The sequence below is a fragment of the Equus przewalskii genome, chromosome 17, assembly GCF_037783145.1.
Source record: "Equus przewalskii isolate Varuska chromosome 17, EquPr2, whole genome shotgun sequence".
Taxonomy (NCBI): Eukaryota; Metazoa; Chordata; class Mammalia; order Perissodactyla; family Equidae; genus Equus; species Equus przewalskii.
Window position 1 is genome coordinate 49,703,163 of NC_091847.1, and position 122,431 is coordinate 49,825,593.

Consider the following 122,431-nt stretch of genomic DNA (forward strand, 5'->3'; position numbering starts at 1 on the left):
CTCAAGGCCTGTCTTCCTCAGCAAAAAGAGGGGGATTGGCAGCAGATGTTAGCTCAGGGCTAATCTTCCTCAAAAAAAAAAAAACTTATCCATTAAAAACCATGGAACTTAATAAAAGGTAGTTGTGCAGAGATTCAATATTTGTACATATAAGAGTGGCTTTTCCCCTTCATTTTGTTATAACAAACCTTCACTAGATACTTTTGGTAATTTATTCAGTGGCCTGAATGCAGGAGCCAGAGCTAAACTGTTCTCTACTTTTGAGTATTACACCAACAAAAACTTGTGTACAAAAGTTATAGAGGTAGGTGAATTATTTCTCAAGTTATACAAAGATGAAATGTAATGTTTTTTCATCAGAGAGAAATAACCATCACGGATTCAAATACGCACTGGGCCAGGCACTTTACCTAAATGATCTTTAATCCTTACAGCTACCCTGGAAGTAGGCACTTTTATTCATATACATAATATTATAGTAGAAGTAATAACAATAGCTAGGACTTATTGATCAATCATCATGTGCCAGGCTCTGCGTCAGGGGCTTATTTTCTCTCATTTCATGTTTTAAGCCAGGGGCAAGTAGTGTATATTATCTCCACTACTTGAAGACCTTGAGGCCCAAGGTGGAAGCCAGATCTAACCACTCCTCCATGCGGAGAAATATTTTTATTCTCCAACATCATTAAATCATTTTTGCCCTGTCTTTTAGGAACAAAAAATAAATATTGAAAACACTGCATTCTACAAATGGTCTTGATCTTATTTGGGGCGGGTAGAGGCGTTAGGAGAGGAAGCTCATTCAGTTAGAGTTGAGGTGTTCTTACTTTCCTTGGAGTAGGACCATAGGAATAGCCAGTCAGACATTACCCATTTATCAGTACTAAGCAAATTCATAAAAACGAACGTTTTCAAAGGTATTAGTCAAGAAATATAATGAATTTCCCTTTGCCTTGTTTAAACGAAAAGTCTTCATCATATCTAAGGGTGTTCCCATAATAGAGGAGGTAGCCGTTTGCTGTGTCCTTATCAAATTAGGGTGTATTTGTCAATGACTTCATTGAGTTCTTCAAAAAACTTCCATTCCGGCTTTTTTCCTCTTACCTCTTTCCTACCATCCAGGGTTCCAAGGAGATTTAGAGTGAATGTGGACAGATGATTAAGAGAAGTTAAAAATAACGATCTCTGTATACTCTTGGTTCCTGAAATGGTCCACCTGGTTCTATTTTTATAATAACAATAATTTAAAAATTGCTATTTATTAAGTATCTTCTACATGTCAGAGCTTTATACATTTTATATCATTTGAAGCTCACAACCATCTATCAAGGTACCTATTCCCAGAAGGCACCTAACCCCAGAGATTAAATACCGATTATACCTCACATCACGTGGCAACTTACTGAAATTCGAATCCAGATATGATTTCAACTAACGGGCTTCCTTCAAAACACGATGCCTAGCAACAAATCAATCCTAGTGATTTCCCTACATCCAAAGTGGAGAAAAACCACCAATTCCTTCCTAGACGCCAAGCTTGAGGAACAATTAGAATTTTCTAATAGAAACGCTCCCCCACCCCCTTCTGTGACCAAAGCAGTTATTTAAGCAGTAAAAGCTCCCATTGGCCAATGTCAATTTCATTCGGTACTTGGCCCCCGCTGGTGGGAGAGAAGAATCCCTGGTTCTAACCACTCCAACCTGGTTTCTGGGGAAACCGGCGTCCAGCCACCCCCCAGGAAAACCATAATCTTTTGGGGGCGACCTCAGGTTGGGCGACCAAGTCCTGCAGGGGACACTTGTTCATCCACTTCTAGGGACAACCCTCTTTCCCAATTCAAGACTTCTCCTTTTACTCTACAAGCTTAAACATTAACCAGGCCCCTCATTTTCCCTCTGCCCGCTAAGAACAGGATCAGGTATGGACAACCAAATCCCAAGACCCCTCCCTTCTGCCGTCCTCAAAGTAACCAGTACGCGTGCGCAAGTGAGTGCGAGGGTGTGTGGACCCAATTCGCGGCGCGGAGGGATCCCCAGAACCGCGGGGCTGGCCCGGTCCCCGGCGTCTCGCCCCGCCCCTTCCGTGACTCCCCGAGTTTGCTCGGCCTCCGTCCCGCCCCCGCCCTGCCCCTCAGTCCTGTCTCAGGCTCGTCCCGCCCCGCCCCCTCAGCCCCATCCCGTGCTCGTCCCGCCCCCTCGGCTCCGCCTCTCGGGCCCGCCCCGGGCTGCCCCCGTCCCGCCCCCGCCGTCTGGCGCCCTCCGCTGCTCCCAGGGCGCGGCCCGCCCCCTCCTTGCCGCTCCGCTCGTCCCGGAGCTCGCCCCGCCCTCGCCCGCGCCCCCGCCCCCGCCCCCTCCCTTCCGCCGCTCCCCTCGACTGTTCCCGGGGATCCAGCCGCGCTTGGTCTCGTCTCCATGGCGACGCGGCGGCTCCGGCTCCTTGCTCCGAACCCCGCGCAAGCTGCCAGCAGAGCTGGCTTGGGGTGTCTGCCCTTTCGATGGCCGGCGTGAGAGGACCACAAGCGGGTAAGAGGCGTGCGGGTCGCCCTCTCCCCCATCCCCGTGTGCAGCCCGACCCAGCCCTCTCGTTGGATCCCCCTAGGCCCGGCGCCTGAACCCGCGAACTTCTCTGCCCCCTCCAGGTTCGGGCTCTGCGGCCCCCCGGCTGCCGAGGCGGCGCGCGAGAAGGTAGGATCCGCGAGGCTGGACGTGCGCCTCGCACTGGGCTTCCTCCTCTGGCTGTAGTCGGGCACTGAGGAAGGGGTGTATCTCTACGTGGGTGCGAGTGATAACCGGGTAGTTCTGACAGGCGCGTCCACACCACCGTTCTCTGCCTGCGGATTCGCACGCCCCCTCCCCAGCCAAAAAACCAACCCAATGAAAATAGACACGTTCCATCTCAGAGTTTCTGACTGCCTCCCTCGGTCCTCGCCCCCACCCCCCCCCCCTTTTCTTAAAACTTCCTTTTCCCTTACTTTTTTTTTTTTTTTTACTTTTACGTTTCTTTGGAAACAGCTTAATGGCTAATAGAAGCGAGCACTCACTGGCTGTAGTTCAGACATCACTCGCTAGACATAACTTGCTCGGCCATAAAAAATTTTGGTGGAATTTGGGCAAATTATTTCACCTCCCTCGCCTTGTTTGCATCTTCTGTAAAATGAGGGGCTTGGACAACGGATCTCTTCTAAGGTCCAGTCTTCAGCCTTCCATGAGATGACGAGATTGACTTGAGGTTTCCAAAACCAAGATATTGCGGTCTTTTGACTACTCCACACTGCGCCCCAGTAGCATTTAAACTAATACGTCATTATTATAAATGTATCGTTTGCCTTCCCTGACGACATGGGTGAGTTAGATATATCCGTTGTTACCCCAAAAGACCCCTGGAAGTTGCTTTTTAAAAATAAATCTGAAAAAGAAAAATGTCTTTTGTTTCATTGGGCTAAAAACCAAATGCAAGGATCCCCAAATCCATCTTGTTAAATTTTTTGGTTTTTTTGCTAATTGAAGTTGTTTTGTTTTTTTAATCTCAGGAAAATGGCGGCACTGCTCTTAAGAGTTTACCACAGTTGAATTTCAATTCCACTGCACCACTTCAGAACGCCGGTTTCCTACCCCCATCGTTTGAGCTAAATCTACAGTCTTTTCACCCCCTTCTTTGCCCCAGGCAGTCTCAATTGTGCACTTAAAACTGGCTTCCTTAGTCAGAGTTCACCTTCACACCATCCTTGCTAGGCTGTAGTTAGTAATAACAATAGTAATAGGAGGAGGAGGAATTGTAATTATAATTGTAATAGGAGATGGGTGCTACTATTATTTATTATTAGCTATCTTTATTAACCCTCACAATAACTCCATGAGGTGGGTAGTATTTTTATCCTCATTTTACCGTTGATGAAAGCGAATCATGGAAGGGTTAAGGAGTTACTTAAGGTCACACAGTTTGCTGGGATTTGAACATAGGCATTCTGACTCCAGAGTCTGGGCTCCTAGCGCTATGTTATGCTGTAAAGGAAATACATAAAATTTATAGGTAGTCATTTTTAAATATAAATGTAAGTGATAGATGATCATTGAAACCATTTTTATACACATTTGAGGCTATGCAGTGAAATATTGCCCCCGCATCCTATTATGTTTCCCCACTAAGCTCCTTTAGGATGGAGGGTGGTGCTTCGTCAGCGCTCTCTCCCCACCACAGTTGCAGGGCCTGAGCATGTAGCTGTCTGTTTATTTATTCATTCCTTGCCTATTAGAACACAGGGTGGCTTATAGAAACAAGTAGTACAAAAGCAGAAAACAATTGCACAAGTGGGATGAAGAAAAAAATATGTCTTCCAGTATTACAAGAGAAACCAAAAAGGAGAATTTTGTGAAATCTGAATTTAAATGTTGGTAACTCATTTTATAAAAGGTTTTTTTGAAGCCTATAGAAGCCAAATAAAACCTATTTGGCCCTATTGGCTGCTGGTTAGTGAACACTTAGCTAAAGGAGTGGAGATATGAGATGTTTTATGTTCTTTTTTTGGTACTAAGTCTTTATAATCTGGTGTGCATATCTCAAATTGAACTAATAACATTTCAAGTGCTCAATAGCCACCTGTGGCTGGTGCCTACCATATTGGACAGTGAAGCTCTAGTTTAATACATTCTTTTCCTTTGCTTTCTTGTTTCTTTCCTTCCCATTCCATTCATTCAACAAATATTTATGCACTAGGCACTAGAGATATTTTTTAGGGTGGCATGAGTTTGTCTATTCTTTGTAGCCCAACTAGCTGAACTAATTGGGCCATTAACTTAGATGGCTATTGAGAAAGTCAGTTTTTCCTTAAAGCCTAGAACTATATCACATAAAACTCAAGAATTACTGGGAGCCATGTTTTGCACCATGTGTAGAAAATCTGTCTTCAGTGAGAGAGAAGAGTGAGGCCCACATGCAGAAGCAGCTGAGATGAACAAGGGACGGGGTACCCCACGCACCTCCTTGAACACAGCTGTATCCTCTGTGTCCTGACTTCCACACAGCTTGGGTTTTCAACTCTTGGATGCTGTGAGCCAACACTTCTCTTTTTTTGCCTAAGCTAACTTGAGCGTTGTTTCTGCAACCGAGAGTCCAGACTAATATAGCTAAGAAGCCAAGAACCAAGCCCTTTCTTTTAGAAATGAGCCTGTGATGACCTCCACCCTGATGTGCCCTGACTCCCAAAGTACATTTTAATTTACATAAGAATATTTTCAAACTTATATAATCACATAATTATGCCTTTACAAATCATTTTCTTGTGCACATTTTATATACTTATTTAGCCAGATACATTCATCTTCTGATTAATACTACCCATCTTTCTATGTAAGTCTTTCAGTATTTTTTTCTTAATAAAAATAAATCTATATCTGCGTTTCCCCTACTCTTTCTAGGAATCATCCCTTCTAATTATGTGGGCCTTTCTTTTTAATTATAAGAGCATTCTAAGGCAATTAAGTTACTTTATATAATTCCACTGGTTTTATTCATTCAATCAATATCTGAGTACCTTTAAAGTGGTGGGAGACCCACACTCATGAGTAAGAACTGCTCTCCAGAAACTTCTGCTTTCCAAAAACTTTCTATGCTGGTGGTATAGTCATTCCGCCACTCTAGTTGTCTGTCTACATATTACTTATGTGTATTTCGTTGACTGATCTTTTTTTCTTCCATCTGCTTCTTAAATGTTGGTGTTTCCCAGGATTCTATCCTTGGCCTTGTCTTATTCTGCATGGGCCATACCATCCATTCCCACTTTTTCATAGCTGTCTCATATATCTTTTCTCTTGAGTTCTAACTCTGTTTTCAATAGAATAGAATAACACTTGATTTCACATGACCTACAGGCATCTCTAGCTCAGAATTTCCAAAAACAAACTCATCATCCCTCACTATGTGCTCTTCCCCTTGTATCCTCATCCTAGTCATCCAAGCTAGAACCATCAAATTCTTTTCTTTTTCACTTGTGTGTCCAGTGACTCTCAGTTTCACCTCTCTTTTTGTTCCAAGTGTACCTTCCTGGCTTTGTACATCATCAGTTTTCCACTGGACTAGGGTTTAGCAAACTTTTTTCTGTAGAAGTCCAGATAATAAGTATTGTAGACTTTATAGGCCATATGGTCTTTGTCGAAACTATTCAACTCTGTCATTGTAGCTTGAAAGCTACCATTGCCAACATACGAACAAATGAGCATGTCTTTGTTCCAATAAAATTTCATTTAGAAAAGTAGGCAGCAAGTCATATTTGGCCCATAGGTTGGAGTTTGCTAACCCCTGCTCTGGACTATTTCAGTAGCCTCTTAACTGGTCTCCCCACCTCCCATTCTCTCTCAGGTTTACCCTCCACAGAATTTCTTTTCTAAGATAGAGCTGATTATATATGGTTGTTCTTCAAAGTCTTTGGTTTTCTATCCATTGCCCACTGGTTAGAGCCCCAAATTCTTAGCATACAGCAATTAATTACTTTTAAAATTTGCTCCCACATACATATCAGACTCATCTATTGCCGTTCTCAGACACACCACTAGAATACTCTTCCCCTTCTATTTGACTGACTGCTTGGCTAAATAATGCCACCTTCATTGTGAGCCTGACTCAGTCTTGCTTCCTATAGCAGGTATAATTAATCACGTCTCACTGTGCTCCCATGGGCTATGTTAATTCTAGTATTGTAGCTCTTGTTACATGTTATCAGATGTGTTAGCTTCTTTTGGTTTCAAGGCATAGGAGCCTATTAGTCAAGTTCTCCTTTGGTTTCAAATGACAAAAACAACTCCAGCTTCTTTTGGCAAAAAGAAAAATTGGCCCAGGGAAAGGCAGAGGTTGAACAGGAAACAGGGACTCATATCATCAGGGGTATGTCTGTGTCTGTCTGTCTGTCTCTCTCCCTCTCCTCCCCTGCCCCCTTCCAGCCTCACCACTCCCTCATCTCTTCATCTCTCATCCCTAATTCTTTTGTGTATTCTACTTCGTTCTCAGGCCACTTTTTTCCTGAAGGCTAAAACCATGGCTGCTGGGAGCTTTACACTCATATTCTCCTACCTTTGTGACAATTCCACTTGGAAAAGTCTCAGAGAAAGGTTGTGATGAGCTTAGCTTGGATCATTGGCTCAGCCTTTGGTCCAGTCACTGTGTTATCTTATGAATTACTATAATTGGTCTGTCTTAGGACAGTGCTACTCTTGTGTTCAGGTGGGCTGGATCTCTTGTCTACATAAGGAGGAAGACAGACAACACCTTATTCTAAGAACACTTGTAGAAATTATAATACCTGGGGGAATATAGCAAACCCAGAGAATAGGCCTCAGAATGGGATTTTGGAACTGGAAGGTTATTCAGGGACAGCTCCATTCGCTGGACTCGCTCTTCCTCTGTCTTTTCAATTTTGCCTTCACTGCCTACTGACTCTTGGGTATCTCCAGTTCATGAACTCAAAGGAAGGGATTCGATTGATCCTGTTTGGGCAGTATGGAAAATTACATTGGAGCCCCTTAGAGGGAAGCATTTAATACAGTACTTTGAAGCTTAGTCTGTCCCATATATATAGGGAGTTAGTACTTGTTTCCCCTATAAAATTCTGAGCTTCTCTTGTATCCCCAGAGCTTATTACAGACATATCAATATATAGTAGGTGCTTATCACATGTTTGTTTTAAGTAGACATTGAATATTACATGAAAGTTAGAAACTGTTGTAACTGTGTTGTTCCCATTACCATTGGAACTGTTGAAAGACATTAGGAGAGTCTGCTCACGTTCCAAAAGCCAGGGGGTACACTTGGTGGAGATGTGCAGGGGTGATTAAATGAATGTTGTGGTGATAATGTTAACCATAATCAATGGTAATAAATATACAAGGTGTGCGCCTGTATACCGTTCTTTTGGACACCATGACCCCAATTTGAACAGGTGCCACTGGGTGGAGAAGAGAATTGAAGTAGCACAAGGCCACCATACTGCTCTCATGCCTGTAAGAGATGGATAAATGTAGAGATACAAATCGTTTTGCAAATTTTAAATTGTATTTGTTTATTTTTAAATAGTAATATATTTATATTGTTCAAAGTTCAAGAGGTGTAAATGGACAGAAAGTTAAAAACTCCCTCCCACCCTAGTTCTGCAGCCATTCCTTCTTCCCCAGAGTCAACCAATATTAGCAGTTTCTTTTCTGAAAGCACTTCCTTTCAGAGATAATTTTTGCACATTGATAGTTATTTGAAAAATATATATTACCTATACAATGTACCTCATTCTTCCCAGCTTATTGGGCACTGCTTTAACTTTACCTGTGTTCTGTTACTCTGCTTTTTCCCTGGAGTCAGTGATCTTTCTAAGCAAGTATCATTACTTTGGGGCTTATGTGATTTTTTAATTAATTAATTAATTAAAAGTCTTCAGAGCTAGTCTGCTTGTCTCAGTCACAGTAAAGCCTCCTTTTTGTTTCCCTAAGCAATCTTAATCAGCCCCATAGGACATCTTCCCAATTTTTCCTTTAGAGAAAACATCAAGTTGTTCCTACAGTGTCCCACCTATATGCCAGGTGCTGTGCTAAACACGTTACTGAGATCATCCTTTATGATGATCCAGTGAAGTTGGTACCATTGTGATCCTTATTTTACAGATGGAGGAACTGAGGCCTAAAGAAGTTAGGTAGCTTGGCCAAGCTCACATGGGAAGTAGCAGAACTGGGATGTGAATCCAGTCTCTTTCACTCAAGAGCCCCTCCGACTCTTGAGTATTACTCTGTACTGCCCCACGGAGTTCAGTTTTGTGAAAGAAGATTAAATAGACACTTCTAGGTAATAATAAAGCCAATCCTAGAAGAGCCTGAGTTCCATCAAGGACTAGGATCTGCCCACCCTAGGTTTTCCTTTAACCAAGTGAAAATGAGAGAATTATATGCATTGATGTTTCATCCAGATAATGGGTGAAATGTAGCAATCCGTAAAGATCCTAGAGCTAGAAAGGAGAGGAGAGCTCTAAATATACAGGGGATGTCTACCCAGACATGTGGATACCCACAGGATTGTGGAAATTTGTGGAGTGAAAGCAGCTCCTAGGAGAGGTCATCTTAGATTTCTTTCAGGCCTTATTTGGTTCATTATTGCACTGGTTGAGCTTCTGAGCGCTACAGCCCTAGAGAATTAGGAGTAAAAAATCTTTCGTTTCTCCTAGAGTTTGGTCTTCTACAACTGTTTTTCCCAAAAAGATGCCTTGCTTTTCTGATGGACTTTAGCTTTCTGTGAACTGCTCAGAGGGATAATCAGATTAATAACATATATAATGTCTGGTTTGGTCAGGGTTCCCCAGAAAGAAAGCCTGAGGCAAAAGTTTGTATGCTGCTGCTTTATTTGGGAGTGCAAATCAGTGTGAGGGAGACAGATTGAAAAAGAGAAAAATTGAACACAAAATAATGAAGCTTCCCTTTTATTGTCCACAGTTTTGGCCTTGAATTTTGTATTCCAGAAATTCCTAGGTATGTATGACTGCTACTAGTTTTAAAAGTCTGGCTTGGGATGTGGGGACAAGTGTTGGGGGAGGAGAGGGCAAATGAATTGTTACTTATGAAAAACGTACGTGTAGCCTCTCTCATAAAAAAAACCTTGAGTTGATTTTTCCCTTTATAATGAGAATGATATTTATCGAAAACTATAAAGGGCCAACTTATAGGAGAATCAGTCTATATAGAGTGACTTAAGAAAGGTAAACATTCACAGAGAAAACATTATAATCTGTAAGTGTTAATAAACACAGAAAAAAGTGTTAATAAGAAACTTATAAGGTAAGAATTATATTTTAAAAGATATTTTTGGATAAAATCAAATGTTAATTTCTAAATGTATTTATTGAAATAATATTTTATTAAAAATACTATATCTTGAAATATGGAAAAATTTCTTGTTCTGGCTTATATGCACTCTATAAAGGTATTTTTCATAACACGGATGAACTGGAATGTGGCAGATAGTTTGGTTTGCATATCGTCTTGTTAAAGCAGGGAAGAAAGATGGTACTGTAGACATGAGCCGAGCTGAATCTGTGATTTCTCGGGTCAGCTCGGCGGGAAAGGGGAGTCCTTAACCTGCTGTCGATTGTATCTGCATCTACGTGTGGAGTCCAGGTTATGTGCAACCAAAAAGATAACAGAATTAGAGGCTTATTTAAGACACCACTTTCTAACATGCAGCATTATTCCTATAGCTCTTTTTACATGAACTCCGGGATGAAGTGCAGAGAAAGGGAAGAGTTAATTTCTCTAGACTCTTTTTTAACCCAATTTCATAATCCAGAAGAATGAGGTTTTTCAGTTAGGATGGAAATAATGCTACTAAATGCAAAAACAAAATACTTCCACAATACCCTACAGACAGACTGAGTTCTGCATTCTGTTTTATTTATGTTCTAAATGTATACAAATGTTTAAAGACATGAAGTAAATATGTTGGTTTTTTGCAGGAATTATCTAGAGAAGACAGATGCTATAAAGGTAAGACTACCTAAACTATTTTTAAAAATGTTTTAGTTCTATTTTATCATCAATTTATATAGTTTTTGAATAATTGGCTTTAGTATAAAATTACCTTTTAGCCTAGATAATAGAAATGTTTATATAAAGGCTATAAATTATTTCAAATACCTCAAACTAAAATAATGATAATGCTAGTTTTTATTTCTGCTTCTATTTTAGGCACCAAAATATAGACAGAATGGCAGGTTGCTTGTGTTGGATCCAAAGGGTAAATGATTTATTACTTAAAAAGAATATGTTTGACTGCCATTTTGTCCTAAGTATTAGGAAGATAGTCTACTGGAATGGTTGAATGTGGTCAAAAGACTTAGCAATTAAATCCTTTATTATATTGTCTGTCATTCAAAAAGTGCCTAAATATTTGCCAATCAAGAATTTCTATTAGGAACATCACTACTGATAAAATACTGAGGTTTTTTTTTCTTCTCTTTCAGAAAAAGTGATGATTGAACCAAGTGAAACAATGTCAAAGTATGATGTCTCTGGTTGCACGGCTGATCTATCACATGGCTTTTAAGCAATTAGAACTAGATAATGCTATCATTTGTCACCCAATTAATTTTGAAAGGCCAGAAATGCATGGATTAGCACTTTAGCTTTTGCTTCAGTCAAAGCAATTGTTCCTAGATAAAAGGACATTTAAATTGAAAAATGAATTTTGATAAAAATGTAGAGGTATAGATAATATTCCCTTCTACTTTTTAAATGCTTAACCACTTAGTCTATATTTTACTTAGATAATTTTCATTGCTCATTTCTTTTTCCCTTTGATACTTGCTCATTTCTTTCAGAATATCTCTTTAATGAATATATACTTTAAAATTAAACAGATTCTTTATTTACTGTGAGATGAATTGTTCATAAATACGGAAAATAATCACCCAACTAGTTGAAGAGATTGGTGTTAAAAAGAATCAGTCCAGTTTCAATTTAGTAGCTAAACCTTAAGTACTCGCTTTGTTCAAGGGATTGATTCTGATAATTCATCAAAGCCCTTCCTGTTATGATCATCTCCTGCCCCCTGAAAAAAATAGTCTATTGTTTCCATTATTCTGTAATGAAAAATTATGCTTTGAAGTTGATCATAAAACACATGCATAGAGATCAATTGTTGACAGATTGGTGGGCACCATTCTAGTGGGATTCTATTCACATTGATGTTGTTTTGGTTTATTCTGAATATTATTGGCTGGGAAAAATTCCAACTTATATAACATATTTTCATTTTCCTACTATCAAAGCTAAAAATTAAAATTAGAATCCACCTTGTAAATTATATGTTAAATACATATTTTATATTAAAGAAAAAGTAATGTATACCAGATCAATGACAGAGAATCTATGTTTATTTCAGATTAAATGTTATAGAAATCAGAAAAAATAAATATCCTGTTGAATTTGTTAATCTATATGTAAATATATATATCCTATTACATGGTTGAAAACATATTTAAATAAAAAGGTCTAAGAAAATTTTGGTAGTCTTTGAGGGAAATATGATATAACTTTCAGTAATAATAAGGGAAGTTAATAGGCCATTAATGAAGATAATTACTATTGTGTCTATGAGTCCCACTGTTCATAGACTGTGGTAACAGTGTTGAAACTGGAGCAAGGGGTAATCTACATCCTGGGGTAGTTAAATCCAGGGGTGAATCAAAGGCAGCCTAGGCAAAAATAGAAAAGCAAAGTGATCACGTGTTCTCTTGATCTCATTAATAATTGTTTCTGCTTACGACACTGCTTTTTGCAAGGGCTAAATGATCATGTTCCCTTCGATTCACTTGCAGAGAAGAGTTTGAGTTGGTGGTGGTTTGGAATAGGAGAGAAGGAGGAATGACTAGGGTAGCCAGTAAGCTTCACGGGTGAGTGGCTTTGTCACCCCAGGTACCTTACCCAGAGTTGGAGGTAAACAGGGCCAGTCTTGGAAAAAAATGATCAAGTAAGAAAACAGAAAATCCTGGGGGCCCTTTGCTTGTGGAGCAGTGTAACTGACCTGCACAGTTGATAAATTTTGCCATTGTAGCTTCCATTCTAATCTCCACCCTCCTACTGGCTCCATAGTCTGACTGGCAAGTGGAATTTGCCAAAAGGTCCTATCCAAGTTGGGTTAGGGAAAACTAGAGGTTTTCTTTCTGCACCAGTTCTCTGCTTTAATCTTTCAATTGATTCTTCTTTCTAGGCAGAGACTCAAGTGTGTGGACTTTATAAACCAAGAGTTTCAAACTTCTGTGCACACAAAGCCCGCGTGTATCATTTCCTTTTTTCCCCGTGGATCCATGTGTGAAAGATTTTGTCTACCCAGCAAATTGCACTTAATTAACTATTTTCAGCAGTAAAAGTAAAATATATCTTTAATGCTGGGCAAAGTTTTTTAGGTATTGGACTTTGGATCTGTTGGTTTTTTGGTCAAGCTTTCGAGCATCCTTAAAGATGTGAGGGGGAAATGGCTGAAGCACATCCGCAGCACGGTTGAAAAAATTTTATCTATAGCTTATTTCATAATCATATGTATTATCGTTTCTAAAATAACAGGTTATTTTTTATTTCCGTTTTCCTGCTTTAAGTAAATGCCTCTTTGAACGCAGACCAAGATTAGCAAGCAAACTTTATGCCTCACCAGCACAAGTCTCTCTGAATGTAGCTAAGACATTCTCAGAAAAGTAAGTTTTAATTAATTTTGTTTTTAGGCCCATGTTTGGCAAATATAAATCATTTTAAAACAAAGTTTAAAATATAAACTTCCTGAAAAAATTATTAATTCCAATACAAATTTGGGGACATTTCATAAATACGCCTAATGTTCTTAACATACTGAGGAACAACCCTAACACCTAGGTTATCTATCCCCTAGCATAAGTATGTTCCCGTGGGATATCTAACTGGACTAACCCTCTAACCTTAGGAAATAGTAAATTAAATACCTTCCATTTACAAAGGATATTACATAAAGTAAAAATTTGAATTCTTTCCTCAATTGTAACTTGAGGAAGTGATAGTTACAATTTAAATTGTATTTAAATTAAAGAAAACAGATCTTTTTTGCGTATACTAGTTATCTGTTTTTCTTAAATGGTTAGAGGCGTTATTACCATAAATAACATTACTTTTTCAAATGAGAGGCAATAGATTGTAATTGAAGAGGAGGTTGGACTTTGGGCCTTTGATTCTTTGAAAGTGTGGATGAGAACGACTACAGAGAGTGAGCAGAAGAGGAATTCATATTTTCCTATTAAAATGATGTTCAGTTCTCATACTTATTTTATGGCATGTTCACTGCTTCCAAATAGTAATATCCCATTTATCTTCAGGCTGTTGAGTATGTGGCTTCCTGTGTGTTGTGTCATTAGGATTTTTAAAGGTATTTCCAATTATTCAAATACCCAGAATTATACTAGATAAATTCCCCTCCTTAGACATATAGCTTAGTGAATATATGGGGACTATGTTTCATAGATTCTGAAGCACACATATTTTCTTCATATTTTAACATCTCTTACAATTGATGGCATCTCACACTTTAACTTGGCAGTGCTTTTTCTTTCTTAAATCGTGCTATGTCTTATAGTAAGTAGATGATATCTTAGATTCAACAAAATGCTGTAATTCGTGGGGGGAAAAAAGACAGTAAAGCCCTTTTGTCTAGATTAGATATTAGAGCATATAATTTCTAATAATCACTTGTGGTGACCTTTGGCATAACAGGAATCTCACCATGCTAGAAATTGAATATTTAAGTGACTTCTCAACTTTTCATATGTAGAGTTTCTTCGTGGATGCTTTATTTCACAATTAGAAAATCGAGGAGGGCAGAGGCAGAACAAATGTAAATTATCTTTGCTGTGCATTTTTCATTACCAGAGAGGGATTTTGCTTAGCAGCATATACTGGGGAAGTGAAGATTCCATTCTTAGTATTAAGAATACTAATACTTAGTATTAAGTATTAGTATTAAGACTAGTATTAAGTCTTAGTGTTAAGACTGTGACATGTTGTTCAGCCTATTCGCTAAATCACAGTCCAAGACCACTAACTTAACTAATGTTCTGGATTCACATTTCAGTGGGGAAAAAAGAGATCCACCATAACTTCGGGGGGGAAAATAATAGTTTATATCTTTCCATGAAAACTAGAAGTTGAATTTTTTAAACTTGGTAAAGGAGACATATTAAAAGAATCTTAAGACCATGAAAAACAGACTTGGGGTTACTTTTCTACCAGCGTGTGTGCCTGTCTTTGTAAACAGAGTGCACCATGCAAGAATCCTGTCTCAATGCCTTATTTATTAACATGCAGTTTCACGCTTAAAGGCTAAAAGAGAAAATTAAGCTGTTTCTATTTCAGCTACTTAAAGAAAAAGCACGCTTTTTGTATTATGACCAAGGGTTAATGTCAGTGTTGGACTCTCTCCATAAGTGTAGCATTTAGCAATGGTTAGAATTGATTTACAAACTTAAAGAAAAAAACCCTCAAAGCTAGTATTCCTTAAATAGTTTTATTCCTTCTATCACAATGATGTGCCAAGGACATTCATGTAACTGATGCCTACGTGTTCTGTGTTAAAGAACTCTGAAAAGGTTGTTAGAATCATTACACAACAATAAATGCCAAATAGAAATAGAATTTTCATCAGTAAAATTTTTTTTTTTTTTTTTGAGGAAGATTAGCCCTGAGCTAACATCTGCCAACCCTCCTCTTTTTTCTGAGGAAGACTGGCCCTGAGCTAACATCCGTGCCCATTTCCTCTACTTTATATGTGGGACATCTACCACAGCATGGCGTGCCAAGCGGTGCCATGTCCGCACCTGGGATCCAAACCGGCAAACCCCTGGGCCGCTGAAGCAGAACGTGTGCCCTTAACTGCTGCACCACCGGGCCGGCCCCAGTAAAAATTATTTTTAATGCTTTTCCACAAAGAAGATACTGCTGTTTAGCTATTTAGTTTATTGTTGGTATATTGTGTATCTATATTAAATGTGTGTGTGTAAATCCATATAAAGCCTTAAACAGAATTGTGACCTAAGGAAGTATGTTTTCATTTTCTACTTCAATGTTTAGGAAGGAAGTCTCTTCAAAAAATATTGAAAATAAAGTCTCTTTAAAGAATACTGAAAATAGAGTATCTTCAAAGAGTATTGAGAATAAAGACATAGAAACAAATCTACAGTCTAAGCTATGGTCATCTTCCTTCTTAAAAGAAAGCAAAGGTAATAATATTTGTTTTGAGTAACTGTAGCTTCTAATCTAGCCTTCCTTATCCATGACTCTGGGATATTGACAACTCTGTAGGTCTGGGGTGGGTCATGGGAACCAGTAATTTTTCAAATTCATGTACTGGATAATTCTGATATGCAGTCAGGCAAGGAATTCATGGGTATACATTACATAAAATGATAATGATAGAGTATTAAATTTTAGAGTGAATTAAAATACCTATGAAAGCATTAACAAGTTCCATTCATTCAACAATGGTTTATTGAATGCCAGGCACTGGCTTAGAAGCTGTGGATACAACACTTGGCAAATAGGCAAGATCCTTGCCCTTATGAAGTTCACATTCTAGTGGGAGATAGCCAGCTGTTAAAAATAATGAAAAAAAAAACACAAATAAGACAATGACAGGTTGTTTTGGGTGCTATGAAGTAAATAAATGGCACCTGGAAGAAGACCACCTTAGATCTCGGGATCAGGAAACCTCTCTCATGATGCTCAGTAAGTGTTTGTGGATTGACATGAGACCATTCCTGTGACATCACATAAAGTCCCTAATTCCCTATTGTGACCTTCCCTGATGACATCAGTGTGATAAGTCAGTGAACAGGCGGTGCATACTGGAAGATCAGGCTGGTTGTGAGCCGATGGAGACTGTAAATGAAACAGAAGCAGGTAGATGGCCTGAATAGCCCCGCCATCCTCTTGGAAGGACTTGGTATCCTTTTCAGGGTAGCACTTTTTGTTTAGAGTCAGGAGTTTGCTTTAAAGTCAGGAGTTTTACCAATTTTTCCTTTTTTGTGGCCTGTGTTTTCTTAACATTGTCTCCTCTTGAGTATTGGATTTCCTCACTTTCTTCTTTCTAACACAAGTGTTTCTGTTATTTAGAGTAGCTCATGGCCGCACTCCCATCAAAGAAAGCATCTCACAAGACTTCCCAGACACTCAAAATCTTACAAGAAAGGGGTGGTGTGGCACAAGTTCAGTTTGAAACTGTGGAAGACGTCTGTAGGGCCAAAGGAGCTGCTCAGCTCACACAGTAGTGTTTCCCAAAGAGATAATTTTAGGAAACAAATAGTACTGTTTTTAAAAAAATTATTTTAATAGTAGTATATTTTAATGTGTGTTAGAAAAAAATAATATAAGACATAGTTAAGAATATGGACTCAGGAGACAAACTGACTCCCAGATTTACCACTTAATTAGTAGTGTGAAGTTGGGCAGGTTATTTAATCTCTCGGTCCCTCAGTTTCGACTATGAATGGGATAAAAATAGTACACACCTCATTGGGATGTTGAGAGAATTAAGTGAGTTAACATATGTAGTGTTCAGAAGAGTAATGGCATATAATGTTAGTTATGATTATTATGTTACTTTTATTACTATATCCATCGGTTTCGTAGATGATAATATTTATGATCTGACAATTTATAAGTAGGTTCAAAGAAAACTATTAATAGTGTAGATGATACTCATATATGGCAAAATAGGTGAAGGTAGAATAGGAATTACTGAAGTTTGGAAAGTGTCCCAATAGACTGTGCCGTGGAGATTTTACCTAAGTATTTCTCTGTCCCCTCCTCTCCATTCCTGTTTTACCAGTGCCCTATCATTCATCATATCTCTCACTTGGACTTTTTAAAGAGACCTCTAACCTCTCTCCTTGCTCTTTTTTTTTTTTAGTCTCCATTCAAATACACTTTCCACCCTGCTATCCAAGTGTTCCTTCAGAAATGCAGAATTGATCATACTTATTTCCCTCCTTAAAATCTTTCGTTAGTAGTCCCTTCTTTCTTAGGATTAAGTCCTAACTCCAAGGCTGCTGGCCAGCAAGACCCTCCATTATCCCGCTAGTCCCTGCCTGCCCCTCCAGCCGCGTCTGTCACCATTTCAGCCTCAACCTTTGCCCTTAAGCAGCATCAAAGTGCTTGTAGCTCCACACACATTCTTATTTCTGCATTGGCTCATGCTGTCCCCTCCCCTTGGAAAAACTGATCCACTCAGATTGGCAATTCCTGAACGCCCTCCAGACCAAGTTGGGGCCCTCCTCTGTGCTCCCATTTACCTTGTACTCATCTTTATCACTGTACTTTCATACTGTTTTATCATTATCCCTTATGTTTCTGACTCCCCATTGGAGTGTGAGCGAGCACCCTGAGGTCAAGGACTGTTCATGTTTGTGTTCCTGGGTCTCAGCATAGTGCTGCGCACTGAACGAGTAGTTAGTAATGCTTATTTTTTATTTTTCAGTCATCTGTGTTTAGTCGTAGGTACTGTGGCTTGACATTAAGAAGAATCGTTAAGAATGTTATGTAACCTCTGGTCATTGATAGAATACTTCACATGTGTCTCTTCCTAAATCTGTGTCTGTGTGTGTTGAGAGAGAGAGAACTTTATTCTCAGATATCCAAGGATTGACACGATCTGCCTAAGACAACTTATTTGCTTCTCAGCCTCTGCAGTCTTACTTTTCCTCTCCAAGCTCTTTATTTAGTATTTACCTTCTCATTAGAACAATTGAGGAAATATATTTCTGGAGATAGAATAGCATTAATTTCTTTTTTCTTGAAATTATTATATTCTACAAACAAAACTTTTTTCCGTTTATTAAAATTTCATGCACTAAACAATTAACACTGACATCAGCTCAATATTAATTGGTTTGGGCTTTTTCATCTTTCACTTGGCAGTTTTATTACCTTTTTTGGAAATGGAAATTGGGTTAAATTTATTGCAGTGCTGTTTAGTCATGAAAAAAAAATAAACTCCAGAACAGGAAGCCATGTAGTAAACATGTACACTTACTACATTATAATTTAGGAATAACCATTTTAAATATTTGAATTTTTCAATATTTATTGATTAAATTATGTATATTCTGTTTTAGGTGGGGTTGGCAAAGATGCAGTCATTGCAGAGCAGGAGAAAATTAGTGAATATTGCCTTCAAGATATTGATGATAAGTTGTCCGAATCAACAGATGATGATGGTGAAGATGATACCAATGATGAAGATAATGACGAAGACAGTACCTCTAATAAGGATACTCATGCCCCATTAGAGTTAATGGCAGAAGTAAGTTTTACTTGGATAATTTAAGAAACTTAAAAATACTAAAATAACTAAATAGTGTATAGCCTTGAAGATTTAAAAAATCTGGTAAACAAATGGAGAAGGCATTCCTGGCATAGGAAATAGCAGTGCAAAGGCGTTGAAGCCTGAAATGTCACATGCAAAAATTGCACATAAACATTTACTGATAATTCTATGAATAACAAGGCAATTTTACCTCACTTGTATTGGTATCACAGTCTACCTTTAATTAATATTGCACAACTTTTTGTCTTCATGTATATTGTAAGAACTTCATAACAGTACATTTTCATTTCTCCCTTCTCTTCCTTTGTATTATTGTTGTCATACATTTACTTCTGCATATAAGCCCCAGGATACATTATTATTTTTGTTTTAAATGGCCAATTTTCTTTTAAAGAGATTTTTTTAAAATTGGAAAGTATCTTTTTTGGTACACGTTTCTTCTGTTCTTCAGAGCTTCATGTAGATCCAAATTTCTACCTGATAGTATTTCCTTTTACCTGAAAAACTTCCTCTAGTATTTCTTGTAATGCAGTTCTGCTGGCATTGAATTCTCTCAGCTTTTTTCTGTCTGAAAAAGTGTTAATTTCACCTTCAGTTTTAAAGGGTACGTTACCTGAAGAATTCTAGGTTACCAGGTTTTTTCTGTGCTTTGAAAGATTGCTCCATTGTCTAATAGTTTGCTTAGTTTTAGACAAAACGTCTGCTGTTATTCTTATCTTTATTCATCATCTTATATTTATTCATCATCTTATCTTTATTCGTCTTATCTTTAGACGTCATTTATATGTCTTTTTGTCTGTCTTTTAAACATTTTTCATCTGTATTACTATTTTTGGCAATTTGGTTATGATGTGCCACGATGTGGTTTTCTTCATATTTCTTCTGTTCATTGAGATTCTTGGATCTATGAGTTTATAGTTTGCACTAGGTTTGGAAAAATGTTCAATTTTTAAGTCTTCAAATATTTTTTTCTGATCTCTGCCCTCTCTCTCTTCATCTAGGCTACAATTAACATGTATGTTAGATCACCCAATATTGTCCCAAAGATCACTGATGTTCTTTTTTTTTTATTTTCTCTATATATTTCACTTTAGAAATTTCTGTTGCTGTGTCATCAAGTTCATGGTCTTTTCTTTGCTGTTACAATCTGCTGTTAATCCCATCTTCCCTCCCTCTCTTTTTCTCTCTCTCTCTCTGTGTAGACTCATTTGCAATATTCTATTTATCATCTCTAGAAGTTTTACTTAAATATTTTTATATCTATCATTTCTCTCCACATCGTGTTCATATTTTTCTCTACTTTTGAGAATATGGCATGTGTTTATAATAGCTTGTCTGCTATGCTATCATCTTTGTCAATTCTAGGTCAGTTTTTATTGATTAAGTTGTTTTCCTGCTTATGGGTCATATTTTCCTGCATCTTTGCATGCTTGGTAATTTTTTACTGAATCCTAGACATTGTAAATTTTATGTTCTTGGGTGCAAACTTTTGTTTTTTTAAAAAAAAATGTTTTGGGACTTTGATCTGGGACACAGTTGAGTAACTTGGAAGCAATTTTCTCTTTTTGAGTCTTGCTTTTAGGCTTTGTTGGGAGAGTCCAGGGCAACCTTTATAGAATAGAGACACTGCTAAGGCAATACCTTGTGAGGACTCTTCCCAATGCTCCACGTATTAGCAGGATCAGGATCTTCCACTCTGGCTGGAGAGAATGTGAGCTCATCTCAGCCCTGTGTGAGGTCCAGTGATTGTTCCACCTGCTCATTCCAGTGATTCATTCTCTATCCTCAGATAGTTTCTTCGTTCTATATATGCAGATAAGTACCAGCCAAAGACTCAAGGAGACAGCTCTGCAGATTGCAGGAGCTCTCTTTGTGAAGCTCACTCCTCTTTTGAAAATTATAGCCCCATTGGCCTCTCTGAACACCAAACTGTGTTATTTCAACTCAGAGAGATCACTCATCTCGCTTGGATTCTCCCTACCCATGGTAGCACCTGGAAACAGCCTAAAATCAGTAAACTGAGACAATTATAGGACCCATCTTGGTTCCCTTTTCTCAGAGATCACTGTCCTGTAATGTCTGTTGTCCAGTGTCTGAAAACTGTTGTTTCACTTATTTTGTCTGTTTGTTATTTGTGTTTTCTGTTTTTTTAAGGAGAGCAGAGTAAATTTGATCTCTGTTAACTCCATCATAGGTAGAAGCCTCAATTCAAATTTTAGCACAAGGAAAATGCTAACGTGCTTGCCTCCTTAGATAATTTAACCCATATGCCAGCCATGGAATCATATAAGGAAATCAGACATATTTATTAGGTTTTCCTCCTATAATAAAACATATTTAGGAAAATTTGAAACTTCCTTAATATTATAAGGTGCTTTTAATAAGGGGGAAAAATTGATGTGAAGTGTTGGAAAGATTTCACTTGACAAACGTCCTTTTGACTGGACATCTAAATCGTTCATGAATTGTGGAGCCTTCGGAGACCCTGTTTGCCATAACCAAACTGTCTGGAGTTGCTCATTTTATTTCTTCTCTCTTTGTTTTTGACATTTAATTATAAAGGTAATCCATTAATTCCTTTTCATATAAGTATTCAGACAGTGTGAGATTGCTTATTTTCCTATCTTGTACTGTGCCTATGCATAAGATCTTTTGTTTTCAGAATGCGTCCCTTTTTAATTTTCCCAACTTTTTATTTTGAACATTTCAAACCTATAAAAAAGTTGAAAGAGTATAACAATGAACACATGTATATACTTTACCTAGATTCACCACTTTTTAACATTGTATTACATTTGCTTTCTCTCTCTCTTTTGATAGATAAGCTATAGATAAAACCTAGATATATATTTTTGGCAGAAACATTTGAAAGTAAGTTGCAGACGTCATAAAACTTCACCCCTAAATACTCGAGCATGGGTCTCCTGAGAATAAGTTCATTCTTCAATGTAACATCATATCCTTGTCACATCTAAGAAAATTAATAATTTTGTAATAAAATACATTATATTCAAATTGAGATTTCCAAATCTGTCTTTAAAATGGCTTTTATAACTGTATTTTTTTCTGGTCAGGATTCCATCTAAATTCATGTTTTGAGTTTAGTTGTTAAGCATTTCTCTTTTTGAATGTCACAAATAATTTAATATAGGATCTTTTTTTAAACCTGTCTTCAGCTTAATTTGGCGGTCTTAAGTAATTCTCACAAAAGAGAAATGTTCATTGCGTGAATTTCTTAATTTCACTGCTTTTTGAACTGTTAAAGGAAAATATATTTTACATTAAAACAACAACAAAATAGGTCAATGCAAAGGAGCCTTTGAAATTGATTCCATGCTCCTTTTCATTTTCTGAGGCTAGTATTAATATAATGCTTTATTAAATAGACTAGATATTAGTTGACAGTAAGAAATTCTTGTTAATTTTGTTAGATGTGATAGCAATACTGTGATTGGGTTTTTAAAGTGAACTGAGATGATATCTATAAACTGCTTTAAAATAATCTAGGCAGAGGGAGGAAAAGAGTGTGTGGTGATATTGATAAAACCAGATTGGCACAGTGTTAATTTTTGAAGGTGAGAATTGGGGACGTGTTATTTCTTTTACTATTTTCTCTAATTCTGTGTATATTTAAATTTTCCATGAAGATTTTTAAAATATAGACTATAACTGCGTATTATACTGGCCACATTCTCTGACTGTGATCAATTAAACTAGGCATTGATAACAAAAATAACTATAATAACAAATTTAAAATACTTAAAACTGAAAGATATTCTTCTAAATGACATCTGAATTAAAAATAAAAATCCTGGGGCCAGCCCAGTGGCGTAGTGGTTAAGTTCATGCACTCTGCTTCAGCGGCCTTGGGTTTGCCAGTTCGGATCCCAGGCATGGACCTACACACCACTTGTCAAACCGTGCTGTGGTGGCATCCCACATACAAAATAGAGGACGATTGGCACAGGTGTTAGCTCAGAACCAATCTTCCTCACCAAAAAAGAAAAACTCATAACTAAACTTACAAACTATTTAGAAAACAAGGATAGCCACAACCGTAAATACTAAAACTTTTGAAAAGATCATAAAGTTTCAAATGCTTTGATGATGATGATGATGATGATGATGATGATGATGATTCCAGGAAGAATGACAATAAATGAACTACATATTAATACAAGAAGGTAGAAAAAGAACAAAATAAACATAAGGAAAATAAGAAAAAGAAAGAAACTAATAATTCAAACTAAAAACCAAATTAATATATCAATTCAAGTGCTGGATATTTGGAGAATGACATAGATAAACCACTACATATCAAAATTAAAATGGAAGAAAAACCCAAAAAGGGATGAAAATGAACGTGTCTTAACCTTAAACAAGAAGAGATTTTTAAAATATAAGAGAATTCTATTTCATGAGTCAACAAGCATTTTAATATGTGAATAAATGAGAATTGTGATGAATTAATGGCTTATAGAAAAATCTCCAGAAGAGTTCTATTTATATTAGAAAAATATATGTAATCCCAGTGCTCATGGGAGAAACAGAGAAAACTGGTAGAGAATTGCTTCTTAAAATGGCACCTGAGTATTTATGAAAGATCTGGAAACGTGTGAGAAGTGTCTTTTATATATCACTCAATGCCCCATCTCTTGCAGAGTAAACCTGGTCTACCTGCATATGGCTCAGAATATGTCACACACAAGCAAAAACAATCATCCAAGTGTAGGGTTATTTTAGTGGAAACAGTCTAAATTTAATAATAGAAGGTTAGTTATTAAATTATAGCCCAAGTAAAAAATATATAAGAATGTTTAACTCCATGGGGAGAAAATCATCATGATGTGTGGTTTATTTTCTAAAAGTTACTGAATAATCCTAGTTTTGGTAAATGTGTTCATTTATGGGGAAAAAAACACTAAACATACTTGAAGATGTTAAAAATAAACATCTCTGGATAGTAGAAATATAGATGGTTTTTAATTAGGGACAGAATGGGTTTATTGAGCTTTTAAATTTCCTACATACAAAAATGTGTATTACTTTGTAACAAGAAAAATTTAATAAAAATAGTAAAGGCAAGACTGGCTGGCATAAGAACAATACTGGAAAATATTGAATACACATAATTGTAAGTCTACATTTTCCTGCTAAGTATTGTCATGTACTTATGGCCTAAGGTCACAAATAAAAGGTGTATCTGAACCAAAGGGGCATTAAGGTGATTAGTGTCTTCACTATCTCTACCAGTTGAACCAAGCTATGTATTCTCAAATTGTTCAGTACTACATATATAGTGTGGCTGCAGCAAAGCAGACGTATCATACTTATTCTGTGTTGCCTTGCCATGAGAAATCCTTAAATATTCTTAATTAATTGATTGATTACACACTCACTCCTGGAAAAACATGTAAATGTTAAAAGCAAAATAGTTGATCATGAACGAAATATTTTCTAGGGAGTTTATAATTGACATTTAAATTCCCTCTGAAACTACTTATCTGAAGAATTTCTTAATGTTTTCCAGTTCCTGAGAGCAGAAATGAGCCAAGACTACCATTTGGCAAAAAAATTATGTCAGATGAGTAAGTACAAACTACTTTTCCGTTTTCCAATCTTCTCTTTAATTCTACATACATTCCATAATATGTAAGATGGTTTGATTATCGCAAGTCTAGTGAATGCTCTGATAGTATCTCAATGATTCCTTGATAGTAAATCAGGTTGATTGGTATAAGGACTAATTTAGACTTCTGGAATGACTTTGAGTGGGATAAACTAACAGAGACTAATCACCACCACTGGAAAATAAGTCAAAATCCTTACCTTCATAATAATGGATTAGTAACTTTATGCCTTTACTTCCAAAGAAGTGTCAGGTAGCGCAGCAAGCCTTACTTGATATGCAGTTATTCCCCAAATAGCTAAGTGCCTACATGTGCCAGGCACTGTTCTAGGCATTGGAAATACAGCAGTCAACAAGACAGATAACAACTCCATATTTGTATCTAGTGTTCAGACAGATGATAAACTCATATGTAACTATGGTGTCATAAATAAGTGCTGTGGCGAAGAATAAAGTAGGGAGGAAGGACTAGAAAGTCCTGGGAGGAGGCAGAGTAGGTTTCGATAGGATGGTGCAGGAAGGCTTCACTGACAGACTTGAGCAGAGACTTGAAGGAGTTGAGGAAATCAGTCATGTGGATATCTGAAGAAGTGTGTTCCAGGCAGGACTAACAGCAAATGTGCTGAGACGCGAGTGCGCCTGACGAGGAACAGCAAGGAGGACAGTGTAACTGGAGCAGAAGGAGCAAGGGGAAGTGTGTAGATGAGATCAGAGAGGTTACGGGCTGGGGCTTGTGCAGGTGGCAGGGCACCTTTTCACAATTTAAGGCCCTTGGCTTTTTCTCTGAGTGAGGTGGGAAGCCACTGGACACTTTTGAGCAGAGGAATAATATGATCTGCTTTGATTTTCTTCTTATCTTTGGTTATTAGTGGTTTGACTTGATGTTCAAACTAGTTGTGATTTTCTTTGTATTTATACAAAGGGAGGTTTGGCAGGTTTGCTGAGTTTCTTAAATCTGTGAGTTGATGTTTTCATCAACTTTGAAAACTTCTTAACCATTTCCTTTCAAATATCACTTCTGCCCTATTCTCTCTTCTCTTCCTGGGTCTCCAATTAGACATAAATTAGACTTATTTTCATGGTGTCCCACATGTATCTTATACTCATCTCTGTTTTTTCCATTTCTTTTTATTTCTCTCCTGTTTGGATATTTTCTATCAACCTGTTTTTGAGTTAACTTATCTTCTGTTGTGTACAATTTGTAGATAAAACTACCCAGTGAGTTCTTAATTTCAAAGATTGTATTTTCCAATTTCAGAAAGTCCATTTAATGATTTTGAAAGATTCCAGCTCTCTGTTGAAATCCGCAGTCTTTTCAACTGTTTTGCCTGTGTTTTTCTCTAATACGTTACTCATAGTTATTTTAAAAGAGAAAATGGCAACTTTACAATGAAACTTTATTGATAATAGGACTCAAAATACTAACTAGTGTTAGACTTCAGTTAGCAGTCCTTGGCGTAAATGCTGTAGGGACTGTGGGGGTCTGCCCCTTGCCGCGTACAGGGTCTCCACCGTGGATACAGTAGTTCTCGAATCATTGGCTGGGTTTTAAAATGGGTTCCTTGAATGCTTTAAAACTACCTATTTTATATCCAAGGTAAATACTTTGCCTTGTTTAATCCTTTCAAGCACTTTTGACCTTTAAAGCCATCAAATAAAATATTTTGATCGAAATTATTTTTGGTGGCACACAAACATAGAATTTCCAATCAGAAGAAATCCTTAGAGAGAACCATGTCCAATTCTCTATTTTTGTAAATAATGAAACTGAAGCCGAGAGGTTAAGCAGCTTGCTCAGCCCCACCCAGGGAGATAGTGACACAACCAGAGCTGGAACCCAAGCCTCCTTCTCCCACTCCACCTTTCTCTCTGTGGGGCCAGGGTGGAAGTGATTCTGTAGCTCTGGCTCCCTATTCTCTGAGTTTCTTGTGGAGCCTAATTGTGGGAAAACTTATATATAAATTCCCCATTCATCAATCATTTTGGAAAGCCTCTGGCTGAAGCTTACGCAGTATATGTACTGATATCACCACATCTCTTAGTCACTTTTGGCTGTTAGCCGTGCAGTATACTTATTGACCTAACTCAAACCAGTAAACATACATTGAGTGCCAGGTCAAGGGGGATGAAAAAGTTCAAACTGGTCTATCTTAATGTGGTTATATCTGTCTGAAAACTCAGTCCCTTCCTTCCTTCCAACAAATTCATACTGAGCACCAGCTATGTACCAGATGTTATGCTGGGGCTCCAGCTCTGTGCCAGGCGCTCTCCTAGAGGTGCAACAGTGCACAAGACCAGTGTTGTGTCTACCCTAGAACAGCCCCCAGTCTGAGAGACTTAGAGCCCCGCCAGCAGCAGAACCCCTCTGTTCCCCACCTCAGCCCTTCAGCCAGAAGAGAGCAACCACTGAATGCTTAGGAAGGAAGAAGCCTGTCTCTAGGCCCAGAACTATTCCAGGAAAACAGATATTAATGAACATTTATTCAGCACTCACCGTGCACCGAGAACTAGACTAACTACTTTACTTACATTATCTCATTGATTCATCAGAACACCCTGATGTGGTCAATAGTGTTATTACAGTTAAGGGAACTGAGGTGCAGAGACAGTAAATACTTTCCCCAGATGACCCAGCTAGACAGTGGCAGAACCAGGATTTACATCTGACCAGCTTTTCTCGGGCCACACTGGGCCCTGCGTATGGGCCCAGGTTGGGAAACAACCCCGAGGATACCAACTGCATGTGCTAAAAGCTTCTCTTACCTTTTTGAAAACCCTACTAGCCTGTCAAAGAGTAAGAATTTTTGATTTATCACCTAGAATGGATATTGCTGGGCTAAGTCTCAAAACAGATACCGTACCCCGACTCTGAAAATTGACAATTGCCAGCAGTTTTTGTTAAACCGTGAGAGTAGCTGTTCCCATACTCCAATCTCATGGGATAATCCTAATTCCAACATGAAATTTTCTAAACTGTGTTCCAAGGAGTATTAGTTCAAGATTTCTTAATATGTTTTCCACCAAAAAAGGTTCCATGGAAATAATAAATTGGGAAAACCACATTCTCTTCTCTATAAGATTCATAATAATTGTGAGCATATTAATGGTTCTGTAAAAAGTCCTGCAATTGCTCCTTACTGTAAGCTTTACCTAATTAACTTAATTTAACCTAGTTTCCCAAATATGTATTAACGTCTTAAGAAACTAGTATCTCAAGGAGCAGTTGGAAAAACCCTGCTCTAGAAAGACGCTTAGCCTCAAAGAAAGATTTAGATTGCTAATGATAAGCATATTTTAGTCCAAGTTAAAATGTATAGAAAGTTATTTTTATTAGAAACCTTAAAAGCTGTATAAATACCTATAAGATCCTTGAAAGCAGCTTTTGAGCCAGGTGCAGTCATGCTAACCCAGATTGATGGTAAATTGTTATATTAGTAGATTAGGAAATAAAGACACTGGTTTGGTGTGTCAGGATGAAAGCCATATGGGGTGAGGTCCTGTGAACCAATAGGGCCGAGTTGAACCATCCACAAGTTCTCTCTCTCATGCTTAGCCAGGTGAATAGCACACTTGATGTTTCAGTGCCCCCTAGGGGCCATCAGGATATTGCACAGGCATCACAATCTTAAATGGATGGTGCAGGATTATGAATACTCCTCAAGGCAGGTAGGAAGAAGACAGAGAGAAATCTGTAGAGTGAGATCTGAAAGAATAAATAAAATAGTTTAAAAAACTCTGAAGCAAAAGGTGTAAATCTTTCTGGCCTCTAGGACAATGGTAACATCCCAACAAGCCTAAAAAAAAAAAATCTATTGGTATGGCCCAAAGGAAAGATGACATATTCACATAAAGGGTGAGCAAAAAAGGAATAAATAGTGCTAAAAATAGTGGGTCTGCTGAAGACGGCAGGACACTGTTAAGCAGGTGATGACTGGGATGTGAACTAAGGTAAAAGTTTCCTGATGATGAGAAAGAGGAAACATCAGTTTTCTCTATTTCAAGGATGAGTTTTTAAAAATGACATCTCTACTATAGAAGAGCTTGCATGAAACAAAAACAAAAACAAAACAGCTCCGTTCCTTTGCGTTCGGATGAGGCCTTTAGTAAAAGATGCCACGTAGACATTGGGTGGGTGAGATGAGATGAGGGGTTAGTAGACCTCTAGGCACACAGTCCTCTCATTACTGAAGTCTCTGTATTTTCAAGATTTGTACCTTGTTTGGGGAATAATTATAGTCAAGAAACACTTTGGCTACAGGCCTCTTAAGGCAGCCTCATAGTGATGGAGATTGCATTCTTTGGACAGGAAGTAGAAAATAGAAAGAGGATTATCTCTTTTACAAAGCACCTAAGATAAGTAGAGCCTCTTCTGTATTTACACTTAGATATACCAGTGGTATAATTGTTGGTGTTTATCGCTTTCTGCATTTTCACTTACTCTGATTGACAGTTTCAATCTCATTCTGAAGAGCCTGTTTACTAAAACACTTTGAACATTAATAACACACATCCTGTTGTCCATTTTCAGTTCTAATCTATGAGCCAGAAAATCCTGAGGCCAAGGAGTTTTTCTCACTTATTGAAGAAATGTTGCTGATGGGTAAATCTAAAAATTGAAGTTCCTTCTTTCTCATAGAGCTATGAGCAGTCACTATTTAAAAACTCGTTATCCCAGCAGATTGGTGAAGTACATCCTCCGGAAGTGGTTAAGAAAAGGCATAAACAAACATAGATAAGGATAACAGATTGGTGGCTGCTAGAGGGGACGGGGGGTGCAGGGAGGGCAAAAGGAGTAAATGGGTATATCCGTATAATGACAGATAAAAACTAGACTTATCGATGGTAAATGCGATGCAGTCTATACAGAAGCTGCAATATAGTGTACACCTGAAATTTACACAATGTTGTAAGCCAATGTGACCTCAATAAAATAATTTAAAAAAAAAAGAAAAGAAAAGTCCAAATGGTTGTCTTGGATGGTTTAATAAAACCAGCTTGTCCTCTGGACGGTCCAGATGACTCCCTTTCCTCTGTGGAGTGGAACTGCCCAAGCAGAGCAGGCTCCCTGGGCAGCAGGCAATCAGGCACGGACAGAGTCTTCACAGGGAAGACAATATGCTAATTGCCCCATGTATTAAAGGGATTATCCCACAACTCCAAGGAAAGCCAGTATTCTCTAAATTACCCTAAGTCTTACTCACTCTTATTCTATTTAAGTAAGAATTGTGTTCACAATGGTTATAGACCTATGTGTTAAATTTATTTTAAATCCCCAAACATCTTTCTGCCCGTAAGAATATATTCTTCTTTGTATTACTATTTTGACTCTACTTACAGTTAGCAAAGTTCAGCTCAGTTCTCACGTTCCAAAAATGTCTATTTCTTGGTGGAGGGAGAAACAAGGAGAATTATGATTTTTCAAAGAGAGGAAATATTAAGAAACATTTTAAACAATTCTCTTCCTTTCTGTGGTAGAGAAAACTCAAACTCTTGAGGAAGATGATGAAGATAGTGAAGAAGACAGTAGCGGTGAGAGTGAAGGGGAGAGCAGTGAGGATCTGAGTGAAGAAAGCTCCGACGAGTGTGAAGACGAGTGACGAAAGCGGCCACTGTGGTTTAATCTTCATGTATTTTCATTTCTGTATATGATGGAAACATAAAGAAGGGAGCTGCATTTTAGTCTAATTGTTCTTTATTTGGTACAGAGTTCTTTTAATTTATCTGTATTTGTTTGAGTTCCTTCTTAATATTTAGGTCTTAGTTCAATATGAGTTACTCAGAGAGGAAAATAGTAATTAAAAACACTTACATAGTACTAACTGTGTGGCAGGTACTGTTCTACACACATCAATTTACTTAATCCAACAGACCCATGGGCTAAGTACCAGTAGTATTCCCATTTGACAGATAAGACTGAGGCACAGAGAAGGTGAGTAGTTTGCCCAGCATCATATACCTATTGATTGGTAGAGCCTGGATTTGTTAGTGGATATTATGGCTCCAGAATCCATACTCTTAGACCCTCCCTTGACTACCGCTTCAGGCACTTTAACGTCATCGGTTTTGTGTTCTTTATAGCATGTATCAGTACCTGAAATTCTTATTTATGTGTTCTTTTCATCTTCTCCCTTTCTGTCAGAAAATGTAACCTCCATGAAGCAGGACTTTATCTTTTTTTTGGGGAGGAAGATTAGCCTGAACTAACATCCGCTGCCAATCCTCCTCTTTTTGCTGAGGAAAATTGTCCCTAAGCTAACATCTGCGTCCATCTTCCTCTACCAAGACGCCTCCCACAGCATGGCTTGATAAGCAGTGAGTAGGTCCATGCCTGGGATCTGAACTGGCGAACCCCAGGCTGCTGAAGTGGAGTGCACAAACTTAACCACTACACTACGCGGCTGACCCCAGGACTTTATCTTTTTCACCATTCTGTCCCTAGAAATGGACAAGTGCCTCACAAGTAACAGGATATATATACTAGTGAATGAGTGAATGTAGTGAAAGTTAATGAAAATGTTTATGTTCTTTTTTTGTTTTTGTTTTTGTTTTGAGGAAGATTAGCCCTGAGCTAACTACTGCCAATCCTCCTCTTTTTGCTGAGGAAGACTGGCCCTGAGCCAACATCCATTCCCATCTTCCTCTACTTTATACATGGGACGCCTACCACAGCACGGCTTTTGCCAAGCAGTGCCATGTCTGCACCTGGGATACAAACCGGTGAACCCCGGGCGGTCGAGAAGTGGAACGTGCGAACTTAACTGCTGAGCCACCAGGCCAGCCCCATGTTTTTTAATTTATTTACTTTTGTGTGTGTGTGAGAGGAAGATTGGCCCTGAACTAACATCTGAGCCCATCTTCCTCTTTTTACTTGAGGAAGATTGTCGCTGACCTAACATCTGTGCCAATCTTCCTCTATTTTATGTGGGACACTGCCCCAGCATGGCCCAATGAGTGGCGCCATGTCCGCACCCAGGACCCGAACTGGCAAAACCCTGGACTGCCGAAGGAGAGCGTGCGAACTCAACCATCCAGCCACGGGGCCGGACCCAGGGATAGGGATTTTTAATTTTTATTCTTATATGAGCGCAGTATCATGTCATACCCAAAAATGCTTGCAACATAGTTTGTTCTTTGGGCATTTTGTAGCCTGCTAATGTTCAGAGGAAAAAATTCTGCACCATTTCATAGGAGTGACTGAAATCCTCTAGTTACATAAATAGTCAGATGGCATGGGAGGGCTGGCTGACTCAGACCTCAGGAATGGCTTGTTCTTTTCATTTGAGGGTTTGTTATTCCTCCCCACCACAGGAAAACCACCATGTTTCAATCTGATGACACTTACCTGATTATGGAGCTCCCCTTCCCATAAGAAGTCCATAAAATAACCTAAAACTGATATTGCAGACTAAATAAGTTACACTGGTGAGATTTTTGTTCTCTTTTAAAGGAACAGGAAAGTTCTGAGGACAAAGCTCTCTGAATAAATAGCCATGGTCTCATAGGCTATGTTATACCTAAATCTAAGAATTTGCAGGGTTTGCTCATGCAGGATGATCAGTCCCCTTCTATCTATATTCTTCATACTACTTGCACTCCTTAGTCAATGACACTTAGAGTGTTGGCATAACCTAACATAGGCATGTGTGTCTGTAGTAGTAATAGCTAAGAAATAATCTGCAAAGTATTTTTATATCACTTAACCCACTGGCTTCTCACACTAGTGCCAAGAGCATGCTTATCCCTGTCAGTTACGTGAATGGAATTTGGGATGCTTAGGGATATCCAAGGGTTAAAGTTAACTGGAGTATTAGAATTTAGATGAGGAAATTTAGACTTAGAGATGCTAGGTTATGTCCCAGTATGAGATCTAGTGAATCTTGAACTCAGCATTCCATTGCTTCACACGTAGCTAAACTCTAGAAACCGTGTGATGAATCAGCAAGCAAGTTGTGTCTATGTAAAGTGTTCAGTTCCAGACGTGTGCCATCTTCAAAACTTTATAACACGTTACACTTGTGTGAAAGAACCCAAATATCCAACAACATGGGAATGTGTGAGAATGTTTACTCAATGGATTTAAGATGGGAACGCACTGAAATAGTTTCATTTATTTATTCAATAAATACTGAAATATTTCCTGAAGGCCTCCTAGGTATACTATGGGGAACAAAACCCAGTCCCTATTCTTAAACAGCACTGTTGCAGTTGAAATACAGGCTAATAAACACCACCATTGAGGAAGTCCAGGGTGCTACGGGAGCACACAGCAGGGGCACCTCACCCAGGCCAGGCATCCAGGGAAAGCCTTGAGAGGGAAGGGAAGTCTAAGTTGAGAAGGTAGAACGAATAAGAAATAGCTACAAGAAGAGGATGTGCCGAAGAACGTTCTATCAGTAAATACATTCTAAGTCCAGCAAGTAAGTAGGTAAGGTTGGATTCAAAATGAAAATGAACCAGTTAGAGACGAGATGGATGAAACTACCATGATAAAAGGGCTCGGTAATGGAGGATCTCATAAGCCGCGTTAACGTTAGAACTTGGTCCTTAAAGTAGTGGGAAGCCATTGGAGGATTTTAAGGAAAATAATGATTGTATTTCAGAAAGAGCATTCTAGTAGCCAGGTAGAAAAATGTCTCAAACTACAGGTCATGATCCTTTGGTCAGTTATGAAATCATTGTAGTGAGTCACTAATAGCTGGAGTTTTTTTAAATTAAATACATAGAATAGAAAATAGCAAATTGCAAATGAGTATTGGAATTACGGTTTTGTGAAACTTTTGGTTCAAGAGTGTGTATGTGTCCTAGATCTTGATGTGAAACGTCTTTCTTCCTATGGATCTCAATTTAAAAAATATATATCTGAAAGTGTAGAGGACAGACTAGAGTGGAATACAAAACTCCACTGTTACATAGTTAATTCTAGCAGTTCAGAATTGTAGCCTGAAAAGAGGTAATAGCAGGGAGACGTAATGGAAGGGAGGAGATGAGAGGTAGAAAGAATGGACAGGAATTGGTGATGAGTTAAATGTCGGGGAGAGGTAGAGGTCAAGGATGACTTCCAATTAGATAACTGAGTGTTTGGTGGTGCTCTCCTCCAAAAAAGGAACACAGAAAGAAAAGCGGATTTGCTGGAGAAGATGGCAGTTCACTTATATAAATTGAGCATGGGAAATATTAGTTTTCTATGACTGCTGTTACAAGTTAGAACAAACTTAGTGGCTTAAAACAACACACATTTACTATCTTACAGTTCTGGAGGTCAGACATCCAAAATGAGTCTCACTCGGCCCAAATCAAGGTGTCAGCGAGGCTGCATCCTTTCTGGAGGCTCTAGGAGAGAGTCTGTTTCCTTGCCTTTTCCAGCTTCTAGAGCCTGCCTGCATTCATTGGCTGGTGGCTCCATTCCTCCATCTTAAAAACCAGCAATGTCTGACTGAGACCTCCTCACATTGCCATCGCTCAAGTTCTCTCTCCCCTGTTTGTGATTTTTGTTAAATTAACACTTAAGTGGAACTTTGGATGGTCAGATGGTGAGCCATGGTTCAACAAAGACCACCAAGGAAAGTAAAATGGAGAAGTTTATTACTCACAGGTCCTGGAGGAGGTACAATGCCCGCCTTGGAGGGCCCACATGGGGAGGTCAAGGTGCAGGCAGAGTGTGCGGCAGGACCTGGGATACATGTCTTTGTTCGAGTCCATGAGTGATTGCTTTGGGGTTCCCAGGCTGAGGCCAGATTAGTCAAACCAAAAAGAGCAGAGTTTGGTAAATTCCATGGGGGTCTTATCTCAGGAGCACACAAGGGGAAGGAACTGGGAAGCAAGAGGGACTATTTATCATCAGGGGCATTAGGGAAGTCACATCAGGAACTTACTTGGGACTCTGTGGGCTCTTATCTCTGGTGCGTGGGCTTTTGTCTAGGACATTCACTTGAGGGAGAGGCTAGTGTCAGTTCAAGGCCCCTGTAGGCTGCTTAGCCACACAAAATGGATGCCAAGGCAGCAACATTATGGAATAGTTTAGCTAAACTCTCAACACCCTGCCTCCCTCTTCCACCTTTCAAGGCACTTGTAATTGACTTTGGGCCCATCTGGATAATCCAGTATCATTTTCCCTATCTTAAACTCAGCTGATTAACAACCTTAATTCCGTCTGCAATCTTAATTACCCTTTGCAATGTAACCTAATATATTTATGGGTTCTGGGGATTAAGACATAGACATCTTTGGGAGTAGGGGGACGCATTCTGCCTACCACAGGAAGGATTGGGTAAGTGTTAATGTTTTTGGAACTCATGGTATGGAGCTTCATGGATATGAAGAGACACTTTGGCTGGAAATACATACCTTAATTAGGAGTTATCAGTTTAGACTCAATTAGATAACACATAACAGAGATATCTCTTTGATTAGAGATAATCAAAGATAAGCAGTGGTGGCCCACAGAAAAAGTGTAGTCTGAACAGAAGAGGACTGAACATAGAATTATCTTAAATAATACATTTAAGAACATTTAAGTGGTAGTCCAAGAAAGAAAAAGGCACAAACAAGACTGAGAAGAACAGCCAAGAGGAAAATCAGGAAAGCAAATACAGTGGATACCATTGGTTGCCTACTCAGAGTTTATCCCTCCCTGGTTCTTTGCTAAGAGAGCCCTGATTCTGATCAAATATTCACTCCCCACGCATAGCCATGGGACTCAGGAAAGACACCCACAGCCAATCAGTACATGGCATTTCTCTGGTGATTGTTATTTTTCCAAATGTGGACATGTGACCTACATTGGCCCAATCAGACCAAGGATTTTATTTCATGATTGGGAGGAGAGGTTCCTCCATTCCTCTGGTTAGGAACCAGGAAGCATGCTGCCCTGCTTACTGCTGGCAGCCATTTTATGATCATGAGAGGAACTAATCTTAGGATGAAGCTGATGCTGTGGATGGTAGAGCAAAAAGAGCCTAGGTTCTTGGTGATATTCAGCCATGGAATCAACTGCTCTGGAAGCCAGCCAGCCCTCTGTTTGAGCTTAGTGTTATTGTGAGAGAAACTTTCTTATTGTGCAAACTGGTTTGGATTGAGATTTCTTTTACCTGCTGCCAAAAGTGTCCCGATATTGAATACATTGCAGAAACTCAGAAAACAGTTGGTAGGTAGGTCTGGAAAAATCTGCTTTATCATAAGTTATAGAGAGGACAAGAAGATAAGAACTTAAAAGACTGATTGGATAGCAACAAAGAGGCAGTTGGTGGCATTAGGGAGAGGAGAATCTGTTGAGTTAGTAGGGGAGAGCCATATTCCAGTGAGTTTGAATGCACTGGAGGTAAGGAAAAGGAGAACAAGGAGTTTGAGTATGAAGTAAAGAAAAAAGATGAAGTATTGTTGAAAGACACAAGGCAAAAGGAGTATTATTTTAAAATTTTTTAAGATGAGCATATTTAGTAGGAAGGATGATAATTAGATGTGCTGATAGTGTATTTTGTGTTAGGCACTGCACTAAGCGTTCCATATGTTAATGTTTTTCGTTTTCATAACATAATGGGGTAGACATTATTATCCCTGTTTACAAATGAAGAAACTGAGGCCTAGAGAGATTGAGTAACTTTCTAAAGATCCCATACCTGGGAATTGGCAGATTCAAATCTAGGTCTTTTTTTTTTTTTTTGGTGGTGGTTTTATAACTTTACTTGATAATCTATGGTCAGTTCTCATCCACATTGACTGTAGATTTTTTATGGTGACAGGTACATAAGTAACCAACGCTTGTCTGGTGAGTCTTCATCCTCAGTACGTTTTCTTGATAAGCATATACGGATACTGTATGAGACATTCCTCATTCCTTTGGCCCAGGCAGCTTTGTTGAGCCTGGTGGCAATGCACACATCCAGAGTTCCCATCTCCTTTATAGCAAATTTCTAAATCTCTGTGAGCACCCGAGGGGCACACTTCTTGAAGCCCACTCCATGGATGGCTTGTGAATATTGATGGTGTATTCTGTCGTCACTAGCTCGTTGAAGGCAGAATGGCCCTTCTTCTTGCCACCCCTTGCAACAGCCATTCTACTGGGCCCAGGTTGGAAAGAAAGAGTGTGCGGTATCCCAAATCTAGGTCATTTTATTCTAACGCTCTGCCTTTCACCACGTCCTTTCTCCTCTAAGAGAACAGTAGAGAGAAACAGATTGAAGAAAGGGGGATAATTTGTGAAGTAAAGTCTATCTAATAACCTTACAAAATGTATATAACATAACCTTAGTGTGTGGTAGTTGGTTCCATTTGGACTGCTACCCCAGGAGTCCAAGTATGGAGTCAGTGTTGCCTCTCCTTTGTTCTCCAGTATTAGTCCTTAGAGTATAGTCTTCAGTTATTCCACATTTCCTTATATATTAAACAGTGTGATAACCTGCATTCTCTCTAATTGAGGTGTGTTTTTTCCCTTTAACTTTACCCTGGTTGACATGTAAGATCTATGTAACTTTGTTTTTTGGCTGAAATATTGATGTTGGACAAGGGGAGGCACATGAACAGAACTCATGATGCCAGATGTGAAGGAAAGCCTAGATCTCTTGGAAATGTTTAGCATTTCTGGGCAAGTGTCCTGTATCATGAGGTATTGAGAGTTCACAAGAGGCAGGTAAGATGAGGCCACCAAGGCCAGACTAAGGAGGGCAAAGGTCTGTCTGATTGGCCTTCCTAATAAACTCCCCAGCTGCCATGGGATATGAGTTGTAATGGGGTGAGGGAAGTGTACAGAGCTTGGAGAGGCTTGTGAAGTGACGCACTGGGAGATGAAGTTGGCTTGCATAGCCTTATTCAAAATGTACCTTTGAACCGGGAGACAGCCTATAGCAGACATTGTGATTGATTTTCCTACATCCCATTGTGACCTAGATGATAAGTGTAAGCTAATCTTGGTACTCCCATCCTCCTTGCTAATAGGTGTTTTTTGTTTTTTGGGGTTTTGTTTGGTGAGGAAGATTGGCCTTGAGCTAACATCTCTTGCCAATCTTCCTCTTTTTGCTTGAGGAAGATTGTCGCTGAGCTAACATCTATACCAGTCTTCCTCTATTTTGTCTGTGGGAACGCTACCACAGCATGGCTTGATGAATGGTGTTTAGATCCATGCCCAGGATCTGAATCTGTGAATCCTGGGCTGCCGAAGTGTAGCCCACAAATTTAACCACTACGCCACCCAGCTGGCCTCTAGGTGGTGGTGTTTTTTTTTTTTTTTTAACAGCTCTATTGAGATATCATTGGCATATAAAAATCATATTTTTATATATATTTAAGACATGTAGCTTGATGATTTGATATACATTGTGAAATGGTCACCACAATCAAGTTGATTAACATATCCATCACCTCTACATAGTTACCAGTGTGTGTGTGTGTGTGTGTGTGCATGTGTTGAGACTTAATTTAAGATGTATCCTCTTAACAAATTTCAAGTATATAGTAAGTAGTATTAACTATCACCATGCTGATTTCCAGAACTTATTCACCTTGCATATTTGAAACTTCGTACCCTCTGACCAATATCCCTTTGCTACTAGTTATTACCAGACATAGACAGAATCAGCCAATCTCAGCCAATAAAATATGAGCAGGAGTTAGATGTGGATGAGAAAGTGTGTAGCCCTCATGGCTACTCACAGCCATCTTAGAACCATGAGGAGGCCATATGCTGAAGCCAGTGCTAAAGACAGCAGAGCAGAGAGAAAAATAAGAGTCTGGTCTTTGTTGACGTTTTTTACTGACTCAACCAACTCTGGTTTAGTACCTATCCTATCTCTGAATATCCTATGTAATACAACAAATTTTCTTACTATTTAAGCCTGTTTCAGATTTCCTATTACTTGCAGCTGAGAAAGTCCTACCCAATGTATCTGCCACAGCATAGCAAGCATGATGATACCAATAATGTCCTCTAAGACTATAAGCCATATATACCTCACACTTAATAAAAAGGTTAACCATGGTTGTGTTTGGATGATGAGGTTATTTCATTTTTCTTTATTATAAAGTCATATACTTTCTTTAACAATGATATATTACTTTAAAGGAAAAGTTATGTATTTTTTAAAGAAGCAAACTTTGAGAGTTAAGGTAAAAGTGACCTGAGGTACAGGAAAGTTAACACTTAGAATGGAAGAAACAAAACACAGTATTTGTGGAGTGCCTGTGGTATGTGAGGCATTTTTAGCAGGCCTTAGTTCCCTTTTTGGTGTGCTGGAAGCTTCTAATGAGGATGAATACTAATAAATAAATAGGTCATTATGTTCAGAAAAGAAATGTCATCTGAGACAGAAACTTGCTGATCTTCATGGAAGATTAACCAGTTAGTCCACTCACAAACTTGCCTACCCTTATGCCTAATTGGAAAATTTAAGTAGGGATAATTGCAATCCACCACCAATAACCCCTCAAAAGTCCCTGTTTTCTTAAAATTTATGTAGTTCCTATTGTTGCATAACTGTAAAAATATTTTTTTAATAGTTGATTAACTTTCATGAGCTCTTTTCCCTCTTTTTTAATACTTTAGCTTTCCTCCTCTTCTACTCTGGAACAAGGCTTTTGGTGTTTCATGCCATCAGGTCCCTAAGTACATTCATCTCTAATAAAAATTATTCTAAATGTGTTTTCATAAAAATGATTATTTGAAGGTGAGCATCCTGCAAAGATGGTAAATTTCACAGTTCCCTGTCTACCACCAGACAGTGTATTAGGAGGAAAATCTCCTCCTTATCATAATGGGTACCAAATCCAGCTTCTTCCTGTTGGCATCAGAACTCAAGCAAAGATGGCGCAGAACACTTGAATCAGCAGATAACATCATCATCCTAAAGCTATCTTCTCTTAGTTTGCAATCCACCAATGAAGGAAACCACGAGGAAAAATATTAAAAACCATATGTACTAAATGGAGTTGAAAGAGTCTGAAACTTGTCTCAAACTAAAACTTCCTAAAGTGAGATCTTTTATAACCTATTAGAGCAATGATTTGAATACTAGTGTAACTGGCTACTCCTTCATAGGCTAGTTGAGTTCTCCTCGGTGGCTCTTTTTGGGACTTATTTCTTCTTTATGTTTTCTCAACTCATCTGAATCCAGATGTAGAGAAGAAAGAAACGACTGCCACACTCATTCTGCAGTTGCCAGCTGCCTTCCAGATGACCACCTGAAGATTTTAGGAATACATTGTCTATTCAACTGCACAAAATAAAAACCAGCAAAATATGCATTGAGTGGTTATAGTGTTCTGGGAACCATTCTGTTCTGGGAATATCTTGGTGTTTTTTTGTTTTTTGTTTTTTTTTTTAAAAAGATACCTGCCCTCATGGAGCTTACATTTTAGTGGGAAGAAAAAAGCAATAAATAAGTAAAATATATAGTATGTCAAGTGGTAAAAAGTGTTATAGGAAAAAAAACAGGGAAAGGATGGGGAGTACCATGGCAGGGAGAGAAGTGCAATTTTAAATAGAAGGATAAAGGAAAGTTTCACTGAGAAAATAACATTTGAACATTTGAACAAATGCCAGAACAAGAAGTAACAAATCCTACAGATACCTGGGGGAAGAGCTTTTTAAGCAGAGGAACAGTAATTGCAAAGTCTCTGAGGTGGGAGCAAGCCTAGAATGTTCAAGAAACAGGAGGCGAGTGTCACTGGAGTAAGAACAGAGTAAGAACTTCATCACAAAACAGGCTTCCTTTCACCCTTTTCAAGTAAGTCTAAATATTCCATCAGAAAATTTTCTCTAGGAATCAGAGGAGGGTGGGGTGGGGTGGAGTGGAATGTACAGTCCTGAGCTAGGGAAGAGAAAAGTTTTGCCAGTTCAAGTCTCCCCATGCTCCGAAGCTTGTCCGTACTTGTCCCTGGCTAAGAAGTTGAGACAGTGTGCCTATAGCCCCAGTGAGAAGGTATTATCATTTAATCTGCATATTTAGGGACTGCTTGAGATTTCAGATTGTGCAGATCTAAAGGATTCCTGACTCACCCAAAGGCAAAGAAGACAGGACTCCAGCCTTGCAACTGAAGGTAAGAGAGAAAGAACGGGGTCCAGGTGACTAACTGCTTTGGGAAAAACCACGGCACTGATTTGCAGATGATACAAGTGAGAACCTCAGGTGTGAATGAATTCCATGAGCTCTTACCTGTAATTCTTGACATGAAGAGGACTGAGCTCGAGCAGCAATGATGAATCCCTCCTAAGTTTCCAGTTTTCTCCCCTGAGTAGGATCAGGGAAGGAATCGGATTTGAAATAGACGTTTAAGTTACCAGATTCTCCACAACTAAGAACCTTCTCACAAACAGAAGTCCCAGGCACCTAAGTCTGAAAACAAGGGCTAACTACCTGTTATTTTAAATAGTTCAAGAGCTTTTACGCTGAAAAAATTGGACAAAAATATTACTATACCTAGTCTTCCATTCCATACTCTTTCACTCAAAGCCTCTCATGTAGGAAATCATCTTTCTTTCATCCCACTCTTTTTGGAAAGACTGATTTAGACTTAGTTTTTGTGGAGAGAAGAATTTAAAACAGATACATCTTAAAAACTGTTAGAATTACAATTCAGATCTGTTATTTCCTTGGTCTCCAGTTTTGCGGTGAAACACTGCCTGATATCAAAGAGTTCCCATCCTAAGGCTCCCTTTGAGGAGCAGCTGTGTGGGAAAGAAACGGATACTCCGCATCCTCTTCTCTTTCACCAAAGGGACAGAGACTCTGGGTATTTCAGGCCACTTCTGGCAGCATCTTTCAGCATGAAAAAAAGGCCCCTGCTTTGTGAAATATGGCAGGGTATGAGTGCGAAGGGGCCTCTCCTTTCTTTTCAGAAATTGTAATCTATCGCCATCTGGTGGTCGTCCCTCTGTCACCGTGTTTGGAATAGCAAGAACTGGGCGTCTTAAGATCTGCACAAGACTTGCCCAAATACAAACCACTCTGTCCGCCTTGATTAATTTCTTTAATATTAGAATATTTTCATTTTCTCAATATCAAGGGGAAAGGGACTATTTGACGATTACCTGAGGGACTCGGCTCTCTTTTTTTAAGAAGAAAACGTTGTAATTTCCGGAGTCCTCTCCAGCGTTCTGGCTGGAATTCTGCCTCCCTCGCCACCATTTTAACCCTTTCCTGTCTCCCAGGAGCGAGTGTGGTGTGGTCTGTTGGGGTAGAGATGTCGATCTAGCTATTGTCTTCAAAGAAAGTCCAGAATTATTTGGGGAACTATCTTTAAAGTACGCAAACACACCGAACAGACATTAGCTCCGACTTAAGAAAAGCCGAGCGTAAGGTTAACAACGCTTCCCACAGCCCTCGTCTCTGGAGACAGACGTTTAAACGGTGAGCAGTGCCATTTTTTTCTCTCTCTTTTTTGGTCATAAATTAGATACTTAAAATAGACTTTAAAGAGCCAGCTGAAATGAACCAACACTGTGGCTCTAAATTACTTTTCCTGGAGGCTAAAAATGCTAAATGCGTCAAAACAAAATAGATTGACGTTTCTTATTTACTCACCTTGACTTGGACCATATTTTTACGCATAAAAATCCCAGCAGCCTGTTTGGGTGACCCTTCTGCGCCTTACTCTCCTCCTACCTACTCCCTTTTTTCCTTCGCCGAAAGGCTCGCCTCCAGATCCGGTTGGAATATCTTTAAACCTCCAGGGGAAAGGACGTTGTAGGTGGAGGGTCGTGTTCCCAAGTCCCAGCCATCGTTGACCTAAAGGAAGGTTGTCCTTGGCGGGCAGGATCGAGTAGCCGGGGCTGCAGGCTCGCGAACCCCTGGAAAGAGAGTCCAGAGGGGTCGCGCTCGCCCACTCCTTCTGCCTCTGGGCGTCGTGTTCTCGTCTCTTCAAAGCACTAAACCTTAGATCAAATGCAAACGAAACAGCTGGGCGGATACCACTCCCTTCCGGGCCACCCCTCACCACCGGTTCGAGGCCCCAGGGAGGATATCTTATTTCCACCCCCCGTTATTCAAAGCATCTTCCCCCAAGAGTAATAAAAGATGAAAAGAAGAGTGAAAAACACAAACAAAAATATAGATTCCAAGTGTTCTGAAGAGCCAAAAGACAACCACAACCACTCTCCGAGCAAATTCTTACCGAGGAGAAATGGGGGCGAAATACTCTCAACAAGGGAAAACAAACACAGCCGTTACTACCAGGAGGGAGGCGGGCGGGGGCGACTGGCTAAGGGCTGACGTCTGAAGCCGACCTAAGCGAGGCTCAAGGGACCGAATGGTGGACGCTGTCCTTGGTGCTGAAAGACCTGGGCCCTGCTCCGAACTAGATGTGCCGGAACTGTGTGGGATTCTAGGCCCTCAGCTCCTTATTATCTCCGCTGCGCCCGAGTCTGGATTGGAATGGGAGATAATCTGAAAATAAATCAAAGCCATGAATTCCCCAAGTCTGTAGCTCTCCTCGCTTAACTGGAATGTCAACTCCTTGAGGGCAGGGATAATATAAGTTGCTGGGACGGTTGTAAGAACAGTGCTTGGTACATAGTAGGTGATTCATAAATATTCGTTTAATTAATTACTAATATTTGATTAAACAATTTTAAATTAAAGACGAGCAGGAGCCTTTATTCCTCCCCTTCCCCTCCATAAAGCAGAAAGTGAGGTACGTCCTCACAGCTGGACGGACTTAGCTTTAATTTGCGATGCCTAGTCTTGTAGGAGATTTCTTTTTCCAACGAGATTATTTTCTTGGCTAGAACATTTGGGCTGAGCTTTTTGGACACTAGGGTCACAAGAGGGCGTGGTTGGAAACTTCTCAGTCTGATGCCACAGGTGAAGGTAAAAATCTTCCTTTCCAGAGAATCTCGAATCTTGGGAGAAGGTTGACGAGACAGAGAGCGAGCGGGCGTCTTCCTGGGACAGCTGACCCCGAGGGGCGCCGGGATTTGTTGCCGCCTCTCGCCTGTCATCTTGCCCCGCGCGCGTCCCGAATCCCGTCCCGCGTCCCTGGCACCAGCCTCCCTGATTGGTGCAACCGTCTCTTTCAGGGAAGCTCGAGGAGGGGGCGTGGGTGGAATTCCGAGCCTGACCTCCTAATAAACCGCTCATTTGAAGCATAGCGGAGAAGCTGCGCGGAGCAAGCACGCACACCATGCCCAGCCCGGAGCTCGCGCCCCAGAGTTGTGGTTACTGCACGCTCGCCGTTCAGGATGCCTTTGTGTCCTTAAGAAGGGCCGGAGCTTTTGTTGTAAGGTGGAGAGAGGGCGACAGTATTTTCTTTAGTATCAAGGGCAACGCATTTATTTCAAACGTCATAGCGAGATCCCTCTTACTGATCGGACTGTATCTTCTCAGGGCAGAATCTTCAATCTCCCTTATGAAATTTTCAGTGATTTGTAAGATTTTTGGCATTCCCACTGTGTCATGGTGAAAGGTGATAAGACATTCAGAGAGAAGGGACCGGCCTCGGGTGGACCAGCAAGGCCGCAGACGTGTCCATCAATAACCCACGCCTGCAGCACCACAAGAGGAAAAAAATCACTGTGAAAAGGAGTAAAGGAATCACTGGTTACATGGTGTCACCCAGACACACACAAAGATCAACTTTGTTTTGCTCTAAAGAAGAAGAAACCGAGGTAGAGGAAAGAGGAGAACATAAATGGGCGACGAGAGTGGCTGGCTGGGGTGATGTCTTATAGAGGCAGGAGAGCGACAGAGCCTGGCCGGCCCTTCCAGGTGTGGGCTCGGGCGCGGGAGGAAAGACCCAGCTAGGAGCGGGCTTCTCGGTCTCTGGGCGCCTGGCGCCCTCTGGTGGAAAATTTTTCGGGAACGCCTGTTTATCGTGAGGGGCTTTTCCGAGCGCGGCAATTCATTAAATATGCTTAAATACTGAGAAAGGAGAATCCTTAAAGCATGAAATTGAAGGGGGAGTGAGGGGAGGGGGCCTGGGCAGGGAAGGCCTATCCGTCCCTACCCCCGCCCCGCCCCGAGCCCCTGCCCGGGGCCACCTCTGTGCTCGAGTTCCCTGTGTGTGTGGAGAGGCGCTCGTGCGTGTTATTAACCTTCAGATGTGATCAATCAGGAGGACTTCTTTCCCCACCATCAAGGGGACCAAAGGTAGCAGGGAACGCATAGTGCGTGGGAAACGGGACCCTTTTCCCTGCCGGTGGCACCGGGTAGCTGCGCTCAGGTGAGGTAATTTGACCCCACCTCCCCAGGTGGATGAGGAAACCGTAGTGAAAAGCAGATGGAGATTCCTCCAGGGTCTGAGTGCCGCCCCCTCCCCTTTCTGCCTCTGCTTTTGCAACAATCCTGGCTCAGCAGAGAGCCAGAGAGGACAGGATCGAGAGGGAGCATTCGCTCAAAGAAGCGTCGCGGGGTCGCAGTTCTTGGGGAGTCGCGGGGAAAGAAAGAGAGGCAAAGCCACTGCTCTTGTCTTTTCGAAGACATAGGAGGGGGAGGGGAAGGAGGAAGAAGCGCTCAGCGAGGCATAAGCCTTCATAGGAATTATCTTTTCCCTCGTCTTACCCGACACTGTGCCTATTTCAAAAAATAGAGTGTGCTGAGTACGTTCTGGATTACTCATAGGGCCTTTTTTGTTTTTCCGGGCGCAAAACCGTGATCTGGATTTATAACCGCCCTATAAAGCTCCAGAGGCGGTCAGGCACCTGCAAAGGAGCCCCGCCGCTCTACCGACGAGCTGCCCCCGCGAGCAGCGGCCTCGTGATTCCCCCGCCGAGCCGGTCCCCGCCTCCCCACTCCGCCCCCGCCTCCCCCGAAGCCGAGCTGCCACCTCTCCGGATCTCTGTCTTCTCCTCCCGGCGCTCGCGTGCGGGACGGTGCTAGTGGGAGCGAGGCAGCAGCTGGAGGTGACGCCGGACAGATCACGCCTGTGGCAGGGCCGGGACGAGCCGAGTACACCGCTGGGCGCTGCGCAGAGGAGCGTCGGGAGCGCCAGGCTTGCTGCCACCAAGCCGAGGTGGGTAAGCGCGCGGCCGCCGGGACTTCCCAGTGCCCAGCCTCGGCGGTTCAGCTGGGTCCTCTTCACCCGCGGTTTCTCGGCCAACCCCTACCTCCAGCCACCGCCATCTACCTTCCTGAGCAGAGCGCATCCCTCCCGCCCCAGTCCTGGCTCTCTCTTGGTGCGCGGCGCAGGGACCCCTGCCCTCGCACTCTCCCTCCCTGTCCGCACCAACGGGGTTCACGCCCCGGGGATGCACACAGGCTGAAGCTCGCCCTGAAGTGGAAGGAGAGCGATTTTCCCCTGAGCTTCCCTGCTGCGAGCGCCCATCTCACCGAAGGGTCCTTGGGCAGCAGCAGCCGAAGGTGCGACTCGGAGCGGTAACCTGTTACTTCCCCAGAAGCCGCGCTCTACCTGCTGCCTGCGTTGCTGTGCGAGTGGGCGCGCGGGGCGAGGTGCGGGGTCCTATGGAAGGTGTGGAGGCGGTGGCCGGCGGGCGCTGCTCTGCTGGGTGTTAGATCTACCCAGATTCGCCCGCGCGCTCTCTGTCCCGGGGCCTTTGGATGCCACCGCGCCAGCGCCGAGCAGAGGCGCCGCGCACGGATCCTTGTCCACCGACTCTGGCGCACTGAGCGCAAGTTCGTTTCACCGGTGACGTTCCCCTTTCTTGCCTCCTTCACGTTCTCCGGGTCTGTACCGCGAGAAATCTGGGGTCCTCGGAGAGTTGGGTCGAAGGGAAACACAGAAACCCGGACCGAGCCTCGTCCTGGGCTTCGAGATGGCTCCAAGCGGGGTGGGACAAGAGGGAGACGAGCGGGGTTCCAGCCCGCTGCTTCCTAGCTGTCTGGTAGTGCAAGGTGCCTATAGTTCTTCCCCGGCCAAGTCTGAGAGAGAACGTAAAGATATAGACCCTTGTTTCCTCTCACCTTGTCTCATCTAAGTCCCCGGGCCTCGGAGCAGTTAGCCCCCTTCTTTCCAGGGAATTAGCCAGACACAACAACGGGAACCAGACACCCAACCAGACGTGCCCGCCCCGTGCGCCCTCCCCCCGCCTGCCCGCCCGCCGGCTGCTGAGAGCCCAATGGGGCTTGTCGCGGCTCCGCTGGAAAATCGCACGCTCAGCCTCCGTTGCCCTCCTAGCCCAATCCCCCGCGCCCTCGCGTCCTGCACTGGCCTTGGGCCCCCCTACTCCGGGTCACCCCGCTGTGCCGCCAGACTGGAGAGCCGCCCGGGGCTACGTTGCCAGCGCCGGAGTCCCCGAGCTCGCGCGCACGTCTCCCCCTCCCCCAGGCGCACCCGGACCCAGCCTGCTAGCTGCCCTTCCACCGGCCTCTCTCTCCCGAGTCCGGACTTCAGGGGGAGCGTCCGCGCTCCCTGCCTCTCAGTCACCTCCTGCGCGCAAGACCCCGGAAGTCCTCCTCGCACAGCTGTCGCGTCTCTTTGCAGCCGGTTCCTGCGCCCGACCAGACGAGGACCCCGGACAGCAGAGTCCCCGGGACGACGAGCCGATGGCGTCTTCGACCCCTTCTTCGTCCGCAACCGCCTCGAACGCGGGAGCAGACCCTAATACTACTAACCTGCGCCCCACAAGTAGGTCCTGCCCCAGTTTCCTATCAAATGAACTGCGGATAAGATGGGGGCGCTGGGACGTGGGGAGGCTGCGCTGACAGAAAGGGAAGGGGGAGCGCGGAGATGATGAAGGCTGGAAAGAAATGAGGCCCTGACCCGGGTACTGGCCAGAGGTCGTTCGACTGCCAGGGACGCTAGGCTATTCCGAGGCGCTGGAGAACGGAAACCATGCACAGTCGGAGAAGCGGCGATCTTTAGGGGCTTCGCTGAGGGGGATGGACGGGCGGCGAGAGTGTTGTTTTTGTCGTGTTGTGCGTGGTTTCTTTGCTTGGTGGGACGACGGGAGTCAGGGCAGGGGCGGTGTAAGGAGCCAGGAGTCCCAGCGGGAAGGGAGAGTTCTGTCTCTGGCTTTCGTTGAGCCGAGATCTGACCCCCTCCTCCTTTCCCCCTGCGCTGTACTAGAAGTCTATAATCAGCGGAAATTTCGACGTTAATTGCAGCTTTTAGAAAACTCGGGGTCCCTAATTGCTCCAAATTTGCGTCGAGCTATTGACGAGTGAGGCAGAAGCCAGGGGCGAGAAAGGTGCATTAAACCGTTTGAGACTGAGCCTCGACATTTCAGACAATTCATTAAATTTCAGAGGCAAGAAAAAAGAAAGAAAGGAAGAAAGAAAATAAAGGAGCGGGCAGTATCCTGAGCAGGGAGAGGTGGGGAACCAGGAGATGGCAAGAAGGTTTGCCAGGGCGGGAGGAGAGAGCACCTCTCTTCTCTCTCCCGGGTAGGAGACCCGTCAGCAATTGACACATCCTGGAGAGAGAGGAAGAAAAGGGGAACCAGATAAAAGGGGTGGAGGGGATTTATGCTTCCCCACCCCTAGCTCAGTGTGCTCTGTAACTCATTTCCAGAATCTGTCTTTCAGATTGACTTCCCACCTATGTGTAGAGGCGTAGGGATGAGAGAGTTGTTTGGTTTTTCTTTGTCCAATTTGGATTGAAATGCTCCCCCCCCCCCCAAAACCATCAGCTCCAGATAGTAACGGCCCCAGAATTTCTATATAAGAGGGGCTTAAGGATGGCAGAAGGAGGGCGCTTACTGTTGCGGTTTTATGGCACTTTCTGTAAGCTTGAGAAAACGTCAATTGTTCCCATCAAGGAAGATGAGGGATGTTATGGGTAAGCCCCTTCTCCAACCCATAGGTGCTGTCACTGGCTCCCAGGCCGGAGGTCTTGTCTTAAGTCCCTAGGCTTCGTTCCACTTCCCTTTACAGCTCCCTCTCCCCACCCCGCAGGCGAGCTACAATTACCCACACAACAAAGAGGGCTTCGGGAGAGCCGCCAGCCCTGGTGGCACGTGAGCCGGTACGGGCGGCCGAGCTGGCTGGAACAGGCCGGGAGGAACGCGAGGCCTGCGCGCCTTTGTCTCTTGCTCCGGCCTTGGCGGATTTCTTTCCCAGTCGTCTCCACATTTCCCGCCCCTTTTCTGCTGCCTGGCGGGGCTGGGCGGCGGCTGGGTTCACTCACCCTTGACTCCTGCACCCCCACCGCCGACTCCGGCTCTTACTTCCCGGCCGCAGCCGGCGATGGGGCGCTAACTGCCGACCCCGGGTCCGAGACCCCTTAGAGGCGCTGGCCAGAGTTCGCATATGGCCTGGCGCGCCCGGGGGCCGCCGAGGCGGAGGGAAGGTAGACAAGGAGCCGGCGCGGGAAGAGCATGCGGCACCTGCTCCGAGAACGCTGCTGCTGGCCCCCAACAACTCAGCTGTGGCATGAGCATCCCAGGCTGCCCGCGCACGCCGGGCTCTCTCCCCGCTCTCGCTCTCCCTTGCAGACACACCCTCGCCCGCCCAGCTGGCTCCGCTTCTCTGCCCCTCCGTGGTCACCTGGGAAGTGGCCTTGCTCAATGCGCACAGCCTTACTCGGCCTCTTTCTCCAGCGACCCCCTCCTCCTTGCCCTCCACCACTTGTCTTCCCGACCCTCAGTACATTAGAGCTCTCTCACTTCTCTCCGTCTCTCTTTCCCTTTCTTTCAGTGTAATCCCCAACTCTGAAAGACAGTGCAATGGGTCTGAACTCCCAACGCCCCAGCTGAGTGACCTTGGAAAACTCGCTTAACCTCTCTGAGCCCCCAATGTTTTTATTTGTAAAGTGAGTCTTAGATTAACACTCCTCTTGTTTCATGGAGCTGTTATGAGGATTAGCTGAGATGGTGTTTAAAAGGAAAGCACTTTATGGGGTGGAAATAGCTCTTTACCCGCCAGGTATTATTATTAGGGTTTTGCTTTCGCACCGATTTCCTGTCTGTCACAGGAACTCCATCTGTGACATACTGTGTCACTGACGTGGGGCTATTTCTTCTACCCGCTGGGGATCTGCGGTGCCTCGGGTTTAATGGATGTCACTCTCCTTATCGCAGCCAACACTCGCGCCGGGCTGGGAGGCACCGGCCAGGGTCGGGTGGGGGATGGGAGTGATTGGAGGCGCTTTGCTTTGAGGGATCCGAAGGAAATGTCACACTGGGCTCACCACACCGAGTGCGGGCTCGCGCACGGGCTCCGCAGGCACGCTTGTGTACCTTGCTGGAAGTTCAACCCCAAGGGCAGGATGGACCCAGAAGGAAAGTACGGCAGCACCTGGGCCCGCGGTTTGGACCCAGAGGAAAGGTGCCTGATTCTCTTCGCCTTCGCCTGCTCCAGACCCGAGAGGTCCCAGGGAAGGGTTAACAAGGGGCAGGTTGGGAAGAAGGGTCCGGGAATGAGAACGGGAGGCGCACCATTGTCTTCCCGACTCCCCCGCGACACCCCCGCCCCTGTCCGACTGGAGAGCAGCCATGCGAGCCCCATCATCTAGTCAAATACTATTTTTCACCCAATTAATTCCTGAACTCTTCCGCGACCCCATTTCATGCCAGTTTATTTTAAGCTGCCACTCGGCTGGAGACCCGCCAAGAAATTATGAGACGTTTGGGTCCCAGATGCCTTTGTGTTCCCTTTCCAGGCTACTGTGGTCGCCCTTCGAGTCTGCGGGGCGTAGACCAAAGGACAGGGCCTGGAGGGTGGGTGCTGGGCAACTCGTGCGGCGGGGCCTGGCCCTCTGCGCGTTGGGTCAGCCCTGCCTGAATCCCACCCCGCCTCCTCGGCTTTTTCGCGGGTGTTTGTTGGAGGCCGGGCTGGGCGCTGGGTACCGGCCTCTCGGAGACACTGTTCTCCACCTGAAGGTGGGAGCAGGAAGGGAGTGTGATGGGGCCTCGGAGGGCATGAGTGTGCCCACTGGCCCACAGATGTGGCTCCTCGCTCTTTTTAGGAAAGCTTTTAATGAGGAGCAGTGGCGAAGACCTGTGCCCCCCCCCCCCCCTCCCCAGAAAACCTTTGCCCTCGACCAGGTCTCGCGGTCCAAGCCTCGCTGATCGCGTCTCTCTTGTTTTCTAGCGTATGACACCTGGTGCGGCGTGGCCCATGGATGCACCAGAAAACTGGGGCTCAAGATCTGCGGTAAGTGAAATGGCCCGCTGGGGTTCATTAGGGCTTCGCGGCGCGCGGGCTTTGCGGATTTGGGAGAGTGGGACTCACGCGAAAGGGAATCTTGGCTCTTGAGTCTGGTTTTCTAATGTGCCTACAGCACTCCCGCCCGGCAGAGACGCTCCTCTATAGGCCTTGACCCTCCCCTGCTCTCCCCTGACTTCGCCCGGAGGGACCTTTTCCTCTTGAGTCCCAGACTACCTGAGACCGCAGGGCTCCCTCTGTCTGGGCGCAAGAGCACGACCACTGCGCCCCCGCGCGGCAGCCCCGCTCTTGGCGCCAGGGCCTCCTGGACCGGTGGGCTCTGCCCGCGCTGCCCGAAGATCGAGTAGAAAAGGTGAACTGGTCTGGCTTTCCTGGAGAGCAGGCCTAAGGCGCGGTATCTGCCTAAGGCGGTGGTTGACACGTCGTCCCCCTTCCTTCTCCACCATCGCGCGTTGCAAGTTGCCTCCTGGCTTGAGATTTTGCCCGAGATGTCATAACGCATTCAGATTTCATTTGGAGGTGCCTCGGAAGCCAAGACAAGGCATTGCCTGCAGCCCTTAGTGGCCTGCCAGGGGGAGGTGCGGGCGACGCAGCTCTGAGGGTTGGCCGAGCTTGCCGGCGAAGGAGAGGAGGGAAGGGAAAGGGGGCAGCGGAGTCGTGGGGCTGCAAGAGGAGAAAAGGGGGTGTCCGGCACGATTTGCCAGAGAGGAAGGTAAATAGACCTGGGAGCTGGAGAGAACTGCTCTCCGGTGACGGTCTGAAATGAAAACGCCCAGGGGATGTAATTTTTTTTTTTTTTTTACGGAAAAAAGGAGATTTGTTCGAAGGGACACAGCTGAGTGGCTCCGGCTGAACAATGAGGACTTGCTTTCCCTGCTACATTTCACCGTCTAAAATCTCCAGCCTTATCGGGCCAGAAAATACGGACGTGCCCGGGCAGGAGGTGGAGAGGCGGGGGAAGATTAACGAGGGGCTTATTAAAGAGCCATCCGTCAGCTGCTGCGCGCGGGAGATAGCGGTGGATCGCGCGCGGGGCCCTCCCGCCCGCCGTCTCCCCGGGAGCGCCCGACAGCGGGTCGGCGAGAGGCTGCTCTCCGGGCCTGCTGCGTCCCGGGGCCCTGAGGGCGGCGGCCGTTCGGGCCAGAGCGGAGAGGGGTTATTTAGCAGCTTCTGGGAATCACCTTCCCGTCCCTGCTTTGCCGCGCGGCGCCCTGCCTGTGCTTCTGTGCTTCCGTCCGCTCGATCCCGGAAGCGGCGAGGACGGTGAGGAAGGGCTGCTCAACTCCTGGAGCTAGCCGGTTCCCAGGGCAAGCCCGGCCCGGCCGCGGGCGCCCCGGGGTTTGGCCCTCTCCCCAGCATGCGAGGCCCAGCAGGGCGAGGTCGGGGCCGCGTCCCTGCGCGGGGCAGCTGCCTGCAGTCGAGCTTTGTTCTATAAATAGCCGTCTCCCCTCGCCGCCATTCCCGGCTTAATGGCCCGTTTCTCGCCAGGTCCTTTCGGCGGCCGGCGGCCGGCGCTCAGCTTCTGCAGCTGTCATTGTCTTGCAGCTGGGCAAGCAGAACTGAGTGAGCCCTGGGCGCCCGCCGCGGTCCAGGACCGGGTGGAGGGAGGCTTGGGGTGTAGGCTGCCTTCTCTGCGGTCCTGGGCCTGCCTGGGGGGCAGCCTTCAGCCACCCCCATCCCGGCCTCCTTGCCCCGGCCCCAGGTGGTGCCTTCTGCTGCGCCGACTGCAGGCCTTCGGAGTCCGGGCAAAGAAAAGGTCTAAACTTAAACTTTTCTTCGGGGGACACACCCGAAGTGTCCCGAAAGGGTAAAGGGGCAGAAAGAGTTGAACTTCTGTGGGTCCAGGAATAGGGTTTGCGTCACCTTCCCCTGAGGGAGAGCTCTGGGGCACTCGAACACTTTCTTCTCTGTTTCTACCCCTCTCCTCCCTTTAGAACACTAATTTCAGGGAAGTTGCAACTGGTGTGACAGGAGTGGAGGGCTAGTAGTCTGTTGAGGGGAAATTGCTTTCTCCTAAAATACATGCTTTGGAGGCCACAGGGTAAGAGGCTTCACGTTAGATTTAATTCTGAAAGGAAACAAAACATCAGGAGGATTTATTTTCCATACTTTGGGACAACTCTGGCTTTCCATTTTCATCTACTGGACGCGGGTTGCAGTCTGGTTTTGACCGGGATCCATGCCCCCTCTCCTCCTCCTCACACAGACACCCTGACTACCTTCATCCCAGACCTTCCTGGGCCTGGACAGAGCCCTCTTGACCTGATAACATCAGGTTGGTTTGACTTTTCCCCTTAAGACAGAGGAACAAATGGTCCTCTTCCCATTTCCGTTCATAAGCGTCTTCAGTGCCTTGCCAAGATTCAACCCCCACCCCCTCTGCTCCCCCCACCCCTTACCACTCTTCCCTGGAAGCCAGAGAATGAAGCTGCAAGGAAGGCCCAGGGTCTCAAGAGTGGTACCCTTAGCTCTGGAGGCAGAATCCCCTGGGAGAGTAATCAGCTAGAAGAAACTCAGGGTCTTGCCAAGAGTGGGGTGGATACAGGCACGGTGGCATGACCTAAATAGAAGGAAACGCAGGAAGCCCTAAGTTCTGGCTCACCTCTGCTGACTTCTTAGTGGATCCTTGGTTCTCCATCACTTGTCTATGCAGAAAGTCCCAAACTGGCTGCCAGTTACAGCTTCTGATCTCATTTAACCCATGCAGTGTGTGTGTACGTTTTTGTTTGTGTGCATTTAATTTTGCATCAGTTGCCAACTTTTAAACATAGACTTCAAATATTCTATATTTCTGGCCTCTCTTGAAGTAAAAAGCAGGGTGGGGGTAGGAATCTGGCAGGTACCGTTAGCCTGTAAAAATCAGAAAAAGAGCCTCTTTCTCTAGGTAGATGCAGTTCTGTGCTAGAGCTTGGCGAGTGAGAGCAGGGGCATTGGGCTTCAGGCCCCACTTAACCCCTTGGCCATGCGCCCTTATGCTATGCATAGCTCGCAGCCCCACTTGGAAACAACTTGGAAACTAGCTCTAGCCAGGTGCTCTCTAGTTCCTCACACCTCCCCTCACTCACTGGGCCCCCTAGGCCTTTGAGTTTAGGGGTAGGGGTAGGGAACCAGCACCAGGATCTCCCCTCTGCCCCGAGGTGGAGCCGTGACAGGGCTCACCTCCTGTTCTCACCTTGAAGCTGGCCAGAGTGCCACAACCTGACCAAAGCCAGCGGCAGCCCCTTTGACTCTCCTCTTGCCTCTTTACCTCTTAATTTTGAGCTTGGTTACCAGTTACTCACAGGCTTAAACTGGGTCCTCACAGCTGGTGTGCAGAGCAAGAGGGAGTACAGTCTGCTCCAGTCTCAGGGACCCCTGCTCCAGGACCCCTTGCTAACCAGGGGAGTTGTCAAAGCACTGACCTCAATGTCATCCACACCTCCTCTCCTGAGAGAAGCATATGGTTCTTTCCAGAACCTCTCAGAGCCCAGGGAGGCCTGGGTCATTTCCCTTTTTGAAGCTCCCGGTATTTTAGAAAACAAATACTTTGTAAAGAATTGTTATTCCAATAACAATATACACTAAACATTTATATTAGCAAATTAATGGTTTTTAACACAAATTATAATGCAATGTAAGTGTGCTATTCATAAGATAATTTACAGGATTTATAGAAAACACAGAGTCCTGGGGCGCTCCAGGAAGGGTGGTCCAGGAATGGGATGTAGATTTAAACTTGTGTCATAATCGTCATCTCTCAGCCCTGTCAGGACATCTCTGGACCGCCTGTGTCAGGCCCTTCTTTGGAGATCATCTCCAAAGCCTAAATGGAGGCCCCATCCTGCAGTAGTTGCTAAGGGGATTCAAGGTTGAGAGACTTAAGGCTTTTGCAGGGAGTGAGTCAGAGCCAACAGAGCCCAGAGGCCTAAAGGAGGAGGTCACTAGGCAGGACCTCACCTCCGTTAGGCCACGTGGATTTGTTTTTTTCAGTCTGGCAAATTCCACAGCTCGCTGTTCCAGAAATGGGGTGTGGGGTGGGGGTGGGGGCAGTCTTAGAATTCAGGAGCCAGGTGATCCTGCATTCCTCTGGCAAATGAGTGCTGCCTCCTGGTTTGGACTTTGAGGATTTGGAGGAGGAATTCAGAGGTGAGGAGAAGAGGTGAGGAAAGGACATCCCCCTGCACCCCAGTCTTTGTACCCAAGCACGGAGCTCTCTTATAGTGTACTCCCCTCTTCTGATGTCCTGTAGGGCTTTAGGGATGTTTACAAGGTGCCAGGAAAGATAAGGCCTGGTGTCTCTGCCTTCCTATTCTCCCCTCCCAAAATAGACCCTGCTCCCGCGTGTGGGAGGATTCTAATCACGCAGCCTTCCCCCTGCATCCCTGCTTCCTCCACCTCTCACCACTGCATCGCAGTCCTGGGGAAGTAAAGCTGAATTCCCCAGATTAACTCGCCTCTCCTTGAACCTCCTGTGACTTTCCTCCAAGCCTGTCTGTGACAGGCGTGAGCCTCCAAGGATCTTGGTATCTTCAAAGCCAGCTTTTGGGGCACCAAGAAGCTTAGAACTTTCTTCCTCTTTTCAGTATGTTGCATTTCAGGCTAAAATTGAGGCTGAATTAGAGGAGATGCTGGGGGAAGGAGCAGGTCTGCAGGCTCCAGAGCCCTGAGGGGATGAGTGGAGGTACTGAGGGAGGGAGCCTGCTCCAAGGTGGCAGTGTCTCCAGCCCTTTTGGCTCAGCCTGCTTCTGTTTGCTGCTGGTGGTGTTTGCACTGCTCACCTCAGGCGGGAGAGATTTCCACTCCTTCTGAGGGGCTGAGGTGAGACACTTTGAATCCCACCTTGGGCTGGGAGGTCATCTCTGTGGAGTTCTTGGGTGACTTTCCAGCTTTGTTACAGCACTGGTCACCACCTGCCAAACTGTAACCTCCTGGAGGGTTGGGGATCTGTCTCACTGTCTCATTTATCTCTATCTGTCCCCCGTCCTAAATGCATAGCAAAGTGCTTTTCCATAATAGGTGCTCAATAAGTATTTATAGAACTGAATGTCACACACATAAGATTTTAAGCTTTCTTCTCTCTTTACCCAATACCTTTATTCAAGGAGAGGGAGTGGTACAGGGAAAACTGCACTTCAGGTTCCGGTCAGAAGAATTACACTTGAATTCAACCCTGTAAGCATTACCGGGTACCCAAGGAAAGCATCTTCCCTAATGCCCAGGACTGGTCTTCACTCCCTCTTCCTTCTGCTGGTCCTCACTCCCTCCTCCCTCTAGTCCTCTCTCCCTCCCCCCTCTGGCCCTCACCCCCTCCTCGCTCTGGTTGCACAGCCCATAAACCCAGTTCTGGCAGCATCCTCTTCAATAGTGTCTCTTCCCTCAAAACTCCATCCTGGGGCTGGTTACTGGAGTGGAAGCTGTCCAATTGACTTAATTCTGAGTTCACTGTCACGTTCAGAGAGGAGAATGGGCTTTGCTCACTGTTCTTCTCTTGCCTGACTGAGTCTGTGCCACTGATGACACTTGGCACTGCCCCCTCCTCGCCTAAAGGTGAGCAGTGCCAGAGCCCTTATATATAAACACAGACACTCAGCTTCTTCTCAGGAAAAGGGAGAACCCTGCTTGAAGAGTCGACCTGGCCCAGCTGACCCTCTGAGGCTGGGAGTTCAGTGCACTCCCTCTGACCCAGCTTCTTGTGCTACAGGCTTCTTGCAAAGGACCAACAGCCTGGAAGAGAAGAGCCGGCTTGTGAGCGCCTTCAAGGAGAGGCAGTCCTCCAAGAACCTGCTTTCTTGTGAAAACAGTGACAGAGATGGCCGCTTCCGGCGTACGGAGACTGACTTCTCCAACCTGTTTGCTCGAGGTAAACCCTCCCACCTCACCCCCCCACCTCACCCCCCCCACCTCACCCCCCCCCCCAGCCCTACTGCTATCCAGTAGGTTCCTTGAGTCGCTTGACTTTTTCCTGAAATTTTACTTCTTTTACCAAAAAATGTCATTACTCTCTCTGAACCGTCTTGAAACTGCTTTTCTAACATTTGAATCCCTCCTTCCCTACCGCTCAGGTCTCCATCATTTTGGAAACCAGATGAGGGCAGTTAAACAGTCAACTCTAAAGACACTTGCAGGGCCAAATATGGGTTCACAGAGTCTCAGATTCCAAAGGAATCTCACATGTATGAAAATCCAGTGATTCCTTTAGTAGCATTTATCCTCCAAGGTTGACAACAATAACAACAACAAAATCACTCTCTGGGAAGCTGTGTGGCTGGGCCTATGACCAAGTGCTGTCCTGAAACTCACTTTCCTTTTGGAGATCTTTCATTAATTACTGCTGCCCCCATAGCTCTGGTCTCATGAGGTGCTTTCCCAGTCTCTCCCGAGCAGCTCCAAGGCAAAGCCACCACCAACCCCTTCCATTCACTCCCCACAGGCCATAGAGGCCAGACCAGAACAGTCAACAAGACTTCACTAAACCTCAGAGATCATCCAGGGAATAGACACAGAATATCACGTTCAGCCAATCTACTCTTGAGTTGTGGCTGACAACCTCAGTTGCGGCCCCCTACAGCTTTCCTCCCTGGCTAACCCCCCAGCCTGACTCTGCCTAGCAGAGGCAGTAACCCAATGTCACCTCCAGGCACCCCAAAGTCCAGGCCCAAAAGGGTGAGGTCAAGAGAGAGGTGGGAATTCCCTCTCCCACCTTCCTGAGCCCCATGTTCCAGTTCTAGTTTCCTGTCTAAGGACAGTACAGAGGGCCACCTTCTTCAGGGGAGACCTGAGCCTCTACCCACAGAGGCCTTGCTCTCTGCCCTCAACAGATCAAGTACATAATAACACCAAACCAAAAGCCTAGTGTCTGCACTGGATGTACAGGGACACACCTGGCACCAGGGGAGCAAGGCAGAGATCCTCTCCATCCGGCATAACTGATGGGTGCCCAGCCAGCCTGCAAAAGGACACCTGCAGCTGCAGGCTGCTCATGGCTTCTCAAAGCACGCCATTCCATTTATGAGCAACCTAACTATCAGACAGTCTTTGAACCCCCAGAGAGTATATGCAAAACTTCTGTGTAAAGGCATATGTGCCTTTTTCTGGGGAGAACGTACATCAGATTCTCAATGCAGATACATATCCTGGAATGAAATTAGGCCTGTAAAGATATCACGGCTGATATTAAGGATTTCTGGGCTGAAGAAATCCAGACATGAGTCAGGTGACAACCACTCATTGGCCTTCCCCCCTCAGATCTGCTTCCAGCTAAGAATGGGGAGGAGCAAACTGTGCAGTTCTTACTGGAGGTGGTGGACATACTCCTCAACTATGTCCGCAAGACATTCGATCGCTCCACCAAGGTGCTGGACTTCCATCACCCACACCAGCTGCTGGAAGGCATGGAGGGCTTCAACTTGGAGCTCTCTGACCACCCCGAGTCCTTGGAGCAGATCCTGGTGGACTGCAGAGACACCCTGAAGTACGGGGTCCGTACAGGTAAGGGTGAGAGCCAGGTGGACGTGGAGTGGGAACCTTGCCCTCCATCGCACCCTTGCCAGTTGGGAGGATATCAAACTCATGTAGAAGGAGAAACACAAACCCTGGTGAGGGAAGGCAGCAAAGTGCTCAGTGACCATAGAGCGACCTTGGGCAGCGACATTTGGTGGAAGACTCCAACCGTGGCGAAAGCCCGTCATCATTTATTGTTGTAAAAGCAGATTTAAAAGATATAGATAAATGGTCCTATTTCAAGTTTTGTGTAAAGAGTTTTCATTCTTGGTTTTAGGCTATTCACAACCTAAAGAGCAGAGCGACCCATCCCCTACTTCTTTTCTCGCTTCCATTTTCATGCCTATGTCATTCTGATAAATCCTACTCTTGCCTGTCCCTGAAACTGGAGAGAATTGTGCCCCTTTCCCTCCCTTCCTGTATTAGTTTCCTGGGCCTGCCATAACTAATTACCACAAACTGGGTGAGTTGAAACAACAGAAATTTATTCTCACAATTCTGGAAGCTGGAAGTTCCAAATCAAGGTGCCTTCAGGGCCATGTTGTCTCCAAAGACTCTCGGAGAGGATCCATCATTCTCTCTTCCAACTTTTGGTGGTCGAGGGTATTGCTTAGCATTCCCTGGCTGGATGCAACCCTCAATCTCTGCCTTCACTTTCACATGGCATTCTTCCTGTGTATGTGTCCAAGTTCCTCTCTTCTTATAAAGACACCAGTCTGGATTAGGGCCCATCCTAATCCGATATGGCCTTGTCTTAACTTGATTACATCTGCATAGACCCTATTTCCAAATATAGTCACTCACAGGAAGCAGGGGTTAACACTTGAACATATCTTTTTGAGGGACACAGTTCAACCCTCAACACCTTCTATTGGCTACACTGAAAATTACACAAGTACACGTCCTTCGCATTCTACTCCAACCTCTGGAGTTTAGACACCCTGAGTCACCAACTCCCATCTCCAAAAGGGAGCCCTTGAGGATACCCTCCTGCCTCCTACTCATGTTACAGGAACCCTCTCTAATCAGCAATCCTGACCAAAGTGGTTACTTTCCAGTTGCCTCAAGGTCTAGGACTTTTTGGATCTATGGCTGGCTGTTTCTAGCCTAGGAGTGAAGCAGTGGTTTCTTCTCCCTACTCGTTTTCCCCCATGCAACCTGGCTTTCTTGAGCTCTTGAGCAGACAGATCTACAGTAATTGGCATTTCATGGCATAGTTGCCACTACAGGGAAACCCCTGAGGCCACAACTGGTTGCCCCTTGTTCTTTCTCTCTCCCTCTGCTTTATTATCGCTCTCACTCTTCCTAGTCATTTGACGATAAGTCTGGGGAGGTTGGTGGTAATAGAGCTGAATAAGGCTACTGGATATCAAAAACAAGTGTTGTAATGAAATAATGAGGCTGGCCCAAGAGGCATTTTTAAATAAGGAATCCCAAACAGCTTTTGAGGTCTGCCAACACCAGTGGAATAAGTGTAGCTTCCTTAAATAACTGCAGAACGGACAAGACAATTATATTGCAGACTGATTTTTAGAGAAAAGCACACTCATCAATTTAGTTACATCACATCTTGGTCTGACGGCTAACCTATTCCTGATGGAGATCAATTAGTGTTATTTGGCTGGATAAAAAAGAGTCAGAATTCTCCATGTGTGTTTTAGCTTGACTTGCTATGGTCCAGTGTTTTTTATTTTGTCAGGTCACTCTACACACACTTTCTCAGAGAAATGAGACCACATATTTTTATCATTTAAGCCTAGAAAAATACATAGATTTGTTATAATAGTTACTCATATTGCCTACAACTGAAGCATCACATGATCAGAGAAGCATGGACTCTTATTGGTCCAGTGTATGAATCCACTTAGACACAGCCTGCAGCCATCCATCCTTGTTCTTCAGAGCAGCTTCTGGGAGCAGATATTTGCATTTATGGAGTTCATAATCTTCCTTCTGCTGCATCTCAGGGTGTGGACCCTGGCAAAGTGTACTGTTGCTGCCAGGTGAAGGCACAGCTCCTGGTTCCTGGTCTGTAATTTAGATGTAGACTCCAGAGCAATAGGGTAAACCTTGCAGGTAGCTGCACACAGTGGAAGATTGTTTTTAGAAAAAGGATATTAATGCTCAGCCAAAATAATGAATTGAGTTTTAATTGTGAAAACATACTGATCTGGGTACAGCTTGTGAAGGGATGATGATGGCATTTGGAAATTTATCTACAAATTAACAAAAGACTTCTGAAAAAGGAACCAGTATGTATAGATTCTCCAAGAACTGAGACAGATACTAGTCAGCCCTCAGCCACAGTAGATGTGCCAACTTTCTTGGTTTTTCTTTTTTTAATGGAAAATTTTAAATTTAAAACAAAGGTAGAATAGTATAATGAACCCTATATACCCAACACCCAGCTTCAGCTGTTATCGACTCCTGCCAGTTTTGTTTCACCTGTACCCCAACCTTCTTCCTCTTCTATATTAGATGGAAGCAAATCACCCACATATTATTTTATCTATAAATATTCTTTATCCTCAAGAACTCTTTAAAATATAAATAACCACAATATCATTGTTACATCCAAAAAATCCAAAATTTACAGTTCTTTAGTATCAGATATTCAGTCAGTGTTCAAATTTCCAATGGTCTCATGAATGTCATAAATGTTTTGTTTTATTTTGTTATAATTCAAGTCAGAATCCAAATAAGTCCTTCACATTGCAATTGCTTGGTATGTCCCTTAATCAATAGATTTCCCCTTCCATCTCTCTTGTTTTTCCTTGAAGTTTATTTGTTGAAAAACTTTACTTTGAAAAATAACTGTGTCGGTCTCCCCATGCCTGACTTTAGGCCATGTGCTGCTCAGTACCACTTCTATCATTTGTTATTTTCGTTGCATATAGAGAGTTGAAATTGAATTTAAAGTAGGTCGTCTTGTTACTTGATAGAAATTCTGGCACAGCATAAGATTTGGGGGGGAGGGCATAAGGCTGTAGCCGTAAGATAAAAGTAAGGTTTTGGACAACTCATGTCCTTTATATTTTAATGGCCAAAGAGATACTGTTTCCCTTTTATTTGAGGGCATTTGTGTCAGTCTGTCTGTCTATCTGTTGTCTCTGCTATGCTACATAGTTTTGATTCATTGTCAAATGGTGTGATCAGATTTATTTATGATTCAGTCCTGTCTTAAAATGTAATGTTTGTTGTTAAAAGTTTTCAAATGGGTATTGCATATATTTTTTAATGGATTTCAACAAAATCAGTTATGTTGCAGGAGATCTCATAGATTATATTGGCACTGAGCAAAGTAGAGTAAAATGGGCTAACTTAATCTATTTAGAGTAGTCTACATAAATTTCTGGAATATGGTCCCATGCGTACACTAAGCTTACTGTTTATACTTCTTTCATTTTTTTTCTGAAGATTAGTAGTATTTTTTGATGACTCTTGAGACGCAAGGATTGTTTTATTCTGATCTAGGAAGTCACAGTCCGGATGTCCTGAATGAGTCCCCCTCACATCTGGGGAAGAAGAGACATTCTCAGAGAGGGTGCTTAGACCAGGAACGTTCAAACACTAGCTCTCTAACAGTTATTTCAGAGGCAAAAGCAATTTCCACTGGAAACACAGCAGTCAGCATATCTTTCTAACACCAGTTCTGTGTCTCACAACCCTAGATAATCTATTGCATTGATGCCTCCATGACAGCTGAGCCAAGCTTGCTGATGTGGGGTTGAGTTTTCCTGTGAACGCCAAGTTGGCCAAAACTTGGCAACAATCCTGAATTTGCTGAGAACAAAGCCTGTTAAAGCACACTTTGTGTTGCAAATGGCTTTAGAGTTATATGGTAATAACAATTATTTTATCAACAACTCAACTAGTGAATGAGGCTGTGTCTGCCCCTGTTTCACAGAGGAGATGCCAGGTCATCTCAGCAATAAATTTAGTTTAACAATCACCTGACTATATATGGGCAAAACACCACCAATGCTTGACATCATATTTGACTGACACAGAGACCCAGAGAGTGATGGCACGCCCTCAGCATCAGCATTAGAGCTGACACTTTCCCCAGGCTTGGTGTAGTCCACAGAGCCACGAACCCTCTCTGAGGCCCACAGCCTCTCCTCTGTCAGTAATCTGTCAGTAAACCTTGCTTTGTGGATTAAATCCTTGGGATGTTAAATTAAAAGCTGAAACATTTATGGGGAAAATCAGGACCACCACCTCCTGATTTGTAATTAAAAAAATAAATACAGCAGAGGAGTTCTTCTGGAAATCAACAAATAAGATACTGGAAAAATTATTAGTTTCATGATATTGGATTTTCTTTTTTCAATGTAAAAGCATTATGGGGCCAGTCCTGGTGGCCTAGTGGTTAAGTTCGGCACGCTCTGCTTTGGCAGCCTGGGTTCGGTTCCAGGCGTGGACCTACATCAGTCATCTGTCAGTGGCCATGCTGTCGCAGCGGCTCACATACAAAAAGAGGAAAATTGGCAACAGATGTTAGCACAGGGCGAATCTTCTTCAGCAAAAAGAGGAAGATCGGCAATAGATATTAGCTCAGGGTGACTCTTCCTCAGAAAAAAAAGAATTTTTGGGAAACAAAAAAAAAAGCCTTATGCTTTAGAAACATATAAGACTGGGGGACATCATTAAGTTTGGAATAGGATGGGCCAACCTACCATTCCTTCTCTGATATTCGTGGGCAGCCCTATGAGACAGATCATTGGGATAGAGGCCCCATCAATGTGGCCAGTCTTTTACTTTGAAGATAGCTTGAAAAATCTGGTTTTGCCTTAATGCTTGCCTGTTACTTGTCTCTCTAGGTCATCCTCGATTTTTCAATCAGCTCTCCACTGGATTGGATATCATTGGTTTAGCCGGCGAATGGCTGACATCAACTGCCAATACCAATATGTGAGTTTCACATATTATTTTCATATAAGCAACCATGATGTATGATTATGCCTTGTTGCTTTAAAAGTCCAATTCTGATGGTTTTATAATCATTTTATTACACTTGCCCCAGTCATCTTTTCTCTTAATATCTTTTGGGTTTATCACAGTTCTGATTTAATAGTAAATACTCGATAAACTATTTTTAATTGAATAATGCAATTTAATAAGATCATGGTCATGAAAAATAACAACTCTAGCTTTCAAAATTTAGTGTGAAATTCCATGTTAAAAGACTCCATATCTCTTAATGATGTATCTGAAGAGGTCATGTTTCGGACTATGATCTTGGTCCATTTTCGCATCTAAGAGTGTTGGTCCTTATCATTTAAGTCATATTTCCTTCATAGTTAAAACTTCTATAAAGCCACAAGCCAATCTGATCAGCCTATTGCTTAGCTAAAAATTCTGAAACAGAATTCAGCTGGCAGTGATACATTATATATTCCTTTCAAAATAACTGATTGTTTTTCTGAATTTGACATTTTTTGCTGTCCTTGTTTGAATAGGTAAAGACTTCATTTGTTTCTAAGTTTTTGTAAATTTATATGAAACTGACTCTAAGGTCCTGGTGGGTGCAAGTACTAGCTGGGTAGTCTTCTTGCAATCACCCCACAGTTTCTTCTGCATAGCCATGCCCTCTTTGAAGACAAAGACAGGTCACAAGTTGATGGAGGGTCGTCATAGCCTACTGAGTCCTGTCTTTTCCTCTCAACACTATGATAATGTTTTACACCCAGATGATGGCACCATGTTCTATTAAAGCATCCAGAGGAAAATAATGAAACAAGTTTCTACAATAATTTTCAAATGGCTACATAAGAATTCTATGGATTTTAGTCACTGTGGAAATATTTAGAAAATAACCATTCACTTTTTAAGTTCATGGTAAAGTAGATTTGAAAAATGAGTTTAGGGGAAAGGGTGGTATTGTTTAAAATGAGAAATTCCATTTGACATCAAGATAGAATGTAAGTCACTGAAGTTCAAGGTATTCTGTTTTTCTTAAACAAACTACTACCAGCCACAAAACCTGAAAGGACACTTTAAAATTATATTTTGGCTCATGGATGTTCCAAAGCTATTTAGTGCTGTGACTCTCAATACTTAACTACATTTGGAAAAGTTTCTATTAATTAAAGATTCCTGCTTTGTTTGCTAATTTAAAACAACAATGACAAATTTTTAAAAGGGAATGTGACAAGTGAAGCCTTTAGTGCTAAAAGGCATAAAGGATTCAGTTGATTGAAAACAAAAATGGTTTTCATGCTCCCTGCTTGCAAGTCATGGTTAACTTCACGGCATGTCCGTGTTGGAGCACCAAGTGTGCAAAGGGCCAAGAGGAATTGGGGTCAAAGATACAATTGCCTGTATGGCTTCCTCAAACAAAAAACTCTGCTTTGCAATCTTTACTGTAGTATGATTTATGAGATAAAAATAGCAAGCACAGACATCATAACATACTCATTATAACTTCAAAAAAGACACTAATGCTGAGTTGAAGCATCTCACCCCAAGGAACTATTTTAATTAGAGTGTACAGCTATTTTAAAAGCTTAACTATTTGGAAAATAAATGAGAAAAATAGAGTAAAAGGCACATATCCATTAAGGCCCAAGTACCCCTATTAATATAGGCACTGAATTCACCCATTGTCTTTAAGTGTGTATTCTGTAGGCCTCTCAGCTGCGATATCCTAATATATATAGCCCAATCTCCAGATGAATAAAAGGAACTCACCCCTTTGAATCATTTATGACCTGATATTCTCTTAAAAGTCTTTTTTCAACCAGAGAAATCTCACAAATTCTCTTTTTTTTTTTGTATATGTTCATAAAATCAAAGTCCTTCATTCTTCTCTTACCTCAGCTCAGCCATGAAACACTAAAATATGTCCCAGCCATCTGAGGTCAAGGCCAGTCCAACTAAATGGCACATAGTAATTGCAGCTGTACTGAATAGTGGATATTTATAAAATATGATCCGATTCCAACAGATCGATAGAGAAGGTTATTTAAAATAGTGAAATAGTTCCTGTCAGTGCTAGAGACAAGGCATTGTCTGAAGAAGTAATAACTATTATCTAGAAATTGTTCTAAGCCGGTTCCCCTGGAAGATCATGAAATGTGGCAGCACTGTCAGGAGTTTATGCAGAAATTTGCTCCCTTGTGACAGTTCCTTCTCGAACTGGGAACAGTGTTCAAAATAAGTCTGCGAAAGAGGGGCAAAAGGATCTTTCTCTGGCAAAGTGGATCTAATTAGTGATATACTCATTTTTTTGAACTGTACCATCATTGAGTTTGGGTAGCACTGGTAATAGAGAATAGTAACTACATGCCTCAGTGTAGTCTTTTTAAAAGAACTATCCAATATCCTAATTCAAGTGGCAAAGTGTGAGTATCCGTTAGAATAGAAAGAACACTTATGTTCATGCTTTTATACATGCCTGTACATATAGCTTCGAGATGTGCTCGTCCAAGCAAGGACCCAGTGAAGATCCAAAGAAAACTTTACAAATGTGTGGTTGTCCACAGCACGTACAGCTCTTTTTTTTCCAAAACAGGGCCACCAAGTACAACTGTGCAAGTTGAACAGTGCCCAACTGTAAACAATAGCCTGCCCTCAAGCTCCTAGTGATAATACATAATCTTAATGGCAAGATCTATCACAGCCCTTTGTTCTGAGGTTATGATTTCAAGTATCTAGTGCTTTATTTTCATAGAAATTACACAGGAGGAATTTTATATGGGAGCTATCAGTCATTTTATACTACTAGGCAGGTTGTTAGGAACCTGCAGTGAACAGGTCTCATTTGTCATAGAAAAGCAGCTGTGATGTAAATGACTTGGAATTCTGACTCTGAAACATACTAACTGTGAGATCTTAGAACAAAGCATGGAATTTCTCTGAACCTCAGTTTCTTCTTCAGGAAAATGGGGGAGTAATAATATCCATCCTATAGAGTGATTCTGAAGACTAGAAAAGGCACCAGTCTTAACTGCCCAATATATGCAAGGTGCCATGCACACACCTAGGAAAGACAGCCTCCCCCTCACACAACAGGTCACTGTCGCCATTCATACCCATCCCTTTGGCCCCCAGCTCTTTTTTCTGTCTCTCCTCATCTCTGGATACCAGAGGGGTTCACTAAGTTCCTTTTAAGGCAAAGATGGACCACCTGCCACATCTGTAAGGCAGGGAAATCTAAAAGGAGTGTCAACATCGAAAATTATTTCTTTCTCTCATTAAAGAAGTTCCCAGTTTGGCAGTCACCAAGGATCTAGGTTCCTTGTGCCTTTCTGATCCATATTGTGGCACACGGCTTTCATCCTCAGAGTCACCTCATGGTGCAGGCTAGCTGCTGGAGCTCTAACCATCACTTATGTGTTCTAGAACTCAGGAAGGAGGGAGGGAGGAGGAATTGGTAGAGAAAGGGAGTAAGAAAGGAAGAAAGGAAGGGAGGGGAGGAAGGGTGGGTGGGCAAAAGGGGAATACACTCTTTCCTTCTAAAGAAACCATCTCAGTAGCTCCACACAACGTTTTCCATAGCATCCTTTAGTGAGAACTTAGTCCCATGGCCACACCTGGGGAGGGAAGCTGGAAAATGCAGTCTTTGATCTGGGTAAATTGCAACTCTAAATAAAATTGAATGAAGCAAGGGAAAAATGATATTGGTTAGCAACCAGCAGACTCCGCTGTAAGAGAAACACAGCTTCTTAATTAATTTGCCTTAGTTCAGAGTGAATCCCACTGGGAAGGTGAGTTGAACCACTAACAAAGGGCTGACTCACTACCCTACTCAGCATAAAGAGAGGCTCAGAACTCTCCTAGTGTCATTCCATGAGTGTCACCATCCTGCTATTTTATACCCTTACTTCTAATCCCACGTTCTTGGTTCTTATGCTTCACCTCAGAGCTTTTTGCAGGTTTCATTTCTTGTTCTCTGATTTTGAAACATCATCTTCTGCTCTGGCTTTAGTATTTAACCAGCTTCTTCTGAATCCATATTTGGCCTTTGATCGCTTGACTTTATCTGCTTTCTTCTGTCATTTAGGGAAAGGGTACCTAACTTAGAGTTCAGGTTGCAAAAGGAGAATCTCCTACAATTGTATTCAAAATGATGCGCATATCCTCATTTTCTTCCTGGAGAGAGGGACTATAGCTTTCCTAAGATTCCCACAGGCATCTCTGACCCCAGTTAAGTTAAGAACCACTGCTCTAGAGTGAACTTCAAGGCCTTCTATAAGACTTTGGGTGCAGGCAGACTCTCAGTTGTAAACATATTCTAGGATGGGAAGGCAGGGTCAGAGAAGCGTCATGAACAGGGAACACCATGTTAGCCCGTTTGTCAGAACTGGCTGAGGATCAACAGTTATGGACCAATCTGCCAGCTTCCAGGAGAGGTTGTCAGGACTAAGACCATGAATTGGGATAAGCTTGGTATTAGCTGTGAGATAACTAGTCTTTCAAACCCAGGCAGAGTCTGTCAAACAGAATGCACCAAGGTCAAGAATAAGATGCTGAATTCATCCTAGTAAGCTTCCGCCTCAAGGTTGAGAATGGTGTCTTATAACATCTTTGTCTCCTCAGTACGTAAGATGCCATTTGACAGAGAATAGTCACTCAGTAAGTATTTGTTGAACAGAACTGAAAGAAAGGTTTAGGAATTGGGTGCCTGGTACAGATAAGGAAATTGAAATCGATGAGATCAGATAGTCTCGTGATCAAACTCTCGAGACTCTTCCTCCTAATCCTGAGAGTAATGCTCATATTCTGGTCCTTAGACAGGATCAATAATTCATGCAAACCTGGGGCCCAAATTGATTCAAATCATGATGTGGAACAAGCCCCTGGCCTTTCAGTTCCATCCCTTCACCCTTCCCCATGTGGTTCCTGCCTGGCATCTAACACTGACTTGACTCCAACTCAGCTTCCATCCAATCCTTGATAAGGTTTTGATATTACGGTGTATGATTCCATTTGTTCCTTGCCTTAACCCAGAGAGCCTTCTCATTGGGTGTTGTGCAATTCCAGCACACACACTGCCACCAGTTCCTCTTCACCACACAAACATTTTTGGCATTCCAACATTTCCAAAAATCAGTGACACTTTTGATAACACATTTGTTCAAGAATGGTTAGAAGCACATCATGAGTTTGCCTCTTGGTACACTCAGCAGCACAGGCTAAACCAGGAATCCTTCTCTTCTTCTTCCTTTATCAGGCCATCAGACATGAGGGAGTGTTGGTTGCTACGGTGATGGGGCTCAGAGCAGAACCAAAGCATGATTGTGACCTCCAGAGGTGATGGTAACTGAACACATGATTTCCAAGGGTCTTTCTCCTAAATTTCAAGGGTCCAAGGAAAATGAACATATTCTTTTTGGAAACAAAACTCTTCTACCAACAGATATATCCTGAGGATCCTCCAGGATCTCTTTGTCCTCTTTTACCCCTATGTGATTAATTTGATTGCTTTTTTTCTCCATGATTAAAACTTAGTAGCTTCACCTGTGTCTTATGTACAACAATTGTTATCTCATCCTTGCAAATAGATTTTCAAATTATCAAGGCAGCAAGAATTGCCATTTGTCCTCAGCACTGGCATTCAGCCCAAACACCCTAATCAATGATAAAGTCTCCCCATATCACTCAGGTGAGTCAATCTAGGAATCTCTCTTCAGCAAGCATGGTCTGCACCAAGCCCACAGACTCTAATGCTTAAGAAGACCGAGCGAAAAGAAGAAAGGCAAAGAGCCTCAGAGTCAGTAAATAGCTTTTTGTTTTCTGGCTTAATTTTCTATGGATGGACCTTCTTTGATTTCTCTTAAGCCCTATCCTTGGTACTACGATCTTGTTTCAATGACTAGTCTACCAGACTGTGCTTCTGTTTTGAATTGCTTTGAGAAGAACATGGCTTGCTACCTTTAAATCAGTTCGTTAGAAGAAAAAGCTAACCTACCAGGATATCTGATGCCCACCGTTGGCTGTGTATGCCAGTTGACCATTGTCTTGATATTTATAATTGTAATTAGAAAATCATCACTTATAATTATTCTTGACAGATATTGACTTCAGAGAATTACAGAAACATAGCTGTCTTTGGGGATTACCAGTAGAAAAACCATGTAGATAATTATATTGAGATCTTTAAAACCTGGGTCAATATTTCCAATTACCTTCACAGTTAGCTTTCAGATGTTTACAGTGTTTTTAAAAGATAGACTTTGGCTCTGGATTTTATAGATTGTATAAAACAGGTTTTTTTAAAATGCTGCAAACCAATTTTATGTAGAACTTAGAATATATTTTTTCAATTAATATTGGAATTGTCCTACAGTCTTAGAGGTGAAAGGGACCCATAAAAATCATTTTCTTTCCCTCTGTTTCTCTGGGTGGACGACACCTATGACATTCCATTCAGATAAGAATCTATTTTTTTGGTGGAGAATCACCAGGCAGGGACTTCCACCACCTCTCTCGGTAACCCAGGCTGGTTTCTGACATTTTGTGATTGGTAACTTAATGCATTTCCAGGAAATGAATTGTTTTAGTGGTTTTGAACAATTTTTTTTAGAACCCAAATACAAATACTCAACCAATCATGTGTGTTCCCCAAATAAGTGGTTTGATTTCTTTATTTTCATTCTTTTTCTCACCACGTTTTCAGGTTTACATATGAAATTGCACCAGTGTTTGTTCTCATGGAGCAAATAACACTTAAGAAGATGAGAGAGATAGTTGGATGGTCAAGTAAAGATGGTGATGGGATATTTTCTCCTGGTAGGTTTCTGTTCTCTTTCCCTGACTCTCCTCAAGGTTTGTAGTATGGATTCTTGGGACTCCTGAGAACACTAAACATGAAGAATAATGACCTTAAAATATATTTCTCAATACTTCTGCCTTCCTGTCTTTGTCAGGGTGAAGGCTAGCAAGAGTGCCAGATTCTCTGTGTCCCAACCAACAAAGGCTGTGCCTAAATCTGTACAAACTAACAAAGGCTTGACCTAAGTCGTGCTAAACAACTCTGACCTGTTAACAGTAGTTTGATTAAGCTGGGGATCAGTGAATCAAGATTATCAATTGACTGAGCGATTTGATCAGAATAGTATATCTACTTTGAATCTCTAGTTCGATGTAGATACAATAAGAATCTTTAAAACAAAGACAGATATTCTTGGAAGTAGGAAGGAGTTTGGGATGGCATCAGAGACAGTGTGATCGTGTACAAGGGGAAGAGAAGAAATAAGAATTGCAATTGTCCAGGCAATACAAGCTAACCATGAATTTGCCTGTTTAATTGCCAAGTGATTGATGCAAAAGTGATTAGTTTGTATGGGCCAGAAATAACTAATTACCTCAGTTCTCCTTGCATCTTTATTTGAGTAAACATGAGTTTGGATTTATTTTAATAAACTTTGAGGTCTCTTAAATGAGTCAGCTCAGTTGGGCTGTTCTTTGAGGAGAGTATCCAGGCAATGTCACAGTTTCCTTCTGTAGGCTCCATTACTCTCTCTCTTTCTCTGTCTTTCTGACTCAGAGAACAGATTCATCTTTGTTCAGTAAATAGACTGAACAGAAAGTGGAAGCAGGAAGGTTGTAATTCACCCATCTCTTTGCAGCCACTGCTGCTGCCACCTCTTAGATTTCTGTGTAGGCTTCAGGTGGGATGGACGCTGGAGTAGGTGAATCAGCCAAATTGCCTAGATGGTTTTGGTAATGAGTATGATTATTTGTATTCCCAGGGCAAAGGGTCCAGAGGGAAGCCCTGGCAATAGGGAAGCCAGCAAACCCTTTCAGGATAGTGTCCTTCCCCTCTCTGACCTCCCTTGTTTCTTGAGACACCAGGTCATATTTTGTTAGAAACAATAATGAGGGAGCCTCAACACTTCCCAATGTGTCTGCTTGCTGATAGGGGGAGCTATATCCAACATGTACAGCATCATGGCTGCTCGATACAAGTACTTCCCGGAAGTTAAGACAAAGGGCATGGCGGCGGTGCCCAAACTGGTCCTCTTCACCTCAGAACATGTGAGTTGGGTGTTCCTGTTCATGGATTGTGTTTTCCAAGAGACCATCTAACTTCTAACCTCAAGCCTCTGTTTGTTGCAGAGTCACTATTCCATAAAGAAAGCTGGGGCTGCACTTGGCTTTGGAACCGACAATGTGATTTTGATAAAGTGCAATGAAAGGTAGGCAGGAGAGAGTGAATATTAGGTTCTTGATGTATTAAATGTGTTCATCTGTTAAATTTGTTTTATTGTGCTTAAGGACTGACTCAGTACAGTGTGCCAAGCTGCTAATGGTCTGTTGAGAATATCCTATTAAATTACTTTTTTGCTGCTGCTAAAGTTTTTTTCATGTGCAATTTCATTGGTTCTTCATTTTAATTTCTCTCCTTTTATAATAATTACAGGGGGAAAATAATTCCAGCTGATTTACAGGCAAAAATTCTTGAAGCCAAGCAAAAGGTATGTACTCTATGGTGCATCTAGACTCTAGTCAATACAAATTTTTAGAAATAACTTCTTTCTGCCCTAGACAATAAAAGTCTTTGATAATATAAGAGATAATTTTATTGTGTTTCTAAAATTCTATTCTCAGGTGTTTGCTTGCTTCCAACTTGTGAGATGGTTTGGCTTTAAAGCTGTATCTATACAATGTCAACTTTTTTTTTCAAAAATGGAAAATTCGGTTATTAAACCACTTGTCCTATCTTCATTGTGCCAAATGATTAGTTTGATGTACTTCAATAAATCCACTACCGAGCATCATGAAGATACAATCTAATTGTTTTCACTTGCTACTTGTTAGGTATGATCTTATTTTAACAAATATCATTTTAGCTTAGGATTCTGTTTAGCAAAGTGCTTCCATGCCCTGGCAGATGGCCCATGATGCTTGGTGAATCCAGCCCCAATAAATTCTATTAAAACAAAAAAATCTCATAGAACAGATTTATCCACAAGACACTGCCAGGTAGCTGTCAGGCCATTTACCAACTCATTGTTTTGGTTACATTCTTGTACCTCCTCCTCTGACTGTTGTTGTTTGCTGGGGTCTCAGTAGAGGAGATGGATGGAAATGTCACCAGGACTGAGCAAGGAGCGTAGGTGGAGCTGAGTATCAAAAAAACCCCTGGGACTCATAGATTTCCCCGAGCCTGTCTTAGCCCTGTTACTGCCCTTCCTCATTTACTTCTTGTTCACATCAAAATTTTACCACGTCCACTACTAGTGAATGTTTCAGCTTTCACAGTATATAGACATGTTTTAAATAACCAAACAATGCTTCAGTATAAATATTACATCAATACACTTAGAAAAACCCAGCTTCTCAAACGTACAATACCTAGATGACATTCAGAGCTACCTGCCCATCGCTCCAAACACTTCTTATTACTCTTTCCTGCTTTATTATTTGCCGTAGAACTTACCACTGTCAAACATACTGTATATTTGGCTTATTTAATTTTGTTTATTGTCTGTCACTCCCCACGAGAATGTAAATCTTCGCCAGTTCTGCTCACTGCTGTATTCCAGCATCTATAAGGCCTGGCACATAAACGTCACTCAAAACATAGTTGTTGAGTAAATGAATGAATGAGTGAATGAACCAACGAAGAATGTCCTCAGATAGAGTATCTGATGCCACACCAACTTAGCTGATGTCTGTTAGAAATAAATGCTACTACAATTCTTCTACTTCAAGTGGAAAGGAGGAAGGCTAATAAGGCTAATCAGCCTGTCTCTCTTCCCTTCTAGGGATACGTTCCTCTTTATGTCAATGCAACTGCTGGCACAACTGTTTATGGGGCTTTTGATCCGATACAGGAGATTGCAGATATATGCGAGAAATATAACCTCTGGCTGCACGTCGATGTAAGTGCTATAACTCACAGCGCGAACCAGTCCACTTGGCGGGGTGGAAGCAGCTCTGCTTTATGATTTGCCTCCAGCTTCTCCCAATGCCCCAACCGGCTCTCCCTCCACACCACATTAGTCCCACTCTTCTCTGGCCCCTAGCTGGCCATTCGTGACGGGGCCACACCTCGGGCCTGTACGTGCTCTGGGACTCATCCAATTTCTTACTGGCCAATTGCTGTCTACTGTGGTTCCTGCTAGAATATGGTCCCCATCACCTTTCCAGGAAACTTTTGTCTGGACAAATGGCTACAGAGTTAAATATAACTGATTTCAGAGGGGAAAAAAATATAAGATACAACGAACATAGAGAAAGTGGCCATGAATCTGAACACTCAGGTATCTGCCTTCAGTCCAGCCATCTGTGACACTTTTCTGGAGAAGAAAAAAAAAATGTATCCGGTGCATGTAGGAAAAATAAGGTGGTATGTGGAAGGTGTTATCAACTAAGATTTAGTGCCAAATTTTCCCAGGAACACAAAAGGTACATTTTCACATGTGTGGCTGGGTTTCACATATGTGGTGTGTTTTTCCTTTGTCTCTCTCCGTTCTCTTATGGATATAACTTCTCACAAGGGGAAAATGGGGTAACCTGCCCTGCTGTTGAACAAATGACTAACAAAGGCTGTTCTCGTGTCCCATGGCATCCCAAGCTATTCAGTTGACATGCATCAGGGTACCCAGAAAAATGTCATGCTGTTGCAGGAGCTGCTGTGGGACCTCCAAGCCCAGCTGCTGCTTTCTGAGTTTTTCAGGAGCCCTTAGAAATCTACCCTGGGGAGAGTCAGATGGCAGGCTCCGGTCCTTCATGTCACTTCCAGAGCCTCCTGGGGGAGCTCAGGGAGTGTGTCTGGCTTTCCAGAGTGCTTTGGGCCGTGGGTCTTAGCACCATAGGCTCAAACCTGATTTACCTGTATCACTCACACAGCTACTGTAACACTAACCTGGAGGAACATTTGAAGAGGAAATGACAAATGGCGACTATTTACAACTGCCACTGGTTGAACAATCAGTGTGGGTTCCTTTTGTCGGAGAGGCTTATGTTTTTCACTGTTTACGCTCTCTCTCATGTTTTACTAGAGGTGTGCAGTGACTGGTTTCGGATTCTTAAACGTCGTCGCTCCCCCTCTCTCTCCTTTCTCTGCCCCACAGGCTGCCTGGGGCGGTGGGCTACTCATGTCCAGGAAGCACCGCCATAAGCTCAGTGGCATAGAAAGGTAAGGGCTGAGCTCCTGGCCTCCTTCCATTCAGGCCATCAAACATGCTGCACTGCGGGGTCTGTGATGTCCCTGCCTGGATTCCACATATCTTATTTCAATCTGATTAAGCCCATTTTAGTTCAATAGGCATTTATTGAGCACTTATTGTATACTAGACACTGGGAAATCAAAACTGAATGGTTTCCCAGTCAAATGAGGCCTCACCTCAATGAGTTCACAATTTAGAAAGACAAATGAACAGTTGCACACAATGTGATGAGCGCGACAATAGGTGTTATCGCTAGGTGCCCAGGTGGGAGAGGAGAGAGACTAAGCAGTGCAGGGATCTGGAGGTAAAAGGAGGGTTTGCCAATGGTGTAGGAAGGGGCAGTGATTCATTTCACTCTGCTTTCTCATTCGGCTCACTGCTGGGAAAGGGGGCGGACCCTCAGCTCACCTAACTTACTTATTTTCTTATTCATCGTTCAAGTTCAGTGGGTGTTCTAAGCCAAATAGGATTTTGACCTGACTCCCAAATATTGGTCCAAAAGGAACTCACATTGATTTGTTTATTCACTCAGCAAATATTTACTGAGCACCTACCATGATCCAGGCAGGCATGGATGTGAGTACTCAGTTACCTGCCTTCAGTCCAGCCATCTAGGGCACTTTTCTAAAAAGTGTGTATCCAGTACATGAATCAACCAAGAGATTTACCCTCCTGAAGCTTACATGCCAGTGGGCTAGATGTCCATAAATAAAGAGATATTTAATCTGGTCACAGTAGAGAAAAATAAGACCGGGTTAGATAACAGTGAGTGACAAGGCATGCTATTTGAGACAGGGTGGTCAGAGGCTTTTCTGAGAAGGTGACATTTCAGCAGATACTGGAATAAAGGGAGACAGGAAGCAAGGATATAAGGAAGAGTATTCCAGGTGGTGGGAAGGGCAAGTGCAAAGGCCCTGAGGCAGGACTGTTCTTGACAAGTTAGAGGACCATCAAAGCGCCGGTGTGGCTGGAGCAAAGTGAGTGGTAAGAGCAGACTGAGGTTGGAGAGGTGGACGGGAAGCAGGCATCAGGGAAAGCACACCAGTGGCTTCTCACATCAAGGACTCTGGCTTGAGTTTTTGTTCCATCTGCTGTGCTTCTTCCGTTCAGGGTCAGTGTTGAAAGGCCAGTGTCAAAGTGAGTAGGACTGACTCTTTGAAGCAGTTATATGACTTTATAACTTGGAGGATAACATACTAAGTTTAGATGAGCCAGTGCAATTGCAAAGAAATTTCTCAGGCAATTTTCATTTTCCATCTTTAAGTCTAGGAAAATGTGAAACATTTTGCACTAGCCTTTTTCTTTTCTAACATATTAAAGTACATATGTCTTTTGAATGAAATTGAATCCATAGTATGTTTCATTATTTTCCATTTGTAGCAGCAAAGAAGCATTTACTTCAGACCTTTACGACGTTTAGAAAACCATTTTCTTTAAGATAGTTTATGATATCTAAATATAACTTTTTAAAGACCCAGTGATGAAAGCTATGAGAAAATTGGTTAAATCCACTACCTTTTAAATATGTCTTGACTCTGATGCTTTTTAATGGGATAAGCATTTGTTCGACTTTTCTTATAACTTTTCACAGGTCTCTTTCACAAAGCTTTTCTCTATTAGGCACTTAGGGGAAATGCACTTCAGGCCTTTCTCTCTTCTCGTTGAAACACAGAGCACACCCTATAGTCACTAAATTATTTTCCCTCTGTAGGACCTACGCAAGATGAAGAGGTTAAAAATTCACAGCAAGGATTTAGCTCCAGGGAGAGCAGAGGCAGCATAATTCTGAACCAATTGCTATGTCTGGGGAAAACATCCTTCATAGGTATTAAAGCGCAGAGTCCAGCTGTGGGCCAGGCCATTGGGAAGGAGTCTGTAAACTACTGAAGCAACTTACCCCAGTCTTAATCATCATATATTACACTTAGTTGTTTCCGTAACATCCTAGCTAGTATGCTCCTTAACCATTTAATTGTGTCTGACAGAGTGATGTGGTTGCTAGGAGACCATCTCGTTAAGCTATCATTGCAGCCTAAAAACTGGCAACATCATGTTCATTTAGCATGTAAACAATGCTGCTAAGTAGTCAAAGTCTAGAAGTGTCCAACTGATCCTTGCGTTTAGGTGTCACTCTTCACACTACCTCATAAGTAGGTAGGTCAGCATCACCAGCCCATTTTATACATAAGAACAGGAAGATAGAAAGAAGCCGAAGTCTGTTGCCTAGAGGGAGGCAGGCTGGTGGAGGGGTTCTGAGCACTGGCTTTGCAGTTAGTTCCCCTGGACTTGAATCTTGGCTCCAACACTTCCAGCTGTGTGACTTTGGGTGCTGTATTTAACTCTTTTGTGCCTCAGTTTCTCCATCTAAAATAGAGGTGATAATAGTCCCTACATCATACGGTTGTTGTGAGAATTAAGTAATCCAGGCAGAGTTATTAGCATTCTGTATTTATTAATTCCTTTTATCCTTTATTCAATTCTGTGAGTAGACATTATTCTCCCCATTTACAGATGGAAAACTGAGGCACAGGGGAGTTATGTAACTTGCCCAAGCTAGCAAATGTCAGAGCTAGGATTCAGACTTGGCCAGTCTGGCTTCAAAGCCTGAGTTCTTAACCATGACACCATTCTGACGTACTGCCTATAAATCTCTCAGAACAATAGGACACATAATAAGTTCTTCATAAATATTATCTATTATCAGTAGCAGTTAGTTCGAAGAGTCTGTCTGCAACTTAGTACCCTAAGACTGCCTGCAAAATATTTGTTTACTACTTAATTAGCCAATTTAGGGGACTAAGCATCAAAAATGTGTACTGACTTGAGTTGTGATGGCTGTTTTCCTCAAGAGGACAGTTGTCTCTTGCTGACTCGTGTACCTTCTCCTCAGACTATCACGTGCTTCTTTCAGGGCCGACTCAGTCACCTGGAACCCTCACAAGATGATGGGCGTGCTGTTGCAGTGCTCTGCCATCCTCGTCAAGGAAAAGGTCTGTACTCCCTCCAAAGATGAGCTGGCGGCCTGCACATCCTTTAGAAGGCATGAGGAGAGCAAAGCGTGGGGTCTTTTACAGTACTTGTGGACGAACTCACAAGATTGACAGCCCACTGAGCCTGCCACTGCTGTTCTTTCTTGGCCTTATCTGTTAGCCTTCAGCTAGCCCAGTGCCTCCTCTTGGCCTCTGATCTCTACTGCCCTTCCTCCTTGTTCAGTGCCCAGGCCCTCTCAGTGACAGAAATGATAAGGACACTACTTCATTTCCCATTCCTTCATGTTAGTACAAACAAAAGTGAGAGCCATTGGGTGAGCTACCAATTCTCACGTCAGTGAGGACACAAAGTGGTCACTGGAACATACTTCAAGTTCTTAGCATGATTTTTGGTCCCAAGAGCTGAAATAAACTAGGCGGAACATCAACTACAAATGTCAACTTAGGACAACGAGGAATGTTGACCAAAAAGCTTCTGTAAGTGAATTAGTGGTTTATCTCCTCCTTTAAGCGTCCAATAATAGGACCCTGCCCTCGAAAGCACTGTGCTCCAGTAAAAGTTTTGCACACTGAGGCATTCCCAAAAAGTCTGTCTCCAGCCTGTAGGAGACACTTCTTTACTCCTCTCCTTACTCCACTTCTAAGTAGAGTGACTGTTTATTTCATAGGAGACCCTGGAAAAGACTGGAAGGCTTTTTAGGGGGAGGTTTAGGTGAGGAAAATTCTTGACAGCATGAGACTGTCCCACCCACTGAAAAGTTTGTATCCACAACCCCTGCCCACTGGGGAAATGCCATAGCACTTCTCAGTCTTTGAAACAACCTGAGATACCCAAACACATTCCCAAATGTCCCGAGGGGGACAGTGGGGCCCTTGTTGTAGGCGTCTGAGACAAAAGATCGTTTTCTAATCAAGGTGACAGAGGGAAAGGGGCAAAGGTTTTTCCAGGGATGGTTTTAGAGAAGGACATCAGAGCAAGTGCAAGGCTTCCTAAAGACGTTAGAAGAAAGGTTGCACATGCCCCGAGTCCAGCCAGCCCTGTTTCAAAGCCATCCACATGTCCGACCTGTGGATACAGATGCACAATTGTCTTGATTTTCATGATAGGGTATACTCCAAGGATGCAACCAGATGTGTGCAGGATACCTCTTCCAGCCAGACAAGCAGTATGATGTCTCCTACGACACTGGGGACAAGGCAATTCAGTGTGGCCGCCATGTGGACATTTTCAAGTTCTGGCTGATGTGGAAAGCAAAGGTATGAAGGAGAGAATTCAGGAAATAGAGCAGAAATGTAATTTGCACAGGCTGCCTAGCAAAAGAGAGGCAAAGATATATCACAGACAATTCGCTATCTGTAATCAATATCTAGAGAATTGAGTTAACTGTATTTTCTTTGTTTGCAAATGAAATCACTTTGTTCCTTATATCAAGTTCTCCTTCCCTCCGTTCAATCTCTTCCATTTGAATTAGCATGAAATTTTTTTATAACTTTCTCTTATAAGAACTAAAAATTATGCCAAGATAAGGACTTCCACAGCAATCCTTAGGGATGCTGAAATTATTTAGTGCAGATGTAGAGAAAGAGATAAAGATAAAATTCTTGCATTATTCTGTGCAGAACCCTGAATTCCTTTATAAAGCCACGAATCATGGGATATACGTGAAAGTTTTAAGTTCTATTTAAAATAATGGCTTTGCCATTATTTGTACTTTATACACTATTCTGGAAAATGTATACTTTATTCTGAGAAATCCTGCTGCTCGACTGAAGCACGATGTGTCTGCATCCATCAGTCTTTCAGGTTGCATTTCTGTGTCTAGAAAAAAAGCAAACTATTGGAATTTCCCCAAAAATATGGGTGAGGAAGAGGATTACCATTTGCCTACTTGTTTCAAAAGTATTTTTATGCAATCAAGTAAAGGTGGTTTTGATTTCATAGCTTTATAATATCACTACTGTAAGTTAATTTTAATAATTTCCGTGTTTAAGATTGGGCCTACCTAATACCAAAATGACAAGGCTTTCCAGAGAAATATCTAGTCAAATATTTCTTCTGTAGGAAGAATTTGATGGATTATTAGGTTTTTTCTCATTAAATCATTTTATCTTAATATAGAAATAGTCTGAATTTGATCTCTACCCCAAAGTAATTGGACGTATTTTAAGCATATAAGTAGCTGTAATTGCAACAAGAGAATAAGCCCTATCATTTAGAAACATAAAAGCCACGTGGTCTGTCTCAGCAATTTGAGTCTTGGTTTTGCCTAACCATAACGTCTTGAACCATCTGCCAGAAGTTTGGCTCATAGTGAATTCGTTGCTGAGGTGGGATCCTGGTGCGAGCTTCATTCCCAAGCAGAAAGTGGACTGGCCAGGGTGTGTGCTTAGCAGTGCCTGCTGCTTTGCCAGTGTTGGACTTTGCCCAGGCCCATTCGCCATCCACAAGCCAGCCTTGTGCATCTGCTCTCCTTGTTAACACCGACCCACTCAACTACCCCCACGCTGCTGTTATTAATCAGCCATGCTGGCTTTTGAAACTCATGCTCAACCAGTTTGTCAATAGTTGGAGCTATTGCAATCTCAGGGCATGTACCGAGACCAGTGACTTCCCCATCTTCCTGCCTGCCTGTCACCAAAAAGGGATGATACACAGTTGTGTGGAAGATAGCCTGCCTGGGAGTGTGGGGGACATGTTTGGCCAGGACTCACCGCTGATGAAGGTGGGTTCTGAAGTAGTGTTTCTCAGACTACCTGTGGGGAAGAACCAGTCAGGGTTTTTTAACCTATTATACACCAAGACAATAAAGATGAATTGCTAAACAAATGAAATTAAAAACCATACAAAGTACAAACACCAATTTTTTAAATTAGATTCAGTAGACATAAAGTTACTCTGTCAGTTGATATAAACGTTTCTGATTGATTCCTCTCAATTTCTGTACTCATCCTGTCATGAGCTAGTTACAGTCTGTAGAGTAGCCTCGGTCCATAAATAATACTTTGAGTAGCACTGTCCTAAAGCAAACCAGAAATAGGCTTCAGGTCCAGGCCATGAATAACCAGCAGGAAGCTAAAAGTCCTATTGAGAATAACTGCCCAGAGACTAGAGTGCCTTCAAAAGAGAGTTGGCACACTTGCTTTTATTGCAGGTAGAAGAAGCTGTACACATTCAATTAGATGGTTCTTCCTAACCATCTCCAAGAATACCCATGTATATCTCCGATAGACAAGGACAGCATAGCCTTTTCAAATGCCCGTCTCAGGGAAATGCAACCTCTCACCAACAAACATGACTTCTTTTTTTAAAACAGGGGACAGTGGGATTTGAAAATCAGATCAACAAATGCTTGGAACTGGCTGAATACCTCTATGCTAAGATTAAAAACAGAGAAGAATTTGAGATGGTTTTTGATGGTGAGGTGAGTTGTCATCACAGACTATATGTACAGAATTTCTGGAAAATCTATTAAGGGAAGCTCTTGAAGCCAAATTTTCTCACGTTTGCCAGGAGCTGTTTCTGAGTTTTCATTCTTATGCTCTCTTCATTGAATTCCCTCTGGGTCCATGAACTTTTCTCCCCATAGCATGGGGATGACTTTTCCTCCTCTAAAATGGTGTAGCACATGGCCAGCATTTTGCAGACAAGAGGTCTTTCTTTGGCAGGTCGGAAGCCTTTATCATTCTTTATCATAAGAATGTGTCTCTTATTATTGTGTTGAACCTCCATGATAAAGAGTTTCTCAGTTCCAAGAAGCTTCTAGAATGAGTGCATCCTTGTGTCCCAAGACTGGCTCTAAAATGAAGTTCTATTTCACATAGATTCATTAGGAGGAGAGCAAGATAAAAATGTCTCTGCCCTTAGTTCATATCCACATTGCGCACAGTGAAGTACTTGTCATACCACTATTGACTGAATGTCTGCTGTGTGCCTTGCCCCATGCCAAGAGCTAGTTTATACAGTAATGACCCAAACAGATACTGTCTATGCCCTAATGGAGCTTGCCTTTGGATAAAGAAAGTTGAAATAGGAGCCAGTGTTGAATAAAAGAAAATCCACTCACAACCTCGTATAATATAACACCACCTACATTCAACTTAGTACATTTATCAGGCAACCTAAACTATTAAGAACACACTGGAGAGTTAGCAAATGAGCAAGAGCACTGAGCAGTTCAAATCAATCATACAGTATTCATGCATTTTACCCACAGGACCTCACTCTGATCATTTATACTATTTTAAACATCCTACTGGGAGATTAAAAACAAATGTGATATCTCAAGCCAGTTAGAGGCAGGCACAGTGATGGCAAACAGCGACTAGGAAGGAAGCTGAATAACTCCAGCAAGAATACAGAAGAACTCAGAATCATAGGAGTCTTTAGAGCAGGGCACTAACCAGTTCTGGGCATTTCAGTAAGCCCTGTCTTATGGTTTAGAACCAGTATTAATGTTCATTATGGTAATCCTGAGCCATCAAGAAAAGATTCAGCATCAATATAATAAACTCAATAAAATATTCGGTATCAATAAAATAAACTATGTTTCAAGCATGTTCTATTTATGAGGCACTGCAAAATGGCAAGATGGATAATACCCTTTTTTCTAAAACTACCCAAATAAAATTATTTTTTAACGTTTCAATATTTGAAGGTGGTAACTTTGGTCATCTAGAAAGTTGGTTATGGGAAACAGCTCTCTTGCCAGACATGATTGGATAAACTGGGCCTTGTTCTCGCTAGTATAGAAGTATCATTGCCTTCAAGATGGACGTGAAGCTTTGTGTGTGTGTGTGTCTGAGAGACTTCCACCAAGGGTGCATAGGGGTTTGGAAGAAGCTTTCTCTCAAGTTCTCATAATTTTCCATTTTGTTTGTATGTTTGCTTGTTTGTGAAAATCTCTGCAGCCTGAGCATACAAACGTCTGTTTCTGGTATATTCCACAAAGCCTCAGGGGCGTTCCGGATAGCCCTGAGCGACGGGAAAAACTCCACAGGGTATGGAATCTCTCCTTGTCTCGTCTAACCCTCTGCACTTTCTCTTGCTGGTCAGAATGTCCTCACTCCAATGTGTTTTTCTAACAGGGGAGAAATAAAAAATAAAGACTTGGGGTGGTAGGGAGCCATCTTGTTGTAGTCTTCTTGGGTCTGGATTGTCCCCCTTGCGGTAGTTCAGATACAATGGGAGCCTCTAAAAGATGTACCCCTGTCTTGGGTTTGTTTTCTTCATTAAAGCAGCTGTATGCAGGGCAACTGAGTAATATGCATGTTTCTAGGAACATTCCATATTAAACTGTGTTAAAATATCTTTTACTAAGTTCAGGTCTACTCTAATGCTGATTCATCCTAGTTGTTGATTTCTATATCTAGTTTACATATTATTTATAGTTGTTGGTATTATATTTAATTTATATAATATTTCATTCATCTAACCATTCAACAAAAATTTGTGGAGCACAGTCTATGTGCCAGGCAGTATCCTGGGCTCCACATTATACCGAAGCCCTCATTTGTGTTGTTGCCCATGAGAGTTTTTTGGTTTTGTTTTTTATTTTATTACCATTGTTCCATGACTGACTTTCAAAATTCAGTCGCACACTACTTTCTGAGGGAACATATGATTGAGTAGTCTTTAATAGTCGTTAGATATTAGTCACTGAAGAAACCTAGACATAAACTATTTCTTTGCGTTTGTGTCAGTGTAAATATAAATAGTAAAAAGCAAATTGCTCTTTTCTCCAACCAAGAAATGGCTTGCCTTGTTAAAAAGAGAGGGGTGTTAATATCAGTCTTCAGTCTTGTTTTGTGTTTCCTATCACAAGGTGGCTCCCAAAATTAAAGCCCTGATGATGGAGTCTGGCACGACCATGGTTGGCTACCAGCCTCAGGGGGACAAGGCCAACTTCTTCCGGATGGTCATCTCAAACCCAGCTGCTACCCAGTCTGATATCGACTTCCTCATTGAGGAGATAGAAAGACTGGGCCAGGATCTGTAATTGTCCTCTGTAGAACATGAGTTTATGCGAATTCCCTTTCCCCTCTGACACTCTAGAACAACCTCCGTAAGTTACTGAAACACACAGGCCATTTCATTGAGGGAAAATATAATATCTTGAAGAATACTGTTAAACCCTTACTTAAGCTTGTTATAGTTAGCAGGAAATAACGTTCTTTTTAAAAAGTTGCACATTAGGAACACAGTATATATGTACAGTTATATATACCTCTCTCTATATATACACATATGTACGTATAGTGAGTGTGGCTTAGTAATAGATCACAGCATGTCTCCTACTCCAAGAGAATTAACTTTAACACCTTCAGCAGTTACTGAGGGACCAAACATGCTGCAAACCAGCTTGCCCAACAACCCAGGAAAGATGTTTTTCAAAATATCAGGTTGTCGGGACCAAGGGAAATGCTGTTGGCAGGAGTTGACCTTGTCGTCAGTGTTTCTTCCACCTGAAGTGATGATGGATGAGAAAAAGCACCACTAGATGACAAGAGTCCTGCCCTCCCTATTTGTATCCTGTTAGGGGAAACTAGTAGCAGAGTCATTGTTACAGGTGTATTATTGCTGTATTTTTAGAGATTAATTTGTGTAGATTGTGTCCATTTCTGTTGTCTGACCTTGGGGGGGAGGGGAAGAACACATGTATGACTTCAATGACTGTTTAATTGTAGGTAAATGAAATATTTGCTTATTTATATTCAGAGATTTACCATGTTAAAGAGGCATCTTGTATTTTCTTCCCATTTGTAATGTATCTTATTTATATATTAATGCGGTAAGTTCTGAAAACTGTTTATGGTATTTTCGTGCATTTGTGAGCCAAAGAGAAAAGATTAAAATTAGTGAGACTTGTATTTATATTAGAGTGCCCTTAAAATAATGATTTAAGCATAAATTTACTGTCTGTAAGAGAATTCTGATACTGTACATAGAGTTGTATGTATGGAAATCCCATTACCTAAATAGCATCTGCTCTTCTATTACCCTCTCTGGCTGTATGTCTGATGTTCTCTTATGCTTTTCTAGTAACTGTTGGATAATAACTAGATTTCCTGTAATTTTGTAGTAGTTCATGACCAATCCCTGTGACTCGCTTAGCTCAAACCTAAGGCAACGTTTCCGAAGACCTTCCGAAGATCTCAGAAAAATTGACCAGGCTCACAACTGTTTTTTGAAGAAAGGAAATTCACACTGTGCATTTTAGAGTATGCAAGAAGAATATAAATAAATAAAAATATTCTCCATGGAGAATTCGAAGAAAATTTTCCTTGCAGTTTGTGTTTTATGCAGGAAGAGAGGGTTCTAATTTACAATGACTTGGATCACCCATTCAGTTTCTACTAGCCAACTTTAAATGATGCTCAGTATCCTTATTAAGCTGGGACTCAGCCCACTGTCATAGGTTCCCGAACCCCTTATCTATAAAATCATTTAATTGCAATTAAATAAAATTTGCAGTTCAAACCTGGAGAAAGAAAAGCCATCACTGTTTCTCATTTTCCTATTTGCATCATGGTGTTCCATTCATTCAGTCATTCAACAAATGTTTCCTTCCTCTGCAGCAAGCACTGTTCTAGGTACCAGGGTTACAGTGGTGTGAGTGGCAGACAAATTTTGCTTCGAGGAGAGATCTTACATCATTTGGTGTCTGTGGGATCTGAATACCTTAAGATCACAGAATCGCGCCTTTCTGCTGCTTGTGCTTGTACAGTGAACCCAATTCACTTTCTCAGGAAATATGTTTTGGTGCTGGATCATCAGGAAATAGGTCCCATTTTCTACGATATTCTATTAAACTGTAGCAATGCTATCTCGTTTAGCAAAAAGGAGTTCCCTATTTAGCCCATGTAGAGATTAGGTAAGAGTTGTAATTAGCATACTGATTGCATGTGTAACTACTGTATTAAACAAACTGGACTCCATAAGGAGATGATCATAAAGTCGCTTTATTCTTTCTCCCACTGTTCCTTCCAATCCTCTCTGTGAGCTGACTGTTTCCATGCCCCTATTTGAATTTAGGCCAATCCCATAGCTTTTCTGGCCTCTCAGTCACACGAACAGTCTTATTTTAGCAACTGAATGTCTAGCTCAATGTAATAAGCAAGACCTCAAATTGTTAAACAATTTAGAGTTGCTCCCCTCCCTCCATCTGATACCGTTTCAGGCGATAATCCTATGGTGGCAGGGGGAGCAAGGCTGGTGGTGAGGCAAAATCCGTTTCTTTTTTCACTCTTTCAACTCATTTGTACTCCTCAGCTGCGGTATTTCCTCATCCAGGGTCAGGCCTAAAGGGAGAAGGGGTTAAAGTAACAAACACACAATTTTAGTTAGCTGTTAAATTGCCATCTGGCGTCGGGGCCCCATGACCCATGAGATGTTTTTTTCATGGGACAACTGTTTGGGGGAAATGGGGATTTTTTTTTATTAAGGTAAAATTAAGATACAGTAAAATTCACTCTTTATAGTGTGCTGTGTACAGTGTTTTGTGAGTTTTGACAAACCCGTTCGGTCATGCAGCCACCACCACAATCAAGATCTAGAACAGGTCCATCGCCCCGATAAATTCCCACATATCCCTTTGTACGCAACACCTCCCCCAATGCCTGGAAACTTCTGATGTGTTTTCTGTCCCTGAAGTTTTGCCTTTCTCATCATGTAAACAGAATCATATAATATGTAACCTTTTGAGTCTGGCGTCTTTCACCTAACACAGTGCATTTGAAATTCATCTGTGATGATGTCTGTATCACTTGCTCCTTCCGTTTATTACTACATAGCATTCCATTTGTATGGACATACAAGTTTGTTTATCCATTCCGTCCTAGAGGGAAATCTGTGTTGTTTGCAGATGGGAGCAATTAATATAAAACCACTATAAACATTTGTGTGCACACTTGTGTGTGAACGTAGGTTTTCATTTAACTTAGGTAAATAGCTAGGTATAGGATTGCTAGATCATATAGTAGGAGTATGTTTAAGAAATTTCTCAACTGTTTTCGAAAGTGGCTGTGTGCCATTTTGCATTCTCACTAGCAATGTACAAATTTTCCAGTTGCTCTGTATTCTTGCTGACACTTGGTATAGTCATTTTTTAAAAATATAAGCCATTCTTTTTGTTGTCGTGGTTACAGTTTTATTCAGATATAATTCACATACCATAAAATTCACCCATTTAAAGTGTACAATTCCCCATCCTGTAGTATGTTCACACAGCTTTATATTCATCACCACAGTCAATTTTACAACATTTTCATTGCCCCAAAAAGAAACCTCGTACCCATTAGCAGTCATTCCTCATTCCCACACACATATCCACTCCAGCCCCTGAAAAAGACTAACCTACTTCCTGTCTGTAGATTTGCCTATTTTACACATTTCATATAAATGGAATCACACCATATGTGGTCTTTTGTGACCACAAGTGACTTAGCATGTTTTCAAGGTTCATTCATGCTATAGCATTTATCAGTATTTCATTCCCTTTATTGCTGAATAATATTCCATTGTATGGATATACCACATTTTATTACCCATTCATCAGTTAATGGACATTGGAGTTGTTTCACTTTTTGGCTATTGTAAATACTAGTACAATGAACGTTTGTGTACAAATTTTTGTACAGACATATGTTTTTATTCTAATAGTGGTATCTTGCTGTGGTTTTAATTTGCTCTTTCATGAAGCACTTTTGAAGGATTCCATTGGAGTCCTCCCATCTCATCGCACATGAGGCAGTCAAGGACTCTCCTCCTGTGACCACTTAGGACTCAGACCGTCACCCCTGGGCCCCTGGCAATCTACCCTGCCCAGACCTTACACTGGGGTCCCCTCTCCTCCAGGCAGTACTCCTGGGTGTAATCTCTTTTATTTAAAATCAATTATGTAGATTATATAAGGAGGGCTTTTTAAACATACATGTATAGGATAAAGAATGACGAACATAGTACTTGAGTACCCACTACTCAACCAAAGAAATAGAACATTATCAATACCTTAGACCTCTCAAACCTCATTACCGAACTCTTTCTTAATTAGATGCTCCCCCTTCCCCAAGAAATGACCAGTGTTTTGAATTTTGTGTTAATCACTCTCTTGCTTTTCTATATAGTTCTACCACATACATATGAATCATCATTGTTTAGTTTTACCTGGTTTTGCACTTTACATAAATGGAATAATACAGAATATATATACTTCCATGACTTGTCTTTCTATTCAACATTATGATTTTGTAGGGCCAGAGCTAACCCACAGGAAACCTGTGTGCAGTTAAAAAAATTAAGAGGGCACCCTTTCCTTCAGGGAAGTCATGCCTGTGCCAGTGTGTACAGCTTGGCACGTGGAGCGTGTAATAGATTCTATTGCTTACTGAACCCACTCGCACAGCCTGCAAGCTCAGCCTTATGCGGCAGCCTGTGTCTTTGAGATTCACCTGTGATGATGCTTCTAGCTGTAATTCATTCATTTTTATGGCTGTAATGCAGTTTCATTGTTTGAATATACTTCGATTCATTTATCCATTCTATCGGGAGTAGATATAAGAATTTTTTTTCCCAGTTTTTTGCCTTTAGGGACAATGTTGCTATGAGCATTCTTGCACTTGTTTCCTGGTGCACGTATGCAAAAACTTTTCTAAGGTTTATGCTTAGAAGTGAAATTGCTGGGTCACAGAGTACTTGTTGAGCTTTATTAAGTAAACCAAAGTGGTCAAACCAAGTTGCACATTTTCCATAACCTCACCATCACTTGCCCTAAAATTTTTCCCAGTCTGGTGGATGTGAAATAGTATCTCATTGTGGTTTTAATTTGTCTGTCCCTGACTCAAATGAGGTTGAGCATCTTTTCACATTTTTATGAACCATTTGTGTTCTCTTTATGAAATGCCTAAATCATGCCCATTGTCTGATTTTTAATTTAGTTGTTTGTCTTTTTCTCATGATTTTCAGGAGTTCTTTATATATTCCAAGTGCTAATTCTTTTTGATTATGTGTTCAGCAAATATCTTCTCTTAATTTGGGCCTTGCCTTTTCATTCAACTAATGGTTTTTTTGAAAAACATAAGTTCTTAAATTTAATGTAGTAGAATTTATCCATATTTTTCTTTATAGTTTCTGATTTTTTTGTGTATGTTCTTTAAGAAATTCTTCCCTATCCCAAAGTCATAAAGATATTCTCATATATATATTGGCTTCTAAGTTTTATGGTTTTATGCCTTTCATATTTAAGTCTTTAATCCACCTTGAATTGATTTTTGCATTTGGTTCTTCTTCAAGAGTGAAAGGGCTATAATTAGCCCTTTACTCTTCCATATAAATTTTAGAATCAATTCATCAAGTTCCACAAAAAAATCCTGTTGGAATTTTTATTGGAATTTCATTGAGTCTGTAGATCAGTTTGAAGAACACTAACATATTTTCAATAGTGAATATAATAACCATAAGCATAGTATATATCCCCATTTAACTAGTCATCTTTAATATCTTTCAATCAAGTTCTGTAACGGACATGCACAGCTTTTGATAGATTTATTCCTAGGTGCTTTATATTGTTGTTATTTTAAATGGCATCATTTTAAAGTTGTGTTTTCTAACTCGTTGCTGATGTATAGAAATGTAATTGCCTTTTGGGTAATGATTTTGTATCCAGAAAACTTGCTAAAACTCAAATAATGTTGGTTCTTTAGTGATTTCCAAATATAGAAATACACCATTTGTGAATATTGACAGTTGATTTACTCCTTTCTGATCCTGATACATTTTTCCCCCTTTTCCTTGCTATAGTGCACTGACCAGGACAGCCAGTACCATGCAGAAACGAAGCGTTTGGAGCAGGCACCCTTGCCTTATTCCCGGCATTCGAGTGGGGGCTTTCACCAGTCACCGTTTAGTTTTATGTTTCCTTTAGGCTTTTCTTTAGATGCCTTCTATTGGGTTAAAGAAATTTCTTTTTATTCCTAGTTTGCTAAGAGTTTCTATAATAAATAAGTGGTTCATTAATGTGTACTACTCATGAACTGTTTAAGTTTCCATGTCTTCTTGAGTCAGTTTTTGCAAATTGTATTTTTCCAGGAATTTATACATATTTTAAAGTTTTCAGATTTATTGGCATCAGGTTGTCCATAATATCCCCTTAATTTTTTAAATCTGTTGCATCTATAGCTATATTCTTTATTTTTCTCTATTAGTAATAATTTGCATCTTCTTTCTTTTTTTATTGATTAATCTTAGCAGTTTGTCAGTTTCATTAAGCTTTTCAGAAAATGTTTGTCTTGGCCAATATTCTCAACTGTATGTTTGTTTTTTGCCTCGTTAATTTCTGCTTCTATATTTATTTTTTTCTACTTTTGTTTTTTTAGTTTTATCTGATGTTCCTTTTTCTAACTTCTCAAGTTCTATGCTTAGATCATTAATCTTGAGCTTTTCTTTTTTTCTAATTGTCATATTTTTCTGGAGATTTAAAACTTCTATCATGATGCAGTGACCCCTTTTTTTTGCCTTCTTGTCTATTTTGTTTGATATTAATATAGCTACACCACATTTCATTAGTCTCTGCCCAATGTATATTTTCTCCTCTTTGAATTATATTTCTGTATCTTTATGTTTTAAGTGTGTCTTATATAAATAGCTGTATTTTGTCATCTTTCATCTGACCATCTTTGTCTTTTAACTGAAGGATTTCATTTATTGTGATTACTGATATATTTGGATTTAATTCTACCATCTTATTTTGTGCTATTTGATCCACCTTTTCTGTTCTTTTTTTCTCCTTTCTTGTAAAAGGTTTGGATTAATTGAGGTTTGTTTTTGTTTCTGTTGTTCTTCAGTGTTAACTTATAGGAATATAACTGCTCATAAGTTATACTCCCTATGTCTGTTTTTCATTGCTTACCCTAGATATATTAGCATAAATACTTTGCCATTTCAAAAGTTAATCATTTTACTCTCCTCATGAATCGTATAAGAACCTTAGAATACTTTTACTCTGATTGTCCTTCTCTCAATATATATGCCAGTGTTACCCAGTATTTTAGGTCTCTCATTTTTAACCCTACAATTTGTACATTATTAATAGTTTTCTTCAATTGACTTTTGCTTAGATGTACCCATGTATTTACCATTCCATTTGTGCATGATTCCTTCTTACATCTTAGACCTTCCATTTGGGTCATTTTCTTTTTCCTTGATCTACATGCGTTTGAACTTTTCTTTAGCGAAACCTATTAACAGTCCCTTTCTGAGGATGGGTTCTCTAACTTTGTCTGCTTTCTGAGCCTCATTTGTGAGGCTGCTTTGAAAGCACAGTGATCCAGGTGACTTGCTGCCTTGAAGCTGGAAATGGTAACTATTAGATAAGGCAGATTGTTAACAGGAAATGTTCCAGTCACATCAAGGGCCCTGCACCCAGACATTATGGGGATTCTGTTATCTCTTACAGATAAAAGAAACCAGATACATGCATCAAATTTACCTGAAAGAATGTTAAAATTCTTTAATCTGACCCAATGATGTAAAATAATTTAAAAAGGGGGATCTCGCTATATTTGGGGCTGAAGAATGGATTATTTATAATACCAAGTTGCTTTAATATTCCAATAAAACCACTTCAAAACTCCTCCTCCTCATTCCCTCCATCTCCATAATGGACATCAGTGTTTTATGCCTGTCCAGCATCAATTCTCTCTCTTTCCAATCATATCATTCTAATTTTCCTTTGAGAGAATATGCTAGGGACCAAGCTACCTCCTGACAGAAACATCATCTGAGAAAAACAGACAGTTGATGGTTTAAGGACAATGAGTTGGTGTGAACAGGAATCTGTTAAGTTCAGCAAGGAATGTCTTATTGAGATTAGTTTTTCGAGAGGGAGACCTTGGGTTATTCTTAAGAACTGTGTCGGGGAAGTGGGAGAATTCCTCCCAACGCTTTTCCTTAAGGTTCTTATGGCTGGTCAAGTAATCAAAGAGGCGGATTAGCAAGAGAAAATCAAACAAAATTTAATAGCATGTATACATGGGAGAAACCTAGGGTAAACTGAGTAACTTGGCCATCTGGCTGAGTCCACCTGTTTAAGTACCCTCAGCTACAGACAAGGAGGACATAATGATCTGGGACTTCAAAGGGGAGAAAGACAATCTTCATAGAGATGGAATGCAAAAGTTTGATAAGCAGGACTTTGATAAGAGTGGACTTAGCAAGGATCCCCCCAAGTGTACTGGATAGTTATCTATGGTGATGGCCTGTCCTGGAGACAACCTTTATTTTAAATTTCTTTAGGCAGTTTGGGGGAAGGTCAGATGCTCTTTCTGAGTCTTTTGAGGCTTCATTGTCTTCAGCTCGAAATAGTCTGCATACCAGAGTGGCACACCTTGGAACGGCCTGCCCTCAGCCCCATCAACTCGTACCAGAAATCTGTGAAGAGGAGGTGGTAAGAAGAAAAATCATTTCACTACAAACTGTGAGAAATTTAGAGCACATGCTAGTACGGCTTTGTAGCCACATAACAGAGTGGAATCCACATGGGAGTGTTTGGGAGTGGAGTCCAATGGTTCTCTGGCAAGGTGGACCTCAAGTTATGGATTAAGTTTGGCTAGAACAGGGACTCCAAAAGTGATGGCTTCAAAGTGGTTAACTGTTGAAAGTATTTTTCACCACCCATAAGTACATTTCAAGGCCTCAAGGGAAGGGAAAGGGTGAAAAGGACAAAGCTATCCTGCTGCCAGGGCTGCAGATGCTTCTGCTCCAGTGCCAGGACAACTTGCCATCATGCCATTACCCGGGTCACTCCAGCAGGCATGAATAGAGGAACAACAGGCAGACCAAATGGCAGGAGGATGTGGCTTAGTGAGCTGTTTCAGGGTCTGCCTGTGCTCCTGGTCCTCAAAGCAAATGTGTGTGGGGGGGAAATGGAAGAGGGTATGAGGGATGGTTTTGTACCCTGTAACAGGTTACTGAATGGGGTTTTCTCTTTGCCCCAAAATTGGTAATGATAAATAAATGGCAAGCAATAGGATATATTGGAGTATATGAGGAAGCCATTTGGTATAAACCTAATTCAACCTGACCTTGTTTTTCCAAAAAGTCCTTACATGGCCACTGAGCATGCATTGTATATCTGCTTTAAGCATCTGCTGTGTCCCAAAGGCAAGAACAAATGCTCTTAAAATAAAGATGCAACTTCCCCCACATTGGCATTTCCTTAAGGATAGGCATCTCTTCCTAGGCTAGGAATTGATTGCTGCACCTACCCTGTGACCACCCAGCTTGAGGCAACAGACCAGCTACCTGCTGTGTGAATCACTGAGCCCACTAGGCAATCTCATGACTGTTGTAAAATGGGCCTTCCGATCATATGTAACACATGCTTTTTGATGGTGTATAACCACTCTGTACACTTCACTGCTTTGGTGCCCTTCCTTCCTGGGGGAAGGGAGGCCCCAGGCTAGTCTTCAGATCTGGCTCAGAATAAACTCACCCCAATTTTGATTTATAGATCAGTTATGGATTATTTGTGTCAACAGTACTTAGGATCCAATTATGGAGACAAAAATGCAGTAAGTACCTCACATGTTAAAGAGAACTGACAACCAGTGGGTTGCTCACCTTGCTCGCAGGTTACTGGAAGGTGGTAGAACTGGCCCTTCTAAAACCACCCGTAGCCTCAGACCAGGCCTCCAACCCCACCACCTTCCCAGAGAGGACAGAAGGGATTTGTGAGGGTTGTGAGCTGGGGCCCAACACTCTGGAGCAGCTGGAGCCTGGAGGCTGAAGGGGAGGAGGCATTCCAGAGGAGACACAAGACCCTCCACTCTGAGGTGAGGACAGAAGGAAGAGGAACAAGCAGTTCATGGCCCTGCCCCTCCCACTCCAGTCCCTTAAGTCACAAGCCTGGCAAGATGGGGAAGTGGGGTTTTGGACAGCTGATTTTGAATAAACACCTGATCAAAGAGATGGTGAGGAAAAAAAAAGAAAGGTGGTGTCGATGAAAATAATCCATAATCAATCTATAAATGAAAATTTGGGTGAGTTTATTCTGAGCTTAAATCTGAGGATCATAACCCAGGGCCTTTCTTCCCAAAGGAAGAAAGGGCACCAAAGAAGTGGGGTGCACAGAGTGGTTATATACCCCCAAACAGGCTGTTTCACATAGGATTGAAATGTCCCTTTTACAATAGTTGCGAGACTGCTCTGTCGGCACAGCGATTGATAGAAACAGCAGGTAGGTCTTCTGTCTCAGTGAACACAGCAGGGTGGCAGTCTGTCGTCTCCAGCTGAGTCGTCACAGGTGAGCTGGGTGGTCAAAGGTGAGTGCAGCAATCAGTTCCTAGCCTAAGGAAAGATGCTTATCCCTAAGGAAATGCCAATGTGGGGGGAAGTTGCACCTTTATCTCAAGGGCCTTTGTTCTGGCCATAGGAAATGTCTAAGCAGATATACAATGCATGCTCAACAGCCACAGTCAGGCCCTTTTGGAAAAAACAAAGTCAGGCCGAATTAGGTTTATACCAAATGGCTTCCTCATATACTCCAAGATATTCTATTGCTTGCCATTTTTATTTGTCAATGGGGAAGTGGACAGCTTTGAAAAGCTTGACCATTGTGGGAGATCAGAATTGGCCACCCCAAAATGTGTCTCTTTGGCATGAGGATTATTTTGGGCTGGTCACTTTTAAAAACTGCAGACATGGGAGAAGCTCTGAAAAGTAGAAGTTACCTTTTATAAAAGACATTTACATTTGTAAGGGAAATCTCCATCTGTAAAAGTACCTCCCTCTCTGTACCAGGAAGAAGGGGGATGTCCTTATCTCTAGAAACTCTTATCAATGCACAAGGCAAGGACTTAAATCTACATAATAACCTTACTCTTGTTTACTGTGCTTTTCTGGTAATCTCCCATAACCAACTCTCCCCACCCCCAACATCCTCCTTTGCCTTTAGCTGAAGATGGTATTTAAGATGAGAGCCTCCGCCATTTTGGTGAGCTGCTCAGTTTTCCTGAGTCTCTCCCATGTATACATGTTGTAAAGCTCTGTTTGACTTTCTTCTGTTATTTTGTCTCATGTGAATTTAATTCATAGCCCAGCCAGAAGGACCCAGAGGGTAGATTTGTCTTCCTCCCCTACACCATCTTTTAGTAATCAAAAGTGAAAGGAAGTTATGGAAGCTAAGCTGTTGCTAAGGGGTGCCCCACATGGTGAGAAAGAGTGGTTCAACAATTGGGACCAGAGACTGGAAGACAGATAAAATAGGTTCATGTTTTACCCCACTGAGTTAGGATTGTTCAAAAATGTTTACAATGAATTTACAGTAATGACAGAATAAGCACCAAGGATCTTATTTTCTCTTGATCATAGGCAAGTTGTCCTACCCTTTCCTAGAAGGGAAAAATCACCTGGAGAGAAGAGAAGAGGAGGGGGGTGGGGAGGGGAAGGAAGAAAATGACACCTGTGGCTTACAGTTGTGGGACTTGGAGACGATCAGCTGAAAGGAAGGAAAGGAATGAGGTGAGGGTTACTGCTGCTTAGTGGCTCCAATTACAACCTAAAAGCAAATGAAACTGGTTGGGCAATCCTTTCAGACTTAAGGTAAAAGAACAGCCTTCTTGCCTTACTCTGGTCAGGGGAGTCTGGGAGAAGCTAGAATCCTCTCGGGAGGGAGAAATAGAAAGCTGCCTTGTTTTAATGTTATTTTGGGGGTTGGCCGTAGTGGGGGTGGTGATGGTGTTTGGGGGAATAGAAATGGAAAAGCAAAGCAAAAGAACACTTCCTTTGTGCCTTTTTAACAGGAAGCCTCTCATTCCCTCCTCAGGCTCAACAGACACCACCTAGTGGGCAAACAACTGGCTTACACTCAGGCAGCAACTGGCCAGCCCAGGTTTGACGTTTCGTATTTACCTCACTTCACCTGACCATCACAGGGGTGTAAATGGTGTTTTAGCCCTTCAAAGGCTGCCCATCACATTGGCGTAGAGGCAGCAGCTGATCCGAGCTGGTGGAAAGTGGCCCTGCATAGCCAGGGAGCCCCGAGAGCTGGGGTAGACAAAGGAGACTTGGCGGCTGCCAGCCTCAAGACAGGAGTCTGGAGCCAGAGAGGCATAAGACTGGCAGCGGCTGATGAGCTATCTTTGGTCAGCAACAAGCGTAGGGTCTGGAAGTAGGGTGCCTGGTGAGGCAGGCTGGAATTCATTGGTCCTCAAGATAGTGGTCTGCCAATTAGAAGGTCATTATTATTCAAGACAGTGGCACCAGCCAGCAGAAATACAGTGATGAGATTCATTCTAGGCAGGGACCATCTGTCCTCTGACCCATTCTGTATTTTATACCAACACATGTGCATTCTGGGCCTGGAAAAGACTTCTCGGGTCCGTGGGAGTCTAAGTAAAAGGAATTATTTCAGCCAGTCTGAATTTAGGGTTTTTTTTTTTAATTGAGGTGTAATTGACATATAACATTATAAGAGTTTCAGGCGTACAACATGATTCAATATTTGTATATACTGCAAAATGATCACCACAATAAATCTAGTTAACATCTGTCACCTGATGCAGTTACAAATTCTTTTTCTTACAATGAGAATTTTTAAGATCTACTTTCTTAGCAACTTTCAAATGTGCAATACAGTATTATTAACTATAGTCACCATGCTGTACATTACATCCCCAGGACTCATTTGTGTTATAACTGGAAGTTTGTTCCTTTTGACCCCCTTTATCTATTTTGCCTACCTCCCATCCCCCAACTCTGGCAACCACCAATCTGTTCTTTGTATCTATGACCTTGGGTTTTTTTGATTTTGTGTTTGTTTTTAGATTCCACATATAAGTGAGATCATATGGTATTTGTCTTTCTCTGTCTGACTTATTTCACTTGGCATAATGCTCTCAAAGTCCTTCCAAGTTGTTGCAAATGACAAGATTTCCTTTTTTGTGGCTGAATAATATTCCACTGCATATATGTGTGTGTGTGTGTGTGTGTGTGTATACACACAACATGTACCACACAGTCTTTATCCATTCATCATTGAGCAACACTTAGGTGGCTTCCCTGTCTTGGCTGTTGTAAATAACACTGCAATGAACAGGGGGTGCATGTTTCAAGTTAGTGTTTTCCTTTTCTTCAGATAAATACCCAGAAGTGGAATTGCTAGATCATATGGTAGTTATATTTTTAATTTTTTGAGGAATCTCCATACTGGTTTCCATAGTGGTTTTACCAGTTTACAGTCTCACCAATAGTGCACGTGTTCCCTTTTCTCCACATCCTCACCAACACTTGTTATTTCTTGTCTTTTTGATAATAGCCATTCTAACAGGTGTGAGGTGGTATCTCATTGTGGTTTTGATTTGCATTTCCCTGATGATTAGTGATGCTGAGCATCATTTCATGTACCTGTTGGCCATCTGTATGTCTTCTTTGAAAAAATATCTATTTAGATATTCTGCCCATTTTTTAATCAGATTTTTTTTTGCTGTTGTGTAAATTCTTTATATATTTTGGATATTAACCCCTTATGAGATATATGATTTGCAAATATTTTCTCCCATTTAGTAGGTTGTTTTTTCATTTTCTTGATGGTTTGGTTTCCTTTGCTGTGAAGAAGATTTTTGGTTTGATGTAGTCCCACTTATTTATTTTTGCTTTTGTTGCCTTTGCTTTTTGTGTCAGATCCAAAAAATCCTCACCAAGACCAATGTCAAGTAACTTACCGCCTATATTTTCTTCTAGGAGTTTTATGGTTTCAGGTCTTACATTCAAGTCTTTAATCCATTTTGAGTTTTTTTTTTTTTTTTTTGAGGAAGATTAGCCCTGAGCTAACTGCTGCCAATCCTTCTCTTTTTGCGAGGAAGACTGGCCCTGAGCTAACGTCTGTAACCATCTTCCTCTACCTTATAGGTGGGACGCCTACCACAGCATGGCTGCCAAGCGGTGCCGTGTCCACACCCAGGATCCGAACCAGCGAACCCCAGGCCACCAAAGCGGAACATGCACACTTAACTGCTGCACCACCAGGCCAGCCCCTCTAGTTAATTTTTGTGTATGATGTAAGATAATGGTCCAGTTCCATTTGAATTGAGTTTACAATCAAAAGAATCCTAAATAGTACAGCAGCTCTGTCTTATTGCTAAGGACTATGGAGCATGCCAGTGGTCAGAAAGAAAGCGGCAGTAAGGCAGTAAACATGATCTCTCTACCTACCTGCCCATATCCCCTTGTAAAGGACTGTGTTGCCTAGAACATCTTGATGAAGGTGTGGGTCTAAGCCTGTTATTCTAACTCCGCACTTGGCCAGGAGCAGGTGCTTGACCCCACCAGGACAGTCAGGATAGGTTAGATTATGCTTCCTTAACAAATAACACTCACAATATTAGCGGATTAAAAGAACATGGATGGGAAAAAAAGAACATGGGTTTATTTCCTGATCATACTCCATCTCCATAACATGTCAGCTGGGGGTTCCTCTCCAAATTGTCCTCAATCCAGGACAGGTTGAAGGGGCAGCCACCTACTGGAGCATTGCTGGTCACTACAGCAGAAGGAAAAAGAAAATGACTGAAGTAATAGAAAGGGTTGGATTGTCAGATCAAACTCACAGGGATCGTAGATCTTACCCAATACCAAAATGTATTAATAATTCAGAGGATACAGGCAATCTCAAGGTACCAGTGAACATGGAGACATTTGGGAATGTCAACGCAGTTCTCCCTTTCTTTCTGCATTAGGACACATTCTGGTTCACATTTAAAATGGTGGGTTTTAAGAAGGGCTTCACTTGGAGAAAGGGAGCCTTTTCAGTTATGAAATATCTCCAGTTTATACTCTAATTATTACATGGCTGATTGACAGTTTTCCAGGGGGCCATGCCCCATAAATGCATAAATTCCAGATTTGTTTACCATAAACAATCTAGACATATCAAGTACCTCCTGATAAAAGCATTCCATAGGCAAAGCCTCTCCACTAGCTGTCATCAGGAGGTGTGCTCAGCACATTTACCAGGAATAATTCCTTTCTTTTAATCCTGCCTACCACCCATTTGTATCCCTGGGAGAAGTCGAATAGGTTGCAGGCCAGCTGCTAACTTCTTCCTTTCTGATGATGAATCATGCTTTGGCCCCTAAAGGCTTCTATCTGGAAATTAAGTGTATCACTTCTACTCACATTTCATTGTCCAAAGCAAGTCACATGGCCAAGGCTGGAATCAAGGGGGTGGGGAACTGTAGTCCTTCCTCAGAGAGGGGAACCAGATATTGTTGAGCAGTTACAGTCTACCACAGGAAGCCCATCCATAATTGGGAAGGGGGACCCTAATATACAGATTTGCATTGTATTAGGGCAACACTAACTGCTGTAACAGATAAACCTCTAAATTTCAGGTGCTTAATGCAAAGAATGCTTATTTCTCTTTCACATTACAATTCAGTGTGATAATTGGCAGGCAGCTTTCTACGTGGTAACTCAGGATCCCAGTCTCCTTCCATATAATTACTCTACCATCCCCTATGGCCTCAGAGATCTCTTCCAACTGGCTAGCAGGGAAAGAAAGGACGGAGAAGTGAAAACAGGGCTCTTTGGGAGCTTTGGTTCATAAGTGACACACACAGTTTCACCTATATGCAAGGAAGACTAGAAATTGTAGTCCCAGACTGTGAAGCTACTTTCCAACCACAATTCCACACAAAAGAAAGAAAACAAAATCTCTAGTGGAAGCCAGCCATCTCTGCTGCAGGTATTAAAAGATGGGGCGAGACAGATCTATCTTCCTCTTGGAAATTTCAACTAGCAAACACTAAAGGAATTTTTCAATTTGTGGTGGGATTGTAGCTAAAGGAATATATCAGTTAGGATTGTGGTGAGTTGTGAAAGGGGGTCGGGTGGGGAGGAAACAGCAGCTTTTAAAAGAAGTTTGTTTCTTATACGTAGAAGTCCAAAAGTGAGCAGCCCAGGGCTAGTTTTGTGGCTCTGCTCCATAAAGGTCTCAGAGATTCAGGCTCCTTCTATCTTGTTTTGGAAGTCATGGCCTCCATTTCCAAGGGATGGTTTTCTCCTGGTCCCCAATGATGATTCCATGTCCAGCCATGTCCATAATCTAACCAGCAAGAAGGAAGATAGGACAAAGAAGAGGGTAAAGGGCTCATACGTCCTGTCATTTTCCTTGAAAGTTTCCTGGAAGCCACCATGAGATACATCTGTTTATATTCCTCTGGCCAGAACGTAGTCATATGGCCAAATCTAGGTGCAAGGGAGCCAGGAAATGTGATGTTTATTCTAGTAAGCCACAAAGTTGACTGGAAGGGAGAGAACTGCTCTTCTGTTTTAGAAAAACAGCCTAATGGACAGGATTGGTTATGAACAGCTAGGCTCCTTGCAGATAAACCTAGATGGGAAAGAGTTAGTTAAAGAGAATTCAGTTGCTTTTCATGAGAAAATCACAGAAAATTTGAATCTTCCTCTGTTGTACAAAAGGGCAAGATTGTGGGACTACAGGAGAGAAAAGTCTTGGTGGAGGAGGGATCTGGGTACAATGGTGTGCTGGTTTCCTAGGACTGCCATAACAAAGTACCACAAACCGAGTGGCTTAAACAACAGAAATTTATTGTCTCATCATCCTAGAGGCTAGGAGTCCAAGATCAAGGTGTTGGCAGGGCTGGTTCTTCCTGAGGGCTCTGAGGGAAGAATCTCCTTCAGGCCTATCTCCTTGGCTTGTAGATGGCCGTCTTCTGCCTGTCTTCTTGTCATCTTACTTCTATGTATGTCTGTCTCTGTGTCCAAATGTCCCCTTCTTATAAGGCCCCAGTCATATTGGATTAGGGCCCATCGTAGTGACCTCATTTTAACTTGATTTCCTTTGTGAAGACATTATCTCCAGATAAGGATACATTCTGAGGTCCTGGGGATTGGGACTCCAACATACTGTTTTTGAGGGAACACAATTCAACCCATAACAAATGGTGAGAAGAAAGACAGCTGGTGAGAATTTCTCTGGGGAGGGATAGCAAGGACCTTTAAGAACAGCAATGTTTAATATTCGGTTTAAATGTTCTGTTCATTTGGAATGAGTATGTTCATTTAGATACAAATGCCCTCTATTACCTCAAGCCTTCAGTGAAAATTCTGCCACATACGAACAACACTCAGGTTAGTGGTGCTTTAGAGAATGTGATTCTCTGTCTGAGGGAGAAGTCTTGGCCTGCTTGTCCTGCTCTGCTCACTCTCATAGCAGGCCTGGAGAGTCAATGCCTGCAAAGCATCCCCTAGCCATTTTCAGATGAGGTGTTGGTGGGTAAATACCCCAACTTCCTCATTCCCTGGTTGGGACAACTCTGAGGTTCATTCCTAATTGTCTCCAGATTCCCCAATGTCACCAACCACCAATTGCCCACAGTGGGAATGCACGCTTTATTCACTTCCTTCCCCTCCTGACCTCACATCCCCACTCCCCTACTGGTGTTTCCTGGGGTCACCTCCCAAGTAAACGCCTTGTCATCAAATCCTAGTCTGAAAGTTTGCTACTGGATGACCCTAAACTTAGACAATGACCAAAACTCTGAAAACTTAAACTGGAATCCAGGAGCTTTCTTAGCTTAATATGCTTAGCGAAAAAATCCTAATATTCTTAGTTAATGTCTATTAATGTCTTTGATAATCCCCTGCCCTGGAAAGCAATACCTTATCAAAGTCTTTGTTTCCCTCATGGGCTTTCGGCATTAGATTTGAAAAGGTGGAAAACAACAAATAATTGTATTTTCAAAGTTCATTTTCACTTTGCTCCCTGCTAGCACCTTGAAACAGATGGTATCCATTCAAATGAAAATGAGGTATAAAAGTGATTTCTATTAAAATTAACATTCAATTTAAGTTACTACATACTACAAATAACTATGTGAATTCCCTGTAAATAGGTTGTATATATGACATAATTCATAGTTATTCGTGCTCTACCAATTACATTGAAATTATGACTGGAGTCACCACAGAACCTCAATAATCATTACTGTGTAATTTGCAGTTTTCCGGATTGGGGAGCTCTTTGGAAGCTGCAAGTAACTAGCCGATTGTTTTTAGAGAGTACAATAATGACTGTTATTACTGAGGAGTTGAATGAAGCTCCCTTTTATGCCCTAAGATTACTTGATAATTACACTTAATGCTATCATCAAAAAAAAAAGTCACCAACAGATAAACAGAAAGCAAACTAACTATAATAATGGTCCAATAATGTAGGCCAATATTGTTAGCTGTGAAAATTAGCACAATCTTCCGTTGATTTTTATTTCTCTAATGGGAACACCTGCCTATACAAGTACACTCAATTAGATGGATTGCCTTACCTCATGAATGGCATTCGAAGAACAATAAGTGAAATTAAAGGGAAGATTTCAAGGTTTTGTTTATTATGTGAAAGTTCAATAGACCACAAAGATGACTCAAACTAAGTCAGCTCCATTTGCTTTACCCAAAACAAACCTAGCTCCAACCTCCCTTCAAAGCTCCTTGAACATGGTGCCCAGATCCACCACCACTTCCTCTCAGTAACCTGACCCTGGACCAGAACATACAACTGTGGCCCACTTCTTAGAAAATCTTTATTTTCTCTAGAGGAAGCCCATTAAAAGATTTCTTACATTTAAGTACTTGAAAATAATATTTCTCCTCTACTTTTTTCCCTTTTAAACTAAGCCATAGTAGACTTTCCCCAGACATTTTTAATGCAGGGAAACACTCCTCATTCAGAACGGACCCCAGGCTGAAGTGTTAGGGATTCAAAGTTTGCTCTCAGTCCCAGTAACCTCCTGGCCCCCTTCCTCCTCCTCTCACCTTTAGATGTTCAGAGCATGTCTGAGCAAAGCTTGCTTTTATGATTCATCTTGTGCCAGTTCCTTTCCCATTGAAAATTATTCTGTAAAATCACCTCTAGGGAGTGAATAAAAGATTTTTCTCCCCATCTTAGGGTACCACAGCTGGAGTGAGGGCCAAGTGGCTTCTGAAATCTGATGTCACAGGCTGTGCCTTGTCAATTTACCTTCCTGCAACTGTGGGTACAGCCAATGAAACTGCCCACCAACCTGACTTTCCTGCTGGAAGAATGGAAGTCCCTGCCTGAAAACAGCCACAAGGACAGCATCAAGACTTAGTTTTTGATGCCCTCTTTCTCTGTGGCAGCTTTTCCAAGGTAAAAGCTCCTGCCTTTCACTGGTGAATTGCCCTGGGAAACACTTTAATAAGTCTATTAAGATGTTTGTTCACGCTCTGTCTCGCTACAGGTATGGGCTCCTATTTCTAATTTTAATAAGACTTACACTAGCCAGCTCATTGAAATGGCCCTCTTATATTTTTGTTAAACTGATTAATTCCAACTGTTTTATGACTAAACAATTTTATTTAAGTCTCTGAAAGTGCCCCATAAAATGCTCCATGAGTCCTTTCTTGAGGCCATTTTAACAAGCAAGACTGCTACACTTTTTAAATTCCTGTGATCAAAGTCTCAACCACTTCTAGAAGACTCTGATTGATGGAAATACCACCTGTACAAAATCTACTGGCTGTGTGGGATGAAATGACAGACTGACAGGACAGGTAGAAAGGCTGAAGTAGACATGTTTGGGGTGCTACCTAGCTGTCTCTCTCTCAGGAAACATCCTTTCTCACCCCCTTCCACAGAGTTGGGCCACTGGCAGCCATGTTTATACTACAAGTCCCCTCTGCCTTGGCCACAGTTGATTGGACCTGAGGGGAACATCTAACCAAAGTTTGGCCAATCCAATTCTCTGGCCCGGGAACTTGGAATTGAGACTTGAACTTAGTTGGTCTATGAATGTTTTACAGTCTCAGGAGCAGGGGGTGGGGGTGGCGGTGGATATTATGTGCTACCATGTGGACATTACGTGCTACCATGTGGACAGGGAAAGCAAGAAAGCCAATCTGAAGAGAAAGGGGAATGAAGTCAACAGGAGAGGACTAGATATAAAGATAAAGTGTTCTGACAGCATTCTAGCCCCTGGGCCTAGCCCTGGCTGAGGCGCAGCTTCATATCTTCCTGTCCTAGGGATCCATGAGCTCCATACAGCCTTATAACAAAGCACTCAGTTCTGCTTCAACTGGCCTCTTGCCATGACCTATGTAATGCTTTTAAAGTATATCCACTCTTATTTAACATCATATTAGAAGTCTTAGCTAGAGCAATCAGGCAAGAAAAAGAAATGAAAGGGATCCAAATTGGAAAGGAAGAAGTGAAACCATCACTATTTGCAGATGACATGATTTTATATATAGAAAACTCTAAAGAATCCACTAGAAAACTTTTAAAAATAATAAATGAATACGGTCAAGTTGCAGGATACAAAATCAACATTCAAAAATCAGCTGCATTTCTATACACTAACAACGAAGCAGCAAAAAGAGAAATTAAGAATACAATCCCATTTACAATTACAACAAAAAGAATAAAATATCTAGGAATAAACTTAACCAAAGAAGTGAAAGATCTGTACATTGAAAACTGTAAAACATTGTTCAAAGAAATTGAAGAAGACTCAAAGAAATGGAAAGATATTCCGTGCTCTTGGATTGGAAGGATTAACATAGATAAAATGTTCATACTTCCTAAAGCAATCTACAGATTCAATGCAATCCCTATCAAAGTTTCAGCAGCATTTTTCACAGAAATAGAACAAAGAATCCTAAAATTTATATGGAACAACAAAAGACCCCAAATAGCCAAAGTAATCCTGGAGAAAAGAACAAAGCTGGAGGTATCACACTCCCTGATTTCAAAATATACTAAAAGCTATAGTAACCCAAACAGCATTGTACTGTCACAAAAACAGACACACAGTTCAATGGAAGAGAATCGAGAGCCCAGAAATAAACCTACACATCTATGGACAGCTAATTTTCGACATACAATGGAGAAAGGGAAGTCTCTTCAATAAATGGTGTTGGGAAGACTGGATAGCCACAGGCAAAAGAATGAAACTATACCACTATCTTACACCATATACAAAAATTAACTCAAAATGGGTTGAAGACTTGAATGTAAGACCTGGAACCATTAAACTTCTAGAAGAAAACATAGGCAATACGCTCTTTGACATTAGTCTTAGTAGCATATTTTCATGTACCACATCTGATGGGGCAAGGGAAACAATAGAAAAAATAATCAAATGGGACTAGATCAAACTAAAAAGCTTCTGCACAGCAAAGGAAACCATCAACAAAATGAAAAAACAACGAAACAACTGGGAGAAGATATTTGCAAACCATATATCTGATAAAGCATTAATATCCAAAATATATAAAGAACTCAAACATCTCAACAACAAAAAACTAACAACCCAATTAAAAAATGGGCAAAAGATCTGATCAGACATTTCTTCAAAGAACGTATACAGATGGTCAACAGGCATGTGAAAAGGTGTTCAACATCACTAACTACCAGGGAAATGCAAATCAAAACTGCAATGAGATTATCACCTCACTCCAGTCAGAAGGGGTATAATTAGCAAAACAGGAAACAAGTGTTGGAGAGGATGTAGGGAGAAGGGAACCCTCATACACTGCTGGTGGGAGTGCAAACTGGTGCAGCCCCTATGGAAAATAGTATGGGGATTCCTCAAAAAATTAGAAATAGAACTACCATACAATCCAGCTATTCCACAGCTGAGTATTTATCCAAAGAATGCATAAAGATAAATGCACCCCCATGTCCATTGCAGCATTATTCACAATAGCCAAGACTTGGAACCAACCTAAATGCCCATTAAGGGACGAATGGATAAAGAAGATATGGTATATATGCACAATGGAACACTACTCAGCCATAAGAAACGATGACATCCAGCCATTTGTGACAACATGGATGGACCTTGAGGGCATTATGCTAAGTGAAATAAGTCAGAGGGAGAAAGTCAAATACCATATGATCTCACTTGTAAGTAGAAGACAAAAACAACGACAAACAAACACAGAGAAACAGAGATTAGATTGGTGGTTACCAGAGGGGAGGTGGGGAGGGAGGAGGGCGAAAGGGGTGATTAGGCACTTGTGTGTGGTGATGGATCGTAATTGGTCTTTGGGTGCTGAACATGTTGTAATCTACACAGAAATTGAAATATATAACAATGCACACCTGAAATTTATATAATGTTATGAAACTGTTACCACAATAAAAAAATAATTAAAAAATTAATTAATTAAATAAAATATATCCACCAATTCTTTGACACTCCTCTCTTCACATGGTGAAGGCTAACTTCCCTTCCCTGAAATGTGGGCCCGTCTTAGTGACTCAATTCTAAGAAAGAGAATGGGGTGGAATTGACAGTGTGTGACTTCCGAAACCAAGTCATAAAAGGCATTGCCACCCCACCTTGCTCTCTTACACTGCCCGCTCTGAGGGACTCCAGCAGCTCTGTCTTAAGGACACTGAAGCAGCCTTTGGAGAGGCCCAAGCTGAAAGGATCTGAGGACTGCCACCATCAACAAGCTCTTCTTGCCAGCCGTGTAAGTGAGCCACTTCAGAAGTGGATCTTCCAGCCCCAGGCAGGCCCTGGCTGACATTTTTTTTTTTTAATTTTTATTGCTGTCATAATAGCTTATAATATAGTGAGATTTCAATTGTGCATTATTGTTTGTCATACACTATGTAAGTATGCCCCTTCACCCCTTGTGCCCACCCTCCACCCCTCTTCCCCTGGTAACCACTAATTTATTCTCTTTGTCTGTAAGTTTGTTTATATTCCACATACAAGTGAAATCTTACGGTGTTTGTCTTTCTCTGTCTGGCTTATTTTGCTTAATGTGATGCCCTCAAGGTTCATCCATGTAGTTGCGAATGGGACAATTTTGTCTTTTTTTATGGCTGCCTAGTATTCCGTTGTGTATATATATCACATCTTCTTTATCCAATCATCCATTGATGGGCACTTGGGTTGCTTCCACATCTTCCTGGCCAACCTTTTGACTAAAACCTCCTAAGATGCCTAGCCAGAACCATCCAGGTAAGCTGCTCCCAAATTCTTGACCCATAGAAACCGTGAGGATAATAAGCATTTATTGTTTTAAGCCTGTAAGTTTTGGGGTAATTTGTTACACAGCAGCCTTCAAGGCCCCCACAATCTGGGCTCCCTTTCAGTCCTCACTTCTGGCCCCTGCTGTCCTTGTTCATTATGTTGTAACCATATATTTGCCTCCTTACGACCCTCCCCCATAGTATTCCCATTGCCTGAAATCCTCTTCCCCAAATAATACCTTCTCATCTTTTAGGTCTCAGCTTAAATGCCTATGCTTCAAAGGGACCTCACCCAAGCGCCCAATCCAATGCTGTCCTTCCACCCCATTCCCACTATTCTCACACAATATCCTGTTCTTAGTCTTTGTCGATTTGACTACAACTTAGAATTATGTATTTATTTGGTTTGGGGTTTTCTTGTTGATAGTTGTCTTTCCACTGTAAGTTCAGGGCCAAGCACAGAAGACTCTGAATAATATTTGTGGAATAAATATTGTAAATGAAATGGGTCCCATTAGCTATGACCAGGGAGTCCTAACTAATGGCCCAACATATAAAAAACACTGGGCCAGGGGACCCAGATTCTATTTCCTCACTTTCAGCAAGCCAAATGCCCTTTTCAGGGTGTTTTTAACTCTTTAAAGAAATCTTTAGGACAGGTAGATGCTCACCTAATAAAAAGGACCCCCAAATCCAGGTGGTTAGGCCGTCAGAGGCCAACCGGTTAAAGGACAATGGATGAGCTGGCTGACCAGTGACGGAGACTCACAGGCACCAGCTCTCACAGGGCAATCTGCTGGCTTCTCTGTCCTCCCATGGGTTCAGCATACCTTGCTTTCTATCCCTTTTTGGAACAGCAGGACTTACACTAATCCCAGAGCGTTAGAAAGATCTCATTTTCACCACACTCAGTATGGAGTTCCCAATGTCCTTTCCACGTATGCTAGAAGCTCTTCGCTCTCCTGCCCCCCTCTCCTATGCCACAGAAGGGAGTTCTTCTCCCCTTCCTCTCATTCCACCCCACCCTGTCCAGATCACACAGCTCCTCTCCTCCCCAAGGGCCTCACTCATTCTCCAACTCTGAGTAAGAAGAAATATTACCTGGGCTTAAGGCCAAGTTGCCAGAACTACAGATTAGAGCGCCTTCTGTTTTTTTTCTTTTTGACTTCTTGAAAATTGGGATCATATTTGCTCACCTCATGTCTTCCCAAAGCCACCCCTAATATTCCTCCAACACAATCTTCACAGTTCCTTAAGAAGATCAAAGAGGTTCAACAATTTCATTTGCAAGTGCTTTCAATACTCTGGAACTCATCCAGGTCAGGTCACTTAAGCTAATTTAGAGCATCTAGGTCAGTGGATTTCAACCCTGGCTGCATATTAGAATCACCTGAGACAGCTTTAAAACTACCAGTGCTTGGTCCCTTCCACAGGCCAATTGAATCATCATCTCGAGGTGGAGCCCGGGCAAGGCATTGCTTTTTTAATCACCCCCAGGTGATTCTAACGTGCCACCAAGGTTAAAGGCCATTGAAAAGGGGGTTATTTTCTTTTTTAAATCTAATTCCTTAGGCTCCTGCAATCAGAATCTCTGAGACTGAGACTCAAGCATCAATAGTTTTAAGCCCCTCAGTTGATACTCGGGTGCAGCCGGGATGGAGCACCACTGAGAAGAAACTGTTCTCAATTTAAGCCAGATATTGTATGTTCTTCTGTTATATACAGCCCAACCTAACCCAAATATTGCAAGGAGGGTTCACCATTTGGGTAAGTTTCCAGGACATACTTGAGTCCTCCTCCTAGCCCTGAGCCCCCTGGAAAGCCAGGAGAAAAGATCCATTCATGGAAAAAGTACAAAAGACAGCTGAGGAAAAATATATAGCTGCCACATCAACTCCATAACTGAAGATGGTATTGTTATTGAACTGAAAATATTCTGCTAACGAGCACCAAGATGTTAAGATGGCCCTTTGCCTGACCAGAAGAAAATGATTTGAAATCTTATTGGATTTTGGTCCAAGTCCCTGGAGGAAGCCTAAGGGAGGCTGGGTGTCATCAGGAGGTGGAGGCTGGGTGGAGACATTGGGGGAAGGTGCCCTGTCTAAGGTTCCTCTGCATATAGGCTAATTGCCCCTTATAGAGATGTAAAGATGCAGGAATCAATCCAGAGTGTCACCCAGATGCCAGAGTTGAATTAGTGAGGCCCTTGATGTCACCTCGAGAACTAACCTCACGGCAAGGGCAGCACACATGAGCAAGAATCTCTAATTATTTTTTCTTTTATTGATCTCAGCTGATCTATTCACTGGGCCCAACCTGCACTGAATGGAGGCTCATCCATTTAGTCTGCACTTGGCTGTAGGGCTTGCTTAATTATTCTTGGCATCTAGTTTATCACCTTAGAGACTTCCTCATGAAAGATGTCATTGACATCTCAGAGAAGGGAGTTCTTTATACTATAGCATTTTTCTAGAGAGGATTTCACCTGCCAAATGGGAAAATACAGCTTGTCAGGCAGGCTGGTAGAGCATTTTTCAGGCTCTGAGAGTTTTCCCTCAGCTGTTCCACAGACCATGGTCTGGGCCATTATCAAGATCTGAGAGCCAGAGAATACCTGTGCCCACAGACAGGGCTGCACAGGCCACACAGCCCTCCTAGCAACACTTCTGTGCTTGAGCCCCTTTCTCAGGTACCATGTCACTTTAGAAAGAGCAATGAGATGCTGTTCTGGGTTCAGATTCGGACTCTGCCCCTGTGATATTGGGACTTATGATGAGAAATATATATACTGGTCTCTGCCCCCAGTTCCTAACACAGAGCTCATGAAATTCCTGTAATTTTCTGGGTAATAGGAGTGTCTTGTTCTATTGAGGTGACTCTAGGTAGGCTCCTGGATGGCTCCTGGATGAGGGCTGGTCACTGGAAAGACCAAGCCATGACTAGAAGCTTGGAATTTTCAGCCCTACTCTCGGTTCTCTTGAGAAGGCAGAAGGGTTAAAAATGGAGTTAATGATTGATCATGCCTACGTGAAGAAGCCTCCATAAAATCCTAAATGTATAGGGTTTGGAGAGCTTCCAGGTTGGCAAACACATCCACATCAGGAGGGTGATGCATCCCAACTCCACAGGGACAGAAGCTTCTGCTCTCCGGACCCTCCCAGACCTCGCCCTGTGTATCTCTTCATCTGGCTGTTCATGTGTATCCTTCATCACATTCTTCAATAAACTGGTAAATGTAAATAAGTGTTTCCCTGAGTTTTGTGAGCCCTTCTAGCAAAGTAATCAAAACTGAGGAGGAGGTCATGGGAACCTCCAATTTGCAGCCAAATCGGATAGCAGTTGTGGGTAACCTGGGGGCCTACTGCTTGCGATTGAATTTTGAAGTGGGATGGGAGCAGTCTTGTGGGACGGAGCCCTTAACCTGTGGATTCTGACTCCATCTCTGGGTAGGTAGTGTCAGAACTGAGTTAAATTGTAGGATACCAGCTGGTGTCACAGAGAATTGCTTGCTGTGAGGAAAGACCTCCACACATTTGGTGACTAGAAGTGAGTGTTCCGTGTGAGAGTAAAGGACACAGGAGTAGGGGAGAAGTGGGTTTTTCCCTACTCAGGAGGGAAAAACTGTGCAGGTTTTTTCTTTTCAGCCCCTCACTCTGACATGGCCCCAGGGTGACACCTTCGGGCAAGTCAGTTAACTTCCCAGAGCCTTAGTCCCCTTATTTTTAAAATAAGGCATTAAAGTATTCTTTAAGAAAGCTTCCAGCTTTAAAATACTATAATTTTGTGGGTTTTCTTATTAGGAATAGAAAAATGAGAACTTACCTATATTTTTTTCACTGCACATGAGCATTTTTTTATTACTCAAATAGCACACATACTTTGCCAGAAAGTACAAATACATATTAGCAGAAAGATTAAAATGTAAATCTTCCATACTCTCACCACTGTTAATATTTTGTATATATCCTTCCACACTTTTATCTAAGCATAAACATTCCAGAAATATTTTGCAAAAATATGATCATATCCAATCAACTGCTCTGTGATCTGGTTTTTTCACTGAACACAATATTCAAAATGTTTTTCTATGTCAAATATATATATACATCATCATGTTCATGCTCACATAATACTCCATTGTAAGAACACAGCAAAATTTATTTAGCCAAATTCCCATTTTTTGTAGTAAATCTTGCTGTATTGTACATCCATGTATATATATATGTATCTTGTCTAATTTCTTTACCTTAGGAAAAATTCCTAGAAGTGAAATTCATGAATTCAACAGTATCCTTCTTTAAGGATTTTGTACATATTCCAAATTGTCTTCCAGTAAATCGTATGAATTTACATTCCCCAAGCAGTGAGAATGCCTTTTCCATATCCTCTCCCTCATTCCTTTCACTTTTTGTCTTTCTCATAGGTATATCCTATTGCTTTTGATTTTTCATTTTTGACAACCAATGGGATTTGTTCTTTTTGCTTATTTTTCTTGGAGATTTGCGTATTTTCCCTAGAAAACTGTCCATGTCCTATGTCCATTTTTCTGTTGGCACTGTCTCTGGGCTCTCTTGTATAGATGTAGCTGCTGCCACCTTAAACTTGACAGATGGGTGGGACATGACAGGTGAAAGGGTGAAGAGGCAGAGAGTCCCCAAGGAAGAATCTAGGGGTACCTGGAGCTAGCAAATAAGCCCCTGTGCTCCCCACATCCCCATCCTGCATCCCTAGCCCCTGGGTAACCCACTCCAGAACACAGAGAGGAGAGGGAGGCAGAACCTGTGCTCCTAAGGATGTGGAAGGAACTGAAAGAGCTTTCCAGGTCACTACCTGAGCCTTGGCCGTCATAGCAGAGTCAGGACACAGGGAGATCCAGAGCAGTCAGGAGCCATCAATTAGAAAAAGTGACTAGAAGACAGTGAGCAAGGTATGAGGTTGGGAGTGTCTCCAAAATGTCTAGCTGCGTTACTGATATCCACCACACATTTATGCTTTAGTTGTTTGATAAATATTGAGTATTTACTATGAGCCAGGGACTGCACTTGCCAAAAAATATAAATACACTAGAGTAATATTGTTACTTGTATAACTATTTGGTTTTTGTTTCTTCAAAAGGATTCCATTTTCGGCATTCATCAGACTAGGGGCATTTCATTTGAAATAGAATGCATGTTCAGAACACTAAATGGGGTAGGATAGGAATGGATGAAATGGGATATTTCTCCAAATATGTTATTTTTATAGAACCATGTGATTAGACAGGACGTGGAGGTGACATAAGGATTTGCAGCAATGCCTTAAATGGTTTCCTTGGAGGAAGTGATACAACCCTGTGATATTCCCAGCCAACTCACCAGGTGGGAATATGTTTTCACAAAAGGGAAACTTAGCAAGAGTTTGTACTGAGTAGTGGCAGAAGCAGTACCAGCAGTGCTACTGCAACATCTAGCTGTTTTCACAGTGATATATATTAACATTTTAATGCGAAAATCTCCAGGCTATTGACATGGGAGAAATGGAAACTTCTGAATACGACCTGTGGCAGCTGTTCAGTAATTTGCTACAGCTGAGTCAGAGTTCAAAATCAGTAGAGTTCAGCCTCTCTTCCTTGCCTGCCGCCAAATATCTGGTGCAATCAAAAATCAGTAATTCAGTCATGTGGACTATCTGAAAGGTCCGAGGCAGTGCAGGAAATAAGCCCCTCCTTCTTTATTCCTTGCTCATTTTACGTGTGTCTCCATATTTGTGAGGCAGTTTTCACATTTCACCCTGGCATATCACTTTTTCCGTGGTTTTTCCTTTCTGTGAGTTTTCTTCCCTATGACCAGAGGCTAAATACCACAGCTTGCAGCTTCCAGGCAAGGGGGTGGGGATAGGGAACAGATTTTGCAGTATCTCTAGCAATCTTCCAAATAAATAATAGCCGCTTGGGAACACAGACTTTTGTTTCAGCAGTTCAGGAGAATTCGTTCTTAGTAGAGAAAACTCATTTGCTGGTGGCAGTGATTCAGGCGGCTAACTTCACAGAGAATATTTCAGGAGCCAAATTCTTTCTCAGTTATGGAGGTCAGAGGTGAGGTAACTGTGCTTACAGGGCAAAGCTTTTATGGATTCCCTTGGCTTTCTGCTTTCTTCTTTACAGCTGATTAACACCCAATGGCCATTTCTTTAAAAAAGAAAAATTCAATTTCTCAATTTAATTAACTTCCCTAACGCGGTATTCACCACAGCCTGCCGGTATCCAGACAATGACTTGAGACTTCATAATACTCCATTTCAGGTCAAGGTAATTCATTGCTGCAGCTCACTAAATCCCAAATACTGTCTCAGGGCTGTGTGGTCAAAATAAGGCCTGGACTTAACCCTTGGCTGGCACATGCAAGGACACCTGAATGCTAAGTAGTGGATCTACAATAGGTGAGTTTTGAAGAGCCTGCAACCTTTTGCCTTGGTTTGACATTTTGCCTCAACTTCATGGTCAAAGTCTTATGGCCAGTCTTCCATCCTTCTCCAACGCGTTCGCTGACAGCATGGGCTTTGTTATTGTTAACTTTAACTCACCATGGAGTACTGCTTTCTGCTTCATTCTTTGAACAATCAGTACACAAATGTTTATTGAGGATCCAGAGAGCATGGTTTACTTTATATATTTACTAAGTAGCTGTAGATTTAGACAATCACATGCATTTTTATTCTTTTGTTATAGATCTTCAGCATTATATGGTAGAGGCAATAAAGAATAATGGTTAAGTGCATGAATGATAATCCAAATTGCCTGGGTTTAAATCTGGCTCTGACATTTCACAGCTGTGTGATCCTGGGCAAGATAACGGACTGCTCTGTGCCTTAGTTTCCTCATAGGTAAAATCAGGATAATAACAGTATCTACCTTGGGGTTGTTAAGTAGTAAATTAGTTAACAAATGTAAAGCAGTTAGAACAGTGCTTGAGCCCATAGTAAGTCCTCATAATGCTCACTCCTAGTGAGTATTTATTAGAGGATATCACTACTGAAAGATCATTATTTCACTGAGGAGTGAGATTGTAAAGTATCTACAACTAACTGTCCTGTCAACTATTGTTCATCTATTACCTGTTTTGTGCAAGGCATGGAGGGTGATGAAGCCACAAAGGTAAATCCTGCATAAACTCTACTCTGGAGTTGGTTGGGGTTTTGCACAAATATCACAACTGAGCAATGAGATGCTGCATGAAATTGCCCAGTAGCACCAGCCTGGCTATGACTGAGTCAGGACTCCATACATCACGGGGTGATATGAAGTGTCACAGTGCTCTGATATCAACTCATTATTTCCTTGAAGGCCTTCTAAATTACCTCACCTTTGTCGATGATCTCTGTTCCTGGAAAAAGCCCAGGACACAAGAAAGGAAACAATTCCGAGTGACCTTTAAAAAGAACCTTGAAGAAGGTGTTATTGTATGTCACTGAGTCTAAGATGCACATTTTTTTCACCTTTTTATTCCTTTGAAGTCAGATGCAGCAAGAAAGCTTTGCCACAGCCTGTGCGTGCGGAAGTGGTTGTAGCCGCTCAGCTGTCACTTCATATGAGTTACGTGAATTGTTGGTACCACAGGACTTGAGATTTTATCGTCGTTAAAATGTCCTCAAAAAGATTACACTATGATTTAGGTTGAAATGAAAAGTTACTGTACATACAGGAAGGCACAGAAACAGCACTGCAATATATGATAAAAAATTATGCCTAGTAAGTCTAAAAGAGAGCTTTCATTAAACATAAAAGAAAATTTTAAGTGCTAAGAAAGCATAGGCCATAGTTTAGTTGTTTCTACATTTTCTTGTTTCTTCATGGTAGATAAAATAATAGTTCATTTTACAATTAACACCTTAGATTTGACGAAATATAGTACATTTTAAAGCTCGAGAAATAATTAGAAGATCCTAGAATAGTTACCTTGAAATTTTCTCCAACATTCCAAATTTTCGATTTTTGGCAGAACCAAATTCTTCCTACATTTATATTTAATTTTTAAACTCATCCCATTTTTCAAACTTACATGCATTTATTTTGAAAGAAAAAGTATATTATTCCTATAAATGTAAAGTGAAGATTTTGATGTGCTACTCAAATGTTTTAAATATGAATTATAATAAATCCATAACCATTAAGATGAAAAAACGTTTGACCATTTACCACCTAAAATCATCTTAGTAGAATGCAGATATGTGCAGGATCCCTTGAGGAAACCCCACATTTAGATGAGTTTCCACCTGCTCAGATCTGTCACTTTCTTCCAGCCACTGAGCCATTTCCACCATTTCCAGACTCTACTTGCATTTGCTTTCAAGAAATTCACACTGAAAAATCCTGCCCAAACTAAACTCTAAAAGACCTGCCACCAATTTAGTATTTGACTCCTCTGAGCCCACAATTTCCATGTCTATTTTTGTTACTAATGGATGGAAAGTTTGATGCTCTATTTTGGCTGTGATGACTGACCCTCTAAGGTTGCCAGAGACTTTACCATGAATTCTTACCAATATTTTGACAGAATAATTTTGGAACTTTGGGGGAATGGTCTGATTTTAGCCTAGGGAAATTGTTTTCAAGATTGATACTTGTCCTTCAATTTGCTTTCAATTTGTAAACCCATTCTCACACATCTTCTTTGGCTCAGCAGAGCATCACTTTCACATATGGGCAGGATTCTTGCATCAACAAGATGAGGAAATTGTGTTCATCAGCAAGTGACACTTTGCCCACTTTGTACTTCCTACTAATTATGGCTGTTAAGTTTTCAGGGTCCTATCACAAAGAGCAGCTCATTAACTTTAATTATTTTTGAAATTCATTGGCTCCAATACAGAGTGAAACTGGCAGATGCCAGAGGTTTAGAGTTGCAGAAATTAATTAAGAAAGAATGGAAGCTCTTATTAGCTGATGCTTTTTGCTATCTTTCTCTTTCTCATTAAACAGTTCAGAGTGGGTCTAAGACCCTTCAAACTGGAGGCAGGGAAAACGTAACAGCTGAATGTTAAAGACACAAGAAATCCAAGTCTCAGGGCTTGGCCAGGAGCAGAGCACTTGGCTCATTTTCCATCATTTTCCAACTGTATTACTATCGGGTCTGGCTTTAGGAAACGGGAAGATCAGTTGGTTCCCAAATCACCTCCAGCTGTTATCTATGTTTAGTTGATTCCAGATAGAGGTTGACTGGAATCCCTCTGCATGGCAACCTGTTAAAATTAGGTTTCAACGGCCCATGGAAGTCCTCTGCTCCTCGAAGATGCAGCACTTTGCTGGTATTCTTTAAACATCAAACCAGAAATAAGTCAGAGGGAGAAAGTCAAAAACCATATGCTCTCACTCATAAATAGAAGATAAAAACAAACACCAAACAAACAGATAGAGACAGAGACTGGATTGGTGGTTACAAGATGGAGGTGGGGGGGGGGCGGTAGGAGGTCGAAAGGGGTGATTAGACACTTGTGTTTGGTGATGGATGGTAATCAGTCTTTGGTTGGTGAGCATGATATAATCTACACAGAAATCGAAATATAATGACTTACACCTGAAATTTATATAATGTTATAAACCAGTTACCTCAATAAAATAAAACAATAAAACCAGTTAGAGTCTATTGTAGATTCCACTAGTAAGTCCATGTCTGATCCAGTTTCTCTTTTTAAAAGCAATTCCTGGTGTGGAACAGTAGTACTCTCTAACAGTGCTAGAGGCACAATACCTCTTTCTTTCTTTTTGTACAATCTTTCTTGAAAGAAAGATAGCCATAGGCATAAAATGTCATCAAATGCACATATAATTTGACTAAGATCTCCACAAGTATTTTGTCCAAGAAAATAATAAGAAATGCAGGCAAAGATTTATCAACAAGGAAGTGCGATGCAGCATTAATTATAGCAGTGAAATATTAGAGAAACCTAAATATCTCAACCACTTGAATATTATACAGCCAGCAGAAGTGATGTCATAGAATATTTGACACAGGAAAATGCTTACCTTATGTTGTGAAGTTAAAGAATCATGTCATGGGACTATATAGTGTTATCATAATTTTTAATATTTATACAAATTTATAGCAGTTATGAGGGGTAGAATTACAGTACATTTTAATTTTCATCCCTATGTGTTTCTGTGTTTTTCAAATTTTCTACACTGAACAACTACCATTCTTGTAATCAGAGAGGGAACATTAAAGGCTTTAAAAAAAGAAAGGAATGAAAGCACCTCCTTGAGACACAGCACAATTGTTGAAATTAAAAATTTATCAAAATCAAGCCCATATTCTTCCTGGAAGTTCAAGAAAAAGGAAACTATGATTTTTTGAGGGCTTGCCATGTGCTAGGCTCTGTGCTGGGACCTTTGCATATATTATCTCAATCAACACAACAGTCCTGAAAGGTAGATACTATTATCCTTATGGATGAGGATGCAAAGACTAAGAGAACTTAAGCAGCTTAATTCATCTCAGTTCAAATAATTATTAAATGACAGAGTCAGAATTCAGAGTCAGGTCTCATTTATTTGTTCATTCATTGACTTATTCATATATATATATATAGACACACATATGTAATTATGAGGATAGTTAAATAGTTCTGGCATTTGAAAAAATAGAGAATAATATAACAACCATAGAGAATAACATTAGAAATATCCATATATTTATCTTCCAGCTTAAGAAATTAAATATTTCAGGGAGCTGCCCAGTGACATAGAGGTCAAGTTTGTACCCTCCGCTTCGGTTGTCCAGGGTTTGTCAGTTGGGATCCCGGGCATGGACCCCTGCACTGCTTATCAAGCCATGCTGTGGCAGGCATCCCATATATAAAATAGAGGAAGATGGGCACAGATGTTAGCTCAGGGCCAGTCTTCCTCAGCAAGAAGAGGAGGATTGGTAGTGGATGTTAGCTCAGGGCTAATTTTCCTCAAAGAAAAAAAGAAAGAAAGAAAGAGAGAGAGAGAGAAAGGAAGGAAGGAAGGAATTAAATATTTCAGATACACAGGATTCTGCCTGTGTACTTACCCCAATTCCATTCTATCCTCTTCCATCCAGAGGTTACCATTATCTTGAGGATGGAGTTTTTATTCCCATGCAAGTTATTGTTCTTTGCTACATATGTTTGTATCCATAAATTATACTGAGTCAGAGACTGTCCAGTCACGAAAATAGAAACCACTTTATGTATTTCATATAAAGGGAGATTTAATACTGAGAATTGGTTACAAAGGGCTGAAGACGCAAACAGAATAAGGGGGCTATGTTCAGTTTCATCCATTTTCCCCTCCAGATTAACTCTCCACTTTTCTTTGTGCTCAGACAACTGAGCAGTACAGACCGCCACACTGGACTCCCTTGATCTCTGACTTCCGATTGGTCTTGGCCAGTGGGAAGTGCTGGCAAGAGGCTGAGGAGAAGAGGAGAATGAGATCAGAGTATCTGCTCACTTGGCTTCTTCCCTGTTAGGTTGCTATCAGTTGGAACTATTGCTGCCAGAATAGCCACTGATCCTACTGAAATGCTCATTTCAGCAATAACTCCTACTATTGCTGCTGCCATCATTTCTGGAAGCACTGCCAGGAAGAGAAAGGAAAATAGCATCTACCTTTCTTCTGTTTTCTAACCTCTTTGTCAGTGCAAGGCACTGGCAAAACCTAACCAGAAATCAGGTGACAAGGGAGCCTGTGACATGTAGTTTATAGGTTTCCAGCCCCTTGTAATACAGAAGAGAGCACAGAAAGGCTGGAATCAGGGGACAGCCAACAACACATTACTAGCCCATGTGCACAGTGTTGTTTGCATTTTTAAAACTCTAGATAGATAGCATATGCTATACATATCCTGGCTTTTTTGTTTAACTTTATACTTTTGAGATCTATCCATGTTGACACATGTGGCCCTAGTTTCTTCATTTTAACTGCAGTATTGTAGTCAACAAGGGTATTTCTGCAAGGGAACTAGTGAAGACAGAAGCATGGACATTACTGGCATTGGAACAAAAGAGGTACAAAGATATAATATATGGCAAACTACCAACAGTAGGGAAAATTAGATTACAGGAAAATGTTTCTAAAAGCTGTTCATTCCTTCATTCAACACAGATTCATTGAGCTTCTACCTTGTCCTAGGCATTATGTTCAATACAAAGGACAGATAATCAAATATGACCTGGTTCCTGCTCTTCAGTTGCTGATTCATAGACAATTAGATTTATTATTCTCATCAGGGTAATAAGTAGTATGATAGAGTTATGACTAGGGTGCTATAGAGACATAGAGCTTGACAGATAGAAAAAAGAAACTACAGAGCAATTTCAGCTATAGATATATATTTTCAATTTCTAAATAAGTAAAATACTGTATTACAAATGGAACCCAGCAGTATGGTAAAGCAATAATACAATGACCAAAAAAGGCTTATTTCAAGAATGCAAAATGCTTCAACATTTTTAAAAACCTATAAACATAAGTTAAATGAGAAAAGTCATAGATTAAGTAGAAATATGTCAAAAATTCATTTGAAAAATTCAGCTTTTCCTAATAAAAACTTGAATTAAAGTAGAATTAGCAGGATTCCATCTTAACTTGATAAAGATTAGTTAGCAAATATTAAAAATAAACATCATATTAAATAATAAATTGTTAAATACATTTCCATTTAAAGCAGGAGTAAGACACCACTAGTAATCATCTTGTCTTGGAAGTCTTAGATAACATAGCGAGTTTTTCTTAAAAAAAAAAAAGCAATAACATTAGGCATTGTACAAGTATCAAATTGTGACCTATGACATTACAATTAAAATAGAAGGATGCCCATGATATCTTATTAAATGAAAGAGGGAAGGAAAGCAAATTGTGGAGTCCTGTGTGTAATGTGACCCTTTTGTGTGTGTGTGACAGGAAAGGAACGACCAACGTGTGTGTACATAGGTGTGTATCAGTTTGTATCTGGCTAGGGAAAGAAGTGCAACTATACATACCAAACTCTTAACATTGGGTATCTCAGAGGAGGAGAATTAGAGAATGAAAGTTAGTGAACTTTTTATTGTTTCAATTATACATCTTTGTGTCCTTTAAAAATAAGAGTGTATCACTTTTATCACCTAAATATCTAGTAAACAGAATGTTTAATCAAATGAGAGGTAGTCAAGGAAGGCTTCCTGTAGTGATGCTTGAGCTCAGTTGGAAAGACGAGCAGTAGTTCACCGAAGATAGAATCAGCAAGAGGGGTTTTCTCAGCAGGGACAGCGAGAGCAAAGGCATAGAGGTATAAGACTAAATGAGCTCAAGCAAAGACGGTCTATGTGAGTCGTCTCCATCATCACTAAATTCTGGCATTTATGGGTTGAAGTGCGGGATAGTTGGTCTTAATAAAAGAGCAGCGATCAAATTCAGCACCACGTTTGGGTTTTAGGGGCAGTAAACACATACGTTTCAATCTCTGCAGAACCAAAAGAAGGACAGGACGCAGGAGTTAGGCAGAAGGGCCTGAGCTGAGCATGCTCAGTTCCTTCCCCAGACGCTCCTCCAATGATATCACTCCTGTCTCTGGACGGAGAAGCTCAAAGGATCCTTCCTAACTTTTCCATCCTGAAAGCATGTGGAAATTACCTCCCTATGGAAACCTGAGGAGGACAAATAAGCATTCAAGCCAATACTCTCCAGCTTTACATACTCACTGGACCCACTGGGCTTAAGATCTAAGTCGACAGTGAAACAACCTGAGGTTGTCGTGTGGAGGACGACGTGCACATTGCTTTCAGATTTTTTTTTTTTTTTTTAAGGATTGGCACCTGAGCTGACATCTGTTACCAATGTTCTTTTCTTCTTCTTCTGCTTCTCCCCAAAGCCCCCCAGTACATAGTTCTATATTCTAGTTGTGAGTCAGATTTTGATTTATTCCCTCTGCCGTCCTGAGAACCATGAATCAATGGATACCAGGCCCACACCACCTACCAAGTGCAGTGAGTAAGCATTATTTGTAGAAAAAAAAATTCTTTTTCCATCGAATTACTTTGGCACCATCATAGTGCTGGGGAGAAAAAATGATTTTTCCTCTACCCTTCTAGGCTGTTTGCTGAGACCATCCTGTAATAAAAGACAGATTAACAGGAGGAAAACAAAAAGAAGTTTAATAATATGTATACTTCCTGTATACATGGGAGATGCTCAGAAAAACTGAATAACTCCCCGAAATGGCCCAAGCCATCACCTTAAATACCATCTCCAGTTAAAGACAAAAAAAGATGTTGGGTGATCGGGGAGTCAGTTATGGGAGGTTATCAGGCAAAGCACAGCTTTGATTGTTATGCAGATTTAAAATCACTGTCTTCTCTGTTATTAAAGGTTTCTAGAGACTTAGTCATCCTCTTTTGGTACAGAGAGGGAGACACCCTCACAAATTTTCTGATTGTCTCTTAAAAAGGGTAACTTCTACTAGGTTTTCAGAAATTTTTATGTGTTTGATAGTTCTTAAAAATAACCAGCTCAAGATAATCCTTATGCCAAAGAGAGATATTTTGGGGTGGCAAATTCTGTTCCCCTTCAGTGGCATAGCTGGAAGGAAGGCACTAAAGTCATCCGCACCAAGAGGTTGATGGCCAGCTTGACATTCCTGTAGACATTCTCTTCATGCTCAAAGACAAACCCCAAGCACTTCTCAGATGGCACCAGTGTGCCCTACAGTGTCCCAATCAACCTCAAGGAGGGAGGGCCTCCGTCAAGTCTGTGTGTGTGTGGAGGGAGAGTTCATGATTAGAGATGGTGAGGGCATTTTCATTCTTTCTCACTAGCTAGATCTTTCTTTCCCTTCATTCAATCATTCTTTTTCTTCCTTTCCCACTCATTCTATCCCCAGCCTTTCCCTCACTTTCCCTCAGCAGCTGTGTGACCTCATCATGAATATTTCCACCATGGGTGGTCAAGTGATCCCTTTGCCCTGTGGTGATGTCATCAAGCCAAGCACCATGAAGAGACTCCTTGGTGAAGGGCTTCCCTTCTCCAAGATACACACCTAGTGGGGAGAACTCACTGTGGAGTTCCAAGTTCAGTTCCCAGACAGATTAACAACAAAGACACAACAAATCCTTAAGCAGCTCATCCCCTATTCTTTGGCCCTGCCCTGGCCAGCCTAGGTCCACCATGGCAGTACCCCTATACATGCACCTTCACCCAGTGTCTGCCCACTTGGGTCCACTGGACACTAGCAACTCTTTCTAGAAGGCAAAGTACCACTGACTTTAAGAAAATGTTCTGTAGCCGACTCCCTTTAGAGCTGAACTGTCCTGAGGTCAGGAAGGAGAAGGAGGAGAGGATGTGAGAGCTGGCCCAGCCAGAAGTCAGTTTTCGTGTCTTAACTTTGAATCCAGTTCCAACTCCAGTGATCAGAGAGTGACATGAGTGCTAATTAAAGATAAGTAGAGATTCCTTATAAATAGCATTCTCCTCATTCCCTTAGGCTTGCTGAAGATTTCCTCTGCTCTCCCTTCCCTCTGGTCTTCCCCTGTTGGGGGTAGAAGAGGAGAGAAAGGGTACTACTTTATCATCCCCAAGACACAGAGTCCAATGGTCAGCAAGGCAAGATTACTACACTCATTTTCGTGTACACATTCCACTCAGAGCTAGCTGCATCTTCTCTGGGATTGATAGGAAGGGAAAACTGGTTAACCACGAACAGGGCCATTAAGCATAAGACACTTTCTGTTTGGGGCCGGGAGGTGACCAAGGCCCATAGCAGCCTCTGCCTGGTCCCAGCCTACACAGGCAGAGCTGGACTCACTGTCTCCCCTACTGCTCTAGAGAATGTGCAAGGTGGAGAAAGGAGAAGGCGATGACCTGCTACATTAAGGTAAAGTGTAGAGGTGGGGAACAGGGCCCACCTCTCCAGCCTCCATCAGGAAGGTAAGTGATCTTGAGGGCAACTGGCAGTTTTTTCCCACTAACAGATTCAGGGTCACAGGTTTCTCCCCACCTCTTTGAAGTTAGATCTAGCTACCCCAAACTTCCCAGTTCCAACTCTGTGACAAGTATGCTGCTTGTCTCTTACCCTTTGGCTACGTAGAGTTCAAAATAGTGAGGGAGCAGATGCTAGAGTGGGTGAGCCAGATATTAAAGTGGAGTCTTTATTGGTTTCTCTCATTTTGACAAACCCTTGAATGCTTTTATAGTAGAGTTTTGTTTTGGTTTGTCTTTGTTTTGTTTTGGTATTGTTTTTGTAAATGAGTGTATTGTAAAAACACAAATTATTTTTAAAATAGGACATCTGAGCAGGTGCAAATGAAGATCCTCAGGATGGGGGTGGTGTGCAATACCATGGTTAGCTTCCCTCCATGCCCCTTGTTACCTTTTAG

At 41.9% G+C, this 122,431-nt stretch overlaps 2 protein-coding genes, 1 long non-coding RNA gene and 1 pseudogene across 13 annotated transcripts; 2 read left to right on the forward strand and 2 right to left on the reverse strand.

Moving 5' to 3' along the window:
• The first annotated feature begins 1,636 nt into the window (after nucleotides 1-1,636).
• Nucleotides 1,637-30,162, forward strand: ERICH2 (glutamate rich 2). 9 transcript variants are annotated; one of them, XM_070581552.1, is made up of 13 exons: nucleotides 1,649-1,775; nucleotides 2,393-2,523; nucleotides 2,640-2,685; nucleotides 9,460-9,495; nucleotides 10,476-10,506; nucleotides 10,708-10,756; nucleotides 10,983-11,019; nucleotides 13,116-13,211; nucleotides 15,607-15,755; nucleotides 18,648-18,835; nucleotides 24,390-24,447; nucleotides 29,017-29,088; nucleotides 29,964-30,162. In XM_070581552.1, exons 2-13 carry the CDS (start codon nucleotides 2,496-2,498, stop codon nucleotides 30,083-30,085), a joined length of 912 nt encoding a protein of 303 aa, XP_070437653.1. In that variant the 5' UTR covers nucleotides 1,649-1,775; nucleotides 2,393-2,495; the 3' UTR covers nucleotides 30,086-30,162. The 9 variants fall into 9 exon arrangements, with proteins under 9 accessions (XP_070437645.1, XP_070437649.1, XP_070437650.1 ...); XM_070581550.1 differs by lacking the exon at nucleotides 2,640-2,685 and adding an exon at nucleotides 1,914-1,987 and having other exon boundaries at nucleotides 1,671-1,770; XM_070581544.1 differs by lacking the exon at nucleotides 2,640-2,685 and having other exon boundaries at nucleotides 1,637-1,770; nucleotides 1,914-2,523.
• On the reverse strand, nucleotides 24,463-42,344 carry LOC139076810 (uncharacterized). The gene is made up of 3 exons (XR_011528793.1): nucleotides 41,999-42,344; nucleotides 29,824-30,127; nucleotides 24,463-28,191 (listed from the first exon to the last, which is right to left on the reverse strand). It is a non-coding gene; the product is annotated as an uncharacterized lncRNA (long non-coding RNA).
• On the reverse strand, nucleotides 36,126-36,618 carry LOC103567787 (large ribosomal subunit protein eL31-like; annotated as a pseudogene).
• On the forward strand, nucleotides 41,601-84,558 carry GAD1 (glutamate decarboxylase 1). Of its 3 annotated transcripts, none has more exons than XM_070581542.1 (18): nucleotides 41,601-41,824; nucleotides 45,092-45,422; nucleotides 46,851-46,994; nucleotides 50,399-50,461; nucleotides 56,154-56,312; nucleotides 57,698-57,940; nucleotides 62,776-62,866; nucleotides 69,576-69,688; nucleotides 70,821-70,936; nucleotides 71,018-71,097; nucleotides 71,322-71,376; nucleotides 72,670-72,786; nucleotides 73,981-74,045; nucleotides 76,988-77,066; nucleotides 78,174-78,323; nucleotides 80,381-80,488; nucleotides 81,975-82,064; nucleotides 82,889-84,558. In XM_070581542.1, the coding sequence occupies exons 3-18, from the start codon at nucleotides 46,913-46,915 to the stop codon at nucleotides 83,060-83,062; spliced, it is 1,785 nt and encodes a 594-aa protein (XP_070437643.1). In that variant the 5' UTR covers nucleotides 41,601-41,824; nucleotides 45,092-45,422; nucleotides 46,851-46,912; the 3' UTR covers nucleotides 83,063-84,558. The 3 variants fall into 3 exon arrangements, with proteins under 3 accessions (XP_070437643.1, XP_070437642.1, XP_070437644.1); XM_070581541.1 differs by lacking the exon at nucleotides 41,601-41,824 and adding an exon at nucleotides 44,279-44,633; XM_070581543.1 differs by lacking the exons at nucleotides 41,601-41,824; nucleotides 69,576-69,688; nucleotides 70,821-70,936; ... (7 more) ...; nucleotides 81,975-82,064; nucleotides 82,889-84,558 and adding an exon at nucleotides 68,130-68,284 and having other exon boundaries at nucleotides 45,267-45,422.
• Nucleotides 84,559-122,431: the final 37,873 nt, after the last annotated feature.

What these genes read in the sequence shown, in the direction of transcription:
- ERICH2 (XM_070581544.1), top strand. Translation starts at nt 1,922, where the DNA reads ATGGACAACCAAATCCCAAGACCCCTCCCTTCTGCCGTCCTCAAAGTA. An exon ending in CTTCTTAAAAGAAAGCAAAG is followed by an intron (nt 15,756 to 18,647) that starts GTAATAATATTT and finishes ATTCTGTTTTAG; the next exon opens with GTGGGGTTGGCAAAGATGCA. An exon ending in TGAAGAAATGTTGCTGATGG is followed by an intron (nt 29,089 to 29,963) that starts GTAAATCTAAAA and finishes TTTCTGTGGTAG; the next exon opens with AGAAAACTCAAACTCTTGAG.
- GAD1 (XM_070581542.1), top strand. Translation starts at nt 46,913, where the DNA reads ATGGCGTCTTCGACCCCTTCTTCGTCCGCAACCGCCTCGAACGCGGGA. An exon ending in AAGCTCAGTGGCATAGAAAG is followed by an intron (nt 74,046 to 76,987) that starts GTAAGGGCTGAG and finishes TGCTTCTTTCAG; the next exon opens with GGCCGACTCAGTCACCTGGA. An exon ending in AGATGGTTTTTGATGGTGAG is followed by an intron (nt 80,489 to 81,974) that starts GTGAGTTGTCAT and finishes AAATCTCTGCAG; the next exon opens with CCTGAGCATACAAACGTCTG.